This window comes from Neofelis nebulosa, chromosome 8 (genome assembly GCF_028018385.1).
Source record: "Neofelis nebulosa isolate mNeoNeb1 chromosome 8, mNeoNeb1.pri, whole genome shotgun sequence".
NCBI classification, from domain to species: domain Eukaryota; kingdom Metazoa; phylum Chordata; class Mammalia; order Carnivora; family Felidae; genus Neofelis; species Neofelis nebulosa.
In genome coordinates this window covers 17870921-18014477 of record NC_080789.1, presented here as the reverse complement: position 1 = coordinate 18014477, position 143557 = coordinate 17870921, and the positions used below count along the sequence as shown (strand labels likewise).

At 43.0% G+C, this 143557-nt stretch overlaps 2 protein-coding genes and 1 long non-coding RNA gene across 6 annotated transcripts in view; all 3 read left to right on the top strand.

Annotated features, from left to right (window-relative positions):
• The window catches only part of LOC131518984 (uncharacterized), an 8740-nt gene extending 1115 nt beyond the window's left edge, over positions 1 to 7625 (top strand). Inside the window, exons 2-3 of one of the 2 annotated variants that reach the window (XR_009265396.1) lie at positions 2783 to 2927; positions 5808 to 7625. This is a non-coding gene — a long non-coding RNA (uncharacterized LOC131518984). Of the gene's footprint in view, positions 1 to 2782; positions 2928 to 3029; positions 4619 to 5807 lie in introns of those variants that run through there. The other variant, XR_009265397.1, reaches the window with a different exon arrangement.
• A 62472-nt stretch (positions 7626 to 70097) lies between these two features.
• TXNRD1 (thioredoxin reductase 1) lies at positions 70098 to 141802 on the top strand. 3 transcript variants are annotated; one of them, XM_058741561.1, is made up of 16 exons: positions 70332 to 70348; positions 71668 to 71777; positions 90212 to 90549; positions 92537 to 92659; positions 94830 to 94902; positions 97158 to 97277; positions 103563 to 103705; positions 104362 to 104477; positions 105471 to 105696; positions 110241 to 110333; positions 111386 to 111462; positions 112779 to 112935; positions 120187 to 120294; positions 122891 to 122986; positions 127312 to 127446; positions 139858 to 141802. In XM_058741561.1, exons 3-16 carry the CDS (start codon positions 90244 to 90246, stop codon positions 139918 to 139920), a joined length of 1836 nt encoding a protein of 611 aa, XP_058597544.1. In that variant the 5' UTR covers positions 70332 to 70348; positions 71668 to 71777; positions 90212 to 90243; the 3' UTR covers positions 139921 to 141802. The 3 variants fall into 3 exon arrangements, with proteins under 3 accessions (XP_058597546.1, XP_058597545.1, XP_058597544.1); XM_058741563.1 differs by lacking the exons at positions 70332 to 70348; positions 90212 to 90549 and adding an exon at positions 70098 to 70231; XM_058741562.1 differs by lacking the exon at positions 90212 to 90549 and having other exon boundaries at positions 70324 to 70348.
• On the top strand, positions 78288 to 83957 carry EID3 (EP300 interacting inhibitor of differentiation 3). The gene has a single exon (XM_058741564.1). It carries the CDS (start codon positions 82556 to 82558, stop codon positions 83669 to 83671), a length of 1116 nt encoding a protein of 371 aa, XP_058597547.1. The 5' UTR covers positions 78288 to 82555; the 3' UTR covers positions 83672 to 83957.
• Positions 141803 to 143557: the final 1755 nt, after the last annotated feature.

Below are 143557 nucleotides of genomic sequence, written 5' to 3'. Positions count from 1 at the left end.
GATGACTACAAAATAAATCAAGTTGCAAAATGAGATGTATGTTGGTAAATGTATTGGAAACGTTCAGAGTAAACTGGTCTCAGAAGTTCTTTCTGGGAAGTGGGTTCGGAGGGTATCAGTAGCAACGCTTTCTGCCGCAAGTAAAGAAAACCCCAACTCAGTGGCTCACACAATAAGGAAACGTATTATCTTGTAAAACGAGAAGTCCGTGGGGAGAGGGACTCTGGGGTTCATTAACTCAGCAGCTCAGGACATCACTGGGGACCCAGGTTCTTTCCATCTTTCTGCTTTGCCATCGTCAGTGAGTACGCTTTGTTCTCAGGCAGCGCGCCTCTTGGGAGATGGGTGCAGTCAGTTTCAGGAGAAACATTCAAACTTCACATCGGCAGCAGAGGAGGCCAGAGTCTCCTGCCAGAGGAGTCCCAGGTCACCCGGCCACAAGCCTGTCTTGGGATCCTGGCCACACTCCAGCACGGCTGGACGCAGCCGCTGGGAAACTTGGTTCCAATGCCCAGGCGGTGCAGTGGCCATCATTCGGTTCGGGCTCCTGCGGCTGCCGATCTGAGAGGACATCCTCGGGACAGTCACAAGCTTTCTGTCTTTTGAAGAACAAACGGGCAGCTGACGCCCCCTATGTGTTACATGTGTCACATGTCCTTGTCCCTACCAAGACCACTATAATTGACTTAAAAATAGACCAATCAGGGGGCTCCCGGGTGGCCCAGTTGGTTTAGCATCCAACTTCGGCTCCGGTCTCGATTTCACAGTCCGTGGGTTCGAGTCTGGTGCTGGGCTCTGTGCTGACAGCTCGGAGCCTGGAGCCTGCTTCGGATTCTGTCTGTCTTTGTCTCTCTCTCTCTCTCTGTCTCTCCCCTGCTCATGTTCTGTCTCTCTTTCTCAAAATAAATAAACATTGAAGAAATTAAAAATAGACAAATCAGAACCACACGTCCAACTCAGCTAGCGCCCACCTCCCTGGAATCATTTGGTTCTTAGGGGGAGGATAAGAAACTGGGAAAAAATCCAGGTGCTCTTAGGAAGAAGGAAGTGGGGAATCAAAGTCAGGTAAGTAACCAACAGGGCTTCCTACGCTGAGAGGGGGACCTTTTAGTCTGTATATTTCTCTCGTAGTTTGGGTTTTTATGAGCTTGTGTTACTTGTATAATAATAGTTATTTTACTTAGGGCAGTGAGAGAATGAGCCTTGGCATCAGAAAGAAAAATATTTGATTCCGTCTCTCTGATTTGTAATGTGTAATTTTGGGCAAATAATTTAACATCTTCAAGTCTTTATTATTAAAAAGTTGAAAGTAGTTTCCAAGCTGGAAAAAAAAAAAGGGCAGAAAACATTTAAGAGAAATGGGTTTCTTTTATGTCCTGGGAAACAAATGATTTCCTATCTGTAAAGACTTAGAAACATATGTGTTAGATTACACCACCTCAGGTTTGTTATTTTAATATTTCAAAGAACTAGAATAATGCACTCCTTCTATAAGCACATTAAAGAAAGTCACAATGATTTCTTTTTAACAAGTTGAGTAAAATGTTCTTCTGTTTCCTCTCAACTAGTGTGTTGTCTGGAACTGATAAAATAATATATTTCCCAAGAAGTTATGAGGTTTGGTTATGAGGTTGTGTGGCTATTTTGAAGATGATGAGTTCAGTTCTATTTATTCCTACACTTATATCTAATCTTGGTTCTTAATCATTTAAAATTGAATCGAAGTCCACTATCCTAATAACACTTTGAGTTGCCTGCTAAGAAAACTAGAAAGTTGGCGAGCCGTCGTTAAGTAGTAGATTAAGGTTTGGGTATTTTCTAAGAGATATTGGAAGTTGCAGAGAAGAACTGGTCCTTAGAGTCTAAGACGTGATGTCAAGAATTTAGGTCTACCCCCAAATTGTTGTGAGACCTTAGGACAGTCATTTCTCTTTGCTGCTTTTAAGTTTCCTTGTTTATAAAACAAAAATAATTAAGCTGTTTGAAGATTACACCCTATCAGTTATCTATTGCTGCATAAAAAGAACTACCCTAAAATGTAGTGGCTGAAAACAGCAATCCCTTAATTTACTCAGTGTTGGTCCTTCGGACTGCATTCAGCTAGTTAGGTATTCTGAGCTAGGGAGCTTTTTTGCTGGTTTCATCTGGGGTCCCTCCTGTGGTGATAGTTTCTAGGCTGGCTGAGTCGATGGATCTAGGACGCCATGCCCGAATCCTCATCTCTGCTCCTTCATTTCCAGTAAAACAGCTCAGGCGTCTTCACTTGTTGTCGTTCTCCCGCAGCGAGAGAGGGCAAGCCCAATGCTGCAGCACCACCCCATGTCTCCTAATGTCCCATTGGTCAAAGCAAGTCACATGGCCACAACATCAGTGTGGGAGGGGTCTACACGAGAGGTTGGAAAGAGGAAAGCCTCACCCAGTGGGAGCCACTGTTGTTACCACAGGCACATCGGGTAACTCAATCACCATATATGAAGAATTATATTGTAAATTTCAAAATAACAAGTGAGGGGCTCCTGGCTGACTCAGTTGGTAGAGTATGCGAGTCTTGATATCAGGGTCATGAGTTCAAGTCCCAGGTTGGGTGTGGTGCCTACTTAAAAATAAAAATAGAAATAAAAGTAAAAATTAAATACAACCAAGTGAGTTATAGTCATAAACCCTTGAAGGCAAAACAAGTATTGTTACTCAGAGTGTATTTGAAACCACAAGATACGTGGGGAGAGAGATATGTGAACTCAAAATGAGGTTTATCCATGTATCAATATTTTTGTTATTTCAGAAATGTCCACCCCAGATGAAGGAGATGTGAATGGTCCCACCCAGAACCCAACTTCATCTTGACCCCTATTCTGGGAGGTCTCCTGCTCCCTATCTCTTCATTTCTTCTCATTGGACCCGGAATCGATTGCCTCCATACACAGTTGGTAAATTTTAATTCTACACTCATTTGTTTGTTGTCCTTCTCCCCCTGGAGGGTATATAGAAAGCTCCATGATGACAGGACCCATGTGTGTTTCATTCCCCAGCTTATACCCAGCATGCAGCACTGGAGCTGGCACGTAACAGGAGCCTGATAAATATTTGCAGAGAAGTGAATGAAATGAAAAGCTACACTTACACAACAAGTACCTCCTGATGTTGTTTCCTGGTGACAGGCAGCTTCTGTTCTGAGAATACAATGGACTTTGTCTCTTATGGATGATTTATTCTGTCAATAATTTGCCAGGGGAGGGCAGTAGTTCCTTGCTTCCAACTCTTGTCTCCACATTCCTCTTCTGTAAATCAATCCTTCCCCGAACTGTAGCAGAACCAAATCCCATGGATTCTACCTGAGCTCTGCCTCTGGACCCCCACCCTTCCTTCTGCCGCTGCCTTTCGGGGTCTTTGTCACTTCTTGCCCGGATTCCCACCCTAGATTCCTAATTGGGTTCCTTGGCAACAGTCTTGCCCAATCCTGCCTCACCTCCCCCTCAGCTGCCAGACATGTCATCATCAAAATATTTGAAAAACGAATTCTAGGGTTAAAGACCTCCCCTGCTCTCTCGAACCTAGAGATAAGATCAAGTGCAAACATTTCGGCATGAGGTTCAATAAGCCTTCCAATCTGCCCTGGGGTCCTTCTCCTAGCTCCTCTCCCATAGGCCCCCCTTTCCCACCATGCAGCCTCTGCCCAGCCACACTATTGAATGAATGTGACTCCCCAGCTGCAAAGCCGTGACGTGATGCGGGCCATCTTCTTTGCCTGGCCTGCCTTGTCTCCCCTGCGGCAGCCCACAGTCTCCCTCCTGACTCGTTCTCGGGAAGCCTGCTCAGTCTCTGTTGTTCCTATCTCTATTAAAATCTTCATTTTAATGTGTCTTAAGTCTGCGGTCGCAGCTGCTGCTCCTGCTGTTTTTCAGTGAGGAAGGCGCATTGTTGGAAGACACGAAGGAAAGGAGGAGGAAAGGAAAAAATTGGAAGAGAAAGAAATTGTCCCATAGCTAGCACCCCATCCCCGACTTACTTCCTCCTGCCCGCTATTCCACTAAGTTACTCTGAAAGGCCTTTTGTGAGAATGATCTGGTGCGTTTTCCTGCCTGACGTCTCTTCCCTCTTCTTCCCTATGGGAAAAGCTGCCCTGTCTGGTTTGAGTGGCTTGGGTCATAGCCACGTCCTTGGACCTCATGCATGGGAGAATTGGGCTCATGACCCAAATGATACCATTCAAAATCTTCCTTAAGACTTTTTTTGCCAAAGAAACATCCTCTCCTTCCTCTGAGGATGCTAAGCTGGTATGTGCTTCCATTGATCATTATGATCTCCAGTAGAGAAAGCCTGTTTAAGAGATCAGGAATCCTGGGGCTCCTGGGTGGCTCAGTTGGTTAAGCGTCCAACTTCGGCTTAGATCATGATCTCGCGGTTTGTGGGTTCGAGCCCCGTGTCGGGCTCTGTGCTGACAGCTCAGAGCCTGGAGCCTGTTTTGGATTCTGTCTCCCTTTCTCTCTGCCCCTCCCCTGCTCACACTCTCTGTCTCTCTCAAAAATAAACATTAAAAAAAAATTTAAGAGATCAGGAGTCCTGATGACATCATTTGAGCTCCTGTATCAAGCTTTGCCTGAAGCTGACATTCCTTTCCTTAAACCAATAAATTGTCTCTTATTTAATCTAGCTGGTTTGGAGTTTCTGCCAGCTGCATCTGAAGGAGTCCCCAACTACTATACCTTTAAAACAAAAAAATGCTTCACTATTATCTCAGGTTTACTCAGAGGAGGTGTGGATGAGACGTGAAAAGGAAGGCCCTGGCCTCATGGCATGGGGTAGGAAACATGACTGAGGCAGAATCTTTGGGTGAGGAAACCATGTATCTCTCTAGCCCTTCTTGAGTCAGTGTCTCACAGAGCCGCTTCCTTCTTGTCTGGATATGTAGCAAGGAAGTTGCCAGAATTCGGGCAAACCCGTTTCCAGATATAAATACCAAAGTGCATTCCTTTGCCCAAGATAAGCTCTTTGGTTTATTTCTCTTTTGTGTTACTAACACCTTAATTATTATTATGGTTACAAACGCTATCTGTATAGCTGTTTTAAAAGGGCTGGATTAAGAAACTGGGTGCTCATCTTCCAAGTACCAAAGCCAGGGGCAATTCCACTCTCCCCTCCCCCCAATAATTTCAGTGAAACATTGAGGTCATTTTGATTTATTCTCGGAAAAATCTAAAAATGAACACTTACTCCTAGATCTTTCCGCCGAAGCCCATCTCAAGCACAAAAGGAGTTTTGTGGCTACCGAATAGAAATAAAACGGAGCTTGAGAAAAACTTCACACATTGTGGGGAGCCAGTTGGTACTTAAGGAAGATAAAAGGAGAGAAGCCCAAGAAATGATGGCACTTTAAGATCTCTTTATATATATAGGACTTCAAAAGACATTTTTCTTAAAGTGGAGAAAGTCTCTATTTAGAGGTTTTTAGGGCAGAGAAAAATTATGGGCAATTTTGGGAAAAGGAAACTGGTAAAAAGGCAAGATTGACAAGAAAAAACTGGCAGGAAAAAAAAAATCGGCTTTTAAACCATTATTGGCCATTCAAAACAGGCCAGCGAACCCGTACAGCGCTGTTGAGGCGCATGGGTGAAATGTGGGTAAAATGTCAGAATAAAGTCAGTTGGGACCTCTCACTGAGAACCAACTTCAGGACAAGTTAATAAGCTCAGCCATCTTGTCTAAAAAGGTTGAGAGAAGCAGTCATGAGAGAGACGTGTCCAGAAGGCCTGGAGAAAGACAAGCCCCATGCAGCTTCCTCACTGGCCTTCCTTTCTTTTGCTCTGTAGCACCTTTGATGTCGTTGCCGAGCCCAGGTAAACGGAACATTGATTTCTTTGTACGTTCACTTACTCATTTGAGAAATGTTTACTGAGCAGCTACTACAGGCGAGGCACTGCCGAGTGATCTGTGTGACCCGGTGGGGGGCAGAAGGCTCTAGATTGTAGGACTCCTGTCCCCACTCCGCACTCCTTACCTCTCCTAACCTGGACTATTCAGCAAATATTCAGGATACAGGTGTATTTTGTGCCAGGCACTGGGAAACTATAGAACCAGTCATTCCCCTTTGTAGTCGGGGGAGCAGTTAGACAGGGGGTGAGCCCTAAGGAAGCCCTATTAGGATCCCCAAGACAACGTTGCAGGAAAAGGCTAAAATATGGTAATAGCGTTAAAGTGAGGTCATGCACAGGGAGTAGCCGAAGTCTGCATCACAACAAAGGGTCTGGGGAGGCCAGAAGTGGGCGCCATTGTCCTTTTGTTACAGGGCGGAGTGGGTATACTTTCTCTTTCAGATCAGGAACCACCGACACGCGCCCTCAACATCTTAGGATCAGTGTCCAAACTGGCGTGCAGGCTGGGCTGCTTATACCCTGCTGGTCACATGGGAGATTCCTGCTCTGTAACGATCCCGAAGGCAGAGCCCAAGGGGGTTTCACTGAGACCAGGTACACATCACTAGTCTCACAGGTGACAATGAACAACACTGACAGGCTGGCAGTGACAAGCTTCCCTGAAACTTGCCTTGGCTCCGTGGTTACAAAGCAACGCTATCAGAACATTATTATGTCTTGAACAGAGGCCAGTGCTGCGCAGGCACATCTCTCACTTTAGCAACTCATCCAGGCCCACAGGAGTTAACCCTGGAGCCCCTCGGATCCATTCTCTATGCTGCATCCAGTGAGTTTTAAGAAAATATAATAAAACCGAGTCTGAAGAAAACAGAAAATAACAATGCTGGCGAGGATGTGGAGAAATCACAGCCCTGGTGCACTGTTGGTGGGAACGCAAAATAGTGTGGCCACTTGGGGAGACAGTCTGGGGGCTCTCAAAAAATTCTGAATAGATCCAGCCATCCCGTTTCTGCTGTTACCAGAAGACAGGAGGCCTGGATGTTGGCAAAGTCCACAAGTCCACACATACTGCTGGGACAGTGGCTGGTCCAAACTAGGTTTTCTATCATTTTAATTTTTCTTCTTTTTCTTCTTTCCCTGACGTGGTTTCCTTCCCTTCTGACTCCAACCTTTCACGTACATCTTTGCGAAATAAACCTTCCTCCGCCACCTGGTCCACAAAGACTAGTTACCACAATGTCTCCCATAACCTGAAGCCCTGTAGGAAAGTTCCATGTCAACCACGGCACCTTGAATCCTGAGGGCTGACTGTTTCTCTCTGACTCCAGGCCACACCCACCTGCCCTTTCAAACACATCACTAATATGAGCCCGGCTGGGATGGTAATGGCCGGCCGGCGTGTCAGGTGAATTTGCACACTTCTTCAGCCCCACACACCTAGACCATCCTCTCCCTTCTTTGTAGGTCCAACTTTTCCCCTCAGTGTCAACAATAATGCCAAATTCATGGTATTATTTTTTGTCTTCCCTGTCTTCCCTTCCTCCTATCTCTGTCCCTACTCACCAGGACTTTACTCTCGCTACAACTTTTTTTTTTTTTAGGTTTCTTCCTCATTATTAATATTCTTTGCAATCATGTGGTCCAAAATTCAAAAGGTACCAAAAGCCACATGCAGCAAAATTTACTCCCATCTGTCTCAAGTTTCCTAATCCTTTAACAGAGGTGACTGCTGTTACTAATTTGTAAATTCTTACAGAGATATTATCTGTACTCATGAGCATGTACATGTATAGATTCTTCTCCTCTTTCCTTTCCTTTTTTTTTTTTTTTTTAATGAAATGGTAGTATGCCATGCACACGGCTATGTGCTGTGCTCTGGCTTTATTGTATTTAAAGACTATTTTGGAGAACGTGCATATCAGTACATTAGAGCTTGCTCATTCTTGTTATGGGGTCTTAGCATTGCATTTTATGGATGTATCATAATTTACGTAACCAGTCCCCTCTTGCTGGATGCCATAACACTGAATGTCTGTGTACCTCCCCTAAACTCACATGTTAAAACCTACTGCTCAATGTGATGGTATTGGGAGGTGATTAGGTCATGAGGGTGAAGCCCTTATGAATGGCTTCAGTGCCCTTATAAAAGAGGTCCCAGAGAGATGCCTCACCTCTCCCTCTATCCCTCTCCCCTGTTCTCTCTCTCTGTCTCTAAAGAATAAAATCAAATAAATACATAAAGAGAAAGAAACTTTAAAAAGGTGATAGCTGGAGTAAAGTCCTAGTGAGTGGGGACAGAGACAGGAGAAAGGGATGACAGAAAAGCAACTGTTACATGAATTTGGTATTATTGTTGATATCTAGGAGGGAAAGTTGTTTATTTTATTTTTATGTTTTTTAAAGAGAGTGCAAGCTGGGGAGGGGCAGAGAGAGGGGGACAGAGGATCTGAAGCAGGCTCTTCCCTGACAGGCTGACAGCAGCGAGCCCGACGACGGGCTTGAACCCACAAACCGTGAGATCTTGACCTGAGTCAGACGCTCTACGGACTGAGCCACCCAGGCCCCCCGGGGAAAGTTGTTTATCTAACCTAAGTGTCTGGCAAAATGGACCTGGCTGAGTGCACCTCGTGTACTTAATGTACATTTCAGGATACAGCCCTGAAATGAAAGATCATGTAGCCATCAAAAACTCAGTTTTCAGGGGTGCCTGGGTGGCTCAGTCGGTTGAGCGCTGACTTCAGCTCAGGTCACGATCTCACAGTTTTTGGATCTGAGCCCCGCGTCGGGCTCTGTGCTGACAGCTCAGAGCCTGGAGCCTGCTTCGGATTCTGTGTCTCCCTCTCTCTCCACCCCTCCCCTGCTCCCACTCTGTCTCTCTCAAAAATAAATAAAAACATTAAAAAAATGAAAATAAACAGGGGCACCTGGGTGGCTCAGATGGTTAAACGCCCAACTTCGGCTCAGGTCACAACATCACAGTTTGTGAGTTCGAGCCCCACATTGGGCTCTGTGCTAAGAGCTTAGAGCCTGGAGCCTGTTTCAGATTCTGTGTCTCCCTCTCTCTCTGCCCTCCCCCACTCATGCTCTGTCTCTGTCTCTCTCTCTCTCTCAATAATAAATAAACACTAAAAAAAATTTTTTTAAACTGCAGTTTTCAAAAAAAATTGACAGCTTCGGTTTATCAGCTAGGATTGGTTGATTGTAAGCAACAGAAACTGTCTTTGGCCTACTTAAGCAAAAGGGGACTTGTGGAAAGATATTGGGGGCTGAGGCCACCCAAAAGCAAAGTGAGGCTGGAGGCCCCGGTGGCAAGTGGGCAGGAAAAAGGTGGCTCCAGATTCATGGGCAGCAGGGACCTCTCCGCCCATTAATCTGATAACAGGAGCTGCTCATGAGAGCACTGAAGTGGCAAAAGGAATGAGCCGTGAGAATTCCCTCCCCGCTTGCCTCATGCATCCGTCGGGTGCCTCCAGCCTGCACCCAAAGACACCATATTGCTATTAGTACTTGTCTTTGGAAGGTGGATTGTGGGTGTTTTATCTTCTTTCTAGTTTTCCGCATTTTCTACTTTTTTTCTAATATGCCAAATCCCTATTTATTTTAAAAATACCTGTGTGAAAAGTTTAAGTGCACTGCTTCTGGGGGCAAGTACAACTTAGGACTGGCACTAGGTTAACACCACCGGGAGGCTCTTTGGAAAGAACCCTCCCTTCTTCCTCAGATTCCTCGTCCTCAGGCAACCAAAGACTTCACCTTTTCCTCCACTGACTTGCCGCTTTCTCCCTATCAAAGCCCGCTCTCAAAAAAAGGAGATGATGTCCGTTACCCTCTGGAAATGCAATAGAACTAATACTTACGATAACAAGAAAACCAGCTAGTAGTTACTGCTAAGGACTGAATTGTGTGTCCTCCCCACTCCCTGCAATTCATATGTTGAAACCCCAACCCCTCAAGTGACTGGATGGGGTCTTAATCTGACAGCATTGGTGGCCTTGTAAGAAAAGGAAGTGAGATCTCTCCCTTTCTCTCTCCCCTCCTCTCCCCATCTCCTTTCTCCTCCCTCGCCCTCCCCCCATCTCCTCCCTCCCCCCACACGGTCTCCTGCCTCCTCCCTTCCCCCTCCCCTGTACTCCATCCCTCCTTTCTCTCTCTCTCTCTCTCTCTCTCTCTCTCTCTCTCTCTCTCTCTTCTCTCTCTCTCTCCTCATCTCACCAGAATCCAGCCCTACCTGCAGCCCGATCTCAGACTTCCAGCCTCCAGACCTGTGAGAAAGTAAATTTCTATTGTCTAAGTTCCCCATTGTATGCTTTTTATTTATGGCAGCCCAAGCAGACTGTATACGCTTCCTCTATTCTCAGTGTCTTACGTGTATTAACTTACGCAGTCTCATAAACATCCTGGGAAGTAAGCACTATTATTATCGTCCCGTTCTTCACAAACGAGGAAGATTGAAGCCCAGAGATACTACAGAACTCACCTCAAGTCAACACAGCCAATCCGTGCTGGCACAGGCCTGGAGACCTGAAGCCAGAAGGGCTGGCGTGTCTGTGCCTACGTGCACTGAGCATACGCTCTCTGCATTTATGTGTTTTACCTTCATTTTTCCAAGCTTCTGTTTGCTCAAGTGGTGGCGTATGTGACTGGTGAGGTCTGGGTTTCCTTGAGCTTTAGGCTATGGGTTCCTCCACCAAAAAGAAGGGTTCCGTTTTCAGAAGGAAGGGGAAGGGGGTGCAGGGCAGTCAAATGTGTCCAGATGTCTGTTGCACACACCAGTCTGGTTTCAGCAAGCGTCAAGGTGAACAGACTCCAATGGAGACGTGCCCTTTGTCTTGTCCGAATTTGTGTTAGAGGAGTCTCAGCCGTGTTTTTCATTTTCAAAACTTTTTAAACGTGTATTTACTTTTGAGGGAGAGAGAGCGAGTGGGGCAGGGGCGGAGAGGGTGGGGGAGAGAGAATCCGAAGCAGGCTCCGTGCCAACAGCAGCAAGCCCCATGGACTTGAACCCACAAACTGTGAGACCACGACCTGAGCCAAAGTCAGCTGCTCAACCAACTGAGCCACCTAGGCGCCTCTCATTTTCAATTCTTAAAAATTGTGGTAAAATACACGTAACAGACTTTGCTACTTTTACCATTTTTAAAAAATATTTGTTTACTTTTGAGAGAGAGAGCGCACAGATGGGGGAGGGACAGAAAGAGGCACAGAATCCGAAGCAGGCTGCAGGCTCTGAGCTGTCAGCGCTTAGCCAGACACGGGGCTCGAACCCAGGAACTGTGAGATCATGACCTGAACCAAAGTCCGCCGCTCGACTGCCTGAGCCACCCAGTGCCCCAAACCATTTTTAAGTGTGCATTTCAGTGGCGTTAAGCACGTTCAGATTGTTCTACAACCGTCACTGGCATCCGTCCACAGAACTTTTCCTCTTCCCAAACTGAAATTCTGTATCCACCGAACAGTACCTCCCCGTTTCTCCCTCCCTTCAGCCCTAGTCACCACCATTCTACTCTGTATCTCTATGAATCTGTCTACTTTAGATACTTCCTATGGGTGGAATCATACTGGATCTGTCCTTCTACGACTGGCTGATTTCACTTGTCATAATGTCCTCAAGGTTTATCCGTGTTGTACCATGTGTCAGAATTTTCTTTCTTTTTCTAAAACATTTTTAAACATGTTTATTTAGTTATGAGAGAGTGAGAGAGAGTTGGGATGGGCAGAGAGAGAGGGAGACAGCGGATCCAAAGCAGGCTCTGCACTGACAGCAGAGAGCCGGATGTGGGCTGGACCTCACGAACCATGAGATCATGACCTGAGCCAATGTCAGCCACGTAAACTGACTGAGCCTCCCAGACGCCCCGAATTTTCTTTCTTTTTAAGGCTGAGTAATATTCCGCTGTATGCGTGTACCCCGTGTTGTTTATCCAGCCCTCCAGGGATGCATGCGGGCTGGCTCCGCCTCTGGGCTCCTGTGAATGGTGTTGCTGTGAATGTGGGTGCAGTCCCAGCATTTCGTGAGTAATTCACTTGATTCCAGCACTTAGATGCTGGGCTCCCAGACCTGTAGCCATGTCGGGGGAAAAGCACACAGGCAGGAGATAAGGGCTTAGGTCCTCTCTCTGCCACGTATGAGCCACATGCCATTGGGAAAAATCTCCTCACTTCTCTGCGCCTTGGGGTTTCTGGGGGGCTCGGATGGAATAATGAAAATGAAGTGGCTGGAAAGAGATAAAGAGAGAAGCACAAATAACAATTGTGTGGTTGCTTAACTCGTCTTCCCAGCTCCCGGCTTACTCTGTACAGGAAGATTCCTCAGGACAGTATTTTTCAGAGGGCACACAATAGCGTTTTTATGTAGAAGCTAGTCACAGGTGCATCCTTCCGTGGGACTTTCCAGAAGCTCTGAGCTGAAAGGCCACTTTAATGAAATAAAAATCCAATCTGTTCCCCAAATGGTCGGCCTTTGGTTACCTTAATTCTCAGTATTCTTTCAGACTAATAGGATTTTTTCCCCTCAGCACTTGATTGATTTGCAATACCATGGACACTAATTTGCCTGATACAGGAAAAGGCCTCGATTCCCCCCTTACAGCTGTGCCATGATTATAAATGCAAAGATTCTTTCTGGAAGGATCCACAAGAACCTAACAGTTGCCTCTAGGCAGGGAGGTTTGGGGCTTGAGGTAAGGTGGGAGAGAGCATATTTTTTTAGTGTACATTCTTCTGTATTTTTTCAGGGGGAAATGTTATGTTGAGTTTTACTGAAAAAATAAAAACATTATTCTTGAAGGAAGAAGAAATACTAACCCTGTGTTCATTCGCCTCTGAGTGATCGATTAAAAAAAAAAGATTAAAATGGCAGAGGAAACAGTTCTTGAATCAGAAGAGAAAGCCAGCCCAAAGAAAATTATAAACCAGATGAAGTTGCTTTAATTTTTTTTTTTAACGTTTATTTATCTTTGAGACAGAGAGACACAGAGCATGAACGGGGGAGGGTCAGAGAGAGAGGGAAACACAGAATCGGAAACAGGCTCCAGGCTCTGAGCCATCAGCACAGAGCCCAACACGGGGCTAGAACTCACGGACCACGAGATCGTGACCTGAGCCGAAGTCGGCCGCTTAACCAACTGAGCCACCCAGGCGCCCCTGAAGTTGCTTTAGAGGCAACAGTGTGTAAGATCTGTCGACAAACAGGGCACCGGCGTGACTCAATCGGTTGGGTGTCCGACTTCCACTCAGGTCACGATCTCACAGTTCGTGGGTTCGAGCCCCGCGTCGGGCTCTGTGCTGACAGCTCGGAGCCTGGAGCCCGCTTCGGATTCTGTGTGTCCCTCTCTCTCTGCCCCTCCCCGCTTATGCTCTGTCTCTGTCTCTCTTAAAAATAAATGAATGTTGGGGCGCCTGGGTGGCGCAGTCGGTTAAGCGTCCGACTTCAGCCAGGTCACGATCTCGCGGTCCGTGAGTTCGAGCCCTGCGTCAGGCTCTGGGCTGACGGCTCGGAGCCTGGAGCCTGTTTCCGATTCTGTGTCTCCCTCTCTCTCTGCCCCTCCCCCGTTCATGCTCTGTCTCTCTCTGTCCCAAAAATAAATTAAAAAAAAAAAAAAAAAAAAAAAAAAAATAAATGAATGCCAAAAAAAAAAAAAAAAAGAATCTGTCAGCAAACAATGTGGGATTCGCATAGAATTGGGAGCAAATTCTAGTTTTGTCACTTTTTTTTCTTTTGAGAGAAAGAGAGAGCGAGGTTGGAGCAGAGGTAGAGAGAGAGAGAGGGGGGCGGGGGGGAATCCTAAGCAGGCACCGTGCCCAGCGAGGAGCCAGTGCGGGGCTCCATCCCACCACCGTGAGACCATGACCTGAGCCGAAATCAAGAGTTGGATGCTCGACCCACTGAGCCACCCGGGCGCCCCTGCTTTTGCCACTTGGTAGGAACCTAACACCTTCACGTTTCAGTTTCCTCACCTGAAAAATGGGGATAATAATGCCCAGCCGTTACTCGGGGTGTTGTAAGGGCATTTGGTGTTTTTCTCAGGGGAACTTTGAAGCGCACAGCTCCCCAAGGAAGGCTTGGGAAGAGCAAGGAGATTTCCCTTGCTCTGTGTCTGCTGTGTGCCTGTGTGCCACTTGTCACACCGAGTGTTTACCTGTCTTTTATTTCATCCTCCTAGTTATCATGCCATGTAGATACTCATTTTATAGAGAGGGTGGAAGCTCGGAGAAGTTCAGGAACTTGCTCAAAATCACACAGCTGAGAGCGAGGGAAGCAGGGTTTGAATGGGGGTCTGGGGCCACACAGCCGGGTTCTCCACCCTCCTTGCCTGGACTTCAATCCCCAGGACGGACACTGTGGGAAGTCTCCGAGGCCAGGAGCAGCCCTGTCTGGAATGCTTCAGGAAGATCGGTTTCTAGCTCCGTTTCCCCACAACCTGCCCCAGCTAGTTCTGGAGCCCACGTTTCCATCCACAGCAAAACCGGCATTCATGTTTACCTTGCCTGGCATTTATCTGGCCTGGCATACTTGGTTAATTGTCTTGGGCGAACAGACAACAGACCGTCCTACAAGTGGGTGATGCAGTGTTACAATCACCTTTAAAATGGACCGTGGAGTTTGCGTGTGACTCAAGCAGAAAGTTCTAATAGTAGAGAACTTCAATTTAGGAAGATTGCTTTAAAATGTAAATTCCATGGCAAACCCAAATAACTGGAAAGCTCAAAAAAAAAAAAAAACAAAAAAAAAAAAACCTAGAATGTTTTTCAGTGTATGATTGATGGTGGGTGTTGTGTTATATTATTTTCACGTTAATTCTGTTTGGACACTGAGCCAGGTGCTGGGGACACAAAGGTGAATTAGACACAGACCTGCCCTTGAGAACTTCACTATGGTGGAGGGAAAATGGTGGGGGTGCGGCTGGGTGACTGACCGAGGCACCAGAGGGAGGGCTGGGAGCAGCAGATGAATCCAGAGATTTGGCAAGTAGAGGGAGGAGCAGCTGGTGGGCTAGGGACCTGGCCATGGGACCAGGGACAGGCGGGAGCAGGACAACCCGGGCAAGCCACACAGAGTTAACTAGAAAAGGGAACTCCTCTTCTGGATGAGGAGAAACGGACCATACCTGGATTGCCAACACTTAGAGATTAAATTCATCAAATACTTGCAAAGCCCTAATTGTTAGGACTTTAAGACTTTGTTCATGAATTCCATTTATGGGTGCCCCTGGGTGGCTCAGTTGGTTGGGCATCTGACTCTTGATTTTGGCTCTGGTCATGATCTCACAGTTCGTGAGTTCGAGCCCCGCGTGGGGCCCTGGGCTGATGGAGGGCAGCCTGTTTAGGATTCTCTCTCTGCCCCTCCCCTGCTCACACTCCCTCTCTCAAAATAAATAAACTTAAAAAAATAATAAGAAATAAAATAAATTCCATTTATGGAGTGGCCCTCTGAGGTGGACTGGATGATTTAATGTAAATGAGATGTTCTGACCACGGCTTTGACATCAATCATCCCATACTGAAAATCACAAAGACGGTAGCGGTGGGGGGTGGGGTGGGCATCCATAAACTCTTGTCCCGTAGCGGTGCCCTGCACACAGCAAGGGCTCCATAAGTATTTTCTGTGGGGATGGATGAATGCCGCTCCAAGATCACCAACAAGTAATCTCGTTGATTCTCCTTCTTTCTTTCAGCAAATAGTTAGTGGTGGCCTTTCTGGTGTCAGATGTTGCTCTGGGTACCAAACAAAACAGACAACAATTCCTGCCCAAATCCGAAGTGGGCTCCATGTTGACAGCAGTGAGCCAGATGCAGGGCTCAAACTCACGAACCCTGAGATCATGACCTAAGCCAAAGCCAGATGCTTAACCAACTGAGCCACCCAGCTCTATGGTGATCATCTCTAAGGAGAAAATTGAAGCCCAGAAGAGAGAAAGGAGGTGTTGGGGTCAGCAGCAGAGCAAGGGGTGCAAGAGAAAAGAAGAGCGGCCAGGGAAATCTTCCTCGAGAAGCTACATTTTGAATGAAGATCTGAGGAAGGCAAGGGAGTGAGCCACATGGGTACATGAGGGGATCGTGGTTCCAGCAGGAGGAACAGCCAGGGGAGGGGTGCCTGGGTGGCTCAGTCGGTTAAGCATCTGGCTTTGGCTCGAGTCATGATCTCACGGTTCGGTTTGTGAGTTCCGGACCTGCCTCTGTGCTGACGGCTCAGAGCCTGGAGCCTGCTTGGGATTCTGTGTCTCCCTCTCTCTCTGCTTCTCTCCTGTTTGTGCTCTCTCTCTCTCTGTCTCTGTCTCTCAAAAATAAATAAACATTAAAAAAAATTAAAAAAAGAAGGAACAGTCAGTGGAAAGACTTCAGATGGGATGTGCTTGGTGTGTTTTAGGGAAAGAAGAAAATCAGTGTGGCTGGACAGAGTGAACAAAGAGGAGAAAAGGAGAGAAGGTCAGAGAGAGTCAGGCTGGGGATGCCTCACATAGGACCTTTTAGGCCACTGGATTCACTCCTAGGAGATTGGGAGCCATGGCAGTTTCTAAGCAGAGGCGTGACATGATTTTAACAGGATGCTTCTGGTTGACCTGTTGCAATAGCGGGGGGGGGGGGTGGGGGGGTGGGGAGGGGGGGTGCGGTTGGGGGTGGCGGCAGGGCAGAGGTAGGGAGACCATTAGGAGGCTGTTGTGATAATCCAGATGAGAGGTACTCCGTTTTTGGATTTTGAAAAATCTTAAGAACTTTTTTATTACGGAAAATGTCAAACATACAAATTAGAGAGAATGTGGAGGGAATCCCCCCGTTCCCATCAGCCAGCTTCAACAATTCACACCGGGCCAATGTTATTTTATCTATATCTCTACCCAATACATGGGATTATTTTAAAGAAAATCCCAGACATATAATTTTAGTTGTAAATACTTCAAAGTGTATCTCTAAAAGATAAGAACTGTAACATTAAAACACTAGCAATATGTAAATATGCAGTCCGTATTTTACACCCGTAAAATGTTTTTACAATTGATTTGTTCAAATCAGGATCCAAAGTCCACACGTTGCCTTGTACTAACTAACATATGTACAACATGAGAATTTTACCACTTGGAGCACTTTATTTTGATTTTGATTATTTTTTTTAATGTTTATTTTGAGAAACAGAGAGACAGAGAGACAGAGAGAGAGAGAGAGAGCATGAACAGGGGAGGGGCAGAGAGAGAGGGAGAGAAAGAAAGGGTCCCAAGCAGGTTCTGCACTGTCAGTGCAGAGCCCGATAAGGGGCTCAAACTCAGAAACTGTGACATCGTGACCTGAGCAGAAATCGAAAGTTGGACGCTTAAGCAACTGAGCCACTCAGGCACTGCCCCCCCCCCCCCCCCCCCCCCCCAGTCTGGAGCATTTTAAAGTCTACAGTTCGGTAGCATTAAGTACATTCGCATTGTTATGCAACCACCACCACCACCATTCTTGTCTGGAACTTTATCATCTTCCCAAACCGAACTCTGCCTCCATTAAACACTAACTCCCTCTGCCCCCTTCTCCCAGCCCCTGGCAACTGCTACTCTGCTTTCTGTGTCTATGAATTTGACTCCCCTTAGATACCTCATATATCTTAAGTCTCTCTGAAATGAGATGCTCCCACTTCTTTTTCTTTTCTTCTCTTGTCAGTATTCGTTGATGAAATCGGTACATTCTGGATATTGCTGATTACAAACCTATGTGTTGTTTATCTTGTTCCTTTGTCCTCTGCTTCCTATACGCTGGTAGTTAGAGGGATTTTGCTTGCTTGTTTATTTTTATTCATTTAAAAATATCGTTTGAAGGTAGCATGGACAGGATTTTCTGGCAAATAAGGTGGGGTATGTGAGAGAGGGGTTGAGGATGACTCCAAGGTGTTCCATCTGAACACCTGGAAGAATGGAGTTGCCTTTTTCGGGGCAGGGGAAGACCTAGGAAGGTACAGGTTTGGGGAGGGGACAATCTATTTGGACCCTCTAGGTTTGAACCGTTTATTGGACACTCAGGTGCAGATGATGGTTAAGGCAAGAGATGTAAGTTTGGCAGATGGCACAGAAAGCTTTGAGACCGGATGAAGTCACCAAGGGAGCGAATGCAGATTGAGATGGGGGTGGGAGGGAAGGGCAGGGAAAGTTTAAGGATTGAGCCCTGGGACATTTAAATATTAAGTGCCAGGGAGATTGGGAAGGAACCAGCAAAGGAGACTGAAATGGGAAATGGGAGAGTGTGGTATCCTGGAAGGCAACTGTTCCAAGGAGGAGAGAATGAAAAATGGAGGTACCATGCTATGGACAGGCCAAGTAAGCCGAGGACTGAACATTCACTATTATTGGACCAAATAGAGCCCTCTTTTTTGATGTGCTTTACACAGATCATGTATAATTAAATCAACCCTCAAACACATTTCCCAAAGAGTCCTTTCATGTTATAGGGATTAGTGGATCGCGATACTGCAATCATTACATAAGTTAGTGCTTAAGAGCCGAAGCCCTGGAATAAGGAGACCTGGATTTGCATAGTAGGCCTGTGTATCTGGGCAATTAATCCAGAAGCCTCAGGCTTCTCACTGTAAAATAGGAACAATAACAGGCCCTACCACATAGGACTCTTGTGTAGACAACATGAGATGATGTGAGAAAAACAGTAAGCAGGGTGCTTGGCTCATCTTGAGTGTCCAACAAATCGCTGGTATATGGTAAGATGACTCAGGCAAGCACATGACTGTCAGCTACTTTTGCGTAGGTATTTAAAAAAAAAAAAGGAAAAGCCATCATTTGAGTGAAATGTGTGCTTTAAATAGAGAAAAAGAAAAGACAACCACAACTGGAATTTTGCTGACAAAATATGTAGTAATTTTAGCATATGTTGAGAAGCATGTTTTGGGGTGCCTGGGTGGCTCAGTAGGTAAGTGTCCCACTTTGGCTCAGGTCACGATCTTGCAGTCCTTGAGTTCGAGCCCCATGTCAGGCTCTGGGCTGACAGCTCAGAGCCTGGAGCCTGCTTCACATTCTGGGTCCCTGCCTCTCTCTCCCTGCCCCTCCCCTGCTCATGCTCTGTATCTCTCTCTCTCTTTCTCTTTCTCAAAAATAAATTAAAAAAAAAAACACATTAAAAAAAAGAAAACCATGTTAAAAAAGATCTCTGAAATAATAATTCCAACTGAACAAAGGAATTATAGACCTGGCTCACGGAGGGAGGGAACTTCTCTTTGCCTTTAAAAGTCCCCTGCTTAGTTATATTACTTACCACCATAACAGAGTGTAAACACCTGGATGAGATTCTTCAGCCTCACTTTGGCTTTGTGCAGTGTCTGTTTTTAAAAGGTTTGGGTTCAGCTTTTGTTTTCTGTATTTAAGCAAATAAGCACCCAATGTTTTCCAAGAGCATTTTGACTCTGGGTTGCTCCCAAGAGGAGCAGGAAATAAGCTTGCCCACAAATCCAGATGAGAACAAAGCGCCTCACCATCGCCACACATCTGGTGACCAGACAAGCTCACTAAATCTCAGCTGGGATGGATGTTCCTTAAGAGCAGGCAACTTGGTTTTAGACATCCAGTAACCCTAGGACAAAGCCGGATATGGGTTGGATGCTTAACGTATGTTAATTCGTTGAAAGAAGGAAAAACCAAGCACTGTGCTGATTGAGAACAGTGACCCCATCTGATGTGGCCCAATGTGGCTTCCATGTTAAAAATCACTCTCAGGTAGTATGGAACTGTGATTCCTTACTCCTAGGAGTGTAAAGGGGGACCACCATTCTGGAAGGCCATGTGGCAATGTGCAAGGAGAGCCTGAAAGCTCTAAACACAAAGATGTTCACTGCAGTCTTATGCATAGTATTTAAAATAAGAAACAAATTAAGTATCTATCAATAGAGGACTAGGTAAGCCTAGTACAGTAGCTCTATTGGGAGGGCTTTTATATGGGTAGTTATTAAAGATAATGTTTCCTCTCTTCTTCCTTCCAATATTGAATTCCTACCATGTCCCAGGCACAGTTCTAAGCTTTTGGGATACATGAAACGAAAGAAAAAAAATGCTAAGATGCTATTCTGGTAAGGGGAGGGAAGTGTGAGTAGGAGAGAGAACAGAGGGTAAGTTAGAAGACTGTCATTGCTATATAAAACGGAAGAGTAGGGTAAATTGTGCCCGTCGAGGTGAGGATGGGGTGAGCAGGCTTCTGTTTGAAATAAAATGGTCAGTGTCAGTCTCATCCGTTGAAAAAGCCTGAGGCGAGGGTGGAAGTCAAGAAGTTATCTGGGTGGCTTACCATACTATGTGATCGTGTAGAAAATGCTAGTAGTAAGTGAAAACCTGCGAGCAAAACTATGTATTGAGGGTAAAAAAAACTGGAAAGAAATAGTAAACGCGGCAACAGTCATCTGACAGATAAGATCTGTGATGATACCTTTCCCCTCCTTTCCACGTTGCATTTGCCTAGTTTAGTCAGCGTATCTTCATGTGAAAAAAATCCACGAGTTTATTAGGAGAGGAGGCGTGGGCACCAGGGTGTCTCCGCCCGTCGCCCCGCCCCCGGCAGCCCCGCCCACCCCGGCAGCCCCGCCCATCGCCGGCAGGGGGCGCGCGGCCCCCGCTCTGTTGCCCTCAGCCCTGCGTTCCCACAGCGCCCCGCGCGCGACGGGCTGCGGGAAGAGCAAGGAGCGCAGGGCGGCCACACGGCCCCAGTCGGAGGCCCACGGCCGGGGCAGCGACTCGTCAGGTATGAGTGTGGGAGAGGCGCGGGCTGGGGAAGCGCCCCCCCAGACTGCCCGCGCCGCCCCGCGCCCCGCCGGGAAGTGGAGAAGCGCCCGGGGCAACACCGCCGGCGCCGAACGGCCTTCCCCAGTTTGCGCCCAGAAGGGGCGGCCCGGCCGGTGGCCTTCCCGGAGGTAGGAGGCGGAAGGAGCACTGTGCCGGCCGCAGAACCTGCCCGAAGACGGCTCACGAGCGAGCAAAAAGGCGGTTACTAGCCCGCTTTTGGTCGCGTGCTGTTGCTGCGCCCCTTTTCCAAAGCACCGTGTTTCAAAGGGGAATCCCCTTCACCTCTCGAGATGTCAGGACCCTGGGGGCAGGGTGTCAGGGGCCCAGGTCGAAGGAGCTTAAGCGCCAAAGGGAAATTTAGGCCTTTGTAACTGCAGATTCTGATTCGCGAAGTCTTGGGTGGCGCCCCTGTAACCCCCTTGCCTTGCCCGCACACACCTTCCATCTTGGAGAATCTTCTCAGATCTTCCTGACCTCCCCTGTCCTCGCCCCCTTGAGGCTTAGGCACATTTCCGACAGCTCCAGCCCACTCTATCCTTTCCCTCACTCTGGCAGGAGAAAGGTGCTTGTGTTTTCATCACTTTGCAGATAATAGTAATGATGGCGAACAGTTAACTAAGCACCCTTTCAAGCACTCCACATGGACCATCTTCTTCCGCTTCACCAACAACAGCAGAAGATAGGTTTATCGTGATCCTGACTTTACAGTTGAAGAAGCTGAGGCACAAAATGATTATGAAACTTGCCCGGAGTCCCACAGCAGTAAATGCTAGAGCTGGGATACAAGCTGGCACACAGGCAATTTGACTCCAAAGCACAAATCATGATTTCACCCGCCCCCCGCCCCCCGTAGCTTGCCCAGTGGATGGAATTGTTAAATGTAGGGTCTGTCTCTTTGAGAGTCTGACAATTTAGTTGCAAGGCAGCATCTGGCTAAGGGCTTAGAGGAATGGTGAAAACAGCCAAATGGGGAAGGGCAGCTCCCTGCAAGAGTTAGGATTTGTCAGGGCTGTCTGAGCTGGGAGCAGCTGATAAAACCATTGTGGAGACAATGCGGGTACAGATCCTGCTGGAATTGAGAATGGGAGAAAAGGCTGGAGGAAGGTAGTTCCTGCTCAAGGTCGCTGCTAATTTGTGGCAATCACTGAGTTTCTTCTCATGTACACAATGGAATTGGAGTCTGTGTGTTCCAAATTTAGTTTTCCTTTTCCAGCGTTAGGATTTTTCCAGTATCCATGCGCTGCCATTAATTTCACTAACTACATTCACCTTTTAAAAACACTTTTGGATTGAAATGCATTGGACATACAGAAAAGAGCAGTCATCATAACACAGCTTACAAACTGACCATTCCCATGCAGCCAGCACCCAGCTAAAGAAACATTTTCTGTACCCCAGAAACCCCCATCAGGCCTCTGACTCCCATACCAAGGGCCACCACTATGATTTCTAATAACATAAAAGTTTCACCCGTTCTATATTTACTTTCTCAAATAAATTTAGCGTTGTTTTAAGCATTAATCTATGCAAGCGCGCCTTTGTTCTAGATCTTTTCTACACACGTACATACATGCATCCTATTGAAATTTAAAATGTCTTTGCATACGTCACCTATGAACATTCTAGAAGCTGTCTTCTGAATGATCTACACACCAATGATCTACACAACCAAATTTAGTGACATGCTGGACCACATGTTCTCCAAGTTCCCTCCAAATGTGAAATTATATGGCTAGTTTTCAAGGAACTGACTTCTTCAGTGAGCAGCCAGACTCTAACGTGAAGTCTCTCACAGTTGGGGCCAAGTTGTAATGACGAAGACCGTCTTGATTGAATGACTCTTCAACCAAGCATTTATTATTTATCAGGTACTAAGAACTCAGGAGTGAACAAGGCATGATCTCAGCCCTGGAGCATACAGTCTAGTGGAGAGGAATGGCATGGAAAATGCTGTGTCATCATGCATAATCATAAAGATAGATGGGCACAAGATGCTCTGGAGAATGTTAGAGGGACTTAACTTCTGAGTGCGTGGAGTTTGATTTGCATTCCTGCTATGACACATACTCCATTCTATTTTAACTAACTTGTAAACATTAATTTTTCCTGCTCGATATTTGAGGGTTAGGAATACGTTTTGTTCATTATTATATCGACCAGAGTCCTTTGGCACAGCTCCTTACGGATGGTTGAGACTCAGTAAATGTAGCCGTAGAGTCCACGTGGCAAAGGGTAACTTTTTGTGAGGAATTTTGGAAAAGCCGATGTTACTAACGTTGACCAGTGTCATGGGCAAGCAGTTTCAGGCTTCCAGACTCCATGACATTTCACCACGTAATTGCCTTGGCTTCTTACCCGGCACACAAAGCAGAACATAAGGCAAGTCATACAACGAATGAGATAACAGAGGGTGTGGGGAAGTTAGCAAACCAAACATGAAGTCAGTCTGTGGCACACAGTTAGGATAAGGCCTCAGTCTGGTGCAGGTCAGCTCTCAGCACTTCCTGCTTATGTTCAAGCGGTGAAGGATCTCAGCTCTGTTCCGAGATGCGCAGAGCCTTTAGCGGCAGCTGCCTTTTTAATATTTTTAAAATATTTTTGAGGGGGGCAGAGAGAGACGGGGAGCGAGGAGGGGAGGGGCAGACAGCGAGGAAGACACAGAGTCTGAAGCAGGCTCCGGGCTCTGAGCTGTCAGCACCAAGCTCGACCCGGCTTGCACTCACAAACTGGGAGATCATGACCTGAGCTGAAGTTGGACGTTTAACCGACTGAGTCACCCAGGCACCCCGCCAGCTGCCTTTTTAAAGTGGTCAGCTATAGAGGGGTCAGTGTCTGGGGAGTTTGACAGTTTGCTGCAAAAAATCCCCCCTTTTTCGGCCCCTGCAGACCTCTTCTGCTTCGGCCTGTTATCAGTTGTGGTGAGTCAGCTGATGCTGGTCTTGGCGATACCTTGGAGCTGCAGTACCCTTAACCTCTTGCATCATTGCTAGTCACAGGCCCCTGCTTGACCCGAGTGACCCCATCTTGTTCTCTACAACCAGCTCTCCGGTAAGGCAAGGAGACCGTGTTTGTCAAAGTGTGTCCTAAGACCACCTGCAAGAGAATTGATCACATAAAGGGTGGGGACGTGCAAGGTAAAAACTCCGTCTTCCTGGCCTCTATCCCAGACCTACTAAATCAAGTCTCAGGGTATTATTGGGCCAGGAATCGCCATGTTCGGTGCCTCAGGTGATTCTGTTTGACCCAGAGTCTGATAACATGGGAGTGAGGTGTTTGAGCCGGAGTGAAGCCACCTTTTCCTGGGGAGAGGCTCTTGTCCTCAGCGGTGGGGTTGAGGCTCGGGTGGAAGATATAACGACAGGGAATCGAAAGCCGTGGTGTAGAAATTAAGATCATCCTGACTGACATGCTAGGAATCTGCAGTCAGACGTTAATATTGCATCATTTACTGGGTAATTTGAGAGAAAACTTGATCTTAGCGCACATTAGCTAGGTAATTAAAATTTTTTTTTTTAACATTTATTTATTTTTGAGACAGAGAGAGACAGAGCATGAACAGGGGAGGGTCAGAGAGAGAGACGGAGGCACAGAATCTGAAACAGGCTCCAGGCTCTGAGCTGTCAGCACAGAGCCCGACACGGGGCTCGAACTCACGGACCGTGAGATCATGACCTGAGCCGAAGTCGGCCGCCTAACCGACTGAGCCACCCAGGCGCCCCTAGCTAGGTAATTTAAAATTAAAATCTCTGTCCATTGTTTGGAGCTTCACACTAGAATGTTCACCTCTTTCTACTCATGTTTTCTGAGTAGTTAAAGCTTTTAAATTTGTCTTTTTAAAAAAGTATATTTTGGATTTACAGTTGGATTAAACCCTTGAAAGAAGGGATTACTCTATTAGTGTTTTTAACCTTCATACATCATTGACTATTTCATGAATGTTCCTTATCTCCTGTTTCTAAGCTCTGAGCTTTACTGTGCTGGCACAAACTAGTCCACATGTGTACAGCTGTAAATCACCATCACAAATCTATTTGGTTGAAGAACAATTTGTTGCCTATTGGCTGAAATTGGACAGTGCAATGGTTTTCAGCTTTCAACTGTCAGATGTGTTAAGAATGCCTTAAATGGGGCGCCTGGGTGGCGCAGTCGGTTAAGCGTCCGACTTCAGCCGGGTCACGATCTCGTGGTCCGTGAGTTCGAGCCCCGCGTCAGGCTCTGGGCTGATGGCTCGGAGCCTGGAGCCTGTTTCCGATTCTGTGTCTCCCTCTCTCTCTGCCCCTCCCCCGTTCATGCTCTGTCTCTCTCTGTCCCAAAAATAAATAAAAAATGTTGAAAAAAAAAATTAAAAAAAAAAAAAAAAAAGAATGCCTTAAATATGTGCTACCAAGTTTTGATCAATATTTAAAAGTTATTTTATGTCACCATTGAATGTGTGTGTGTATAAGGTATGTATACACACACAGACACACATACATCAGATGCCGGTGTCTGTTAGATGAAAAATTGAGCTGAGCAGGTGGTGGAAAGTGGGAGAGATTGAGAAACAGCTTGTTATGAGAAGAATTAAGAGGCCATAGTTGAGGGATTAAAACTTAAATTAACTGCAAGGACAGGCAGGTGACAGTGGCGGTGGAGACTGGGATGAACGAGGGACGGAATGCTCTAAAAGGGACTCAGCTGTCCTTTCTTGGGTGGGAAGATGACTCTATTGTTGCCAGACCTTCTGATTTTTTTCAAGAGAAACTAGAAATCTGTGTTTATTGTTGTTGTGACTGCTTCCAGTTTGGAAATGTCAGCAATAATTCAATTAAATAAACCACTTAAGGCCAAGCAAGGTACGATCAGGCCATTGACAGGCCATTTTGGCTTGTCAATGTGTTAGCGTCAAGCTGGTGCACATTAAGAAAGAAAAGATGGTGCCTTTTGAGAAGTGGCCGGGGCAGAAGACAGTTTTTCGTAGATAGCAACACAATGCAGAGAAATGGCTGAATGAACAATACAATGACTAAAGTATGGCTTTCAAAAAGTTAAAAACATGATGCTTGTACAAAAATAAGATGAACATGTATAAAAGTTTATTAAATTCAACGTATAAAGGAATCACTAGGTGCTAAAGTTGCTGATTTGAAGGAGAATCCAGAGAGTAGAGCCTTAATCAGTCAAAGAATTGCAGAATTGAATTTGTTAGTAGTTACAAAACTGGTTAATGTCCTCCAGCACAATAAACTGTAACCTTTGTTATTACTGGACAAACACGCACAAGTTAGCATAAAACTTCAACGTCTCGTGGGCGCCTCGCTGGCTTGGTGGAGCATGTGACTCTTGCTTTTGGGGTTGTGAGTTCAAGCCCCACTTTGGGTGTAGAGATTACTTAAAATCTTAAAAAAAATACAACAAAACTTCGTGTCTGGACGCTGATAAAATATTACATAACGGAGTCAAGAACAGGTACATTCCCGAGCGGACTGAATGATCCTTCAATGGGCTTGTTAAACACTGCCCCAGTATGGCGCTGAAACGGCATCGTTACCCTCTTACTTTAATTTCAAGTTTTGGATACTTTTTCTTAAGATCGTGGCCATTATACCACAGTTATGATTACCTTGGAGTTAGTGCTCACTTATTTTGGGGTATTTTAAGCTGTCTATTCCTCCCTCCCCAATGTGCTGCCCAAATTTGACTACTTTTTTCAGTTATGTGCAGCAGCCTGCAAAAGGTTTAAAACCACTCTGACCATTTTGAAGACTTGCTCCCCTCTACGTCCAGTTAATGATTGTTTCACTGAATGCTTTATCACAAAGATTTATTTTGAAGTGGATACAGTGCTCTTAGCCGTCATGTTTGTTTTAGGTTTCTGGAAGTAATTGTGCGTATTTGAGCAACAGCTAGTTGTTTTTTTCTTTATCGTATGCAGTGAGATCAAAGAAGAGGTGGGTGGAGTAGAAGGAACTGGAACTTGGTAAGCAGCTCTCCACCCCCATCAGTTTTTGTCAGAAATGTAATACTGAGGCAAACAATCTTTATGTTGGGAGAGCAGGAAGTAAGGTTTCCTTGTACCTGTTTGCAGTAGGATTCCATGATATCTCTCTGGCTGTGATTGATCAGCTAGGCTGGTAATACAACCCTCAGGGTTTGGTTGGGCTGATCTGGCTGAGCAAGAGGGATTGTCCGGGCCACAGTAGAATGAAAAGAAAGCTGAACTGGGACTTGGTCCTCAGTCAAGCACAGGGAATAGTGGTAACAGCTCTCTGGTATCACTAACAAGCAGCTGGGGGTAGGGATTGGCAAGGAGGGAGGCGAAAACCACGAGCAAGCGTATATCTGGCAGCTTGTTTTAGGGCACAACAGCCAGAACAGACTTGCTAAGGAGTGCTAGTTGTATTTATTAAAACAATACAACAAAACAAAGTCAAATCAACATCTTTGGCTCCAGATGTGGGCAGAGTAGTATGGGAAAGGGAGGGGGTAGATTTTATAGAGAACTGTATGTCAGATCATTTCTTTTTGCTTAGGCACTGATTAATAAACATTCATATGAGATTAGATCGATGCTGGAAGTCATAGTGAAGTTTCCTTTAAGAACAAAGAAATTTTGACAGGTTTAGGCCTCTTTTTGAGCTCTTCTCTCTCGCATTTGGCACACTTTTATTTATTTTTTCTCCTGTTCCCTAACCCTGCCAACCTCCCCTCACTCATCTATTCTCGAATGTTTGTTTGTTTGTTTTCTGCCTGGAATACTCTTCCTTCTCCTCTTTGCTGTGCAGACTCTCCTTACTCATAAAGATCCATTCCAAATGACAGTTTTGTGATTCCCCAAATAGAGTTAGTATTGCCCTTTGGGGACAACGATGGCCCTTTCCATTTCTGCTATAGACATAGAGTGCATTGGGTAGTGTGCCCTACTAGGCTGACTTCCCAGGGCAAGGATGTCTTGCTCAGAGTTGAATTTCCTGTTTGGGATGGTGTACTGCAGCCCATGGTAGATGCTTAATAAATGCTTGAATGAAGCGAGTCAAGTTACTCCCTTCTGTCTGATTTTTCTGTCCCAGTGACAGTCAACCCAGGAAACTTTGCCAAGGGAAACGTTTGGAAACGTCTTCTTTTATCTAATTCTCTTTCCCCAACTCTTTGGAATCCTACAAACGGGACATCACGGGCAGGTAGAGCTGCCCTTGTCCTGAGGGAGAGGGAATGGTATTTCCAACACCACATATGGAATGTTGTAGTTCCCAGTAAAATAGTTTCTTGAAGACAGGGTAACTCCGAAGGCAGTCTTGTAAATTAGGCTGCATTTACTCATTCAACCCTTAAACTAACCGTCTTATAGATGCTATTCATGGTTGTACATGCTGGGGTTATGGGTGAACATGTCTTTCTGGGGTTGTTCTCAAGAGTAATGTATAACTTTTGAGACTTAATGAAAAATTGTAATATTTATTGAATGCTCATTGCGATCCAGGTATTGTGCCTACATGTATTAACCCATTTAACCAATGGAACAACCAGATGCGGCAAATGAGGCACAGAGAAGTCAAGGGCATATAACTAGTCAGGAGTGGAGCCTGAATCGTGACCCAGGAACTAATGCTCTTAATTCCCGTGCCACACTGACTCACTTAATCCCTGACTCAATAGACTGACTAGCCATTTGTAATGTAATGAGAACCTGCAGCCTTCTGTCCCCTCGGAAGACTCAGAGATAAAATGTTGTGTCATCACGAGAACCAGCAGTTGAATTAAAATACAACTTTTTGGAGGATTGCCGGTACCTGGAAATAGTGGGAAAAGAAGCATATTCCAGACAGTTTAACTTTATATTTAGGGACAAGTAGAATAAAAATTACTCATAGAAATCCTGAATAGCCCAAAATGTTCAGTTTAGGTGGTGAACGCTTAATGTTGTGGGCTCGCTGACCTGTCTGCAAAGCAGAGTAGAATCTCCTTTATCACTTCATGTCCACAAGATCAGTTGTGTCCCTGGAAAATAGCCTTACACTGACTGGAAGAACTTGACATATAAGAACTCAGCTTCCCAGGTAGGTCCCCAATGTGGTCCCCAACATTACAGACAGCTCCTTATTGAGAGCATGACTCCACAGGTCACTTGAGGGGCAAGGGCCAAAGAATTAGAGTTAAGAAAACAAGTTCTAGTTCTTGCTGTACCATCCATTAGCTCTCTGATCTTGGACAAGTTCCATAGCACTTTTGGGCCTTGGTTTCCTTGGCAAAATAAAGTGAACAGATAAACATTAAATCCTTTCCGGCTCTAAAATTCTGTGGATCTGTCTCCTAGAAAAATTAAACCTCGAGTCCCCAATGCGTAGGAAATGTAATAATTCCAAATAAAAAATACCTGGCATTTTATAGGATTCCATCAGACACGAGGTAATTTCACTTGTATTGTCTAAGACATGTCTTTTTTCCAGTCTTGGCTACTGAAATGCGTGCCTGAATAACTACTGAGGTTTTAACTCATTCATTTCATTTTATGTGGACAAGTCAGTAACTTCTGACATAGCAAGAAAGAACTTGCTTTAAAGTAATAAATAGAAAGATCCAAACAATGTCTTACTTGCATTTGAAAAGGATTTGAGTAGAGGAGTGTGCATAAATTCAAGTGTATTTCTGGAACACATTCTCTGAAAGGAATGATCCTTAAATGCACGTCCCGCTTCTCCGTATAAGATCTCTTTTGCAGTCTTGTTTTATATTTTATAACAACTGCATGGGAAATGAGTATATCTTTTTAAATTTCATTTTTTAATTTAACATATAAGTAAAATTGACATTTTTGGTGTTAGTTTTAACACATGTGTACAGAATCAGGATGCATAACAGCCCCATAGCCCTCAAAAAAACTCCCTCATGCTGTCCTTTTGTGGACCCAACCAACCCCCACTTCTAACTTCTGGGAACCACTGTTCTCCATCAATATAGTTTTTAATTTTCAGGATTGTCATATAACCTTTTGAGACTGGTTTCTTTCACACAGTGTAATGCCTTAGAGGTTCATCCAATTTTCTGTGTGTAACTATAGTTTATTCTATTTTATGACATTATGTGAATGTACTATAATTTATCTACCTTTCATTCACTGAATGATATTTGGATTTTTTTTTTTTTATTATAAATAGAGCTGCTATAAACACTTGTTTAGGGGTTTTAAAAAATTGAGATATAACTAACATACCATAACAATTACCATCTACAAGTGCCTAGTTTAGTGTGCCACCATCACCACCATGGAATTTTAGAAACTTTCATTACCCTTAAAAGAAACCTTGGACCCATTAGCAGTAAATACTACCCGCCCCACATTCTGTCAACCATCAGTCTGCTTTCTGTCTCTATAGATTTACCTATTCTGGACATTTCATAGAAATGGAATCATAAATTATCTGTTCTTTTGTGACTGGCTTTTCAAGGTTCATACATGCTGTTGATGAATCAATGCTTCATTTTCTTTTATTGCTGAATAATGTTCCGTTGTATAGATGTACCACATTTTATTTATTCATCTATTGATGGACATTTGGGTTGTTCCTACTTTTTCGCTCTTATGTATAATGCTGCTGTGAACATTAGTGTGCAACTCTGGTGGGGGCACATTTTCCTTTTGCTTGGGTATATACTTAGAAGTTGAATTGCTGGATCATATGATAATAGCGTTTAACGTTTTGAGGAATTGCTGAACTGTTTTCCAAAGGGTCCACACCATTTTACATTCCCACCAGCACTGTATGGAGTTCCAATTTCTACACATCCTTGTCAACACTTGTTTTTGTCTATCTTTTTTATTTTAGCCACCTAGTGGTTGCCAAGTGGCATCCCATTGTGGTTGTGATCTGAATTTCCCTAATGACTAATGATGTTGAGCATCTTTTCATGTACTTATTATTTATATATCTTTTTTTGTCTCTCTCTCTATATATATACATATAGATATATATTTATTTATTTAATTTTTAAATTTACATCCAAGTTAGCATATAGTGCAACAATGATTTCAGGAGTAGATTCCTTAAATTATTTACATATCTTCTTTGGAAAAACATCTGTTTGTTCTCCATATTTTTTTTTTTTTTTTTTTTTTTTTTGGGACAGAGAGACAGAGCATGAACGGGGGAGGGGCAGAGAGAGAGGGAGACACAGAGTCGGAAACAGGCTCCAGGCTCCGAGCCATCAGCCCAGAGCCTGACGCGGGGCTCGAACTCACAGACCGCGAGATCGTGACCTGGCTGAAGTCGGACGCTTAACCGACTGCGCCACCCAGGCGCCCCTGTTCTCCATATTTAAGAGTCTCTTATGTTTTGATCCCTTCCCTGTTTTTATATTATTTTTGCTTCCCTTCCCTTATGCTCATCTGTTTTGTGTCTTAAACTCCTCATATGAGTGAAGTCCTATGATATTTGTCTTTCTCCAACTGACTAATTTCACTTAGCATAATACCCTCTAGTTCCATCCATATAGTTGCAAACAGCAAGATTTCATTCTTTTTGATTGCGGAGTAATACTCCATTGTATATATACCACATCTTCTTTATCTATTCATCCATCGATGGACATTTGGTCTCTTTCCATACTTGGGCTATTGTTGATAGTGCTGCCATAAACATTGGGGTGCATGTGTCCCTTCAAAACAGCACACCTGTATCCTTTGGATAAATACCTAGTAGTGCAATTGCTGGGTTTTCCAGAATGGCTGCACCAGCTTGCATTCCCACCAACAATGCAAAAGAGATCCTCTTTCTCTGCATCCTCGCCAACATCTGTTGTTGTCTGAGTTGTTAATGTTAGTCGTCTGACAGGTGTGAGGTGGTATCTCATTTGCATCCAAGTTAGTTAGCATATAGTGCAACAATGATTTCAGGAGTAGATTCCTTAAATTATTTATATATCTTCTTTGGAAAAACATCCGTTCAAACCCTTTTCCCATTTTGTGATTGGGCTATTTGTCTTTTTATTGCTGAATTAAAAGAATTTTTAAAAATATGTTCTAGATACAAGTCCCTTATCAGATATATGATTTGTAAATATTTTCTATCATTCTATGCATTGTTTTTAAACTTCACTCATGGTGTCTTTTGAAGCATGAAACTTTAAAAATTTTTATGAATTCAATGTATTGTTTTCTTTGGTTGCTTGAGCTTTTGATATTGTATCTAAAACCATCCAAGGCCACAAAGATTTACTACTATTTTTTTCTAAGAATTTTATAGTTTTAATTCTTATATGTAGGTGTATGATGTATCTTGAGTTAATTCTTATGTATGGTGTGAGGAAAGGGTCCAATTTCATTCTTTTGCATGTGGCTATCCAATTATGTCAGCACCATTTGTTAAAAGACATTTCTTTTCTCATTGAATTGTCTTGACACTTTGTCAAAGATCAACATAACAGTTTATTTCTGGAGTCTCAATTCTATTGCGTCGATCTGTATGTCTGTCCATATGCTAGTACTACACTATCTTGATAACTATTAATTTGGAGTGAGTCTTAAAATTAGGAAGTGTGAGTACTCCTACTTTGTTCCTCTTGTTCAAGGTTGTTTTGGCATTTCTGGGTCCCTTGTCTTTTCACATGAATTTTATGATCAGCTTGTCAGTTTCTGCAAAAAAGACAACTGGGATTTTGGTAGAACTGCACTGAATCTGTGGATTAATTTGGGAGAATATTGCCATCTTAACAATATTAAATCTTACAGTCAGTGAACTTGAGTTGTATTTCCGTTTATTTGATTCTTTAGTTTCTTTCAGTGATGTTTTGTAGTTTTCAATGTGTAGGTCTGTACTCCTGTTAAACTTTTTCCCAAGTAGTTTATCCTTTTTGAGGTTATTGTAAGTGGAAATGCTTGCCTAATTTCATTTTCAGATTGTTCATATATAGAGATATAATTGATTTTTCTATTTTAATCTTGTATCTTACAACCCTGCTGAACTTGCTTATTCATTCTAAAAGGTGTGTGTGTGTGTGTGTGTGTGTGTGTGTGTGTGTGTGTGTTTTCCTGAGAACTTTCTACACAGAAGATCATGTTATCTATGAATATAGTCTTATTCTTTCTTTTCAACTTGGATACCTTTTAATTCTTTGTCTAATTTCTCTGGCTATAACTTCCAGTACAGTGTTGAATAGAAGTGGCAAGAGCGGATATCTTTACCTTGTTCCTGATCTTAGGAGGGAAGTAGTCCATCTTTCACCATTAAGTATGATGTTAGCTGTAGTTTTTCATAGATGGCCTTTATCAGGTTGAAGAAGTTTCCTTCCGTTCCTAGTTTGTTGAGTGTTTTTTTTTTTATCATGAAAGGGTATTAGATTTTGTCAAATGTTTTTTCTGTAGCTATTGAGATGATCACGTGGTTTTTGTTTTTCATTCTATTATTCTAAGATTACATCAATTGATTTTTTTCATATGTTAAGTCAACCTATGCAAAGTTAATCCTGGGATAAATTCCACTTGGATATTGATATATAATTATTTCTGTATGTTGCTGGATTTTATGGAGGATTTTTATGTCTATAGGGAATATTTTTCTGTGTTTTTCTTTAAATATAATGTTCTCGGGGCACCTGGGTGGCTCAGTTGGTTAAGCATCTGACTTTGGCTCAGGTCATGATCTCGCGGTTTGTGAGTTCGAGCCCCACATCGGGCATTGTGCTGACAGCTTGGAGCCTGAAGCCTGCTTCAGATTCTGTGTCTCACTCTCTCTCTGCCTCTGCTCATGCTCTGTCTCCTCTCTCTCTCTCTCTCTCTCTCTCAAAAATAAATAAACATTAAAAAAAATTAAAAATAAATAAATAAATATAATGTTCTCATCTGGTTTTCAGGGTAATAGTGGTCTCATAAATTGAGTTGGGAAATATTCCCTCCTTTTCTGTTTTTTGGAAGTGTTTGTGAAGAATTGGTGTTAACTCTGCACTAGATGATTGGTAGAATTCACTAATGAAGGCCTCTGAGCCTGGGCTTTTTTCCTTTGTGGGAAGTTTTTTTGATTACTAATTCAACTCTTCATTTGTTATAGATCCATTTAGATTTTCATATCTTCTTGAGTCAGTTTGGGTAGCATACCTTTCTAGGAATTTGTCCATTTGGTGTAGGGTGTCTAATATTTTGGGATACTGTTGATTTTTTTTAGACTGTGAATATGGTAGATTATATTGATTGAGTTTTGAATATTGAACCAGCCTTATGTCCCCAGGATTAACACCATTAGCTCATGGTATATTACTTTTTTATATATTGCTAGACTTTTTTTTTTTTAAGTTTATTTATTTTGAGAGAGAAAGTGGAGGAGAGAAGGAGAGAGAGAATCCCAGGAAGGCTCCACGCTGTCAGCGTGGAGCCTGATGCAGGGATCGAACTTGCAAACCATGAGGTTATGACCTGAGCCGAAACCAAGAGTCAGATGCTTAACCAACTGAGCCCCCCAGGAGTCCCTATATATTGCTGGACTTAGTTTGCCATTACTCTGCTGAGGAATTTTATATCTTTGTTTATGAGAAACGCTGGTCAATATTTTTCTTACCTTGTAATATCTTTGTCTAGTTTGGGTGTCACAGTAATGTTGGCCTCATAAAATGAGTTGGAAGATAATTCCTCCTCTTGTATTTTCTAGACAAGATTATGTAGTTGGTAGAGGGTTTTTTGTTTGTTTGTGTTTTTGCTTTTCGAAGTAGGCTTCATGTTTAGTATGCAGGGCTTGAACTCAGGACCCTGAGATCAAGACCTGAGCTGAGATCAAGAGTCAGATGCCTAACTGACTGAGCCACCCAGGAACCCCAGTAGAGTATTTTTTATTAAGTTTTTTTTTTTCCTTCTGGTATTCTGTGTGTGCGTGTGTGTGTGTGTGTGTGTGTGTGTGAAAATTTTGCGGAATCAGAGGGACTTCTAAATGTACCTGGTTTCTCTAGTTTTGTCTTAAGCCCCGGGGTTAAGAAAAATCTGTTCGAATAGAATGCAACGTTATATTTTGTTTCTTTTAAGAGGGAATTGGAAAGATTGAAACAGTGTATTTAAAAATTTTTTAACTGTTTATTTACTTTTGAGAGAGAGAGAGAATAGGAGCCGGTGGGTGGAGGCACAGAGAGAGGGCGAGAGAGAATCCCAAGCAGGCTCTGCGCTGTCAGCACAGAGCCTGAAGTGGGGCTCAGAATCACCAACTGTGAGATCATGACCTGAACTGAAATCAAGAGTCAGATGCTTAACCCACTGAGCCATCCAGGTGCCCTGAGACTGTTTAAAACCCTAACGTTGGTCACATTGTCTACATGTTTAGCATACTATGATTACTCCACTCATTGGCTATTCTTGACACTCATTAGGTAACATAAAGAATATGAAAAATGCAAAATATTTTCTGTATATATGTTTGAAGCATGCTTATTGAAATTATGAGAATTAATGGTCTAGTGTAGGCGAGAGTTTTTAGTTAGCTCTTTAATGGTATTTAGTACATGTGTGTGTGTGTGCCCATGTGCATGTGTGTGAGGGATCGGTTCAGTCATTTTCCACAGATTCTTACTGTATTTTAATGACTGTATTCAGGTTTTATAGTGGCTATGTTATACAATCAAAGGTAGCATCTACATTTTCTTCTATGTATATACTTTATGTTCACAAAGGGCATATTTGCATAAGTTTTGCATGTATCTGGACCAACTCATATCACAGATGAAGAATTGAAGTCCAGAAGGCATTTAAACATTTTTTTTAATGTTCATTTATTTTTGAGAGACTAGAAAGAGACAGAGCACAAGCGGGGGAGGGGCAGAGAAAGAGGGCGACAGAATCCGAAGCAGGGTCCAAGTTCTGAGCTGTCAGCACAGAGCCTTATGTGGGGCTCGAACCCACAAACCATGAGATCATGGCCTGAGCTGTAGTCGGACACTTAACCGGCTGAGCCACCCAGGTGCCCTGAGAAGGCATTATTAAATCAAAGATACATCTCTCAAGTCATTGAAAGTCATTTTTTTTTTTTTTTTTAGTTTATTTTTTAAGTTGACTTTGAAAGAGGGTATAAGTGAGGAAGGGGCAGAGAGGGAGGGAGAGTGAATCCCAAGCAGGCTCCATGCTGACAGCATGGAGCCTGCTGCGGGTCAGCATGGAGCCTGCTGCGGGGCTCAATCCTACAAACCATGAGGTCATGATCTGAGCTAAAATCAAGAGTCGGAAGCTTAGTTGACTGAGCCACCCAGGTGCCCCGAAAGCCATTTTTAAAGATGACGTACTATGGAAAACTTTTCAATTTAATTCTTTCGTGTAACATCTTTTATGTTTTTACACTTCTGATCTTAAGAAGTTCTATGGGACACCTGGGTGGCCCAGTCAGTTAAGTGTCAGACTTCAGCTCAGGTCATGATCTCGCAGTTCGTGGGTTCAAGCCCCACATTGGGATCTGTGCTGACAGCTCAGAGCCTGGAGCCTGCTTCAGATTCTGTGTCTCCCTCTCTCTCTGCCCCTCCCCTGCTGTGCTCTGTGTCTCTGTCTCTCTCTCAAGAATAAATAAACATTAAAAAAAAGTTCTATAGTATTTCTTTTAAAATGATTTTCGTACTAACAGCATCAATACAAGAAGAGCTCTGCCCAGGACATTGTAGGCCTGTTGGTAGCAGCTTGCCTGGAACACAGTAAGCGCTTTATGTGACAGGTTCTTTGTAAGAACTAAAAATCCCTTTGAGGTTAAAAAAAAAAAGTGTCCTAGAGTTTTCTTTTTAATTTGTCAAATAAATGGCGCTAAAAACTAAGATACATTTATTATGTTTCGCGTCAGAGAAGTCATCATCACGTCCTATTAAGAAGTCTTTAGTCTTCCTTCTTATGTTATGTTTTCTTTTTCTAGCGTGTCTCATACCCTATAGACTTCAAAAAGCAGGCATAATTATCTGGTCTTCTTCACTTTATAGATCATGTCATGCTTCCCCATTAAAGCTTCCCCACTCTTAGTTTTTTTATGGAATAACTCGTTATTTCACAGAGTCTTGTTAGACCCGTGTGTGATAATATTCTGTGTGTCTTTTTTTTTTATTTTATTTTTTACATTTATTTATTTTTTGAGAGACAGAGACAGAGAATAAGCAAGAGATGGGCAGAGAGAAGGAGACACAGAATCCGAAGCAGACTCCAGGGTCTGAGATGTCCGCACAGAGCCGGACGCGGGGCTTGAACTCACAAACCGTGAGATCGACCGGAGCGGGGGTCGGATGCTTAACTGACTGAGCCACCCAGGCGCCCCAATATTCTGTGTGTCATGTGGATTGAATAAAATATTATTCAAATTATTAATTTGCTAAAAGAGATCTGGGAGCAGTGGTATGTTTGCAAAACTCTTGAGCTGAATTAAAAAAAAATGTGTTTAAGAGCTATAGGATTTGCAGGAGTCCTTGATTTCTTCTGCCATTTTACAGTCCAGATGTTTTAACTGCAGGCAACAGGGTAAAAACATGCATGTGACAAGCCTCCAAACGAGAAAGTGATGGCAACAGGCAGAGTGGAGTGCTATAAAATTTTCATCATCACATTTGAAGTGATCCTGCTGCTTATTAATGGCAGAAATTCAAGTTCTAACAAGTGCCAGTTTTAGGCTGTGTTTAACTTTGTTATTTTGCTTTCTTTTGTTGGGTGCCTCTTTGCTTTCCCCCTTGTTTCCCTGCTCTGAAATTTACCAGTTACTTCTCTAATCTTTTGACCTGGTGCTCTCAGAAGTCTGATCAGTCAACTCTAATAATGATCTGCTGCTGGCTTTTTGTCCTCACGACCCACCGCAGCATAGAAACGCAGGCCTTTGTAGCTTCATGTGATGTGTTAAGGATCAAGAAAAGAGGAAATGTTGGTGAATCGATTTTTTAGTTGGAATCAAGCTGTTTCTTCTCCCCCCTTCCCCTCCCTCTCCCCCTCCTCCCCCTCCTTCTGTTGCTACATTTTGTTTTAAATGGCACAGAATTAGAATTCACAACAACAACAGAAGCAATTTTTTTTTTTTTTAATTTGTAAAGAGAGGTCTAGATTGAAGGACTGCCCCATTCTAACTAGTTTTGGGGACTTTGGAAGAGAAGCCAAGTTGTGTTCACTTTACTTAGGGTTTTTTGTTTTTTTTTTTTTCTTTTTAAGCAGGCCTCACACCCAACACAGAGCCCAACGTGGGGCTTGAACTCATGACCCCAAGATCAAGACCTTAGCTGAGTTCAAGAGTTGGATGCTTAATCAACTGAGCCACCCAGATGCCCCTCACTTAACTTAGTTTTAAGAGAAGAACTTTTTTCAATCCTAGTTAAAAAAAAATTTAGCTCCTATGGAAACAGTACTTGCCATGTTTTCTTTCTTTCAAATTTTTAAAAATATCAAGGTTGTTGTTTTTCAAACTTTTGGTCTTAGTACCCCTTGACTCTGCAACATTGATAAGGACCCCGTCAGTGAAAGAGGCAAATACATCTTATTATTATGAAAATAGTTTTGACCTCAGGGATCTCCAGAGTCATGCCTACCACATCTTGATGGTCACTGGCGTAGGAGATGTCTCCTGAAGAAAGGAAATCAAGTAATCAGTCCTAGAGATTCCTTACTAGTACAGATTGATTGACCCAAAGTGGGCTGACTTACAGCTTCCTGAGTTTTTCAAACTCCAACCAGCCATATGCAGAGACATGACTGAAGGTGATGGAGTCAAGATGAATGAGCCAGACTTTTACCACAAATGTCAACAGGGATATACTCTTATGGGCTCTATCGAAAAACTTTGAAGGCCATTATCCCAGCAATTCTAGCAATTCCCCCAGTCAACAGAAAGATTGAAAGGCTAATATAAGGAGTACCCATATTCCCTTCTAAGATTCCCATTTTGATACAGTTGTTTCATTTTTCTTCCTTATATCCTCTTTTCTCTTCCAATATCTCTCCCCCCTCCCCCCCTACACGCACACTTTTATCCTGAACCATTTGAAGTAAGTTATAGATATCATGACTTTCAGCCCTGAGAACTTCAGCATGTGTCTCCTAAGAACAAGTACTCTTCCACATAAACCTGGTGGACTTCATACAATAATATCATCTGATGTTAAGTTCATATTATAATTTACTCAGTTGTGGGGCACCTGGCTGGCTCAGTCCGTGGAGCCTGCAATTCTTGATCTTGGGGTTGTGAGTTTGAGCCCCATGATGGATGGAGAGATTACTTAGAAATTCTCACAGTTTGTGAGTTCAAGCCCCACATCAGGCTCTGCGCTGACAACTCGGAGCCTAGAGCCTGCTTTGGATTCTGTGTCTCCCTCTCTCTCTCTCTCTCTCTGCCCCTCCCCAGCTCATGCTCTGTTGCTCTCTATCTCAAAAATAAACAAACATTAAAAAAATTAAAAAATAATAAAATCTTAAAAAAATAGAATACAATAAAAAAATAAAATTTACTCAGTTGTATCCCCAGTTTATTTAGATCAAAGATCTAATTAAGGACCATATATTGCAATTTGTGGCCAATTATTATGTCTTGCAAAAAAATTTTTTTTAAGTTTGAGAAATACAAGAAAGGAAAACCCATGTATAATTCTATTGTGCCAGTAAAACTTCTATGACCCTATTGCGTATCCCTTTTCAGGATTCCTAGATGCAAGGTTTCGCCTAATTGTAAACCTATGGCACATAGGATTTGGTATTCTGTTTCTTTGCAATTAATGTTATGTCAAACTACTTCCATATTGTTTTGAATCTTGCATAGTATAGAACCATTAAAATTATTGAAAAACAAGTCAGCTACCATATTTTAGCCATTCTCTTAATGTTGGACATGTGCTGTTTTCCAATTTTTTACTATAACCAATGATGCTGTAATTCAACTATTGGTAATATGTAGATAAAAAGAGTGGACTGAGGTTGGGAATAGAAAGGGGTGAAGGAGCCGAGAGAGCAGGTATAGAAGTTGTTTGTCTTTTAGCCTTTGGAGAGGGAAAGGCAGGTGACATAAGATAGAACTTTGTTCCTGTCCTTACAAAGGAGGATACACATGTGCAGGAGGTAGGGATGGAGAGTGTTGTCAGGTCAGTGGTTTATTTTGTTCTGTCGGAGTTTACAGGAGGTTAACACGATTACTCCTAAAGCTATAGCGCTCAGATCGAAAGCTGAGAAATTGTCCCGTTAACTAGGTGGTGCTAATTATATTAATAGAAATTACTAAAAGGTTTTCCTGTGAGAAGACTAGGAGGCGAGGGCCATTTTTATGAATGTTATGTCTTTGTTAGTTTAAGTTTTTAAAAAGTTTTAAAGGTAAATTCCTATAAGTAAAAATGCTCGGTTAAAAGGTATGGCTATTTCAGTGGTTTTTGGTCCATACTGTCAAACTGCTTTCCAAAAGAATAGTAACAGCTTATATTATATACCCCCTTATGTCCATGGACTCACTTCAGTATACATTTACCAGCACTGGGAGTTTCCATTTTTAACATAGAAGAAATGATACTCCATTCCTTTAATTTGCATTTCTGATTTTGAAAGAAAAGTAAAATAAATAGACTTTTTATTCTAGGTTTGCTCTTTTCTTTCTAATAAATTGGTTGTTCCTGTTCTTTATTCACTTTATCATTTGTGGTCTTGCTGTTCCTTCACCAATTTGCTTGAGTTCTTTTTGTTCTTTTGTTTTTTCTTTATGTAAGTATTTTCCCTATGCTGCCCTTTTGCCTAAAAAAATTATTATTTTGCAATACAGTCTGTTGCTCTTTCCCTTTGTTCTTCTTTTTTTTTTTTTTTTTTTTTTACAATTTTTAATGTTTATTTGTTTTTGAGAGAGACAGAGACAGAATGTGAGTGGGGGAGGGGCAGAGAGAAAGGGAGACACAGAATCTGAAGCAGGCTCCAGGCTCTGAGTTGTCAGCACAGAGCCCAACACGGGGTTCGAACTCACAAACTTCGGGATCACGACCTGAGCTGAAGTTGGATGCTTAACCGACTGAGCCACCTGGGCGCCCCTGTTCTCTCTCTCTTTTTTAATGTTTATTTATTTTTGAGGGGGGGCAAAAAGAGATGGGGACAGAGGGTTTGAAGAGGGCTCTCCACTGTCAATGGGACACAGGGCTTGAACCCATAAACGAGATCACAACCTGAGCTGAAGTTGGATGCTCAACCAACTGAGCCATCTAGGCGCCTCTCTTTGTGTTTACTTCTAAGTTTAGGAAGTTATCATTAGAGATCCGGTAAATATTCCATTTAAAATGCTTTGTTACATAATAAATAAGTAGGGGCACCTGATTGGCTCAGTTGGCTAAGTGTCCCACTTTAGCTCAGGTCATGATCTCACGGTTCGTGAGTTTGAGCCCTGAATCGGGCTCTGTGCTGACAGCTCAAAGCCTGGAGCCTGCTTCAGATTCTGTGTCTCCCTCTCTCTCTGCCCCTTCCCTGCTTGCACTCTCTCTCCCTCTCAAAAATAAATAAACATTAAAAAACATTTATAATAGATAAGTGAAAAAACTTTTTTCTAAATTATCAAGCCATCATTACCATACTATTTTTAAAAATACATTTTTCTTTATTGTCTTGTGATATCTTTTTAAATAAGTTGTTCTATATTTGTCTATTATTGAGCTATCTGATCTTTTTTATTGACATACATAATTTTTGTAAATTATGTAAATGGAGCACTTTTATTATTATCTTTTGTTTGAGTTTTTACAAATAGGACAGTAAGTACTTCATGGATCCAGATATTAGGAACTGATCTTAGGCAGAAGAGTTGAGGTGAAACAAGAAACTCATAATTACAATTTTATCTGAGTTTTTCTGGTCACATGGTTCTGTGCTGTTCTTGCTGCATTTACTTAATATATTTCTTTGAGTGCTGCTTCAAGTTTTATTTCAAAACAAGGGAAAATATTTAAAAACAAAATTTGCCTTTTTGTTAGAGGCAGAATTGAAGGAAAAATTCTAATGATTTTGATTAGTTGGCAATCTCTATCTATTTATCTATTCATTTGTTTGTTTTATGTTTATTTTGGGTGAAGTCTTTACCCAGTAAGGTTGCAGCTTTTTTGGTTACAGAAGATATTCCTTTCCTTGTGCTGGCCCTGATTTCTGTGTTCTGCGTATTGGCAAGTATCTGAGCTTCATAGGTGGGTGGTGACCTTAGCATAGATGTTATGTAAGGAATTGTCACCTTCTTTTAGAGTCAGTCATCCCATAAAGTCAGAGGAGTCAGTAAGGCATAATGAAATCAAAAGGCTTGTGTGGCAGCCGTGACTCTGACACCAATTAATTACCTGTCTGGACCTCAGTTTCCTCATTAGTAGAACGAATAGGTTGGCCTATGACCTCCAGTGTCTTTCCCGTGCTGACATTTTGTGATTTTCTTTCCATGAGATGTTACCACTAAGAATCCTTATTTCCATGTTGCCTTCCAAAAAAAGCAACATGGGAAAGAGAATATGAAAACCAGAGTTTAATATAAAAATTGTGAAGTGTCATTGGTGAGGCTGGAGGGCATTGGTGGAGCTTATAGGTGGTAGATACTAAAGGTCTGGTCTGGTCTGGAATATTCTGCAACAAGTACAAAGCCCCATTGCTCTTTCGGGATCCTATAATTAATTGGCATAGATTCTAGTTTTTCTTTAGGAAGCACACATTCCTCATATTAGATATGGGGATTTCTATATCCTTTTTTATTTTTATCTCTATATTTCAGGTATTAGTAATATTTGAATGTTTGGTATATAAAAAAGCTGTCGCTTAGTTTTTGACCCTGTCTTGACAGTGTATAGTAGGGGTTATTTTTAAAATTTATATCTAGCTTTCAAAAAACTTTTTATGAGAATAATACATATTTATGGTTTAAAAACACATACTACAAAAGATTATATGATGAAAAGTGAAATTCAAGCTTAGTAGAGATAACCACTGTCAACTTTCTTGGGATTAGCACATTTTGTTAACACTTTGTTTAAATATCAGTTTGGGTGCTGTGACAGCATACTGGTTAAAAGCAAGGGCTCTACCCTTACATTCATGGTCAATTTATTTTTGACAGAGTTGCTAAGACATTTAAATGGGAAAAGAATAATATTTTCAACAAATGGTGCTGGGACAACTGGATATCTCTGTGCGAAAGAATGAAGGTGGACTCCTTCCTCACACCATACACAAAGATTAACCTAAAATGGATCATAGAACTAAATGTAAGAGCTAAAAGTATAAAACTCTTAGAAGAAAATCATAGGAGTGAATCTTTATGATTTTGGATTAGACAACAATTTCTTAGATATGATATCCACAGCTTAAGAAAAAAGAAAAAAATCAAGAAATCAGACTTTATCAAAATTAAAAAATGTCTGTGCTTCAAAGGACACCAAAAAAAAGTTAAAAAAACCCAAAAAAACCAACCCATAGAATGGGAGAAAATACTCACAAATCATATATCTGATAAGGGATTTGTATCCAGAATATATAAAGAATTCTTACAACTTAGGAGTGCCTGGCTGGCTCAACCAGTAGAGCATGTGACTCTTGATCTCAGGGTTATGAGTTCAAGTCCCACTATGGGTGTGGAGCCTACTTAAAATTAAAAAAAAAAAAACAAAAACAATAAAAAGCCTCTTACAACTTAGCAATAAAGAGACGAATAGGCTAATTAGAAAATGGGAAAAGGATTTGAACAGACATTTTTCCAAAGAAGATATATATGCAAATAATCAATAAGGACATGAAAAGTTGCTCAGCAGTATTAGCCATCATTTAACACCCACTAGAATGGCTAGAATCAGAAAGCAGATAATAAGCATTGGCAAGGGTACGGAGAAATAGGGGCCTTCATATGTTGCTGGTGGGAATGTAAAATAGAATTGCTGCTCTGGAAAACAGTTTGGTGGTTCCTCAGAAGATTTAACATTACCCAATTCTACTACAAGGTATTTACTCAAAAGAGTTGAAAAATGGAATTCAAAGCAAAAACCTGTGCGTGAATGTTCATAGCAGCTCTATTCACAATAGCCAAAACAATCCAGATGTCCACCAACTGATGAATAGATTAAAAATAGGGTATATTCATACAATGAAATACTATTTGTCAGCATAGGTGAACCTTAAACAACATTATGCTAAGTGAAAGAAGTCAGTTACAAAAGACTACATATTGTATAACTCCACAGAGTAGGGTAGTGGTTGCCTAAAGGTGGGGACAGGGGGAGGGCTGGCTGGGGGAAAATGGGGAGCAACTTCTAATGGGTACAGGACTTCTTTCTTGGGGTGATGAAAATGTTTCAAAATTGGTTCTCATGATGGTTACACAGCTCTGACCAAAAATCATCGAATTGTATACTTTCAGTTGGTGAATTCTATGGTATATGAATTATATGTCAATAAAGCTGTTTTTATTTTTTTTTCCAACTTTTTTTTTTTTTTTTTTTAATTTATTTTTGGGACAGAGAGAGACAGAGCATGAACGGGGGAGGGGCAGAGAGAGAGGGAGACACAGAATCGGAAACAGGCTCCAGGCTCCGAGCCATCGGCCCAGAGCCTGACGCGGGGCTCGAACTCACGGACCGCGAGATCGTGACCTGGCTGAAGTCGGACGCTTAACCGACTGCGCCACCCAGGCGCCCCAATAAAGCTGTTTTTAAAAGATGCATGGGTTCTAGAGAATTATAACGTACATTTGAATCCCAGCTCCATCACTTATTGTAAGCTGTGCAAACTTGGGGAATTTGCTTAGCGTCTCTGGGTCTGTTTCCTTATTTGCAAAATAGGGATGATGGTAGGAATGCCTATCTAATGATATCCCTGTAAATATTAAATTAGGTGATGCATACAACTATTAACCCCCTGTCTAGTTCTGGGTAAACATTAATATCAACTATGAAGATGATGAGGAGAGTGAAGAAGAATGGTTAGGTCTTAGATAAGCGGAAATGAGAGGAAATAACTTGCAGAGCAGGTCATAAGGGTAGGATTGAGCTTAGTTTGTTTGTGGGCCCTGGAGAAGATAGCTAGTTTAAAATATTTACAAGCCAGAGGTAGCAATCTCTCAGTGGTTTTGGCCGGTGGCGATGCCCAGGATGACAGTGGTGTCACGTGGGGTAACATACCACTAAGCTGGGTCATGTTTGTTATGGTGTCCGATTGGACTGCAGCAAAATCCTGGACAGGAAAGCAAAGAATCTGAAGAAAGTACGTTGGTTTTTTTTTTTGTTTTTTTTTTTTTTTTTTTAATCTTGCTGTGCCTGTGGCCTGAAGATCTGTGTCTGCTTGTCCAGGCGTTAGCTGGAGAAAAAGGAGTAAGTCTTGGTTTGAGTTGCCTAATCCTGTGCCTCTGAGCAGGGTTATGTGAGAAAGGGCCACAATCTCTGATCTTTGGCCTCCTTGCCTTTAAACCAGTGGGTAGGGTGGGGGTGGGGTAATAAGTGGCCCTCAGTGTCTAGAACCTGTTACTTACCCTCTTACCTCGGGGACGTTCCAGACTCTTGCTGTCTTTTGTCAGGGTCCCCTGAGAACTAATCTCGAGTGTGGCAAACCAAATTGGAAATCTTGGGTGAGTTGCCAGAAGGCTCCAGTCAGGTGACAGGACTCGACATGTAATCCATTTTAGAGTCCTTCCTCAGACTCTTTCTTTTGGTGGTTGGGGCTAAAATTGTAAGGCTTTGAGACCGAACCTAATATTAGGAAATGCATCATCATGTTTTCCTTTCTGATAATTACCATCTTTGCTTCCATTACTTCTAGCTAAGGTTCATCCCCCCAGTCCACCTTTGCCAGAACACCCAGCCACTGGTGCGAGTGGCCCCTCAGGGTCCACCAGCGCGAGGGTCTTGGACCCCAGAGCCCGGCTTAGGGCCTGTATAGACAGCCACCCTGTCGTCATCCTCAGCAAGTCCACATGCGAGCGCTGTGCTGAGGTAAGGCTTCAACTTCTAGGAGGGGCCACAAACTGTTGCCTTCTAGAAATTTGACAGACTTTTGGGCTCAGCTGTAAACAATTGGATTTCACCTTAGGAAGTGGTTTGTGTAGATGTTTCTTCAGAGTCCCTGGAGAGTGAAGATTTGAGAACAAAAAGTTGGCTTGAGTCATCTCTTTTCCTGAGCTTTTGCAAAATACTGGATGTCTTCAGGTAGTCAAAGTCAGGGAAAGTTGGGGTGGGGGAGTTCCCAAACCAGGTGATTTGCTCCTCATTAGGCTTGTCTATAGAGAATATTTCCTAAGATGCTGTTACTTAAGGTACTTCCAAATTTTAAGTATCCCTTCATGCTCATTATGGGGGAAAATGACTTCCCAAAGAATAAACTGTGCTTCCTACTTGGTTCTTAACCTTAGGTTATCTGAGAGAAAAGGTCAGCAATCGCAGCCATAGGGAGCATTGGTTTAATCCGGCCTGATTTAACCACAGAATGATGTCGAGAATTGAAAGACCCGATCGGGTGCTTTATAGGAAGGTTGAGGACATTCAAAGGTCACTGAAGCTTAGCTTTAAATTATACTCTGGATAGTTCCAGGACTAGACACAGTGGATTCTTAAGTGAACATAGCTGGCCTTCTGTCCAGGTTCACTTGTAATTTATAAAGTTCAATTTTTCTCTCAGCTTGTCTATCTCTTGACTTACTTATTACTTATTACTCATTACTCTGTGTGTGTGTGTGTATGTGTGTGTGTGTGTGTGTGTGTGCTCTTGTTCTAAATAAGGAAGAAGGGAAGGTGGGCAAGCAGTGGAAACACTGAAAGTAGGCAGAACCTTTCTTCTCGGTTTCTTACCGATACATAGTCTGCTTCATTGTCACCTGAAGCTTCATCCCTATTAATGCCATCGTGGAGCGTTTTGTGTAGGACATCATATTGGGAACAGGGTTGCAAAGACATAGGAGGCACAAGTTCCCTCCCGAGGGGGTTTAGTCAAACTGAGAAGGCACATCCTAGGCTTAAAGAGGAAAATGATCTAAGGTATCCCAGGATCTAAGGTAATTCTAAATGATTAGCATAGGCGGTAAACAGAGAATTTGGTAGAGGGCTGGGTATTAGAAATCTGCCGCATAATTCTCAGCCTCTGGGAGCTTCCTCATCTAGCACTGGTGGTCTTTTTAGGCTCATCTTCGTTGTTTGTGTAATCTGTGAAATGAAGGGCTTGGATTAGCTGACAATTGAGATTCCTTTTAGTTCTGAACTTATGTGGTTGTATAATCTTTTCTGTTTCCAAATAATGATGAAGAGCCTGAACTCTAAAGTCAGAATTTGGATCTTGGCTCTGTGACTTACTAGCCATGTGACCTTGGCTTTTTTTCCCCCCTACCTGTTGTGCCTCAGATTCCTCATCTGTAAAATGTGGGTAATAATAGTACCTATCTCATAAGTTTGTCATGAGGATCAAATTAGCTAATATTTATAGAAGCCATAGAACATGCCTGGCACATAATAAATGCCCAAATAATGGTTTTTATTTTTATTTTTATTTTAAAAAAACAGCCAACCTTAATGTTTATTTAGTTTTTAGAGAGAAAGAGAGACAGAGTGTGAGCAGGGGAGGAGCAGAGAGAGAGGGAGACACAGAATCCCAGGCACGCTCCAGGCTCTGAGCCGTTGGTGCGGAGCCTGACACGGGGCTCGAACTCCTAAACCGCGAGATCATGACCTGAGCTGAAGTTGGATGCTTAACTGACTGAGCCACCCAGGTGTCCCTATATAATGTTTTTAAGAACTATTTTCCCTCCTGTTTTTCTATCAAGACTTCAAATCTTGGATGGTGATCTTCCTTCACCAATATTGAGGCTCAGTTAAGTGGAAATCAACAAATATCTAACTCTGTTCCAAGTACAGTTACTCCTATTATAAAGTGGTTGTTTTTTCTAAACTAACCTCTCCCTCCAAAACTCTATGCACATGGTGGTGTAGTTGAAGGAACACTGTAGTTGAAAGATACCAGTTCTCATTCTGTAAGTCAGTTTCCTCAACAATAAGGTTGACAAGGCCACCTTATCTACTATACTTGTTAAATACACAGCTTTATTCTGAGGACCAAATAATTTCAAATCTATGTGAAAGCACTTGAAAGCCTATAGCATACACTTAGTATTAGTAGTCACCATTGAATGCCTACAGTATTTTGTCATTGAATGCCAGGCAGGATTTTGTCACTCTACTTATATTTTAAAACACTAGTAAGGAATTGGAAAATTGCAGTCTTGACTCTGCTCTAGTTCTGCATTGAGGATACGGGATTGCTAGTAATGATGGGCAGTTTCTTTCCGTGTTCCCTGACATCTCAGAGCTCTTTGATCTATAATTACACTTATTTCTACTATCTTTTCCCTGAATTCTACTAACTTCTTCATCTCCTAGCTCTCCGCCTTGACTCTGAAAAGGCAAAGTCTTCTCTTTTTTTCAGTTTTACTCAATTAAATGTACTCTGGGAATGATGGACATTTCCCAAATAAAAGTTGGGAAATAAATAAAATAAAATTTGGGAATAAATTTCCCAAATAAAATTTGTGGCAGATATTTGCATATTTATTTATTTATTTGGGAAATAAATAAAATTTGGGAATAAATTTCCCAAATAAAATTTGTGGCGAATATTTGCATATTTATTGTATTAAAATATATAGTAATTCTTACAACTTTATTTAATGCCATTATCTGAATAATTCCTGGATATGCCAGATCTTTTGGACAAATAATCCTCTGGTTTTACCTTAACCAGTACTAGTTCCTTAGCTTTTCTGAATGCATCATAGATAAGCTGTTTTCAGATTTGTGCCAATTAATACGGAAATTAATTTTTCAATGTCTTTGGTTGTGAAGGATGGTTAGGTGTCTCTTCTAGTAAAAATAGTGATTTTCTTCTGTGAGGATACAACTTATGTACTGACTGTTGGCATGCCTTTTTAATTTTTGTTTTATTTTAAGTTTTTATTATATTATTTTTAAAAATTACCTTGACACAGAATTTGCCCAGGTTATTTTCTTTCAGTTTTGATTTTATCATCTAGCAGTTGTGATGTGAGTAAATCAGAATGGGAGAAACTGCATTTTTAAATTGGTACTTGACCTGATGAATTTATATTTCTCTCCGGGATGAGTAACGCAATTTGCATTAATTCAAGTTGGGAAATGCCCACAGAGAAATGAAATTCTACATTAGTTAGTTTCCTGCTTGTTGCATAACACATCACTGTGTGTGCTTTGCATACATCCTACTGCGAAGACTGGGCTTTATAGTGCAGAGATAACTCTCTCCTTTTTCAGAAAATGTGCTATCTGTTTCTTATGGATATTTTTCAGTGGCAGATTAAAAGTATGAAGTTGGAATTACAAATGAGGTCTCATTACAGCTCATCCATTGCTTGACACCCAGATCCACTGCCGTTTCTCCAGAGTGTGTCTATTTTACAGGCAAAGTTGACCATCCCCTACTTTTATCAAATAGAATATCCTGGAAACCGGTGCTAATGGTATTCAATACAGACCTTTAATCTTACGCTGTGAATCAATGCTAAAGTTTAGTCAGTGTTAAAGTAACTGACCTAATGGTTTCTTGAAGTAGGGTCATGTGTACCCCAGAACGGAGAGCATATATTGTCTACATTTCACGTACTGTCAAATTTTGATACTTTTAGGAGCCGCTTTTAGGACTACTCTGTAAATATGGAAAACTTGTTTCTTGTAACAAACTGCAAATGGTTTTTTTCTAAAATTAAGTCGCTAAGGAAGTCTGAAGAATCCATGATTTTGTGTGTGTGTGAACTTTTTATTTTTAGTCTTAGAAAATGAGCACTGGAATATGAATTGACTTTTGTCCAGATGGTCTCCCAGCTGTAGCTTTCCTTGCTCTTTCCTTAAAGTTCTTCTTTTCTCACCCCATCACTCTTCTAAAGGATTCTTCTGTTTTTAACTGTACATTCAGCTCCCAGGGGGAGCTCAATCCATACTGGGGCACAGAGGCTGTCCAGAGGAGTTTAGGAGGAAGGCCACTGAGGCTGTGTGAATGAACTCCCTTTCTCATTTTTATCAAAATGTTGTATTGGGTCCTACAAAAATGATAGAAATCTTTCAGCCTACTGTTTTTGTAGTTAAATTAGAATCAGACAAGAGTACCTTCTCTCTAGTGGTCATTTCTATAAACTCCAGGCCATAGTACTGGCCTTTGCCATTTGATTGTAGAAGCTGGAGGAAATGTAGTTCTTTCCTAAAGCATTAATGATAGGCTATTGTGTCTTAAATATAAATGTCATTTTAAAGTCTCTTTCCTCAGTAATTTAAATGTCATTTAGTAGAGCAGATTTGGCAAAACTAACTCTTTTTTTTTTTTTCTTTTTTTTTCAACGTTTTTTATTTATTTTTGGGACAGAGAGAGACAGAGCATGAACGGGGGAGGGGCAGAGAGAGAGGGAGACACAGAATCGGAAACAGGCTCCAGGCTCCGAGCCATCAGCCCAGAGCCTGACGCGGGGCTCGAACTCACGGACCGCGAGATCGTGACCTGGCTGAAGTCGGACGCTTAACCGACTGCGCCACCCAGGCGCCCCTTGGCAAAACTAACTCTTACCCTTCCAGTAAAATTTTTTTACCATTACAATTTGTGTAATCTTGAGCATGTGACTTTTGTAATTGATTTGTTGGTTGAGGTTTACTTGGCCAAAAAATAAATAATACTTTGACTATTGTAGGATGTGTTTTTTTTTTCTTCAGGGTTGCATGTATGTTTTGGAAATATGTTTTTTTTAATGTTTATTTATTTTGAGAGAGAGGGATAAAGAGTTCGTGAGCATGCACAAGCCGGGTGACGGGCAGAGAGGAGAGAGAGAATCCCAAGCAGGGGTTTAATCCCATGGAAATGTGAGGTCATGACCTGAGCTGAAATCAAGAGTCCATGCTTAACCCACTGAGCCCCTCAGACGCCCCTGTTTTGGAAATATTTAGTATTCCAGTGTATTTTTAAACATGGTTAGTATTAAACCCATTTTATAATGGGGTAGACGGAGTCACTCCACATGTAAAATGTATTTTATGAAGCCATACAGGTGAATCATTGAGCATAGAGTAGAGTCAACAGACTTCAAATACCCATTAAGTATCGTTACTGTCAACAGGGAGAATCTTGTGGGTTGCATAAAAATGGGCTGGTAAATTTGCAAAGGAGAGGGCTGATTAAGAGGAAAGTAAAAAGCTGGATAAAAGCCTTTTTTTTCTTTTGCCTTATTATCCCTCTTGTTTTTCCAGGTAAAGAAGTTATTTAAGTCCATGTGTGTTCCTTATTTTTTACTCGAACTTGATCAAGCAGGTAAGATTCTGCTTAACATGGAAATTATATCTGCTGTCTGTATATTTTATTTAATCTGTTTTGTCTGGCTTTTATTTTTCTCCTTTGAGGTTTGTATTGTTTAGTGAGCTCTCACCTGTTGATTCCTCTTTTTGACCATTTAGCCAAGCCACTCCCTGGGACTACTCGTATTTGCCTGTAGTCTACCTAGGTTGTAACCTTGGTATGAGTTTCCTGTTGTTGAAATCATTCTTCCTATTAACCTTGAGTTTAGTTACAGGTACAGTATGTACTGGTTTCATGGTAACTTTATTATTTTTACAAATTTGCCACCTTTCAAATACCAAATAGTATTTGAAAATAAAAGAGACTCCGCTAGAGAGAGAGACATGGTAATTGAGATAGAAAGCTCATTTCTGGGTCGGGAGGAAGGAGGTAGTTGTGGGGCAGGAAACTATTCTTTGATCCTTCTAAAGACAGATTCCCCCACACAGAGAGCGTCCCACCCACGGAGTGCCTGTGCTTCATGGGGACTATTCTGGGCTTGTATTCAAATTCATTAATCCGCACAAGAACTCTACAAGGAACATATCCACATTTTACAGATGAGGAAATTGAGTTCCAGGGAAGTCAAACAACTTCCCTAAAGTCATATAAGTAGTGGAGCTATGATTTGGACACAGCCTTGTTTAGTTTCAAAGTCTGTGTTCTTCCCATAATACCGTGTTGTCTGTCTCCCCTCATATGATAGCATTTCTGTTCCAGAAGAACAAGGAAAGTTCTTGCCCCTAATACTCCATAGTCTATAGAAGGAAACCCCAATAATTAAAATTTCATCTGGGTCAAAAAGTAGCCTTTTAAAAATGTAAGTTTTCCTGGGAGAGTTAAGTCAACTCGCAACTTGGTGTGAATCAGGAAACCTACAACAAACTAACTAAACTAACAAGATAAAACAAATGAACATGTCTGTTAAGGATGGGGAAAGTACGGGAGGTAACAGTGGAGGAGGATGGGTATGACAGAGGTACCAGGTGCCCCAAAGGGGGCATGAGTCGGACGGCACAGAGTATGACAAAGGTGCCACGGGTGGATGGCAAGTTAGTAAAGGCATTTTAATTCTGGCAACACTAATCAGACAGGAAGCTCTTTCCCCTTACTGAGGAAGTGTCCGTGGATCTACGGATCACAGCTGGGCGCTCCCACTGACCCCTCGGTAAAGTCCCACCTTAAGAAAACCTGAAGTATATGAGTCGGGACAGGTTTGGCCTGAACCAGCTTCTGTAGTCGAAGGACGGGAGCCTCGTGCTGGGTGAGGGAATTGGTGATCTCTGGGTTTTCGCTTACCGCTTCATCACACATAAGAAGCTGTCTTCCTTTTTGTGCTGACTTACTGGCTGCGCAGCTGGCGGGAACAGATCAGGATTTACGGAGCCAGGCAGCGTTTCTCAAAATGTCTGCACACCCCTGGGGATGCCTGTGATCTTTTGGAGGTCCTCAAGGTCAAAACTGTTTTCTAATAACGTTTAAGATGTTATTTACTGTTCTACCGTTTTGACAGTTTCGTTGACGGTGCAAAAGCAGTTGTGGGTAAAACTGCTGAAGTTTAGCATGAACCAAACTTCGCAAGTACCACCAGATGGTACTAGTTTACATTATAGTCTTTGCCACCATACTCATAATAAAAGAAAATGGCCATTTTACCTAAGATTGTTCTCGATGAGGTAGGGAAAATCATTGCCTTTGTTGAATCTCAACCGTTTGAGCAGACATCTTTTCATATTCTGTGTGACGAGGAAAGTACGCATAAAGTGATTTTGCTGCCATGAAGCGTGATGGTTGTCTCCAGGAGAAGCACTTGTGCACCTCGTAGTTTGCACTGCAAACTGAACTGGCTGCTTTTCTCAGGGAACACCAGGTGTACCTTAAAGACTGACTGACAATCAAATTATTCAAATTATTTGGATTATTTATACCAGGGCATTTAGGAAACATCTCTCCCCAAATGAACAAGGCAAGCCAGTCACTTCAGGGAGAACTACTGATCGTATTTGTTGCCCATGATAAAATTTGGGCTTTCAGATGAAAATCAGAATCTTAGAAGTTGTACCTGGCGTGTGAGCTCAATAGCTTTTTGGGACTTAAAGATTTTTCTGATGAAGTTCGATGTAACAATCATGAATCTAATTATTTTGATATTGTGTATTGAAATATGTCAGCATTTAGAAAATCTGTATACATTAGTGAATGACTGTTTTCTGAATGATCAATGTTTGATCTTACAAAGTTGTTCATGGGTAAAAGAGCCATTCAGAGTTCAAGACACTCCAATGGTTTTTAATGTGACAGAGTATGAAACCTCATGCATCTGCTTTTGGATTCCACGTTGCAACTTACCTTTAATCAACTATTACTTGTTGAGTTTTGGTGTAGTATCAAGGAATATCTGCAATTTTCTGAAAAATCTATTAAATATTTCTCCTTTTTTCCAACTCGTTGTCTTTGCGAGAGTGGTTTTTTTTTTTTCGTATGCTTCTACTGAAACAATATATTGCAATATATTGAATGCAGAAGCAGATAGGAGACTATAGCTGTCTTCAATTAAACCAGATAGACAAAAGTTTGCAAAAATGTAAAATAATGCCAACCCTCTCAATACTTTTTTGTTTTGGAAAATATAGTTATTTTAAAAGTATGTTATTGGGGCACCTGGGTGGCGCAGTCGGTTAAGTGTCCGACTTCAGCCAGGTCACGATCTCGCGGTCCGTGAGTTCGAGCCCCGCGTCAGGCTCTGGGCTGATGGCTCGGAGCCTGGAGCCTGTTTCCGATTCTGTGTCTCCCTCTCTCTCTGCCCCTCCCCCGTTCAGCTCTGTGTCTCTCTGTCCCAAAAATAAATAAAAAACGTTGAAAAAAAAATTAAAAAAAAAAAACGTATGTTATTTAAGTTAACATGTAATGGGTTTATGAATATTTTAAGAGAATAAATAAATACTTCTAAAATATGTCAGTTTTCATTTCTAATGTGGTAAGTATTGATAGCTATAACCCATATAAACAGAAATTCTTTGGAGTCCTCAATAATTATTTAAGAGTATAAAGGGCAGGGCGCCCAGCCGGCTTAGTCTGTAGAGCATGGGACTCTTGGTCTTGCAGTTATGAGTGTGAGCCCCGCGTTGGGTGTGGAGCCTACTTTAAAAAAAAAAAAAAAGAACTTATATTAAAAAAAAAGAGTATAAAGGCATACTGACACCAAAAGTTTGACATCTTGAGTACTAAGGCAAGTAGGACATATGAGTGTTAATCTAAGAACTTTGGATTCTATGCGATTTACTTGTCCTCGGCGTAGGAAGGACACTGCTCAGCACGTGCTGGGCCTCAGAACCAGCCACACAGGAGAGATACGTGGTCAGGTCCGTGTCTTTAAGAAGCTGGGGATTGCAAAGCTGGACTGGGCTCGTGTGGTCTCTAAGTGCTGGTTTTGTGAAGGAATCGCTTCCATGAGGAACCCTCCACAGGCATTATTTTCTCACCCGTGTTGGCTACCTAATCACAGTGCCTGGAGCACAGCAGGTTCTCAAAGAGCCAGGGGGTCAATTGGTGGGCAGGGGTATTCAGTATAGAATCAGGCGGGTGCTTTTCTTCATCCAGCGTGTTTATTGAGGACTTGCTGTGTACTCAGCGCTGGAAGTGGAGTAGGGAACTGTGCTCTTGCAAAGTTAGACTTGCTTTGTGCGCCCCGCCCCCCTCCCCCAGCAAGCCTCCTCCGCTGCTTGTGGAGTTGATGTCTGTGGCAGCCGGCGCAGGGTGCCGCCTAACCGGACTGGCACTGGAGCGGCTCTGCGGAGGTCCTGATGGCAGTGGTATCATCTGTCAAGGAAAATCGGGAAGGAAAGCTGTGCTGCCAGGAGCCTGCCCTGCCACCCTGACAGTTCCTTCTTCCCTCTTCTGGGGTGGCTTTCGGACCAGTCTATACAAATTAAGGTTATTATTTGAGAACAGCTGTCCAGATCCACTCAGATCTCCCAAGATGGGTGTTGGAGAGAGAAGAGCTCAGCACCCCGGAGGCACGTGTTAGTATTTGTGTGTGGGCAGTGGTAATGGTCACAGATGCCATCCTCCCTGTGCCAGAGGCTTATGCGTGTCCTCCTACTTAATCTTCCAAATGCCGTCCGTGAGGTCCGTAGTGATATCACCTTCTTACGATGAGGAAACGAGGCTCGGAAAAGTACTCACATAGAGGAGAGTTGGCTTGCTGGTGAACCCACTGGTAATTCCTGGTGCCTCCCTTCGGTTTCCTCTGACTGCCTCCTCAGAGCCCTTCATGACTCACCCTCCCTCCTTATGTATGATGTTCGTGGTATTGATGCTATGATCCGTGTTCCTGGATGTGACGGTGGCTGGTTTAACCGGACGTTGTGCAAGCTGCCCCCGTGACGGTCGCGCCTCAGCTGCCCCTGTGGACGAGCTGCCACTCACAGGGCTTGGGGCTCTATGAAGCCTTGTATCGTGGCTTGGGTATCTGCCCGGGGGCTTTGATCTGAGGAACAGACATCGGTGTCATCACCTTCACGTGGTCTGGTAGCTGCTGCCACGTTCTTCACCTGTCGGTGTGGGAAACAGATAGAAGGTTTGAGAGGACTTGTGTGACAGTCTGCCAGAAGTGAGTATCTGGATGCCATATGTCACTCACTGGCTCAGAGGTTCTGCTGTGTATCGTCCTCGCCTCCGGCTGCCTATAGAGGGCACGGCTTTAATGCCTCCGCCGAGAGGGAAAGGAACAAACATTCGAGTTATATTGATGAACTTCTTAAAATTTTTTATCTTTTTTTTTTATTTTTTTTTTATTTTTCTCGATGAACTATTTTCTCCATGCCCGTGTTTCACACCTCTCTTACTTAATCCTCACAGTGACCTTGTGAGGTTGCTGGATTTAAGTCTGCTTTATGAGTGAGGAAGCAGATACTCAGCATTTTAGTAACTTGCTCCGTGTTGCTGCGTCAAGCCCAGGCCTGTCTGATTCCCCAGCTGCCTCTCCGGGGGTTGCTGTTTTTAAACAAATAAAAACCCCTTCAGAGGTACCATAAGGAACATGGTACCCTAGGCTAGCTCAGACCATAGGGACCCCCTTCAGGGGTACCCCAGGCTAGCTCAGACCTTACCACTTTGGTACTGATGTTTATTCATTCAACAGATGTGTTTGGGCACCTATGTATGTACTGAGCACCGATGGAGAAAGAAGATGAGGAAGGCACAGTCCCATTTGTTAAGGTCATTCTACTTGTTCCCATCTGCCTCCCCTCTAATTTCAGTGTGATCCAGTGTCTGGAAAGGCTGCAGGATCACAGAGTGCTTGTGACAGCCTGTTGGACAGGTGTTTTCCTGGTGGGAAAAAAGGGGCGAGTGAGGAATTCATAGCTGCAAACAAAACAAATGAGAAAACATCATGGCTTGTTTATTTAGACTGAATCTAGTAAGGAGTGCCTGGCAGAGAGAATGATGAGAGAGAAAAGTGGAAAAGTAAGGAGGCTTTGTGCTGTAGGGAGTGGGGATCCATAGAAGGTTGTTCTGTTTATTTTACGGATGCGGCTTAAAATGTTCTTTAGGCATTTTGATTTTGCCTGTAAAAATGTTCATTTTAGAGAATTTGCAGAATGCAGTAAAATGAAACACAAAGGGCACATGTAGTTATATCCAGAGAGAACCACTGTTATTGTATATGTTTTATGCATCCTATGTTCTGTTTTATTATTTAAAAATATTTTTGCATGTTATTAAAAGTTATTAATGATTTTCTCAGTTGATATAAAATATTCCATACAATACTTTTATTTAGCCATTCCACTATGGTTGGATAAATAGTCTGTTGCCAGTCTTATTTGCTATTATGGAATAATAGGTTAGAAATATTTTTCTCTGTACCTAAAGTTTTTGTTGTATTTAGAATTCTTTTCATAAGACAGATTACCAGAATGGATATCTGAATCAGAGTATTAACATTTCTAAATTTCTAGAGCCTTTTATTTATTTATTTATTTATTTATTTTTTAAATTTTATTTATTTTTGGGACAGAGAGAGACAGAGCATGAACGGGGGAGGGGCAGAGAGAGTGAGGGAGACACAGAATCGGAAACAGGCTCCAGGCTCCGAGCCATCAGCCCAGAGCCTGACGCGGGGCTCGAACTCACGGACCGCGAGATCGTGACCTGGCTGAAGTCGGACGCTTAACCGACGGTGCCACCCAGGCGCCCCATCTAGAGCCTTTTAAATGATGTGTGCTAATTGATAATTGCACGAATTCAATCAGTTTTCCCCATAGTTAGTGGGTGTTAAGAAATGATAAGAACTTTTTTTTTAATATTCTTTTTTAAAAAAGTTATTTATTTATTTTGAGACGGAGAGAAAGAGAGAATGCTGGAGAGGCAGAGAGAGAGGAAGAGAGAGAGAATTACAAGCAGGCTCCACACCATCAGCATGGAGCCCCACGCAAGAGCTCGAACTCCTAGACCTGGGAGGAAATCGAGTGTTGGATGCTTAGCTGACTGAGCCACCCCAGTGCCACATGATAAGAGCTTTTTCAAACTTATTGTTTGCCAATTTGAGAGGTAAAAAAAAATGTGGCTTTATTTTAATTTGTATTTCTTTGATATTAATGAGGCAGTTTTTAAAAGATCTGAATTGTATTTCCTTTATTGTACTCAGTTATCTGAATTGTCTGTTCATGTTCCTTATGGAATAATAATAATAATAATAGCAAGAAACCCTTTTATGGTAATATCGATGAGCCACTGCCCTAAGCACTTCAAATGTTAACTATTTTAATCACAGAGTTCTGTGAAGCAGATATTGCTATCTCCATTTCACAGATGAGGAAACGAAGGCACAAAGAGACCAGGTAACTTGCTCATGGTCATACAAGCAGTAAGTGATACAGCTGGAACTTGAAATCCAGGGAATCCAGCTCCAAAGGCTAGGCTCTTAATGCTGAACCGTGCTTTGATCTAAACTGTGCTTATGATCTTGTAGGTCACGGTGTTCCTCACTAACTTCTGTACATACACCCCCCACCTCCGACCAGACTGCTTTTTACACCTGTTTTAGTGCTATTTGTGGAAATAACCACTGTGCTGATTGAACCAATTGTGTATGCTTTGCCCTTATGTGATGGATCAAGAGGATGGAGACCAGTGGTTATGTAGCATTCACATAAGAATCTGTACACATACACCTCTATTCAAGTAAATTGCTGTTTTGGAATGAATGCAAGGTAGGCAGGGGAAGCTGAGTATCTATTCAAGAAAACAACTCACACATGTTATGAAAGGATTTCTCTTAAATTTTTTTTTTTACATTTATTCATTTTCGAGAGACAGAGAGAGACAGAGCACAAGTGGGGAGACACAGAGAGAGGGAGACACAGAATCTGGAACAGGCTCCAGGCCCCGAGCTGTCAGCACAGAGCCCGACGTGGGGCTTGAACTCACAAAACCGTAAGATCATGACCTGAGCCGAAGTAGGACGCTTAACCGACTGAGCCACCCAGGCGCCCGTGAAAGGACTCCTCTTAAATAAAGAAGTAGAAAATATATTTTTGTGTCACACAGACCTGGGTTCAAATCTGCACCAGGTAGGATGGGATAGTGTTGTTACTCTGTTTGCATTGTAAGGATTAAATAGGATAATGTTGGGATGCCCAGGTGGCTCAGTCAGTTAAGTCCGACTGTGGCTCAGGTCATGATTTCATGGTTCTGTTTGTGAGTTTGAGTCCCGCATCAGGCTCTCTGTGGTCAGCACAGAGCCCACTTTGGATCCTCTGTCCCCCTCTCTCTCTGCCCCTACCCAGCTCATTCTCTCTCTTCTCTCTGAAAATAAGTAAATAAACTTAAAAAAAAAATTGGATAATGTTTGACTCTTGAGTACAGAGAGCAAACTGATAGTTGCCATAGAAGAGGGAAGGAGGTATGGGGATGGGTGAAATAGATAAAGGGGATTAAAACTATATTGGGCAATGTACAGCATTGTTGAATAATTATATGGTACACTTGAAATGAATATAACACCATATATTAATTATAATTCAATAAAAAATAAAAATAAAAAAATAGGATAATGTTTATAATGCATCTAACATCCTGTTTAATTAATGTCTTCCCAGTATACTCAGATATGAAAAAGTTAGATTTAGATTAAGCTTTTTATTTATTTATTATTTTTTAATGTTTATTCTTGAGAGAGAGAGAGAGAGAGAGACAGAGTGTGAGTGGAAGAGGGGCAGAGAGAGAGAGAGACCCAGAATCTGAAGCAGGATCCAGGCTCCGAGCTGTCAGCACAGAGCCCGACATGGGCTTGAACCCTCAAACTGCGAGATCATGACCTGAGCCGAAGTCAGATGCTTAACCAGCTGAGCCACCCAGGCGCCCCTAGATTAAGCTTTTTATAAAGCAAGATAAAACTCTCTTTAATTGCCAGATATACATTCTAGTCAAGTGTTGATTCTTTTCATTCTTTGAACAATATTTGAGGGCCTGCTCTCACACATAAATGACATGAGTTCTGTCTTTCATGGGCCCATTATCTATTGTGCATCATTAGTCATAGTCACCACAAGTAGAGGGCTCTTTGCTCCTCTGGGCCTTTGTTTCCTCATCTGTAAAGTGGGGATTCAATGAGAATGTATGTAAAATGCCTAGCACTGTTCTTGATATACAGTCAGTGCTTAGGGGAAGCTGCTAACTCATGTAATATTATGCAGCCATTAAAAAAATGACTCACATAGAGTTTTTAATAGCATGGGGGAATTTTCTGTACCATAATGTTTAATGAAAAAAGCCAAGAGTTTAAAATCGATTTTACAGAATAGTTCTGTCTTGCTTTTAACAGTATAGGAAAAGGACTAGAAAGAAATACACAAAATATGAATAATCCCTCAAATGTTTTTGTGCATCTATCTTGCCAGTGTAATAGACACTGAAGAAATACAGGCTAATAAAATCTGGTTCTTCGTCAGGGAAAAGTTTTGATAAGGGAGACATTCACAACCCAGTGTGGGATGAAGTGGAGGAAGAAGTCAAACCCGCCGCTTTGATTTCTGCAATGAAGATTGGAGGACGGTGGTAGCATTCGTTAAGAGAAGAGACAGGATTTAGACCAGGGAAGATGGTGAATTTGGTGTTGGACATGTGATGATTGTCCAATATGGATAGTAGGTATGTAGGTCTGGGCGAGCGGAAGGTATAGATTTGGGAGCGTTTGAACTACAGGTGAGGTGAAGAAGAACACTCAGGGAAAGTCTGTGGAGTGAAACGGGAGCCTTAGATCTTGACTGCATCTGGATGGTGAGATTTGGAATGGCTTTTCTTCTTCCTTTGCTTTCTTTCTTTCTTTCTTTTTAAAATTTCCTATAGGGACACCTGGGTGGCTCAGTCAGTTAAGCGTCTGACTTCGGCTCAGGTCGTGATCTCGCGGTTTGTGAGTTCGAGCCCCACATTGGGCTCTATGCTAATAGCTCAGAGCCTGGAGCCTGCTTTGGATTCTGTGTCTCCCTTTCTCTCTGCCCTCCCACTGCTCATGCTCTGTCTCCCTCTCTCTCAAAAATAAATAAACATTAAAAAAAGTTTTAAAAATCCTATAATGTGAATGTGTTTCCTACAATGCAACATAAGTGTCTTAGTTAGGATTAGGTTTGGCCACATGTGACAGGAGACCCAAAATGACAGTGGCTGATACTAGACATAAGCTCATTTCTCCCTCACTTAAAAGAAGTCGAGATAGAGGCAGTCTGTCCAGGGCTTGCATGGTACTCCACAGTGCTGGATCCAATGTTGAGTCTACCTGTGTTCATGTTCCACAGTCCTCAGCAGTTGTCTTCCGTTTTATGTTCCAAGATGGGGGGGTCCAAATTTTGGCCATCGCTTGAAAGAAGAGCTGAACGAGGGCATGTCCTTTCCACTCGAGAACATATCCTGAAAGTTGCACTTGATATTTTGCTTATGTTGTATTGGGCAGAATTTGGTCACTTAGTCATATATGTGTGCTGAAAGGAGACGGGGAAATGAAACCTTTATTTTGGGAGTCAAGTGCATAGTGAAAAGCCAAGAGTCCAGTTAGTGATGCTAATAACATCTTGGGTTTGCCTACAGAATAGCTGAGGTTGGTTCATCTGAAGATAATGATAATAATTTCCATATAAACCATACATTTGTCTCCTATTTATTTATTTTTTTATTTTGTAAATGTTTTATTTATTTTTGAGAGAGAGAGTACGTGGGGGGGGAGGGGCAGAGAGCTAGGGGGACAGGATCTGAAGCAAGCCCTGCACTGATAGCAGTGAGCCTGATGCGGGGCTCAAACTCACAAGCTGTGAGGTCATGCCCTGAGCTGAAATCAGGCGCTCAACCGACTGAGCCACCCGGGTGCCCCTTTCTCCTAGTTAAATCATAAGTATAGAGGCACCATACTATGGTTATTGTATAATAGTAGTGAGCTGGCAAATACTTTGCTGTCTTAGGAAGACCAGTGACTGAACAGTGACTGAACAATGACTGAACTAGAGGCCTAGTCAACTAACGTAATGGTTAGCATTGAACCTTATCAAGGGGAGTAGGAGGTAGTCCAGCCTTACCCATTGCAATACAGCATCAAAAGAGTTTCTGAGATTATTGAAAGATTATTACAGATATTGTGGATCTGTAGATTAAGAAGTTCAGAAACATTTTGGTGGAGAACTACAATGTTCTCATTTATCTTTACAGTGGAAAAGTTGGTCTTAATACATCTACGGTGGTAAATGAGACATAGATCACTCTCAGTTCAAATCAGGGTCTGGAGTGCGGGTTGCCAACCGGGAAGATCCAAGGCCACTTCATGAGGTGACTGTAGCCCTCCACCAATGACTTGTAGTCATCAACTGTCTTGGGATTCTGGAATTTTGGCACTTGGGGAAATTAGAGAGGGATCTTCTTCTTGGTATCAACTACCTAATAGGGTTTAAAATTTAGAAACTAACAATGGTAATAAACTGTATGGCTGTTCTTTCATAGGATCGAAAAGCTATGGATCACTATTAATGAGTACTCACACAACCCCTTGGCTGGCGGTAAGGGTGGCTGATCTCCAGTTTTTTCAGACGAGACATCCGAGAGTTGATTGCAACTCTTCTTTAGAGCCTGTATCTCCCGAGGTTCTGCTGGCCAGTGGTTTTCGACATTAAAAACATTTTCTTTCCTCTAGAATTGAAATAAGATACCAAGAGACCTAAAACAAGTAGAGCGCGGAAAGAGAATATTTCTGCATGTTCTAGTATATGTACATTATGTGTATACGTGCATACAATACAAAATGTTTTTTAGAAGTTCTCATGTCCTTTCCATTTCATTTAGCAAGTTGTTTAAGGAAATTACATTTTTCTTCCGACAGATAAAGCACAAGTTTTGAGTAATGGGGATAGATAAGTACGGAAAAAGGTGTGCTTAGCCACAGACTGCTAATTAAAAGAAAAATGAATAGGTTGCCCCCTTGAATTAAGCTTTTAATGGCATCTAGCGTAACACATTGTTGCCAGTGAATAAGTAATTTGTCAAAGGAGAAAATCCAAACTGTTAGCCGCTCTGTGGTCTTCCTAGATTTACACCATGCGTAAGGACATAATGATGATAATAAGTTGGATATTGAGTACATACCACATTCTGAGCCCTTTATATCTACTTACTCATCTGATTTCCACTGCCACCACATGAGGTGTAGTCACTATATTTATCACCATTTATAGCTGAGTGAATTGAGGCAGAGAGATAACAGAGCTCGCCTAAAGGCATGCATCTTGTCTGCAGTCAAGCCAGGCTATGTGACTTCAGAGGAGATTCTCATGACTGTTGGGCCATACTGCTTGTCAGTAGAAAGCTGGATGAGGCTGTGGGGTCTCGTTCAGATGTTTACAAAAGAGTAGACCTGGGCATGTTTGAAGGCAGAGGGCTTGAATAGTCCTGGATATAAATAAGATAGGGAGAGGATGTTTAAGGGATGTGGGGTCTCCTAACACCGCTTGGAATTGGAATAGGTTGTGGGGCTCTGGTAAAGGTGTGCTGTAGCAGAGGTAGAACAATCCTTATCCTTCTGAGGTTGCAGTCAAGCCCAAGAATAGAGAAGTGCAGTGAAGAGGAAATGTAGGAGGGGAAGGAGCTTGTACCTGATGACCTTGAGCTTCAGGGGGTGTGTTGGAGCTGCTGCTACTGGCTCAAGACAGCCGTAGTTAAACATTGAGGAATTTTGCAAGCAGGTTGATAGCTTGAAATCAGCCAAAGCGGGAGTACTTGTATCACAGAAATTGACAAATTCAGACTCTCCCCACCTCTCCTGCCCAAGCTGGTTTACAAGAACACCTTTGACTCTCTTCGCTCACATTTGAAAGCCTGCTCTAGTGCCAGTCTACCATGGGAAAGGCACTGTGTGAAGAATATTGTAGTGGAGAGAGAAGACTATGAGACGGCAATCCTGTACTAGCTGTCAGACCTGGCTTGGGTCACTCACGTAACCTTGGTTTACTCGTCTGCAAATGGAAATGGTAATACATATCCCAGAGCATTACTGCATTGATTAACGAGAGAACATAAAGGTCCTGGCACAGAGGTGCTCAATAAATGAGTGTTCTACGCATGGCAGACACATAAACAGACAGTTGTGATGTAGCTTGATGTGAGAGATAAAGGGGTGACTAGTTCCATGTTTGGTCAAAGAAGGCGTCGCAGAGATCATGGTCCTCCACGCAGGATTTTGAAGTTTTCAGGGCAGATGTTTCATGGATGAAGTCTACCCTGGTCTTTGTCAGAAAGCCAGTGCGTCTTTTGGTGTGTGTCCCTATAGCATGATGCTTTCGCCTCTTTCTGGCTCCTACCTCACTATATATTATTACTGAATTGTGAGGCAAACAATGGATTTATATCCTTACTCCAACACAGCTCTTTTGTGACCTTTGGCAAGATTCGTAACTTCCTGAAATTTCAGTTTTTCATACGGTGTAACCTTAAGGTGATTTCGGAGGATTAACTGAGAATGTAGGGAAATGAACCAGACACTTAGCTGCATTGTGAACCTAAAGTGAATTCAACATATATTGATAGTTTCATCTCCGCTTATGCTTCTGCATCTCATGCAGAAACCATTTCTTTCCTACAGCTGTGCCTTTATACGTATTGCTCCCTCTGCCTAGAAAAAATTCTGTTCAAGACATAGAACAGCATTGTGGTAATTGCCAAGGACCGGGTGTCAGTCTCAGCTCTGCCGATTGTTAGTTAGGTGGCCATGGACAAGATAATTATCTTTCTATACCTGAGGGGTTTTTCAGCAAGCACAGAAACATTCTCAGGTATTTCTCCCACTCCCATTACTTTTACCTTCATTATTCCTCAGATCACTTGCTTTGTGAGGCCTTCCCCAATTGTCCCACATCATTATTTGTTTTCCCTGTTTGAAGTTGATGGCCCACCACATTTGAGCACCTACTATGTTTCAGGCACGCTCCTAGCCATATTACAGATATTATTTCATTCAGGCCACCCAAAGAGTTCTCATTCGTTATCCCCGCTACCCTCTGGGATGGATCAAACTAAAAGGGCAAATTCATCTCTGTAGGAGGGCTGAGAACCCCTGAGAGTTGCCATGTAAAGTCTTTTTTCCTTTCCTCTGAAAAAGATGGGATCCACAAATTAACTAGTATTATCTCCATTTTACAGATTGAGTCTTCCAAGAAATATTTATTGAGCTATTACTATGTGTGGGCACTGTTGTTGTTCTTGTTGTGTGTGTGGACACTGTTTTAAGTACTGAGAACATTGTGGTGAGCATAAGTAATCCTGGACCCTGCCTACATGTGGCTACTTACATTTAAACGGATTAAACCTAAATAAAATAAAAACTTAAGATTTGCAGTTGCACCAGCCACATTTTAAGTGCTCAGTAATCACATGTGGGTTGGACAGTGCTGATATAGAACATTTCATCATCACAGAAAATTCTGTTGAGCTGTGCTGTTCTAGGGGGAGGCCGACATTGATCAAATAATCGTCTATAAAAATATAACTGCAGTTGTGATAAGTAGCAGGCAGAAAGAATGCATGGTAACACAGGAGCTCCTCATTGGGGGATTTGACCCATGGGGTAGTTTCCTCGGGGAAGGCATGCTTGTTCTCAGATCTGATGAACGGCTGGGAGTTAGCAAAGACCTGTGGTTAGGTAATTAAAGAGACTGAAAAAAGGCTAACGGCTGGGCTGTAGAGACGGAGGGCAGGTTTGGGTGAGATAAAGAGGTAGAAGGACCAAAGAGGGTCTTGTAGAAAGAGGATAAGGAAGCTGAGAGGCGGAGTAACTGGACAGTCTAGTCACTGATCGAGCCTGGGTTTGACTGAAGTCGACGCTGTGCAATGGATGCACATTCACAGGACTTTGCCTCTGTAATGACCTCCTCTTGCTCCTTTCCTCTTTGAAAATTGCCAAATTTCGCTCTACTAGATTGGTTTCTCAGCATAAAAACGTGCTATCGTAATTTCCTTCTTCGATAAAACTAAACAAAACACCCTCCTTGATCCTATGTTGCTCTTCAGCTACTTTCCCTCTTTTGTGTTTTTATACCAAAACTCCTTCAAAGAGTTGGCAGTCCTCACTACCTTCATGTCCTTTTTTCTGTTTCTGGTTGAGCGTCCTCTAATTAGGCTTTGTTTCCTCCATCGTTTTCATAAAAATCAACAACGACTGACTTCCATGGCTCGGTTTGTATCTTGTCGTTATTTCTCATCTAGTGGGTCTTCCTCCTTCGGGGAGCATTTCTTCACTGGCCTCTGAGACACCACATTCTCTTGGTTTCTCTCCCACCTCCCTCCAGTTTCTTCTCAGGCTCCTTTGCTGGCCCCTTCTCCTCCTTTGCACTTTGCGTTCCCGGACCATCTTCATTTCCTTAAATATATTAACTCCCTGGGTAACTTCATCTAGTCCCACCTGTGAAGGTTAATTTTATGGTGCCCCGTCGTTTGACCAAACACCAGTGTAGACGGTTGCTGTGAACGTACTCTCTGATGTGATTAACGCTGAAAACGGTAGACTTTGAGGGAAGCAGATTATCCTTCATAACATGAGTGGGCTTCATCCAATCAGTTGAAGTCCTTCAGAGAAAAGACCGAGGCCTCCTGCAGAGAAAGGAAGTGAGATTGCCTTTGGACTCAACACTGCAACATTAGGACCACTGGCCTTCCCAGCCTGTTGGCCTGTCCAGTAGGTTTAGGACTTGCTAGTCCCCACAATCCTGAGAGCCAGTTTGTTTCTCTCTGTCTCTCTCTCTATTTATATATTCTATTGGTCCCGTTTCTCTGGGGAACTAACATATACGGCATTAAATGTCTTTTATATTTGACTCCCAGATTCTTATTTCTTGCTCTGACTTCTCCCGTCAACTCCAGATTTGCATACTGAGCATCTCCATTCAGATGACAACAGGTCTCTCAAACCAGTGTGGGATCTGTCCCAAACTACTGCTTTCCACCTGCCCCACTCCTATCTTTCCTCTCCCTCCCTGGGTGTTCCCCCTTTCCATTCCACAGTGCCCCCATTCACCCAGTTGCGAAGGCTAAAACTCCTTAGTCATCATCGATTGTTCTCCTTCTTTTACCTTCCTTATTCCACCCATCGGCAGCATTTATGAGCTTTACTTTCAAATATCTCTTCTCACCTCCTAATCCAAGCCTTCGTTGTCTCTGGCTCGGACCACAACAGCGACCTCCCAGCGGGTCTGTGTTTCTCCTAAGTCCCTACCCACCCTAGTCGATACCACACACAGCAGAGCAATCCTTCTAAGATACAAACTAGCTGATTTCCATCTCCTTGCTTGTGACACTTTGGCTTCTTATTACATTTACAATGAGATCCAAAGTCCTATGGCCTTTGGGTTCTGACCTCTGGCTACGCCTCTGGCTTCACTACCTGCCATTTTCTTCCTTGTTCACTGAGCTTTAGACACACTGCTTGCTTCACAGTTCTTCGGACAAGTCAAGCAGGCTTCCAGCTTAGGGCTTTAGTACTTCTTGTTTTCTTCTTCCTCTCCTTCCCCTTCTCCTCCTTCTCCTTCTTCTTCTCTTCCTTCTCTTCTTCTTCCTCCCCCTCCTCCTCCTTTTCAAAAGAGTCTTATTTTTAAGAACTCTCTACGCCCAACATTGGGGCTTGAATTTACAACCTGAGATTAAGAGTCCCATGCTTCACCCACTGAGCAAGCCAGGGCCCCCTAGTACTTCCTGTTCCTCTGCTTAGAAAGATTCCCCTCCCCCCCTGCCCCCCCCCCCCCCCATAAATCTTGCTCCCTCCTTTCATTCTGGTCTCAGCTCAAGTGCCATATTCTTAGATCTTTCTTGACCTCCCTACCCTACTTTCTTCTTTCTTCAGGGTACAAAGAATTCTTTCAAAGCTGTTTTTTTTTCCCCCTGTGAAGGGGAACAATGAAATGGGGTAGTAACTATGATGGTTGGGTCCAGGGGATCATGGGAGACTTTTTTTTTAAATGTGAAAACTACCATGTGTATGATGTTGGGAATTATCAGGTAGAGAAGAAACTGATGATGCCAGAGAGGGAGGCTAATTTCAGGAATGAAGTTATTGAAGACTGAGAAGGCAAGAAGAGACGAGAATCTGTACACAGGTGGAGTACACTTCGTTAAATGAGGGTGAAGGCAGGGAGTATGGCAGCTTGGTGGTTGAGTTCTGACTGATTCTGTTTTCTTAAAGAAGAAAGCAAGCAAGTCATGAGTTAATGGCAAGGCGTAGGTATATTAGAGGTTTGACAAAAGGGGAAGAAGTATGAAATATTTACTTTGGAAACTAGGAAAACAAGTATACCAGAGATGTAAAGGACTGCTGGGAAGCTTTGGGGACACATGGAAGTTTGTGGTCTTGACCTTAAAGCGAAATCACTTTTAAGTTCTGTTTTCTCCAGTGGTGTTTTGCTATGTAAGTAGGGTACAGAATATGTGGACAGCTGGGTTTAACAAGGGTGGGCCTTGCCAAGTCAGTACAATTGAGGAGTTTGGACTTTATTTTGAGGGTCCTATAGAGTGACAAGGTTTGAGCGGAGAAGAGTTGAGTGTCAGAAAGATTGTTCTAGCTCAATGTGGTGGTGTGTGTGTGTGAGAAACTTATTGTAGGAGGAACAATAGTTTAGTGCAATAGGACCCTTGATCTAATACCCCTAATAGATCTGTTTATAGTGTGCTTAGATGACAGTTCAGGAATGGAGAGGGTCTTTTCCAGCATTTTCCGAGTACTTACTATATGTAGCAAGATAAGTCAAACAAGGGTTTGCCTTCCTAAAGCCCTCTTGGATATACATGATTTATAATGATTTTTAGGTATTTGGGATCTCAGAATAGGGACAGAGCTATCAACACTGGGTGGGAATCAGGGAAGCCCTCCCAGAGGAGATGACATTTCAGATGAGCTTTGAAGGAATAGGCCTTAGGGAGGGTAGATTATTTTAGGCAGGGAATAACACGAGCTCAGTCAAGAGATGTAAGACATATGTCTGAAACAAATGCTGCGCGATGAGAAATGGTGGGAGATGAGGTACTTCTTCCACTGCCCGGAAACTAAATATAACTAAGGAGTTGGAGTTCTCTCTATTTTGTGACAAGGGTAAGGCATCTGGCCCCTTAATTGCAGCAAGAAAGGTTTGAAAGAAACATGAAGGTTTTTTTTTTTTTAAGTGGCGATTTGTTTAACTTAAAAAAAAAACAACTACATGGAGCTACTCTACGTATTTGTGCTATAATTTGCTCACTTAAGAACAGTGTGAAGTTAAAATGCCTTATCTAGCCTTTTCTGGTATGCTATTCAAAGATACTAACTATGGCAACGCTGACCTGTCATATAAGGATCATAAAAATCAGTCCTTATCGCTTGCGTTTAGTACATTATTTCAAGTGAAATGATTTTAAAGTCCATCTCTATCTTGACCTTTGAAAGAAGCTGTAGGTTCTATACATCACAGGAATGAGGAGTTTATGTGCCTGGTTCATGGGACATTATCGTGTCGATTAACTGAGCTAAGGCATATAAGACAGTTAACAGAGGTGGGCACAGCAGCCAGGAGGAAATGTTGTTTTCCACCTGGGAGCCCTGGCTTCTTTCCCTCTCCTTTGCTCCTTGTTTCCTGGACACCTGTGCTAGACCCATACTCTGTTCTAAGGACCCCAGAACAGGTGAGGCACACACTTAGGCAAACAACTACCATGCAAGGAGAGTACCTCCATTCATGTGCGTCGTGAGTGTGTGTATGTGTGTTTGCACAAGTGCGTGTGTGTTCACCAAGCCTCCAACCGTGCCTTGGAATGAACTCAAAGGAGCGAACTGTGGTTGCCTGCCACCTCAGAGACGGTGTGGTTTCTCGCAGCCTTCAAAAACCAACAACCCTTTCACCCCTGTGTGCTTCAGTCGGCCAATATCCAAAGCGGTGGGAGAGACATTCATTCATTCGTTTATTTATTCAGCAAATATTCCTACTTCCCTACTGATCCAAGGTGCTGAGTAAGAATAGGAGTAAGAGCAGGAAGTATGAGAGAGCATGGCTCACTTGGGCAGCTGCGGGTGGCTTGGCATGACTGGAGTTAAATATGCTGTTTTCCCTAAAACAAACGTGACAACCCAAAACCTGAGTGGGTTAAGGAGGAAGGACGTAAGGGGAAGTTATGTGTTGGTGAGAATTTGTCACTTTTCAGGATTAGTCAGAATGGACTAGATGTTACTTTAAAAAGCCTGGTAATTTCCTTTAGAGAACTGCCAGACTGACAAGTCCATTACGCTAGGGCAAAGGGTCCCAAACTTTGCTGTTCACTAGAATCACCCAGGGAGTTAAAAACAAAAACAAAATCCCCTCGGATGCCCGCCCGGGTCACACCTAATACCCATTCACCCAGAATGTCTGGGGGTGGGAGTGAGGCGTGGGTGTTCTTCAAGATCCTCTCGTGATCACAATGGGCAGCAAAGTTCCTGAGTCACTGCCTTAGGGCACGGTCCAGTTTTGCTTAATTAAAACACACTTGTCTCTGCGTTCTGGTTCCAAACATTCTTACGTTGTTTTTGCTCTTTCCTTGGGTTGGGGGCGCTCTGAGCAGGAAGAGGATGTGGTGTCACCCAATTAGGAGGTCTCGCTTCGCTAAGCCCGTTGGCGTAGTCGCCAGGGCTGCACCGGAGTGGATTTCTGCTTTGTCATTCTGACTCTGGCAGCCCGGCCGCCCGCTCCGAGCAGGGCGTGGCTTCTCGTGGCGGCGGGGAGCCCGCCACCCTTCCCCTCGGTTCGCAGCAGTCCCTCGCAGTGTCTCCGCAGTGCCTCCGAGCGGAAGGTGGGGGGCCGCCCTCCAGAAGAGCCTGGTGGCCCGGCGCTCCCCTTCACGTAAGCGGTGGGGACCCAGAAACCCGGGTAGGGCTGCGAGCCTCTGGGCTGCGAGGCTGGGGACGTGGGCAGCCGTCTGTCGGGTGCGCTTCGAACCCCGGAAAGGGATGTTTTAAGGTGTGTCTGAGTAGGGGTGAAGCTTGGTGTAAGGCGGTGCTCTTGCGAGCCGCGTTCATTGTGTCGCGTGGGTCGGTGGAAACCGAGCCTGGGCTGGGGAGAGACCGGCCGGCCCTTGTCGGCTGGTGGCTTCCTTCCGCTCGCCCTCTGTAGAGACAGTGTGCAGAAACGTGAGAAAATGGGTGTTTGTATCATTTCCTACTGTACGAGTGTCGGAATGTAGATGACAATGTGACGAATAGATCGACAGATCCTCCACAGCACTAAAGGAGTATAATAATTTAAAGATGTCTCTTAAGAAATTGTCGCACCATTTAATCCCCGGAAGTCCCGAGTTGGCAAAATGTCCGTACCTCCCTATTTACAGTTGGGGAAACCGAGGCTCAGAATCACGTGACTTGCCCCAGGCTCTTCAACGCGACAGCTGCGAGTGGGACCCAGGGCTGGTCTCGCTGTATCGGGCGTACAGGGTTACAGGCGTGCACGGCACTGCCTGGGTTTGAACCCTGGCTCTGCTCTGACGACCTAGCTGCTTTGAACTCGGGCACTTTAGCTTTTCCGTGCCGGCTCTGCCTGTGTGTGAGACGGGCCGGACGGGACCTACTTGCAAAGAGTAGCTGTGAAGATTGAGTGTTGGTAATGTGCAAAGCATCGCAGAAGTGCTAGCTGCCATTGTTGTCAAGCAGCAGCGCTTCTGAGTTGGTGTGATTTTTGTGTCATGAATGGGCCGGATGATGTTAGAGTAACTGGAGTCTATTTTTAATTCTATCATTGACTCACTGCCTACCTGAGTTCACCCGTTTGTAAAATTGGGCCATTAGCTCCCGGTCTGTCAAGCAGTGTGTTGCTGTATGGCTTCAAGGTTCTGAAATGAAAGAAAGCATCCTAAGAGGGCAGAGTGTTCCTAATTTTGCCTCGTGGTTTCAAATTTCAAAGAAACCTGGGAAGTTGGCTTTTGGCATTCTATATAAATGCAGAGTTCAAAGGCAGATTAAATTGGGAGGCGTTTTATAGAAGTGGAGATGACTGTCTTAAGCCTCCTTTGCGAGGCTTCTCTGCATTGGGGATTTACCGGGATTCGGGGCGTCTGGTACGGCGAGGCCGCCAGGATTTGAGCGCGGCGGGACCTCGGGTGCGGGAGCCGGCCGGGGACCCTGCGGCCGGCGCGCGCAGGTGTGCGGGGAGGGGGGCCCGGGCCCCGGGCCGCGGCAGGGGGCGGCGCGGTCGGGGACGCGGAAGCCCCGCCCCCGCCGTGCACTTCCCGCCGCGGCCCGGGGCGGCGAGACTGACCCGCGCCCCTCTCTGCTTTTGTGCCGCAGAGGACGCCAGGGGCCTGGAGAGAGCGCTCTCGGAGCTGACCTCGGAAACCGACGTGCCGGTGGTGTTTGTGAAGCGGCGAAAGATAGGAGGCCATGGTCCGACCCTGAAGGTAGGGGGGTGGGGGCGCGGGGGGACATTAAAGTTCTCTACCCGCCGGTCCCGGGAGGGAACTCCTGGAGCCCACCGTGCTCGCGGCCCTCCTTTCGGGGCCAGGGTGGATGTGTGAACGAACCTCCAAACGGAGAGCGTCCTTAAAAACGACAAAGAAGCAGTAGGGGCCAGCTCACGTGTTAATGGAAGTTGATGAGACGGCGGGTAAATTCAGAACTGGGGAGCTTGCAAGGGAATATGTAACTTTTCGTCTTCTAAAATACGCGTTCAGAAAAATTTTCCTTCCCGACTTTCCCTGCCTTTGCCCCTTCTAATCAATCTAAATAACTTAAATTTTAGCAGCAGTGTAAACTGCTGAAAGTGAGCTGTTGGGAGAAGTACTGAGCAAAGGGGATCAGGAAATGCATATCTTCGTCGGTCCCTATCCTCTTTCTCTTTAATTCACTGGGAGGGAAACCCAGAAGCCCCAGGCTCTGGGGAGAGTAGCCTGCAAGCTCCTGGAGTGAGTTCATTTCCCTTCTGGTATCTCTTGTAGCCCAGAGTTAACTATTGGGTGGAGGGAAAGGGAGAAAAATCTTTCTTTTGACCAGTGGCAGGCGCGGTGGCAGTCCTCCCTTAGGACCCCGCACCGTAGGGTGGGTGGGTCATGGCTGTGGTCCCCGTGCATGTTGTAGAGGAATACCCGTCGTGCGTGATGTTCTGCATTGAGTGTGGTTGGTTACCCGGTTAGAAAGTCTCATAATCTCATCACCTTGATACATCTGTCTGCTTTAAATTTTGCTGATTATCTTTTTGTCCTTGTCTGTTTGTATCCGTGTAATTCTTAAGAAATGGAACTCCTGCTTGAACATTGCCTTCTTAGAAGTAAACCTGAGGCCTCAGGTTAAATGTAAAAAGTCTACTTAGATGCCTGCACATTTAGGAAGAATATTAACAATTAATTTGCATTTTTATTTACTACCTTTTCTTCTAAAAGAATCTTGTTTACCATTTTTGAAGAATGGGTGATGAAATAGGAAACACAGATAGACTTCAAAGACAAATGGAAAATTCATGGAAAATAATTAAAGGATAAAAAGGCTTTTAGCTTGATTGAAAGTATTAGTCAGACCTTTAGTTTGCAAGTAAAATGAGACAAAGGTCTATTAATATGACTTTCTGTCTGGATTGTTCTGTTTTCTCCACCTGTGTCATAAATTTGCACTTAAAAAGTAATATGGGTATTTGACCTTTATATAAATTCTACAAATGGTTCTGGTTTTAGCATCGTTGGGAGTAAAAAGAATCACTCTTCTTAAAAGCTTTGAACCCACTTTATTGGTATGTACTGATGTTTTCAATCCATTAATCATAGTTAATTTCAGACATTTAATGAGGTGCGGTGCCAAGGTTGAAAAGTATACCACCAAGTCATAATTAAAATGAGAAAAAGTTATTTAGCACAGTTTTTAAAGTAAGCTTACCACTCTACTTTGTATTATTTATTTTTGGTTTCTAATGAGTCCTAAGACACAACAAAGTAAGGACCACTGGTTTGAAATGTTTGTGAATTTCCAGCCAACTGCTGTCCCAATTTGGGGCTAAGTGGTAGGTTCTGAAAATCTTTAGGGAACATTGGGTTTGAGTGGAGAAAAACATTTATTTAGTGGAGAATTGAGTTTATAGGAGTCGTGTTATGATCCTAAAGTTCACACCTTAAAAAAAAAAAAGGTTAAGATTTTATACTTTAATTGCAAGGTAAATAGGGGAGAGGGAGCTCTTTAAAATGCCTGCTTTTCTTTTCTCCTCTTTTCTTTCTTCCTTTGTCTCTCTTTCCCCTAAATAAACACAGCAGCAGCAGCAAAATCTACCTAGCTGTCACAGTGTCCTATAGAAGACAGGGAGTGAGAATCCTGCTTGAAGGCACTTCTAAGTCTAGATGACTACCTATAGGAAGCTGAAAGCTTTAAGGAAGTTTGTTTCAGAAATCTAGTCTATGGGCCACCTGCACGGGATGTCTGGAGTGCTTGTTGAATGTGCATGCCTAGGCTTTACCTGAGGTCTTCTTAAGTGAACTTTCTGGAAGGGGCTAGGATCTGCCTTTTAATTTATTTTAAGCAAGTCCCCTCAAGTAATTATTAGGATAAATCTCACATTTGAGACTTACTTTAATGTAGAAGGTAGTTTGGTCAGTGTTGGTTGCTAAATAATTACAATCGGGGAAAACCAAACAAAGTACTACATTTTTTTTTTTTTTAATGTCTTATTTATTTTGAGGGAGAGCGGGTGCGTGCGAGAGCATGAGCAGGGGAGGGAGAGAAGGAGAGAGAGAGAAACCCAAGTAGGCTCCGCACCAGCAGTGCAGAGCCTGTTGTGGGGCTCGAACCCACAATCTGTGAGATCATAACTTGAGCCAAAATCAGAGTCTGACTCCACCTAACTAACAGCGCCACCCAGGTGCCCCCAAAGTACTACTGTTTAATCCCCAAAGGATACGCATGAGAAGATAGCAAATGGTGGTAACTCACCAGGCCACTAACACTTTAAACCTGAATAGAAAAATAGAGAAATATGCTGTCTGTGGCCAGGACTTGAATGTGCAGGTGTGACATTGGAACTAGGGAGCCTACTGAATTCTAAGAACTATGAATAGAATTCCTATGCTCAAAAGTCATCTGGCTTTCATAAACATTTTAGTTCCTTTTTTTCTTCCTTTTTTTTAATGTTTAAAAAAAATTTTTTTTAATGTTTATTTATTTTCGAGAGAGAGAGACAGAGCATGAACAAGGGAGGGGCAGAGAGAGAAGGAGACACAGAATCTGAAGCAGGCCCCAGGCTCCGAACTGTCAGCACAGAGCTCAGTGCGGGACTTGAACCCACGAGCTATGAGATCATGACCTGAGTCGAAGTCAGACGCCTAACCAACTGAGCCACCAAGGTGCCCCTTAAAGGACTGTTTTGATGCTGGGTCTTGAATTGTCTTATTTTTGAAGTCTTTATTTTCATGGATAGTTTTCCCACAGGCAGGGGACACTTAACCCTAGTCTGAGCCACTTAACTGACTGAGCCACCCAGGCGCCCCAATGTTTGTTTATTTTTGAGAGAGAGAGAGAGGGAGAGAGAGGGAACAGAAGATCCGAAGCCGGCTCTGCGCTGACAGCAGAGAGCCTGATGTCGGCCATGCCAGCTAAACCCACTGAACCATGAGATCATGACTTGAGCTGAAGTCGGACGCTTAACCAAATGAGCCACCCAGGCGCCCCATAAACATTTTAGTTCCTAAGGGCAAGATTGCAAGTATTCTTGCAGGGAGCCTTTCTTGTATGTGAGTCAGTGTCTCCAGGATCCCAGAGTTTTGAAACCACTTGTATAAATGCTCGGTGGCGGTATTGAGAGGAAAAGCAAAGTGCATGAAAAAGTGTTTATGGGGATACTAAGTGCAGGACAGAATTAAGACAAGTAGTTTGAGATCATAGTCTTGGGAGAGAAGACTAACACTGGCAACACAGGACTTCATTTCTTCAAGGCCATAGTAGGAGAGATGCCAGACGTAAGGCAGTGCCCGGTTAACAGGGAGGTGAATTATGGAGGCAGTTGTAGGAGGAGCTCAGGCCCGTGCAGAGGTTCGGGCCCCGCGGTCCAGGCTCTACGGGTAGACACTAAAAGGCAGGTTTCCTCCTTTGAAGCCTAACTTCTTTTTTTTTTTTTTTCAACGTTTTTAATTTATTTTTGGGACAGAGAGAGACCGAGCATGAACGGGGGAGGGGCAGAGAGAGAGGGAGACGCAGAATCGGAAACAGGCTCCAGGCTCCGAGCCATCAGCCCAGAGCCTGACGCGGGGCTCGAACTCACGGACCGCGAGATCGTGACCTGAGCTGAAGTCGGACGCTTAACCGACTGCGCCACCCAGGCCCCCCTTTGAAGCCTAACTTCTAAAGTTACCAGGAACCAGACTCTTAACTGAGTAGACATCAGGAAATGAGTGGTAATTTAATAACTCCCCAACCATCCCTTTCTATCTTAATATACTCTACCAAAATTGGCAGAGAACTTCATTTCTTTTGATTCTTTACTCTGACCTGATCCTTCTGGGGAGACTAGTGGTGTACCTGTTGTGGCCGAGTGGAGCTTAAGGCCCAAGGAGAGGGGAAGAGCACCGACTGGCTGACACTAAGAAGGTCGCGGGGGGAAGGACTAACAAGATTCAAAAGAGGCCTGGATTGTTAGGACCACAAATAAATTTATCTGGGGCTGAATTACGTAGTAAACTTTTTACTAGTTGTGAATCCACGTTGAGACTCCATCTCGCTTCCTTCCACTTGAACTGACAGCATGAACCTCTTTCTTGCTGTTCATGTTCCTTCCACAGCAGTGCTGCTACTCTGGCCTCTCCTGGCTCCTCATGTGCCAGGGCCTGACTGCTTCCCACATACCTGCCCACTGCCTGTAACAGAGGCTTCTGCCCCGGCCTCCCACTTTGGTCTCCCTCCCCTTCTCGTCCCTGTGCTGTTGGGAGTCCTCTTCTGATTGCTGCTTCGCTGCCCCTGGGTCTGCATCCAGGGTAAAGGGCACACTCCTTAGCTTGGCCTTCTGTGTGGCGGGGCCTGGCCCCCACCTGCTTCTCTGGTTATCTCTTGCTCTGCTCCCTTACCTATCTGCAGTGGGACTACCATTGCAGCCAGAGTCCCTAAAATTTCTCTCCTCTGCTCTTCATTTCAGTTTCTGGTTTATCTTCCTGTTCTAAGACACTTTTCCAACCGCCTCCCTGTGTTACAGTACAAGGCCAGATTTGCCCATTCTTTCCCTCCGTGCTCGCACAGCACCCCCGAGAATCTTCTCTCTGGAAGAGGAAGAATCCTGCCAATTATAATTTTTTGGCTTACATATCAGCAGTGGAGAGCTAGTCTTCTTTGTGCCTAGGATCCCAGGTCTATATTAGAGTTCAAAAACTATTTAAATGAACATGCCTATTAATGATAATAGCTATCATTTATTGAATGCCTACTCTAAATGCTCTATTGCCTCATTGATTAAATTCTCACAGTAGTCCTCTGCAGAAGGTGGTTTTATCTAGGTTTACAGAGGAGAAAATGGAGGCCCTGGGAATTTAAGGAACATGCCCACATTACATAGCTAGTTTAAGTGGCAGAACCAGGAATGGAATCCAGGCCTGTCTGTGAAATTCACTGTGTGGTACTCATACTTCCCGGCACTTGACTTTGTGTTACAGCTATTGGGATACATGCCTGAGCTCCCCAGTGTGGTTGTGTGCTCATGATTCAGAGCTGAGCCCATGCATATCTCAGTATTTCTAGCATAGCTCTCGCAAATTGGCATTCATTCATTAAATGCTTGCAGAGTGGAACTGCATTCCTCTGTGCCTACTAAATTTACATTCCTTTAGAACAAAAATGACTTATTTTTGTACCTTCTCTGTGTGTGTGTGTAACACTTGGTATGCATTCAATAAATAATTTGTTGAATGACTGGATGATGGTAGGGGCCAAAGGAGACTAACTTCAAGTGAGGTTATTTAGTTACAAGATGTCTGATTTTATGAAGGTGGACTGTCTCTATCTGAGACCAAGACTTAAGATATCCTGGAGAGATTCTAGGCAGCATATAAATGGTTCAGAATTTTAAAGAGCTGTATAACAGCAGCAGCAGCTACCTTCATTGTTTTATTCAGGTGTGTCAAGGTCAGTTGAGAAGGAAGTCCCATTACATTTATTTAGCTACAGGTACTTTTGAGTACCTGTGTTCTCCACCTTTGGCGAGGCACTGTTTTTGCTATCTGTAACAGAGATCTGTGGGGCAAATGTATATATTTAAAAATATGTTTGTCAACAAATATTTGTATATGATTATAGAGTGACAGCCAATCTGGGTTGACATCCAATAGACTCACTTTACAGATGAGGAGACTCAGACTCTGAGGAGAATAAGTGAAAACTAATACAGCACTAGTTCTGATTGGAGCCCAGACCTCCAGCGTGAACTCCTTCAAGGCTGCCTTCTTAGAAACCACATACCCTGTGCTTTCCTACCTGTCGTCTATCAAAATAATGCTCCCGGTCATTGCTGACTTCTGAGGTGTGTCTTGAGAGGGTTGGTAATTGCTCTCATAACCTGAAAGGTTCTATTCTCAGCTCACACCCTTGTTTACGTTAGCTCTTGAGGCTTGGAAAGTCAGCCAGCACTGGGTTTGCTGGTGTCCGCGAAGCGTGTGCCTTCTGACTACAGAGCGAGGGTGGAGGTTTTGTGTGCTCTTACTTCACCAACAATAAAGCCCATGTTATTTGAATAGAACAGTTATTCAGAGCTTCTTTTGGATACTTTTTTTTTTTAAGAATCTGCTGAAATCCAAGGAACCACTCATGAGAAAAATATAACCGATAATTTTGCATATAAATCTCAGACTCTTTTTTTTTTTTTAAATTTTTTTTAACGTTTATTTATTTTTGAGACAGAGAGAGACAGAGCATGAATGGGGGAGGGGCAGAGAGAGAGGGAGACACAGAATCTGAAACAAGCTCCAGGCTCTGAGCCATCAGCCCAGAGCCCGACGCGGAGCTCGAACTCACGGACCGCGAGATCATGACCCGAGCCGAAGTCGGCCGCTTAACCGACTGAACCACCCAGGCGCCCCAATCTCAGACTCTTAATAGACCCGCTTCAGAATATTTAGTACAGAGGTTTACCTCTTCAAAGTACTATATGCACTCCATTAGTTGAAGACTTCCTAGGTTTTTAAATTGCATTATGTGGCAAGTGCCTTTTCCCTGGTATTAGTTACAGTGGGGATATATTCTTGTATGCCTCCTTGTGGATTTAACCTTTAAAATATTTTTCTTTTCCTAAAACAACATGCAGGAGTGAAGCTACTGGTTTGTATACTTCTTTTTTCCATTTAGTTTATAATGTTTATTAAACATTTACTATCTTTGGGATGATTGAAGACTTACTAATTACCTACTAAGTATTTGAAAATATTATCCGATCTGTCACATAATTCTCATTCAAAACTTATAGTAGCTTATGGTGTTTAAGTAGTACTATTTCTGCCTTACAAATGAGGAAACCAGACACTGAGCAGTTAAGCAACCTACCTAAGAGAAACCTAGTAACTAATAATAGGTTAAGATTAGAACCCAGGTTTGCCTCCTTCCACTGTCCATGGTTATTTAAAAAATATGTATCTACCTTGATCATGGCAAAGTTTACCTGAAATACTAAAACACCAACTAAAGCAAAAACGTATGTACACAAACATAACCTTGAAGGAAATTAAGATGAAAGAGAAAATATACCTAATGTCCTGCTATTCTGACAAATCAAAGTAGTACTTTAATCAGTAAGACTCATCTCATCTAGGGCGCCTGGGTGGCTCAGTCGGTTAAGCGTCCGACTTCGGCTTAAGTCGTGATCTCACGGCTTGTGAGTTCGAGCCCCGTGTCAGGCTTTGTGCTGTCAGCTTGGAGCCTGGAGCCTATTTTAGATCCTGTGTCTTTCTCTCTCTCTGTCCTTCCCCTGCTTGTGCTCTGTCTCTCTCAAAAATAAAACAACAACAACAAATTAAAAAAAAAAAAAAAAAGACTCTTCTTATCTAAGTATTGAATAGTCACCGTGGCAGGATAAGGGCAGAGAAGGGGCTGGGAAAGAAGGAACAGAAAAGTTCAGGGAGCTAGCTGGTAGCATTAGAAGCATACGTGCTGGATGGGGACCCAGACCTGATTGGCTCCTGGCTTCGGCTCAGAGTCTCTCATATGCCCATTTGTTATAGATTAATCCTGCATTGGAAGCCCCACTGACCCTCTGGGAGTTCCTTTTTTATTTGGCCATAGAGAGACCTGTAATCTGTGCCATCCATCCCATCACGTTTGTGTTGACCACCAGGGGTTGTGGGAGACCGCTTAAGAGCTGGGACTCGAATGAGTCCGAACTCCTAGCAAGGGACTGGAAAATAGGGAAAAACTGGAGGAAAGAAGAAAGGAAATATAGGGCCATGTTGAGCTCTTGCCAGCAACTCCTGAAAGAGGAAAAAAGGGGGAGGAGAAGAGCTGAATTATTTTGCCTGGCTGTATGTCATGGTTGCCTGAACTTGTCACCTTACTGAATGAAGAAGGCAAACTTGAGTGATTTCTTCGAAGCACTAGTGTGCTTGTGCTGTTACAATTCATAGAGAAGGTTACCAGTATAACTGAACGTATGCGTTGCGTTCTTCTTTTTAAGCTGCGTTTATATACTTATTACGAGTAATCGGACCTTAGGGTAGAAAATCGCTATTTAGTGATTGCAGGATTCGCAAGTGTAGAAATCCCATTCTTTAAAAGATTAAGGAAAATTGTTACACTTGAGATTTTTGCTCTGTAGTGACATTCAAAACTTGTGCTCTAAAGGCAGAGTTAAAAAGGCAAAATATAATGCAAGTATGACTTTTTTTTTTAGTTTATTCATTTATTCATGTAAGTCATCTCTACACCCAATGTGGGGCTGGAACTCACGACCCCGAGATGAAGAGTCACATGCTATCCCGAGCGAGCCAGCCAGGTGCCCCACAAGTATGGCTTTCTGAGGATGATCTGAGTTACAGGTTCCCAAGGTTCTTAAGGACAGGGATCCAGCGCAGAATTCAGCACTGGAAATCACTACTTAATAATACGATGCTTGTCTTGATGCGTTCTGTTGCTCTGGGCAAGTTGTGTGGGCTGTTATCTCCTGAGAAATCCCTGTAAATAGTATTAATAATGCTTTAGAAGTAGGTTGGGAGAATTATTTTTCTACAACCGTTTCGGAATTCTTAGATGAAAGGCTGTGTATGGAGCACATTGGTGTCAGCCTGTTTTCCCTTCTCTGAGACGGGAGAAGAGGCACCTTGGGGTGGGAAGGTTGGCTTATGTTTTGGAGTTCTTTTATAAATTGCTTTCACTGGATTTCACTGGCTTTCACAGAAGCTCTCAAGAATATGGTTAACTGTAAAAGGAAACATTTTTGTATTTGGAACTTGGGATTAATTATATGTTTTCATCTAAGATTTAGAACAGATTTAAATAGTTTGTAGTTGGCCAAACTTGGGGAAGAAAATATGGCCCTTTGATGAAACTGGGGCCCACCTTTGTTTTTCTCTTGCTTTTACTGTATTTCAGAGAAGACTTAAACCTGACTTTCTGAAAAGCAGTCAAGTTTTCTTTTCAGTGTGTTGGATCTGTGTTTTCCCACTGATCTGTGAAATTAATATTTTGCTGCCAAATAACTTGCAGTAGGGGCTGGAACAAAGTTTTCATCTACATTCATTTATACATTCAAACATGCATATTCCAGTGTATCCAGGTGAACACAGCTTTGCTTGGAAGATTTAAAATCAGATTCTTGCTTTAGAGAAGTTCAGTCTAATAGAGCAGGATAATATATATGCATGAGTAACTGTAATGCCTGGTGCTTTTGAAAAATGCACGTTTTTCCCCCTGAATTACCTACACTTAAAATAATGGGGGATGAAGAGTAATGTAAATAGTTTAGAGAAACTTAATACTAGGTTTTACTGTTCACGCATTTGCAAGAAACTTTCTGGTAAACACAGGAAAAATGACCCAGTCTAGACGCATGGGAAGGAAGGTAGGGCTAATTTACTACCTCTTGGTGCCTTGAAACCAGAATTGACAGGTGCAGTGGTGTTTGTCTCCCCGCACCCCCAATTAAAATGGCACCTGTTGAAGTGAAAAGCTTTTGATCTGGGTTGAGAGTGCACTTTTTTGTTCTCTTTGAAAACAAAATGTATTCCTTATTGTTACATCTGCTTTGCTGCTTGTGAGACTGATGAGCTAAGTAAGCCCTTTCCCCCAACTGTGCGGGGATTCCCGGTGAATTTTCCAATGTAGTCACTCGATTTACATCATTCGCTTCCTTTTTCTTGCAACAGATTGTGTTTAAAATCTTCATAGCTTTGCTTACCTTTTAGGGTTCAGATTTACTCTCCATTCAGTCTGTGGTCTTTAGCTTTTGGCAAACTTTCAAAGAAACCTCTCTTTTGCAGAGACTGCACCCACTTTATTCTTCCACCCTTGGGTGGTGGAGAACCAAAGGCCACTTGAGTAATGCCTGACCTGCCACCACTTTAGCTCATGCGCTAGCCGAGGCTCTCTTGCCTCGCAACTGCCTCTGCCCTAGTTTGGAGGGGGTCTGGCTTTTGAGGGCCCGCGAAGGTAATTAATGCAAACAGCCACTTTGCAAGTGAACTCTGAGGGTTCGGCCTATTTGTAGTGGAGGTTCAGCAACTCACAATGCTTGGCTTTATGGGCAGTTTACAACGCAGCCAGATTCAGTTCTCAAAAAAGCAAAACCCCAAGGACCCTGCCTTTTAATCAGAGAAGAACGAAAAACATAGGCTGACCTAACTGCAACGTGACGGCAAATGTTTTAAAGTGCAGGAGCTTTGGCCCTCCCCTCCCCCTTTTTGCTATGATTGTCTAGGTATTTCTTTGAAAGCCAGAGGACACTGTCAGTAATTGCTAAAATAATAGCTATCTGTTGAGCGGGTATTATCGTAGTGTGGATAGGGGCCCCATTATTGCGCACGTTCTGTGCTGTGCGGCAGGGAGCCGGTTGCTAACGCCGGTGCGTCTGGGCTCCGCGGGCCTGGGCCGCCGGGAACCGCAGCCAGCTGGGGGCGGGGCCTCGGGACCCCTCCAGTGCGCATGGGCGACGTCTTCTCCTACGGACCCCCTTCAATTTCCGCCATGGTCGGAAACGTAGCGAGTGCTGTTAGCGGAGTGTCAGCTGAGCGCGCCGGTCACCGGAATGTCTGATGAAAAAGGCTCCTTGAGGGGAGGCGTAGAGAAAGGAGAGGAGCCAGCGGGGACCATCGCTGGTAGTGCGTTCTCTGTGAAGCGGGTGGAGGACGAGGAAGAACCGATGAAGGTGGAAGTGGCCGTGGGGGCTGATGGCTGCCCTGACGACCTCAGCTGCCGGGAGGCCGACATAGACCCATACCTCCTAGGGCTTGCGGATGACGAGGAGAAATGCCGGAAAATCCGCAGGCAGTACCGACAGCTCATCTATAGTGTCCAGCAGAACCGTGATGACATAGTGAACACGGCGAGCGACACGTTAACCCAGGCCCTTGAAGAAGCCAATGTCCTGTTTGATGGAGTGAGCCGAACCAGAGAAGCAGCACTCGATGCCCAGTTTCTTGTTTTGGCTTCTGATTTGGGTAAAGAGAAAGCAAAGCAACTGAACTGTGATATGAGCTTTTTTAATCAAGTAGCGTTCTGTGACTTTCTGTTTATATTTGTGGGCCTGAACTGGATGGAAGATGATGAACGTGATGAATTGAGTGGCTGTGATGATAATATAGCTCTTTCCTTCTGGGAGACAGTACAGAAGGAAGCAACATCCTGGATAGTGCAAGCTGAAACATTCCACTTTATTTTTGGTTCATTCAAGTCTAAGCCTTCTGCACCAAAGCCCCGACTTGAACACCAGAAGAAAGCTCACAAAATGGAAGAAAATGGGGCTATGCCTACAAAGCTGAGGAAGTTGGACCTGAGTAATAATCAAGAGGCAACAGAAAAAGAAGTAGAAAGAATCTTGGGATTGTTGCAAACTTACTTTCGAAAGTATCCTGATACTCCCGTGTCCTATTTTGAGTTTGTGATTGATCCAAACTCTTTTTCTCGTACTGTGGAGAATATATTTTATGTTTCTTTCATTATAAGGGATGGTTTTGCAAGAATAAGGCTTGACCAAGACAGGCTGCCAATATTAGAGCCGATTAATATTAACCAAGTGGGTGAGGGAAATGATCCCAGTTCTCATGGCAGGAGACAAGGAGTTATATCTTTAAGTTTACAGGACTGGAAAAATATTGTGGCAACTTTTGAGATTTCAGAGGCTATGATCACAAACTCATACTAGGGACCTTTGTTCTTAGTATAGAATGTATTTTGTGGCTTTTCCAAAGTATCTCAAAATTGAGAGTAAGATCCAAGCAGAAGCACATAGTGTATTTCATGTAAAGTAAAAAAGTATTTTCAAAACATCAGAAATTGTTTTACTGTGCAATGTATTTTTTTTTTTTTTGGTAGTTTATGAAGTTGTCATGATCTGTTATTAAAAAATATTCATTGGCATGTTCACGGAAAGATTTTTTTTGAATGCCCATTAAGACTTTATCAATAAAAGTCAGTTCTGAATTTCCTAAGTTAAAAGGCATTGATAATTTACCAAAAACTCAATTTTATGATGCACTGTGGTACTACATTGCTTCTTTTGTTACAAGGAACCAAAGGAATCCCGAATGAGGCCCCGACAAGGTTGGGGGGAAGAGTGGATATTAAAAAAAAAAAAAAAAAAAAAGTTGGGGCGCCTGGGTGGCGCAGTCGGTTAAGTGTCCGACTTCAGCCAGGTCACGATCTCGCGGTCCGTGAGTTCGAGCCCCGCGTCAGGCTCTGGGCTGATGGCTCGGAGCCTGGAGCCTGTTTCCGATTCTGTGTCTCCCTCTCTCTCTGCCCCTCCCCCATTCATACTCTGTCTCTCTCTGTCCCAAAAATAAATAAAAAAGCGTTGAAAAAAAAAATTAAAAAAAAAAAAAAAGTCAAGAAAGACTTTATACATAGGTCAGTGAATAAGCGATGCAACACTATTTTTAAAAAATGTAGATTCCTTGCTTCATTGCAAGGAAGACTCTATAAGATTAATGTGTGGGTATCCATATTCTAAATAGTTTCTCCTGTGATTGGACAAAATAACCTCTACAGTAGATAGGTGAGGCATCATTTAAGTGTGTGCTGAAAGGTAAGTAGGGGTTAATCAAAGACAGCAGAGGTATTCTCGGCAGGGGGAATATGGAGGCCAAATAGAGGCCAAGAGTTACAGTCTTTATCTACTTGGTTAATTTCTTCTCTGGCCTCTAATTTCCAAACCCTTTGTGGTTGCTGCTGGTACACAGATTGGCCTTCAGAATCGGTGGGGTTTCATTATGTAACAGCCTTGAATATTCCCAGTTCAATTTTGTGTTTCTTATGAGGGCTTTAAATGCCTGGAAACTATCTCTGTTTATGCTGAAATATATAACTAACTTGCCCATATGTTCTTTACTTCACCATAAAGACCTGTTTTTTCTTTTTGTTGCTTGCAATTATGAATTACAATCTTAGAAGTTATGCTAAAAATGTGGGTCTTTAAGAAAACAATCTTGAAGGTGCAGAGCATGTCTGTTTGTAAGCTACTTTTCTTTCCCTTTCTTTCTCTCTCCTTCCTTCCTTCCTTCCTTCCTTCCTTCCTTCCTTCCTTCCTTCCTTCCTTCTCCATGCTGTATGTGGGGCTTGAATGCAGGACCTAGAGATCAAGAGTCACTTGCTCTATGGACTGAGTTGCCCATAAGTTTTTTTTTTTTTTTTAAGTTTATTTATTTGGAGCATCTGGATGGCTCGGTTGAGGGTCCGACTTCAGCTTAGGTCATGATCTCACCTTTCGTGAGTTGGAGGCCTGCATCTGACTTGCTGCTGTCAGCACCAAGTCCACTAAAGATCCTTTGTCCCCCTCTTTCTCTGTCCCTCCCCCACTCACGCCCTCTCTCTCAAAAAAATAAGTAAACAGAAAAAAATGAAGTTCACTTATTTGAGAGACACTGTGAACGGGGGGACTGGCAGACAAAATTGCAAAGTAGGCTTCGTGACCTGAGCCAAAGCCAAGAGTCAAGTGCTTAGCTGACTGAGCCACCAGGAGCCCCCTAGGCTGCTTTTTTTCATCCCTATAGGAGCTTAATCTGGGGTAGTAGTGGACTTTGCCATTAGGCATTATTTGGCAAGTGGATAAATATCTGGCTTGGGGAGAAGTAACAATGAACTTTCCTACTAAGTCTTGTGTAGAATAAGGAAAGGAAGTCCAAAGACTAAATACATGGCATCAAGATTGACAAGAGTGATCCTAATGTGTGTCGGGGACAGATTCTTCAGTAGTAGTTGAGGTTTTTTGCCAAAATAGAAATTTCTCACGAAACTTGTTCAGTTGTTTTCTAAAGTAGCCATTCCTGGGGTGCCTGGGTGGCTCAGTTGTTTAAGGGTCTGACTTCAGCTCAGATCATGATCTTACAGTTTGTGAGTTTGAGCCCTGCATCAGGCTCTGTTGCTAACAGTTCAGAGCCTGGAGCCTGCTTCGGATTCTTTGTCTCCCTCTCTCTGCCCTTTGCCCACTTGTGCTCTGTCTCTTTCTCTCTCTCTTAAAAATACATAAACGTTAAAAAAAAAAAATAAAGTAGCCATTCCTTCCCCTTTTCCTTCCTTTCTTTCCTTTTTTCCTTTTTTTTTTTTTTTTAAGTTTTTTATTTTGAGAGAGAGGGAGCGTGGGAGTGCAGGGGAGGGGCAGAGAGAGATAGGAAGAGAGTGAGAATCTCAAGCAGTCTGCACACTGAGAGTCCCACTGCAGGGCTCAAACTCAATAGCGAGATCATGACCTGAGCTGAACTCAAGTTGGATGCTTAACTGACTGACCACCCAGGCGCCCCTCTTTCCCCCTTTTTCATAAAGGAATGCTAACCTTGCTGGGTGTGCCACCCTTTGATTTATTTAGCATCATGGAAGTATCATTTGGTTTTGCTGATTCTCATTTTAGCCTGTCTTTGGTACCCAAGTTCCTTGGGTTTTCCAGAGATTTGCCATTAGAGGAAAAGAATTTCTTAGTAGCAAGAGGATTCTGCCTCACTTTTTTTACTCATCACTGGATTGCTCAGTTAAGTGCCCAGTGTCTTTACAGAGTATTGGAGACTTGACTAAAAGCATCAGTAGAGAATGTACAGATTTGGGGGGAAGGTAATTTTGGGGGCCTTCTCTAAAGTTAACAGCTTTTAAAATCTAAATCATGTTGACCACTTGTTTCTGTTTTTACTGTGACACCTTAGTTGCCACATCATTTTGAAATTAAAGTGACAACTTACCTTGAAGGAAAAAAGAATTGACCGATAGATAATTATAGAGATTAGATATGAGGCAAACTGCAGATCTGCTGGTTTCCCAGGAATATAATTAGAGGGGCTTAAATTTCACAGGTTCAATAAAATCAACTGAAATTTAGGAGAGTATTACAGAAAGAATTTTTAACTAGAACTTTATTGTGTAACAGAACCACTTTCTGATCAAAGCACCTGGAATCAAATCCTGACTTAATTAACATTCTAGTTAGAGGCTTTGGGCAAATTATTGAACGTGTAAACCATAGGTTTTTGATTTGCTAAATAGGAATAACACCTGTCTCTTAAGTTTACAATAAGGATAAAATTGGAAAATGTATGTGACAAGGACAGTTGGCTCTTAAACAATGAGGGGTTCAGGGACACCATCCCCCCTGCACAGTCAGAAATGCAACTGTAACTTTTGATTCCCCCAAAACTTAACTACTAATAGCCAGCTGTTGACCAGAAGCCTTACTGTTAACATAAAGTCAATTAAAACATATTTTGTATGTTATATGTATTATATACTATATTCTGTAATAAAGGAAGCTAGAGAAAATAGGAAAATCATAATACTGAGAGGAAGAGAAATATGTTTATAATACTCTATTTATTGAAAAATCCGCATATAAGTAGACTGCATTTCAAACCCATGTTGTTGAAGGGTCAGCTGTACTTAGAAACCTGAGTTCCGGGGTATGGTATAGTGAGAAGAGCAAGAGCTTAGTAATCATTTACTCCTGGGTTCAATTCTTAATTCATCGGGTGACTTTCTTCATCTCTAAGGGCTTCTATATTATCGTTTATGAGATGACCACATTGGAAGGCTATTGTGAGGACTAGATGGGATAATATATACAAATGGGATAATATATGCAAAGCACCTCACACAGTGTCTGGCTCAGGAGTGAGCCCTCATATTAGGGCCTCCTCTCAGGGTCAGATATTCTGTGCCGTAACCTACTTTAGTGGTGACATCTCTGTCATGGTTCATTCACTTTATATCTAGATAGGACTTCCTCATGCCTTTGCCTTTGTCTTGGGGAATCTATTATCAAGTGATTGGAATTGGCAATTGTTACTTACTCAGCAATTGTTTGAGTGTTCACTGTACCAGATGCTGGTCTAGGCAGTGGGGGGAAAGTGGTGGACAGGAAATGGACCGTCTCTTAGGGAATTTATATTTTAGTGCATGTAGTAGTGTCCTATTGCTGCTGTAACAAATTACCAAACTTTTAGTGGCTTAAAATAACAGAAAACATATATTATATTATAGTTCTAGAGGTTGAAAGTCTCGTATCTGTTTCTCTGGGCTAAAATCAAGGTGTTAGCAGAACTGGTTCTGCTGAGGCTCTGAGGGGAGAATCTGTTTTCTTGTCAGTTTCAGAGGCCACCTGTAATCCTTGCTTTACAGTATCTTCCTCCCATTTTCAGAGTTGCCGGTGCAACTTCTTAAGTCTGTCTTCACATTTACTACTGTAGTGAAGTCTCCCTCTGCTTCCTTGTATAAGGTTATGATATGTGTTAATGGAGTTGCAAGAAGCAAAAGGAAAAAGTTGTTTGGGAAATTTAGGAAGACCTTAATGGAAGAAACGGATATTGTATTGGAGACTTAGAGTGTTGGTAAAAGAACCACCCCCCCCCCAACTCCTGAAGGAATGCCTTAGGAAGGGTGATGTGTTTGTGTGTATTGAATAAAAATAATATAACATCGGTGTTTAGTTACTGTTTATATACTGTGTCAGGATTTGATGAGAAGAGGGCATTTCAGGTGAGGTGTGGCACAGGGAAGTGCAGGGGACATCTGTTAAACACTCCAGGAGCTTTTTGACCACGCAGGTTTCCTTCTTTGGGAAGGGGAGAATTAGTAACCTAAAGAGATTTTTCTACCAGCGTCTGTGCCGATATGCATTACCCTGCCGTTTGGTGTAGTACAAGGGTATGTTAATTTCATTTTACAAAATAAGAAGACAGACTCCCTAAGGATTAGGGGATGAGCCCAAGTCACCTAGCTTAGAGAGTGGTAGAGCAAGTGTTTTAACCCAGGTCATCTCAACACCAGAGCTGATGTGTAATGGTAAGAAAAAACTAGTACATGTCTCTGCTCAGTGGATATGAATCATGTTTGGTGGGGAGGAATGTAAAAATCATTCTAATTTTGAAGAAATCTGGGACACTTGAATTGTTTTCTGTGTTGCGCCTTTTCAGAGGTGAGTCTGGAGCACACTAGGGGTAGGGGTGGGAATAGGCATTTTTCCTAAGAAGCAGATGGAAAAAGTGAAAGAATATCCAGTACGTAAGTCTGGCAAACACCTGCTAGGGGTGAGGTGCTGTGTCCTATAGTATTGCTTCTCAAAGTGAGTTCTTCTGGGAACTTCCTGCGGCCCTAACAGGAAGGCCTTGAAGTCAAAATTATCTCCATAATACTAAGATGCTTTTCTCATCTGACAGTCACCAGACAGGTGACTTTGTAAGACTGAACGCATTAAAGATATGAGTGTCTTTTATTAAGACAGGCATTAAAAAGAATTGTACTGTCACTAATTAAAAAATTATTTTTAACAAGTATGTTTAACAGTAATGCTTAAGGCATTTAATATTTTAATTTAAAATATTTTAATATTAACATTTCTTAGTTTTAATTTCTGTACACTAAAATTGATAAATAAACCTCACATTAACCAAAGCTCTTTGGGGTCCTACATAATTTAAGGTTGTAAAGGGATCCTAAGACTAAAAAGTTTGAGAATTCTTGTTCTTTATCAGGTAATATAGTCAGTGGCCCCTATTTGTAACAAGCATAATTGGAGGAGAATGGGGAGGCATCTTTCTTTTCTCTTTTACCCATCTGTGTGCTCCTCCTTGACGTTGGGGAAGCTTTATTCTACTGCCTATCTTGTTTATATTTTAGGTGGCAAACCACTTAACTTAGACCTTAAGGATAGCAATTTCAGTTTTAAATTGGATTGGAATTTTAAAACACTATGTGTAGTTTTGGGGTCAGTGGACTGCTTTAGTTGCCTGTGTCTTACTGTTATACTTACAGAGTCAAAAGTGTTCAGGCTCACTTAGTTTTCTTCATAAAATCTGTATTCTGGTTGATACAATTTGACTTTAAGCTTGAATAAGAATCAGGTGTGATCCAGAATTTCAGGACAGAACAGATTATACATTGGTGGCTTTTCAGCATGACAGTGCGTTTTCTTTCTTTTGTTCTAGTAGATAATGGTGGGGGCGGTTATGAAATGGGTAGTTTTCATTTAGACAGCCAGTGACGGTCTTCCGACACTGTGCCAAGTACTTGCAGATAAAGCTGAGGCTGAGATTAAAATGGTAATACGTTATTTTTCCAAAAGGACATCTAGCTGCATTTATTAATTCTTTTAAGCCAGCAAGTCAGCCTGTGCTCCTGGAGACCAACTAGAGAGTAATGTTTGTTACCTGAAGCTTATAACGGTCCTGTGATCTGAATGGCTATTATTACCAAATTGTTTTTCCCCCCACAGTGCCTTGTACTGAAGGAGGAGCCTCTGCCAAAATGTCAGTAGATGAATACTGGTTGTGTTTACCAGCCTCTCACGTTAGACCTTTTGTACGGACGGTCAGGTTGATGCAGTCTTGTCCCCATTGTTGCTGGTACCCACGTGCTCTCCCTTCAGTCTCTGAGCCGTCAGGTGCACCTGCCACCCTGCCAAGGGGCAGCCATGGTGCCATGCCTCTTCCTGCACCTTCCTCCAGTGCGCCCCCTTCCGCGTCCCCAGCATCCTGCTCTACTGACCCTAAGCTCTGCCCTTCGCCCCCTACAGCTGTTGGTAGACAGGAGAAAAATGTGGCGTCGGGGCTGGTAAGTTTGGGGGACTTTTATCAATTATTGAGATTAAAACTTCATTTTTAAAAACACTTTTTTGTTGCTGGTATAACATTTAGCACACATGTTTGTTTTAATAAAAGGTAATATTAAAAATACCACCAAAACAGGAGGCACCTGGTTGGCTCTGTTGATTAAGCATCCAACTCTTGAGCTCAGCTCAGGGCTTGATCTCAGGGTCATGAGTTCAAGCCCCACTCTGGGAGTGAAGCCTGCTTTAAAAAATAATCACCAAAACAGTGTTCCAAGCTAATATGAAATATAACTCATGTATATAAAACCTAGTGAAATGATATGGCTTTTGAAGTTAAAAGTCTATAATATTTATATTATAAAGTCTGTTATGTGCCAAGTACATGGAAACTAATACAGTATAGGAGGCCTCGTGCCTAGGTAGATTAAAGCAGTAAGCTTTAGGGGTGCCTGGCTGGCTCAGTGGGTAGAGCATACAACTCTCGATCTCAGGGTTGTGAATTCGTGCCCCATGTTGGGTGGAGAGATTGCTTAAAACAGCTAAAAAAATACATTTAAAAAAATGTGTTCTTAAAAAAAAGTTTTACAGAGTTGTGCTTAATTTATTGTCTCCCGCACCCTCCCCCACTTTTTATTTCTTTCCTTATGTGAAGTATCTTGGGAGGCTCCTGGGTGGCTCAGTCAGTTAAGTGTTCAGCTGACTCAGGTCATGATTTCACGGCTCATGAGTTCAAGCCCCACATCAGGCTCTGTGCTGACAGCTCAGAGCCTGGAGCCTGCTTCGGATTCTGTGTCTCTCTCTCTCTCTCTCCCTCTCTCTCTCTCTGCCCCTCCCACACTGTGCGCAGGCGCGATCTCTCTCTCTCTCCCTCCCTCCCTCCCTCCCTCCCTCAAAAATAAATAAACATAAAAAAATAAATAAAATGCCTTGGAAAAGCAGGGACTTTTCCATTTAACTTTTCTTGTAGGTAAATGTCAATTAATGCTTTTGTTCTGAACTTTTACCTGAGCAATGTAGAAAAGTCTTAAGTATTTGGCTAATCTGTTTCAGTTGCTATTTACCAGGCCTCTATCTTTTTTTTCTTTTTTTTAATATTTATTTTTTAGGAGAGCACAAGCGGGAGAGGGGCAGAGGGAGGCGGGCAGAGGATCTGAAACAGGCTCTGTGCTGACAGGATAACAGCAGTGAGCCCAATGTGGGGCTCAAACTCAAGAACTGTGAGATCGTGACTTGAGCCGAAGTCGGACGCTCAACCAGGTGGCCCTACCAGGCCCCTATCCTAATCTGAGAACATAGGCCACTTATTTTTGTACCTTTGGCCAGAAAATAAAGATGACTACTGAATGGTTATTGATGGTTTTATTAAAAACATACAGTACAGGGGCGCCTGGGTGGCGCAGTCGGTTAAGCGTCCGACTTCAGCCAGGTCACAATCTCGCGGTCCGTGAGTTCGAGCCCCGCGTCAGGCTCTGGGCTGATGGCTCGGAGCCTGGAGCCTGTTTCCGATTCTGCGTCTCCCTCTCTCTCTGCCCCTCCCCCGTTCATGCTCGGTCTCTCTCTGTCCCAAAAATAAATAAAAAACGTTGAAAAAAAAAATTAAAAAAAAAAACATACAGTACAAATATTTTAAAAACCAAATTTAAAACCTAGTGTAATAATTCTGGGGAAAAAGGACTGATGATCATACTTCATTTAGGACTAAGTTGATTTTGTTGGAATGTCAGGGTCTAACATTAGAAGTACTATATGAACATTTCAGTTAGCTATCTGTGATGCGAAAAGGAATTAGGACAGTCCTAACAAAAAGCAAATTCTTGGTCACCACTTGAAAAGAGGGTTGAACATTTTCTTCTTGCGTGCTGTGATAGAAGTTAAACGATATTTTTCCTTTGAATATTTCTTTTGCTTTTTTCAGAGAAAGGTTTTCTCACAAAACTTTTCAGGCATTGCTGCTTTTAAGTTAACTTATTTCCTCTTCCTTTTCTTTAGGCTTATCAGGAGGGCAGACTTCAAAAACTACTGAAAATGAACGGCTCGGAGGGTCTTCCCGAGTCCTATGACTATGACCTCATCATCGTTGGAGGCGGCTCAGGAGGGCTGGCAGCTGCTAAGGCAAGGCTCCTGTGTGTCATCTGGGTGATGGGTAGGAGTCACGCTCCTGATAGACGTCCGCCGGTTCTCACTGGAATTAGGTTGAGCCACTCTTGTGACATTCTGCACCTTAACTCGGGCAGGACATGTTTACAAAGGGACTATTTTGTAAATCAGTTTTCCAGGTTGAACTGTACCTTCTTTATGAAAGTACTTCTACATGACAGTACCGTGCCCCATATTTTGGGACACATTTTCATTCATTTTAAGTTTGGTTGACTTTTCAAAGATAATAAAGGTGTGGTATAGAAACAGTTTGAAATTAAATAAATATATTTCTTACTCTTTATAAATATCAATATTAGGTTTTTTTCACTTTGATGATTTTCCTGTTCACAGGCCCTCCTCCCCAGTAGAAAAATGGAGAGCAATTGGATTCCTTAAACTTAATCATTAAAAACATTTGCCTCCTGGGGCACCTGGGTGGCTCAGTCCGTTAAGCGTCTGATCTTGAGGTCTGTGAGTTCAAGCCCTGCATCAAGCTCTGTGTTGTCAGCTCAGAGCCTGGAACCTGCTTCAGATTCTGTGTCTCCCTCTCTCTCTCTGCCCCTCCCCCGCTCGCTCGCGCACGCTCTATCTCAAAAATACACATTAAAAAAAATTGAAAATGTTTGCCTCCTTTCCCCGCTCGCTCGCGCACGCTCTATCTCAAAAATACACATTAAAAAAAATTGAAAATGTTTGCCTCCTTTGTATAAGAAGTGAACTAAGAGAATACCCACTAACTCTGGTCTGGGGGTCATGGGGGAGAGGAAGTATAAATAAGGGAGGTTAAGGAATGAGACTCCTGGTCCTAAATTGAGATACATCTTCCATGTGTGAGGGGCCAAGGGCCCTTGGGCCTGTCATCCTTCTCCAACAGGTACTTTTATTTTTTTTTTTAAGTTTATTCATTTTGAGAGAGAGAGAGAGAGAGCATGTGCATGCATGCGTGTGCATGTGGGTGGGGCGTTGCAGAGAGAGAGGGAGAGAGAGAATCCCAAGTAGGCTCTGTGCTGACAGCTGTCTTTCTCTCAAAAATAAACCAACATTAAAAAAATTTTTTTTAAATAAAAGATGACATGGTTTAAAAGGTGTAGCTTGTGGGTCAGTAAGGGTAGATTCAAATGAAGCTGCCCAAATGAGGAGCAGGCCAGCATCTGGCATGAAGCCATACTTAGCTATAAATAATTCAGTAATAATACTGGATGTATTTTACTCTAGTTCTGGTGAGTTTTATTTTTCTTCTATTAAAAAAAAATTTTTTTAATGTTTATTTTTGAGAGAGAGCGTGATAGAACATGAATGGAGGGGTGACAGAGAGAGAGAGGGAGACACAGAATCCGAAGCAGGCTCCAGGCTCTGAGCTGTCAGCACAGAGCCCGACGTGGGGCTCGAACTCAGGAACTGCGATTGGACACTTAACCGACTGAGCCACCCAGGCGCCCCTCGTTCTGTTGGTTTTAAAGGAAACATAGACTCAATCCTTTCCAATAACCTTTGGAGGTTGTAGTTGCCAATACACAAAACTTATTCTCTGAAAAAGATAAAGGATACTCTGCAAAATGAACTTCTGACTATTGTCATCACTCCCCTAAAATCTATTTGGAAAGCTCATAGATACCATCAACTTTCTTACTGGCTTTTCATGTGAAATTTTAGGAAATCTGACAATTTGAGAAGAAAAACTTTCCCAATATTCTGCCTAGATACTGAATTAGATAAAACTTAAAATACTTTCAGAAATACTTACAGAATACAGATTGAATCAAGGGTTGTAGACTGTCCTAAATCTTTTTTACTGGCTATTCACCTTCTGCCTGCTTAGAAAAGACCCCAGGTTCTTCAGATTATTGCTTAATATGTTACTGTTTGCATGGAATTATGTAAGAGGATACTAGTGTGTCGGGAAGACAGTTTTACAACTGTGCTCTGTATGTTCTTTACAACTACCCTGTGACTGTCTCAGTTGCCTAATTTTTATTTTGGAGTCTCACTAACCATCTTGGTGCAGTATCTGAAGTTCCAGGCAGTAATAACTGGTTATGCTGTGGGCACTGTAGCTTAATAAGAATAGCTTGGATTTTTAACAGTCCATTTCTAGTCTGTCATGGTCACCTTTCGAGTTCATTTTAATACGTTTATTTTCTAGGAGGCAGCCAAATATGACAAGAAGATATTGGTCCTGGATTTTGTCACTCCAACCCCCCATGGAACTAGATGGGGTAAGCTTTGAAGTATTTTAGAAGTGGATTTGTAGGAGCAAGTTTTTCCCTGGCATATGTTTAAATGGCTCCTAAAACCCAATTGAAAATTTAAAAGTTAAATTAAAACAACAAAAAAGATATATGCCTCTTTCACTTGTGCTAAGTTAAAATGCAAATGTTAAATGTTGAAAATTTCGAGTTTCTGGCAGTGTCAGGATGATGCAAAACCTTCTCCACAGCTGTCATGATGATTTAAAACTAAAGATTTGAGTAATTTGGCAAACTTAGGGATTTAATGACTGAAAGTTGAAACACTTACCTGTGGGTTTCTGTTTTAAAACCAGTTCCTACATTCGATAAGAACTGGAATCAGATATCTCAGTGGAGAGCCCGTGCTGCTTCCGAATCTTGTGGAATCAATGTTCTGTATTCATTTATTCCACAGATGTTAATTGAACTTACTACGAACCAGGGCATTGGAGATGTAGCAGTGGGTGCGGTAGACGCGAAGTTCTTGTCCTTGTGGAGTTTATATGCTAGCGGGGAGACAAGAGATAAGCAAGAACTTTACAAATTATGATGAGTGGTACTAAAAAAAATTATATGGTGGGATAGAGAGGAACTGGGTAGAGGAAAGAGTTTAACTTTGAGAAGATTATCAAGGAAGGCCTCTGAAGAGGTGGCCTTTAAATGAGGCCAGAGGAATAAGAATGAACCAGCTGTGCCAAAAGCTGAGGAAGAACCTTCCAGGGGACTTTTCTCGGTCTCTGTCACAGAATAGAACATATAAAGGCCCTGAGGCAGGTGGGAGACCTTCATGGTGGTAGCCTGGGTGATACGAGCTGGAGGTAAGATTAGAGACGAAGGCACGTGTCAGGCTGTACAGGTCTCAGTAGGCCGAGATGAGGAATTGGACCTAATCGAAGCCTAGTAGGAAGCCTTTGAGAAGGGGATTGATGTGATACATAAATTTTACCAAGATGACTTAGCTGCTCTGATTAGGAGGCAAGAAGCAGGAACTCTTGGATAAGAGAGTGTCTCACTTTCTAATTCATCCATTCAACAGATATTTATTAGGTGTCGGTGTTGTGTTGGACACTATTCTTTTTTTTTTTTTTTTAATTTTTTTTTTTAACGTTTACTCATTTTTGAGAGACAGAAAGAGACAGAACGTGAGTGAGGGAGGGGCAGAGAGAGAGGGAGACACAGAATTTGAAGCAGACTCCAGGCTGTGGGCTGTCAGCTCAGAGCCTGATGCAGGGCTCAAACCCATGAACTGTGAGATCATGACCTGAGCTGAGGTCACATGCTTAACCAGCTGAGCCACTCAGGTGCCCCATTTTTTTTTTTTTTTAAGTTCATTTATTTTGAGAGAGAGAGAGAGAGAGAGGGAGGGAGGGAGGGACAGAGAGAGAGAGAGAGAGGGAGAGAGAATCCCAAGCAAGCAGGCTTCTCATTGTCAGCACAGAGCCCGATACGGGGCTTGAACCATGAGATCATGACCTGAGCCAAAGTCGGATGCTTAACCTCCTGTGCCACCCAGGTGCCCCAGGCACTATTCTTGTGCTGGGGATAGGCCCTCTGGCCTGGGGAGGTTGCACTCCATAGTGGCAGTCTGGAAGCATTCTCCTCAGAAGGCTTCTGTTTTCTGAGCTGTGACGTCTGCTGCCATCTTGCAATCTCACGCCATTTTGTCTGCCTCCCTGCCTGCCTGTATTTTGTTCTAATGGAGACAGTCTAGTGCCATGTTCTTTAGTCTCAGAGATGCTAAAGCTTGTGTTTGTTTTGGTCATGAATCCTTTTGTGAGAATCCATGAAAGCTGTAGACCACCATCTTAAAAAAAATGCTCACATACACCACATTTTATATGTAGTTCCAGACCCACCACTGTCCAACTGTGGCTAGCTTAATAACCCCTTTACCATACAGTTCTGTGCAAAGATTTGGTGGCAAGTATAGGATTGCATGCAAAGTAAAATTTCAATTTCTGGCATCTTTATCAACAGTCAATTTTGAATTTTTGAGGGTATGGAAATTGTGGAAATCTCATTTTTCTTTTGTTTGAGGGTGAGGTCACTCACTGTGTTTGATACCATAAGGCTCTCTGAGCTTAGAAATGCCTTGAAACTTAGGAATGAATTTGCATAAACAGCATTGGGCTACGTTGGGCAAATAAATTATGATCCTTTGTAGCACATTATAATGATTACTGACCTTTTTCTATCAAGGATCGTGAAGCAGGGTGTAAACTTATTTCTTGATGTTGTTGCAGGTCTCGGAGGAACATGCGTGAATGTGGGTTGCATACCTAAAAAACTGATGCACCAAGCAGCTTTGTTAGGACAAGCCGTGCAAGACTCTCGAAACTACGGTTGGAAGATCGAGGAGACAGGTATGGTAGGAGAGGCTGCTTGTGTTTTTGAGGGGTGCGAGCTGTGGTCTGGGGACGCAGCATCCATTTTTACAAGACTAGAGGATAATCTGGCAGTTTTTATTGTTTATGTTTTTTATGTATAAAATTACTGCAATTACCTTGCGTCACGTAGCTGCACAGAACGGATACTGTACTTAGAGTGTCTTTCTGTAATGGAAAACCAGAATTTTTTCAGGGGTGCCTGGGTGGCTCAGTCGGTTAAGTGTCCGACTTCGGCTCCGGTCATGATCTCACAGTTCGTGAGTTCGAGCCCTGTGTCGGGCTCCGTGCTGACAGCTCAGAGCCTGGAGCCTGCTTTGGATTCCATGTCTCTCTCTCTCTCTGCCCTGCTCATGCTCTGTCTCTGCCTCTCAAAAATGAATAAACTTAAAAAAATAAAAAAAAGAAAAAAAGAAAACCAGAATTTTTTCAGGTAAATTCGTTTTGTATTATTCCTATTTTGTTCTAAACTAATCTCCTACACCCAGCATGGGACTTGAACTCACGACCTTGAGATCAGTAGTCATTTGCTCTATCAGCTGAGCCAGCCAGATGCCCCTCAAGTCAATTCTTATAATTACATAGAGTTTCATAAGGGAGTGCAAATTTGCTTTCCTTTGAAGTTGTTTTGTTTTTCTCTGTCCAAAGAAATCAGTTTATGAGCGCTATTTTTGGGGTGGAGGGACTCTGTTTGTTGAGAAAGCGTTGGTTAGTCTTTGGATAAAATATTTAGAGTACCCTAGCAACCCTAGAGGACTTGAAGAGGAATTTGTTGCCTTTAGAAAGTAGGTTGTATTATTTGGTAGAAGAATAAAATGACGTTGGCACAGCTTCATAGTTAATTAATGACATAGGTCACCATGTCCTTGAAGAGGGAAACTCTAACCTTATCTAATACTAGTTTCGAGATCTACAGAGTATGGGACATTTGCTAGGGTAAATTATTCTATAACTTCTTCTGAGTTTTAATTAATAGTTTATTAAATATTAAAAAAACAAGGCATAAATACATGCTTTGAAAAATTTTGCTCCTACTCAAATTAGTCATGCTTCCTTTGTTTGATGTGTTTACTTCCTGTTTAAAATCAACAGCACTTTTTTTTTCAAGTCTGGAATCTTAGAAGATCAGTTACTTTAAAAGCTTTCTTACGTTGCGGTCATATCTCTTTCCCAGATCCTTACGAGGCTGTTCTCTGTCCGTGACCTTTGGGGCCTCAGGCAGCCTCGTGTCCATTTCTCTTTCCAACAAAAAGGGTAGTTGAGCTGATTCCTTTGACCAATGGAATATGAATCTAACACATAATCTAGCCGTAGTCCACCGCTATTCCCACCTCTACCCACCCCCCCCCCCCCCCAAGTTACTATTTACTCCCATGTCTGAATGTCTCCCCACGAGTCTGCCATTAATACACTCTTTCCTTTCGGGAAGCCTACTTTTGTTTTTCTTTTTAAATCAAAAAAATTTTTTTTACAAACCCTTGTGTCGAGGGCTGACGTTCGCTAGATCACAGTGAGGGAGCTGCTCTGCTACGTATGAAGCCCGGACCCAGAAGCAGGTCGTTTACGAATGGTTTGGCACCAGGTTCCCCACAAACGCGTGTTACGTGACGGGCAAGGGGGACGAGCCTGCTTTTAATGTACCTGGTTCATAAGAGGGTCTCCCTTCAGTTAATTTATTAGACTTCTTAGTAGACATTTTAGAAATTTTAGAAATTCTGCTGATAAAGTCATATAATCTTATTGTCGAGCGTCCACTATTTGCAGGTGAGTCTGTGCTGGGGAAATTCAGATGAATAATACAAATTCTGTTAGCATGCAGATTCTGTTAATCACTCATGCACTAACGTCATCGCTGTACAGACTGAGTACCCTGGGAGCCCAGAGGTAGGACGGGTAATGTGATTGAAGTGGTGTCACGTACTCTTTCCTTCACCCTAGCCTTCCTGACAGCGTTAAAGGTGGGTTATTGTCGTAGGTAGACCTGGGCACAACTGGTGACTTTGCCATTTACTGCCTGTGATGAGGACTGGATACAGTAGGGTGGTAAAATAGCTGCCACTCAGCAGACATTAGTTTCTGTCCTTTCCTCTGGACTTGCTGCTTTTAATTCTTCCGTTCAGAGTTTCAATAAATTAGAGAGTAGACCCTGGCAAGCACTTGGCAAGCACTTGGTTCTTTGGTTACTGGTTTGTAGGAAAACCTTTACAGATACTAAAGGAAGTTGTATATATATATTTTTTTAACGTTTTTATTTATTTTTGAGACAGAGAGAGACAGAGCATGAATGGGGGAGGGGCAGAGAGAGAGAGGGAAACACAAAATCGGAAGCAGGCTCCAGGCTCTGAGCCATCAGCCCAGAGCCCGACGCGGGGCTCGAACTCACAGACTGTGAGATTGTGACCTGAGCCGAAGTCGGACGCTTAACCGACTGAGCCACCCAGGCGCCCCTAGGAAGTTGTATATTTGAACGAAGTTAGTTTCCTCTTAAAGAGGACATGTAACAGGAATATTAATCTGAAAAAGTCTAGAATTTGTTGGAAAAAGTAAGTTTGTTCCAAGCAAATTTTGATTGACGCAGCTTTATAATTTCCATGTACTGTCATCTACGTAGTGAATGCAATCTGTCCCTTAAGTCTAGGTAAAAACAGTGCCGGGGAGCTATACGACTCAGCCACACAATTTTTATTCATTCACACAGGGGTCTAGTACTCAAATTGGTATATTGTACTAATTGATGTTAGCTTTAAACTGTCAACTCTTAAGAAAAATGAAGTTATTGGAACAGAATTCTTAATTTAAAAATGTAGGAAGTATATATAGCGGGTGGGTCTTTAGAATCTTAAAAAGATAAGAGTTAAGTACAAGCCTCCGCTGAATGTGGATTTTTGTTAACAGGGCCAAGTGAGTTCATTCTAATAAATTCAGTAACCAGGTGGATGGTGAAATAGAACTTGGTGAATTGGCGGATCTTTCCAGCAAAAGAATATCTCTGTAGCTGTCATGTAACAATAAGGACTGGCTGTGCTTATTTATGTTGAATTTATTTCTAAGTTACATAATAAAGAACTAATAAATGTCTAGCCACTGAAGTAATAAAGAGTCACTAGTAGCATGGTCCAGATCTATGCGTTAAAACCAGTAAAAGCTCCCTGAATTTCATGGGGTTTTAAAACTTGGATCAAATCAAAGTTGTTTTATTTATCTCTCTTTAAAGAAATTATTTATTCAGCTACGTTAGCAGTGTTACTTTTGTGTTTCTTCCCCCTTTCCAGGTTTTACCATTAGAAATACATACTTTTCTGTTTTTAATGCCTTAATCCTCTTGTATTTGTTAGCAGCGGCAATCCCAAGGTGCTTGATGAGAGCTGTGCCCTGTATTTAAATCCCTTTACTCTTGGTAAATGGAAACCTAGCGGTTTGTTTATTCTGTTATCTTCAATTTTCTCATTAAGCCTTGGGACCTCTGAAGCTTGCTGTGGCCTAGCAGAAAGAACCAGAGCTGGGCTTGGTGGGAGAGGCCTTCTGTGCCTGCCAGAGTCTACCACTGAGGCAGCAGTAAATTACCTCCCTCCTTTGAAAATGGTTGTGATGAGGAATATAGTGGATTTTTTTTTTCAATATATGAAATTTGTTGTCAAAATTGGTTTCCATACAACACCCAGTGCTCATCCCAAAAGGTGCCCTCCTCAATACCCATCACCCACCCTCCCCTCCCTCCCACCCCCCATCAACCCTCAGTTTGTTCTCAGTTTTTAAGAGTCTCTTATGCTTTGGCTCACTCCCACTCTAACCTCTTTTTTTTTTCCCTTCCCCTCCCCCATGGGTTTCTGTTAAGTTTCTCAGGATCCACATAAGAGTGAAAACATATGGTATCTGTCTTTCTCTGTATGGCTTATTTCACTTAGCATCACACTCTCCAGTTCCATCCACGTTGCTACAAAAGGCCATATTTCGTTCTTTCTCATTGCCACGTAGTATTCCATTGTGTATATAAACCACAATTTCTTTATCCATTCATCAGTTGATGGCCATTTAGGCTCTTTCCATCATTTGGCTATTGTTGAGAGTGCTGCTATAAACATTGGGGTACAAGTGCCCCTGTGCATCAGTACTCCTGTATCCCTTGGGTCAATTCCTAGCAGTGCTACTGCTGGGTCATAGGGTAGGTCTATTTTTAATTTTTTGAGGAACCTCCACACTGCTTTCCAGAGCGGCTGCACCAATTTGCATTCCCACCAACAGTGCAAGAGGGTTCCCGTTTCTCCACATCCTCTCCAGCATCTATAGTCTCCTGATTTGTTCATTTTGGCGACTCGGAATATAGTGGATTTAAACAAACATTACTTTATGTCATTAGATCTTAGAGTGAGAAAGAATCTTGGAGGTGTATTTTTCAAATGGGAACCCCCTAGAGGCTGCTGATCCCTGTTCCCACAGATGAAGTATGAAGGCTTATTTTACATTTTTTGAATAGAAACCTATCTAATCTCACGTCCTTGACCAAAGAACAGCGCTCTAGTTGTCTGGGAGGGTTGTCTTCTCTGACGCTGCAGATAGCTCCAGGCATGGTGGAGGAGGAAAGGGACCTGGACCAGGCAGCATAGCTGAATCTGCCTGGGACAGGGGTAGGGGGAGTAACACATCCAGGACTCAGTGTGATCTGCCCTTTTCCTAAAGCTCTGAACTGAGAACGTACAGAGAAAGCCTCAGGCCTTTAAACAAACAAAGAAACAAACAAAAAACCTGGAGCCCAGTCATGTAAACTGGATGAATTGGTCGTTTCTGGAAGATTTCTTTGCTTTATATATTTTAGATTTATCAATTTGAGTTCCCTGTGCTCAAGAATTAAATCTGCCTTTCAAACATTAAGTATTTGAGAATCCCATTATCATTACAAAGAAAGCAAGATCATTGCAGAGTTACTATTCTGTTCCATTCCTAGTGGAGAAACCGGAAGTGAACCCTATCATCTTTTTTCTGGTGTTGCTAGGTGGAGGCCAGATGGGCAGGTGGGCAGCATCCCCCACTCCCGTCGCCCCGCACCTAGTTCTCTTAGTACTGCAGTCACAGTGGCTTCTGCAGTCACAGTGGCTTCTGCAGTCACTGTCCTTTTAAGTTGAATTGATCTCCCAAAGTCTAACATTTTACGGTTCTGTGAAACGAACATCGATGATCTGTTCTCTAGGAGGCCACAAACCAATTTTTGTGCTGTCATTCCCGATTCCAGACACTGGCCATTGTGTCTTGTAGACTTGGTTCACCACCTCCTATGTGGTCAAGCTACTTAACCCTGAATCTAAGATTGAGACTCCTCATTTCCATGACAGTCTTTCAGTATATGTTGGTTTTCTTTTCCTTCCTTCTAAACCACAGCTTTCCTAGAATCTGTCTTCTTCATACCACCAGAGTATATTTTCTATATATCCTATTTTTTTCCTTGTTATTCATGAGGTATTAATTAGTAAATGATTGATTTTTATGCATTGAAGTTCAGTATATTTGTGCCTGACTCAAACGATTCATTTTATAATAGAATTTAAAAATCGTCCTCTCTTTGGTGAGGGAGGGATTTGGGGGGGCAGTGAGACAGACTCTCAAAATTCTCTGTTGATATCAAGGGTCAGCAAACTTGTTTTATAAAGGGCCAGACAGTAAATATTTTAGGTTTCATGGGACCTACTCATCTGTCACAACTACTGAGCCCTGTCATCATAGCACAAAAGAAGCCTTAGACAACGTGTAAATAAACGATCATTGGTGTATTTTAGTAAAACTGCTTATAAAAAAGGTGATGGGCTGCATTTGACTGTGGGGCCTTAATTTGCCTTTGTTTACCAGCCTCTGGTTTAGACATTGTTACCAGTTTAGTGACTCCAGACTACATCAAGATCCCTTGGGGATTGTTACAGGGTATAGAATCCTCCAGGCTTCACCATTACCCCAGCAATCAGTATTTACAATCAAAGTAAAATTCCCGTTCATTTCTAAAGAAGTAAAAAGGATTATGCATGGTTATTTTAGTTATTATGCGTGGTTATTTTAAGAATTTCCAGGAAGCCTGACATTATGTAATTGTATGGTAGTTTTCTAAAAAAGGAAAGAATATTTGAGCTTGAAAAGGATGTTTATGTGTTTGAAATGAAGGACCCTGCTGTTTTAGACAAAAAGGTCTACCCTTTGTAATCCATGCGAACAGTTCCTGAGAAGTGATCTTTGCCAGGCGATTGAAAAGCTAAAAACGTTTTGTGTTATTTTCTTGTGCAGTTAAACATGACTGGGATAAGATGACAGAAGCTGTACAGAATTACATCGGCTCCCTGAACTGGGGCTACCGGGTCGCTCTGCGGGAGAGAAAAGTGACCTATGAGAATGCATATGGCCAGTTTGTAGGTCCTCATAGGATTAAGGTAATTGTGTGACACCCTGAGGAGCTAATGTTTGTCTGTCTTAAACTTTTGTGAGGGGTAGGGGAGGAAAAGAGAAAGTGATTGTCTTGATAAAAGTAAAAGCCATGGTGACCCAAACTGTCCAGTTTGATGATTTTGCAGACACATCTTCTTATGGGCCTTTTCCGTGTGGTTGTAGCAGTGTAAGAATACTGGATTTGGGGCCAGATTACCTGGATCTGAGTCTTGGCCCTGCCACTTATTAGCCTTATGATTTTGAGTAAGTCCGTTAATTTCTTAGAGCCTTAGTACGTATTACCAAATTTTTTTTTAAAAATTTTTTTTTTTTCAACGTTTTTTATTTATTTTTGGGACAGAGAGAGACAGAGCATGAACGGGGAAGGGGCAGAGAGAGAGGGAGACACACAGAATTGGAAACAGGCTCCAGGCTCCGAGCCATCGGCCCAGAGCCTGACACGGGGCTCGAACTCACGGACCGCGAGATCGTGACCTGGCTGAAGTCGGACGCTTAACCGACTGTGCCACCCAGGCGCCCCCGTATTACCAAATTTTTATGAGGATCAAACTGGATAATGTGGCGAATGGCCTCTGTTCACTATAAGTACAATTTTAATGAACTCTAGCTTATTAAAAGTTGGCACTTGGTTTCTTTGTAGGCAACAAATAACAAAGGCAAAGAAAAAATTTATACAGCAGAGAAATTTCTCATTGCTACTGGTGAGAGGCCACGGTATCTGGGCATCCCTGGTGACAAAGAGTTCTGCATCAGCAGGTGAGGGGGCACCGGAGGGAGAAAAGGAGGCACCCGTTGTTGAGTTCTACTTTTCAGTTTTTTTCTTCAAACCCATTTAGTCCATTTCCTAGAACTTCCGAGGGTTTTTTTTTTTTTTTTTTTTTTAATTTAATTTCTGTGTTTCTGCCCAAAGGGACAGGGGCCTGGGAAAAAGAGAAGGGAAAAAATTCTTTTATGCAAGAGAACATTTAAAAAATTCAAAACTATAAACATGGGTCTTTCTTACCACCCACTTAACATCACTGTTAACATATAAATACATACTTATATTGAAAGTTCTGTTTGAAATTTATACATGTGTGGGCATGTTTTGTAAACGTGTTAACATACTATGGTTGACAAATGTGTCCTCTTGGATGCTTTCTGCTGAGGAGTTTCTGCTCATGTTACACATTATTTCTTCTCAGGCCCTTTTTCGGGGAGGGTATGTGATTTTTTTTCCTTGGCACCTCATATAGGGGCAGCTCAGATGGCGACTGTTGTCTTCTCCGTCTTGGATGGGTTTCCTTCTTATATTTAAAAAAAACTCATTTCCTAAAAATGCTTTTGTGATCCCTCTCACGTCTCGTGTATTCTTTACTTGGCTAAAAGATTTTGTCAGCTTTTACTCTTTATAGTTGGTTTTTATATGACAAAACAGTTATGTTGGAAGTTTTCCCCTACTCCTCTCTTGCTGATTCGTGTTCTAGATAGATCTTCCACCTCGGAGACTGTGTTTGGCTGTGGGCAGCTTGAGCTGCTCCCAGAGCAACTGAGTGGCAAGAAAGGAACTGGGTCTAAGCCCTCGTAAACAGTTTTCATAGATTATGTATGCAGCCAATTGAATGTTTTTAGTTTTTAAAAGTGTATTCTTAAGAAAGCAAAAATATTTACTTTGATTCAGTCATTACTCACATAGGAACATTTTCAATTTCTTTCTTTTCTTCCCCACCCCCCCACCTTTTTTTTTTTTTTTTTTTAATTTCTTTTCAGTGATGATCTTTTCTCCTTACCTTACTGCCCGGGTAAGACCCTGGTGGTTGGAGCATCGTATGTCGCCTTGGAATGTGCTGGATTTCTTGCTGGCATCGGTTTAGATGTCACTGTTATGGTACGGTCCATCCTCCTGAGAGGATTTGACCAGGACATGGCCAACAAAATTGGCGAACATATGGAAGAACATGGTGTCAAGTTTATAAAACAGTTCATACCAATAAAAGTAAGTGGAGTTGCTGGTAGGTTTGTTGGTTTCATACTCCTGTTTAGGCAGGAGAGAGAGGGTTGGGGTAGGTGATGGAAGCGTTCCTTCTGCGGTCTAAACCATCGGGAGTGCTGCGGTTTCTCAGCTGTGATGTCGGTATATGAACTTGTACCCACTGCCACCTGAAGAGCTTTGTTCTTCTCTGCAGCTCAGTAATTTCTTTATTCTCCTCTCACCCTTCTTACTTTTAGTTCTCTTCTGTTTAATGTTTCCCTTCATACATTCCTTCACTTTATAATCTTTGGTCTGTTATCCTTTGTTTCTTTGTACACACCAGTGATTGAAATAAGAGTTCAAGACCCGGCTGATTTTGAAATGTTCTTCATGAGAAATTTGTCCTTGTGTACCATGTCGTCAACAGAAACACTGTATTATTCTGGCTTCTCTGAAAATGATTATCTAAATTTGTTACATGGGCTCCCTTTTTTTTTTTTTCCTGCTTATTTAGTCTCCTTTTGAAAAGGTGGAAAAATAGGCCAAGTTACACTGGGAATTGTTAACACCATCACAAATATTTTGATACATAAAAGTGACAAAATCAATCACTTCTCGTGTCTCTAATAGATGAGTTTCCTTTAGTGCAGGTAAGGATGAGACCGTTGTGTTAAAGTTAAGGAATTCTGGCTGTCATTTGCTCAGCGGGTTAACTTAGGCCCTTTGGGTGACCGTGTTAAGAATCGCTTCATGTTGATAAGAGTTCGAGCGTTGGGATGAGAATGACCTACTTTCGATACTGTCCTACCATTTTCTTGCTGTATGTCTTTGGGGAAATTATTTAACGTCTGTGAGCTTCAGTTTCTTCCATAAAATTAGGATAATAACAGCAGCTATCTCAGAGTTCTTGTGAAGATTGCATTAGCTGACACTTAGGAAGTAATTAGAACAGTACCTGGCAGAGAGTAAGTCTAATACTGTTGTGAGGGGGAAGCAGCACAGGTCCTGGAAGTTATCGCTCCTTGATTCCTGGAGGTGTCTTTTAGGGAGTAGAAGTACATGTGATCCATTTGCCTTAGGGCTGTGGTTAGAAAACAGCAGCTGTACATACAAGTTGTGCCGTGGAAAAGGAACATCTGCTTCCATGATGTCTATTTTTAATTCCAACATGCAGCAGCAACATGCAGTGTTACATTAGTTTCAGGTGTACGATACAGTGAGTCAATACTTCCACCCTTTACTCACTGCTCATGAGAAGTGTGTTCTGTGTTTTTGTTCTGTTTTGTTTTGAGAGAGAGAGAGAGAGAGAGAGAGAGAGAGAGTGAGCATGCAAGCAGGGGAGAGGGTCAGAGGGGGAAAGAGAGAATCTTAAGCAGGCCCCGCACTCCACAAGCATGGAACCCGGCTTGGGGCTCGATCCCTTGACCCTGGCATCATGACCTGAGCTGAAGTCAAGAGTTGGACTATTCATCGACTGAGCCACTTAAGTACTCTGAGAAGTGTGATCTTAATCCCCATCACCTATCTCACCCATCCCCCACCCACCTCCCCTCTGGTAACCATCTGTTGGTTTTCTGTAGTTAAGAGTCTGTTTCTTGGTTCATCTGTTGTTGTTTCTTTTTTTTTAATTTTTTTTTTAATGTTTATTTTTGAGAGAGAGAGAGAGAGAGAGAGAGACAGAGTGTGAGCAGGGCAGGGGCAGAGAGAGAGGGAAACACAGACTCTGAAGCAGGCTCCAGGCTCCGAGCTGTCAGCACAGAGCCTGATGCGGGGCTCAAACTCACGGACCGTGAGATCATGACCTGCGCCGAAGTTGGATAAGTTGGATGCTTAACCAACTGAGCCACCCAGGTGCCCCGTGGTTCATCTGTTTTTTTTCTTTTGTTCATTTGTTTTGTTTCTTAAATTCCATATAGGAGTGAAATCATGTGGTATTCGTCTTTCTCTGACTGGCTTATTTCGCTTAGCATCTGTGTTGTTGCAAATAGCAAGATTTCATTCTTTTTTTATGGCTGAGTAATCATTTTTTATATGAACCACATCTTTATTCAACTACCGATAGACACTTGGGTTGCTTCTGTAATCTGGCTGTCGTAAATAATGCTGCGATAAGCATAGGGGTGCGTATATCCTTTCGCATTAGTGTTTTTGTATTCTTTGGGTAAATATCTGGTAGTGGAATTACTGCATATGGTAGTTCTATTTTTTTCTTTAGCTTTTTTTGTTGTTGTTGTTGTTTTAAAGAGCGAGAGAAAGTGCAAACAGAGGAGGGGCAGAGAGAGAGAAAGGGAGAGAATCTTCAGCAGGCTTCACTGGCAGCACAGAGCCCAAGGCGAGGCTTGGTCCCACGACCCAATGACCATGACCTGAACTGAAATCAAGAGTCGGACGCTTGACTGACTGAGCCACCCAGGTGCCCCAGTGGTTCTGTTTTTAATTTTTTAAGGATCCTCCAGTATGGCTGCACCAGTTTCTATTCCCGCCAATAAATGCATGAGGGTTCCTGTTTCCCTACATCCTTGCCAACGCATGTTTATGTTTTTTGATTTTAGCCATTCTGACAGGTGTAAGATGATATCTGATTGTGGTTTTGATTTGCATTTCCCTGATGATGAGTGATGTTGACCATCTTTCCCTGTGTCCGTTTGCCACGTGGATGTCTTTGGAGAAATGTCTGTTCATGTTTTCTGTCCATTTTTTAAGTGGATTTTTTTTTTTTTTGGTATTGAGTTGTATAAATTCTTTGTTTTTTTAATAAGTTCAGTATATATTTTGGATACTAACCCTGTATTAGATATGTCATTTGCAAATATCTTCCCCCATTCAGTAGGTTGTCTTTTAGTCCTGTTGATTGTTTTCCTTTGCTGTCTGTGCAAAAGGTTTTTATTTTGATAAAGTCCCAATAGTTTATTTTTATTTTTGTTTCCCTCGCTTTAGGAGACATATCTTAGAAAGATATTGCTGTGGCCGATGTCATAGAAAGTACTGCCTGTATTGTCTTCTAGGATTTTTATGGTTTCAGTTCTCTCATTTAGATCCTTAATCCATCTTGAGTTTATTTTTGTGTATAGTATAAGAAAGTGGTTCAGTTTCTTTTCTTTTTTTTTTTTTTTTGCACGTAGCTGTCCAGTTTTCCCAACATCATTTGTTGAAGAGACTTTTTCCATTGCATATTCTTGCCTCCTTTGTTGAAGATGAATTGACCATTCCTCTATAATGTCTTAACATTGGGAGAGTTGTGGGCCCTTTTGAGAATCTCATAGACTATCCCCTAGTGAAATAAACCTGTGTCTGTGCACATTAACATTTTACCTGGGTTACCAAGGTGTCTCTGGTCTCCTTGGGTCACGGTGAACACATGCTGTGTTCTTCAGTGACCTGATAGAAGCGGCCTTTGGCAGGGGGGAAGGCGAGAGTGCATTGTGTGATGTGCACAGAGATTGTGGGGAATAAAGTCGTCCTAAATGCAGAAATTGTTGTAGACATAGGAAAAGCCTAACTGGAACACAAAAGTGAGTGAGGCAGGAAGGAATTAGAGGTGAGATGAGGCCCTTATCATTTTTGGGTAAATCTGAGCTAATGCAGGTAATCTGACTAATGCAGCTCTTCTCCAAAGATTACATTATAGCTTAACTACGAAAGACATTTTCAGTATGTTCAGATGGGCTTAACTATGTAAGAAGGAAGGGATTTGAGAAGGAAATTTTTGCTACTTATTAATGGTGAAAGTAAAATGACCCTTGACCATTTTCCCATGCAGAGTGGTTGCATTTAAAAGGCAGAGTAGAAATTGCAGGTGACTTTATGAGTTTCTCCCAGTAAATATTTTACAGGAACCCATGATTTGCTGCCAGTGCAGAGACCAAGGTTAACTGCAGGCTTGCAGAAGCCTCTAGGTGATAAGGGTTTTCATTTGTTGCAACGCAGTCTGAAGGTTATTGTTGACATCCAGGAGTGGTGAGCTGGTATGTTTAATCTCATCTGGCATAGTGCACGTTCCGGGGCTTGCTTGTTCTTCCCTACATCTTGAACAACGAAGACCACCCCTCGTCCTTATAAACGTACCTCCTTGCTCACTATGCTTTTTAGGGCTTTCTGGCTGTTTACCTGTATCATGTTTGATCTACTCCAGTGTCTGTTCTTTGTTGACAAAGCTGAACGTCTGTAGCCAGAAGACAATCTCTGAATTTGAGCCGTAGTGGCTCTCCAGGGGATTAAGGGCTCTGGGTGAGTTACGAGATAGGAGCCTGGGAAGAGCGACGTCATTAGCTGTGTTTTAGGGATCGTAGTGTGCTTTCTCTGGCTTTTTCCTTTCCCACTTTTTTCTCTTTGAAATTTATTCTGTTTGGGAACTATTGGAAAGAAAGCCCCTCTAGCAAACATTAAGCAGCAAGAAAAAGGGGGATAAAATAGAAAAATCTCTTAATGTCCTAATGATGTTATGGTGAGGGGGGGTGGGACATGAAAGACCTCTCACGCCAGATTTTGTGTTTTCACTTTGGGTCAACCTGATAGGAGGGAGTTGATACATGTCTTTATTGTGGAGTAAAACTTTGTCACTTTTATAGGTTGAACAAATTGAAGCAGGGACACCAGGCCGACTCAGGGTGGTAGCCCAGTCCACCAGTGGTGGTGAAACCATTGAAGGAGAGTATAATACGGTAAGGAATGGACCCAGGTTAGCCCTTTATTAGAAAGCAAATAATGTGTTTATTGGCTATTTGGATATTTGCTGGGTACATGTAATGGCTGCTTTCTATTTTCAAAACCTGATTATGTTCCTATTCTAAGACATCTATATTGCTTGTGATATTGTAATTTGCTTTGGGATAGGGATGGCTTCAAATTTTCTTCCATGTAACTTAAAAATATCATTTGTCAAATAGCTATAAAAAGACCCCCTTTTTAAATGAAGTAGAACTTCTCTGTCCTTCAAAATTTTATCTTCATAGCTCACTACTTTAAAAAAGAAAAACAAAACTTAAGGGGTGCGTGGGTGGCTCAGTCAGTTAAGCTTCCAGCTTCGGCTCAGGTCATGATCTCACCGTTGGTGAGTTCTAGCCCCGCATTGGGCTCTGTGTTGACAACTTAGAGCCTGGAGCCTGCTTCGGATTCTGTGTCTTCCTCTCTCTCTGCCCCTCCCCTGCTTGCACTCTGTCCCTCTCTCTCAAAAATAAACATTTAGAAAAAAAAAAAATCTTAAAAAAAAAACTAATTCAGTCATAGGCTATGTTGTCTTTGTCTCTAAACTTCACTAGATTTATAAAGGAATTGCTAACTTTTTTCTTAATCAATGGATGAGGATTTCTGCTATATCCTGTTCAAAGGATTTTTTTGTTTGTTTGTTTGTTTGTTTTAATTTGCTTAAACTCTTGCATTTTTTTTTTTAAGTTTATTTATTTTGAGAGAGAAAGAGTGTGTGGGGGGGGCCCCAAAGAGAGAGAATCCCAAGCAGGTTCCGCACTGTCCATTGATAGTGCAGAGCCCAGTTCAGGGCTCAGACCCACAAACTGAGATCGTGACCTGAGCTGGAACCAAGAGTCAGACACTTAACTGGCTGAGCCACCTGGGTGCCCCATAAACTCTTACGTTATTTTCTTAATGAAATATTTCTTTACAGGTCTGGAAAGTGAAATCAGAGTAGCTTAATGGTTAAGTAACTTACGTGAAGTCTTTTTAATCATACTCACCTGGTATATTAATACTTTTTCAGGTATTGCTGGCAATAGGAAGAGACGCTTGCACAAGAAAACTTGGCTTAGAAACCGTGGGGGTAAAGATAAATGACAAGTAAGAAAATAATTTTATTGTGTCTTACTGAATATTATTTCAGTGTTGATAATACTGATTAATAGTGGAGTTTTAGATTGTCAGAGTTAGTTTTTATCATAGTTGGAGATTTCCCTTTTTAAGCCTAGAGATCTCTTCCTTCAGTGCCGCTCACGTTGGTATTTTCTGTTTGTTTTATTTTGTTTTTTCCTTTTCAAAATCTAAGTGGAAGATAGGGCGGCTTGCAGTTTGTTTCTTTAATGTACAGTGTATAGAATAAAAGAGTCTAACCCCCCAGTTAATTGCAGGCATGTGCTTTGAGCTTGACTAAATAATACGTAGATCTGAACCATGTTGAGAGCTACTAAGTTTTAGGATGATGAGTGGTCACTGCATTTCTAGTGACAGCTACAAGTATGAAAAACTTACTTGCAAGGGTTGAAGTTAAAATCCTTTGGCCTATAGCAGTAGAGGAGATAACTGAGACTCAGTGGTATCTGCTTATCTGCTGTCTGGGGTATATCCCAATATCACCTTCCTTACAGCCAAGTAGAAACAAGTGCTGTGAATGGGAACTGCCTTGGAAGCTAAAAAATAAAGGTGTTTTTGTTTTGTTTTGTTTTTGTCCCTTCTAGGAATAACATCTATTCTGGAGAAGAGACTTCCTAATCTTAGTGTGAGGATTTTTGTTTTATTTATTTTTTAACTAGGGTAGACAGACAGAATTGTTGAGGAGGTCACCAATAAGATTTAGCAGACCAAATATTGCACCAGCATAATAAACATACTAGCCTATTTCCAGGGGGTCCAAAGCTTAGATTTTATATAATGGAAACAGCTAACACTTATTCTGCACTTACTGTGAGCCATGGACCGTTGTGCTGAATATTTTGTACCTATTTTCATTTAATCCTCACAGCCCCTTAAGGTAGTTGATGGCATCCCTTTTCTTCTTACAGTGTTCTCATTATTATTGTTCGCATTAATAGGTGGGAAAATAAAGCTCAGAGATATTAAATAGCCCTCCCAACATCATAGAGGTGACAACTCACAGACCTAGTTGTTATAGTTTAGAATACACATATTCTTAACCACTCTGTTGTAGTTTTCTCCCAGGTTTTCTTACAGTTTTCTTATTCCAGAATTGTCTCTAAGCTTTTAAAATACTCATTTTATTTTATTTTATGTATGCAGGTATGTATGTATTTTTAAATAATACGTTAGAATGCTGCCCTTTGCTAGAGTCACAATTTTGGCTTCTTTGGGAGAAAGGGGAATTTTTTTGTTCCACTTAATTAATAGGAGTAATTGATGATTTTAACTGAATGAATTTTCAGGACTGGAAAAATACCTGTCACAGATGAAGAGCAGACCAACGTGCCTTATATCTATGCCATCGGCGATATATTGGAGGGGAAGCTTGAGCTCACCCCAGTAGCAATCCAGGCAGGGAGACTGCTGGCTCAGAGGCTCTATGCTGGCTCCAATATCAAGGTGAGCTTGTGGCTGACACCTGTTGATACTGGTTTTAGTAACACCACTATCCTCTGTTTAAGGGTAGCTGTGAAGTTTTCCAGGTCTTGAATAATTTAGTTCTCTTGCTGGTGGCATCCTACATGTGCTCTATTAACTGTATTCCAAACAAGACATCGTTAAGACTGCTGTGTCTTTGTGACTTTGTTATGAAAATTGTCATTCCTGGAATCACACTGGGAAAAAATGAGCTTGACTAATCAAGTTTCAGCACTATTATTGTGTTCCATATTCTCATAATAGTTGGATTTTACCTTAATTTCATTATTACCAATTTCAGTATAATTTTCTAAATCTTTTTATGGCACCTATCTAGGCTATACAAGGATTTGGGGATCTAGGTGGTAATCATGTGCAGAGCTGCTTAAACCAGAATTCAGGCTTTATTACCCTGTCCTTTCTAAAAATATGTCTTCTGCTCTTGGAATGCTTAATGTGTTATATTAATGTTTTAAAGTGATTTTTTTAGTCATTGTAGGAAATTGAAACTCTTAAGTATGTTTCATGGGACTAGATGTCAAGGAAGGAATAAATATATTCTGATTATTTTTTAAGCTTATTTATTTTTTTTTTTTAATTTTTTTTTAACGTTTACTTACTTTTGAGACAGAGAGAGACACAGCATGAACGGGGGAGGGGCAGAGAGAGACGGAAACACAGAATCAGAAGCAGGCTCCAGGCTCTGAGCCATCAGCCCAGAGCCCGACGCGGGGCTCGAACTCGAAGACCGCGAGATCGTGACCTGAGCCGAAGTCGGACGCTTAACCGACTGAGCCACCCAGGCGCCCCTAAGCTTATTTTTTATTCTTATTTTTATTTTTTATTTTTTTTTTTTATTTTTTCAACGTTTTTTATTTATTTTTGGGACAGAGAGAGACAGAGCATGAACGGGGGAGGGGCAGAGAGAGAGGGAGACACAGAATCAGAAACAGGCTCCAGGCTCCGAGCCATCAGCCCAGAGCCCGACGCGGGGCTCGAACTCACAGACCGCGAGATCGTGACCTGGCTGAAGTCGGACGCTTAACCGACTGCGCCACCCAGGCGCCCCTAAGCTTATTTTTTAGAGCAGTTGCACGTTCACAGCGAAATTGAGATGAAGATCCGAGATTTCCTGTGTTAGTCCCTGCCTTCATACATGCATGGCCTTCCTCATTACCAACATTCCCTCCCTAATTAATTTTTTGAAAGGATTCCAGGAGCATAGATTGTAAATAATTTAGTCGCTACCCATTTTTCTTGCACATAATCATCATGGGTTGATTTATGTTGGTTTCGGAAACAGAAACCTCAAAAAATACAGCTTGTCAAATTTGTGACAAGCATTCCCAGCGCACCTGGGGTTAGTTTGCATAATCGTATAATAAGACCTCATGTTTTGAAATGAACAGGATTGAGGCTAAAAAGAGTTTGAATCCCAGATTGTCTGATCATCCAGGACGTGTAGCATCTGGTTCATATTACTGTTTGGGGTACATTTAACTGCTTCTTCGAGTGAGTCCTGTTTTGTGTTCATTGTTGCAGTTACTGACCAGTAAACTGAGAAAAGCATATCTACAGATATAGCTTGAGATGCATTTGATTTGCTCTTGACCCTGTGTCTTTGTGTTTCCCTAAAGTGGAGATATTTTTATATACCAACAAGAACCAAAGGGAGCACTTACAAAAATCTACTCCTAAATAAATTTTAAGTTAAAAGTAGCACAAAACTCTTCAAAACCTTTCCTGAATGTTTGCACCCGCTTTGGACATAGACAGCCTTCCATGTGTGGGTGTGGTGCTGTATTCTGTCCTCTGCTCGGTAGAGCAGGTGTTTTCTGAGAGGGCCAGAAGCTTTTATCAACGTCAGAATTTAATGTAAGTTAAAATTAAAAGACTCTTTTTTGTTTTTTTCCTTATCTGTAGTCTAATAATAAGACAGATGCTTGACCAAATAGGAAGATCAACAGGTGCTGCTCAGGTCTCTGAGTTTGAAATCTTACTGGTCTGTTCATCAGTGTAGTAAATAAAGTCGAAATGCCAGCAGGTATCAAGGTTAAATGTATTGGGGGAAATCACATATTTTTTTTTAAGCAACTGCATAATTCCTTTAATTTCGCCCAATGTGTGTGAGAACGTTAGCACATATCAGAGAGGTGAGGGAATCCATGCCTGCCTGTCTCCCGAAGAAGCAGCTGTCTTTGGAAAAGTTTAGCTTAACATAAACACCTGGCTGAGTTTAATCCCTTGTGGGATTTGAAGAGAGCCCAGATTGAATTGTGGGTGTTCGTGCCTTCCTCCAAAATTGCTGTCATCTATTCCTCATCGCTTCCCAAGAGCGTTCAGAGGAAAGGAGACAGAGTGTGACGTTTGAGTACTTGGGACATGCCTGGTAATGCGCTAAGTGCTTTGTATGCATTGTCTCATTCAGCCTCAGGGCAGCTATGGAGATTGCTGACACAGTCCAGGGAGATTAGGTAACTGTGCAAAGTCACAAGGCTGGTAGGCAGCCAAAGCATAAATGGAAGTCTCTAGTACTGCTGTCTCTCTCTTTTTTTTTTTACATTTATTTATTTATTTAAAATTTTTTTTTTTTTAATTTTTAACCTTTATTTTTGAGACAGAGAGAGAAAAAGCATGAACGGGGGAGGGTCGGAGAGAGGGAGACACAGAATCTGAAACAGGCTCCAGGCTCTGAGCTGTCAGCACAGAGCCTGATGCGGGGCTCGAACTCACGGACTGCGAGATCACGACCTGAGCCGAAGTCGGACGCTTAACCGACTGAGCCACCCAGGCGCCCCTACATTTATTTATTTTTTGATAGAGACAGAGCATGAGGGGGGGGGGAGCAGAGAGAGAGGGAGACACAGAATCCAAAGCAGGCTCCAGGCTCCAGGTTCCAGGCTCTGAGCTGTCAGCACAGAGCCTGACACAGGGCTCGAACTCATCAGCTGTGAGATCATGACCTGAGCCGAAGTCGGACACTTAACCAACTGAGCCACCCAGGCGCCCCTGTAGTACTGCTGTCTTACTCATGATGATTTATTGCCTAAGAAAGAAGATTTGGAAGGTATAGATTATAGAAGAATAGGGGATGGAATAGGAATGATGTTTCCTTACTTTTTTTTTTTTTTTAATTTATTTGTTTTGAGAGATACAGAGCACAAGTGGAGAAGGGGCAGAGAGAGAGGGAGAGAAGGAGAATCCCAAGTAGGCTTTGCGCTGTCAGCCCTGAGCCTGATGCAGGGCAACCCCACGAAGCTGGGAGACCGTGACCTGAGGCGAAACCAAAAGTTGGATGCTCGACCAACTGAGCCACCCAGGCACCCCAGCCTCCAGACTTTTAAAGAATCTACCAATTTGCAAACACCTCTGTAATGTGTAATTTTCCTAAATGAAGTGGAAAATACATCAGGAAAATTTAACTGAACCTTTTTAACACTTAATAATGATTAACGTCATTTTCAAAACTTAAAAATATTTGCCACTAAATACTAAATATTCCATTCTTTAGGGAACATAAATGAAGGAATGAAAAAAAAGTTTTTATCATTTCAAAAACTGATAGAGAACAGACTATAAAGCTGAGTCAGCCTGTGGATGACAGATATTCCACTAAGCCCTTTTTTTTTTTTTAAAAAAAAAAGCCCAATGGTAAGATACACGTACAAACTTTAAAGCACAGTGTGATGGGCACTTCAGAGTGAACCGTTGTTTTCTCTTGGATCTTTTTAGAATTGCTCTCAAACACTTGAAATTTATAGAGTAAACATTAGCATCTTTATTATTAAGGTGCTACTTTATTAGTTAACTCAGTTTTATAGTAAATATAAAATATTTTATGGTCACCTGGCTGACTCATTTGGTAGAGCATGCAACTCTTGATCTCAGAGTCATGAGTTCAAGCCCTGTGTTGGGTATGGAGACTTCTTAAAAGATATATTTATATATATATATATATATATATATATATATAAATATATATATAAAATATTTTCTGTGGAAACTCTGGAGCAGCTACAGTACACATATCTTCAAAAGTTCATTAAGTTGATTGTTGTGAAAACTGCCCAGTACGCTTTCCAGATAAAAGTATTAGAAACGAGGATTGCATTTTCCAGGCTAGGCCACAACGGTCATTTAAGTCGATTGGAAACTGCATTTTGGAACCTGGAAGAAACTGGTCTTTTTATGTGAATGCAGATTTCCATCTGATACACCTTTTTCTGCCTGAAGAATTTCCTTTCACAGTTATTTAGTGTGTGTCTGCTCCTAGTGAATTCGTTTTCTCCTCTTTGTTGTTGTTGTTGGTGGTTTTTGTTGTTGTTGTTTATTTTACTTCCATTTGGGGGGGGGGGGAGATATTTTTGCTGAATATTGAGTTCTAGACTTACTGTGTTTCTTTAAATATTTTAACAATTTGCCTACTATTTCTGGTTGCACAGATTCTGAACAGAAGTATGCTATCATTTTTATCTTTATTCTTCTTTAGATTTTTTTTGTTATCAGTGATTTTTAGCAATTAACTGCTAAATTATTGTATGTCTTGGCATGCTTTTTCTTATATTTATTCTGCTTAAGATTTGTCAGGATTCTTGGATTTATCTGTTTGCCTTTGTCATCAAGTTATTTTATTTTTTCCTCTCAGCCTCCAGTTAATGTTGGTTCACTCAGTATTATCCTATGGGTCTCTGATGCTCTTTTCATGTTCTTCCCCCCCCCCCCCCCCGCCTTTCTGTGCATTATTTTCTTAGCCTGATCAAGTTCAAGTCTGCTGATTTCTCCACTTCTTAGGCTATTAATTCTGTATTGTGTAATTTGCGCTTCAACTGGGTTTTTTCATCTCTACTAGTTTTATTTAAAATGTTTTCCTTTTCTCTCCTCAGCAAGTTCATGTTTTTCTCAGTTTTCTACATATTTATAGTAGCTCATTTAATGTCCTCTATTAATTCTGTCATCTATTTTTCAGTGTCTCTTTCTGTTCATTGATGTTTCTTGGTATTGGCTCACATGTTCTTGCTCCTTTGCATGTCTTGTTAATTTGGAAGGATGTGGACATTGTACGTTGAACATTTTAAATTTTTGGGTGCCAGGTTTTATTGAATTCCTTTATATGGTGTTCAATTTTGCTTTGGCAGCCTGTGAAGTTATATGGAATTAGTTTTATCCTTTTGTAACTTGCTTTTAAAAGCTTTTTTAGGGCCTGCCAATAACCACCTTTTATCTAGGGCTGATTTGGTTCCACCACTAAACTGATGCCTTTTGGAGAACTCCACCCCATTCCTCTTACTTTATGAATTCTTTCTGCTTTGGCTTCAGGGAACCGAAACTATTTCCAGTCCCATAAGGCTCTGGGGGCCTGCTGCTTACTGCTCTCCCTTGGTTCTTTACTCACCCTTGAATCCCTCCTGTGACACATTTACAGATCAGTTCTCAGCCCAAATCTCTGCAGATGTCAAGAGTTCTTTTTATGCAGCTCTGCCCTCGGGGGCTCCGCCCTGCAGCTTCCAGCCTCCGTAACTCAGAGATACCGCTGTGCTGTTTGGTTTCCCTCTTGTTGCACCCAGTCCTCAGGAAGCGCTCTGGGCAGTAAACTAGAGAAATCTCCAGGCTCGCCTCATTCGTTTCCCTTCTGTCAGGATCACAGTCCTGCACTGCCTGTCGTCCCGTGTCTGGAAGTGTTTGTCGCCTGCTGTTTGGTGGTCTAGTTGTTGACAGCAGGAAAGTAAATTGGTCCCTGGCATACCATTATGGCTGTACGTGGATGTCTGCCTTCACTTTTGTTTTGTTTTTTTTTTTTAAGTTTATTTCTATTTGAGAAGGGTGGGGGGACAGAAGATCTGAAGCGGGCTCCTTGCTGATGGCAGAGAGCCTGATGCGAGGCTCGAACTCACGAACCCGAACCATGAGATTATGACCTGAGCCGAAATTGGACACTCAACTGACTGAGCCACCCAGGCGCCCCTACCTTTATTTTGATTCAGAATTCCAAGGGTTTATGCTCTTTTTAGAGAAAAAGAATTATATTTATTGTTTCTAGAGGGAGACACATTTTTTTAATTGTTTTTTTTTTAACACTTACTTATTTTTGAGACAGAGAGAGAGCATGAACGGGGAAGGGGCAGAGAGAGAGGGAGACACAGAATCGGAAGCAGGCTCCAGGCTCTGAGCCATCAGCCCAGAGCCCGACGCGGGGCTCAAACCCACGGACCGCGAGATCGTGACCTGAGCCGAAGTCGGACGCTTAACCGACTGAGCCGCCCAGGCGCCCCATAGAGGGAGACACATTTTAAGGAATTTTGCACTAGTGTTTTAAAGAATGAGAATTGAGAATTGAATTTCCAATATTTTAAATGCAGAATGTTACTTATGAGGCTCACCTCTGTGTACAAATGTGACTGGTAGATTTTTACCCAATAGCATTTACAAACGTGTTTGGCACTTACATAATACCTTTTCCACAATTCACGTCTGTGTACTGGAGGCTCTGAGACATCAGTAGTAGTGAAACCTGTTTGCTTGCTTAGTCCAGCGCTTCACAGACTTGTTTGACTTCAGAACCCTTTAGTCATCTGCACTGTTAACATCATAAAATATGCTTTGGAAACACTGTCGCTAACCTTTTCTGTTTCTGTAGTCTTCATTACCGCTTCAGTGGCTGCATAATGATACACTGAGAGTATGAACCCCTTTCCTGTTTGCCCTTGGGATTTGCTAATCCCAAGAGACAGCCGCTGTTGAGTGCTGCAGAGTGCTCCATTAACGCACGTAGCTTTTTCTGGACGGTAAATTACTATTATAGAATGCTAAGAGTGGGGTTCTTGGCACAAAGGTAAAGAATGTTTTTATGGCTCTTAATAGGCATCACCTAATTGATTTCCCAAAAGAAGTCTATTAATTCCTGTCACCAAGATGAGACTCTTAGCGTCGGGTGCACTCGTATTGTTTTTGGCTGCTTGATAAAGGGAGAAGCAGTGCGTCCTTGTTGACATCGGTTGGTTGACGGATGGAGCAGGCACGACTGGTCTTGCCAGGTTTCACACCTTTCCTGAAATGATCACATGAGTTGATGGTTCTCAGCATAGTAGGTCTGATATTTGGGTTTCTGACTTCCCATACTTTTGGTAGAAATTTATTAGTCTGCTTTCCCCTCCTAAGTTTGAACCTTTTTTGCCATACACCCTTTTTTGGGTTACAATTTCTCCTGTTGTAACGCTTTTCTTCGTTTTGAACCAGTGTGACTATGAAAATGTTCCGACAACTGTGTTTACTCCTTTGGAGTATGGTGCTTGTGGTCTTTCTGAGGAGAAGGCTGTGGAGAAATTTGGGGAAGAAAACATTGAGGTAAGTTACACCCTCCTCTGTTAAGCTACTACTACTTTTTATTCAAAATTAAAAGTAATTTCAAGCATCCAGAAAGGGTGAAAAGTAGCACAAAGACCTAGAATACAGACTTGTGCTGTCAACATTTTGCCCACTTATTTTATATAAACTTTTTGTATTCTTTCTTTATTTCTGTGTGTCTTTGTGTATTATTTTTTCCTCCACGTTTGGTAAGTAAGTGAAATGCCTTTTTACTCCTGAATTCTTCAGTGTGTGTTTCCCGTGAACAGGGTATTTTCTTAAGTAACCACTGTATAGTTACCCTTTTGAGGAAGGTTAAGATCTACCTCTCATTTTCCAGTTCTGTCAGTTGACCCAGACTGACTACTTTTTTTTTTTTAATTTATTTTTGAGAGAGAGAGAGCAGAGGAAGGGGCAGAGAGAGGGAGAGAGAGAATCCCAAGCAGGCTCCACATTCAGTGCAGGGGCCAATGTGGGGCTTGAACCCATGAATTGTGAGGTCATGACCTGAGCCGAGACCAAGAGTTGGACGCTTAACCGATTGAGCCGCCCAGGTGCCTTCCTTCTACTTTTTAAAACCACTTTAACTAGTTCTTTTTATTATTAAAACAATATTGCTGGAAATAGGAAAAATACAGGAAAATACAAAGAAGAAAACTAAAAATTAACTACATTTTTACCACTCTAATAACAATAGTTGGGTATTTTTGTATCATTACCTTCTAGTAACTTTGCCCCAGTCAAGGAACATGCGCAAGAAATACGCTGTTTGTATGTATACAGTGCTACCCAAAGGGATTGCTGCTTTAAATCATTTAGGAAAAAAGTTACCAGTAAAACCTTCTAAAAGACCAGATTTGTAAATCAGAGTAAATTTTATGACATAAAAGTCTGGGTTTTTTAAAAAAATTTTTTTTTTTAACGTTTATTTATTTTTGAGACAGAGAGAGACAGAGCATGAACAGGGGAGGGGCAGAGAGAGAGGGAGACACAGAATCTGAAACAGGCTCCAGGCTCTGAGCTGTCAGCACAGAGCCCGACGCGGGGCTCGAACTCACGGGCCGTGAGATCATGACCTGAGCCGAAGTCGGACGCTCAACCGACCAAGCCACCCAGGCGCCCCTTAAAAGTCTGTTTTAAATCTCTTAAATCTTTTTCTTATTATATGCATCACTAGTAATATCTTGATCTAATTAGTATCACGTTAGTAACATCTGATTGTAAAAATAGTATATCCTCATAGGAAGTTTGAAAAATGAGGAAAATATAAAGAAATTTTAATTCAAGAAGAGATCATTGCTATTAATATTTTGGCATATTTTCTTCTAGTTTCTCAAAATATTTATGTGTTTATATAGTGTATATATACGTGTGCATGTGTAATTGTAGGTACATATGTCTTAATTTTTTTTTTAAGTGTGATTAACTTATGTGCATTTAATGTTAGGTCATGAGCATTTTTCCCTAAAAACAGCATTTTAAAAAATGACTTCTGCATTTTTGGATGCTATACAATAATTTAAGCTATACTTCTATTACATTGTTTCTAGTTTTTCACTATTACAAATAGAATGATGAACATCTTCATAATTCATTGTCCATTTCTCTAGATTATTTTCTGAGGATAGATTTCTATTGAAAGATACTTAAAATTTGAGGTTCTTAATGTATATTTCATATTTCTTGACAGGCTTTGGCTTTCATTTTATTAGAATTTGCATTTTTCGTTATAAAAGTAATACATTTCAGTTGAAATTTTGAAAATGGAAATAGCAAACAGTTACCCATAGACTAATGTCTGTAACACAGCAGTTGCTAGCAATTTGGGGTAATTTCTTTAATTATCTTTTCCCTGCATAATTGGTGTGATACTATGACACTATATTCAGTTTTGTAACCCACACTAAAAAAAAATTAACATTGCATTACAACCTTGAAGAACACTAGAATAGCTACATAATCAGTAAGTTTTTAAGAGGTAGCCAACCATATATATTTTGAATTGAGGGTAGCAGCTGGAGGAGGAAAACAAATCCCTGTAGTCACCCAGACTTAAGTTTATGAAACATCAATAAAAATATCTGCGTCCCTCCACCTTCTCATCTTCCTTCTTTTCTTCTCTCCTTCCTTTGGTGAATAATGCCAAAGGAGGAAATGTCTTTGGAAGCATTAAGCAAGGAGCTAGATAATTGCTCTAATTGTTCCTGGCACCTTGCTTGTTTCTTGCCCAAAGTTGTCATTTCTATACAAGATAGTGTTGGGTTTTTTTTTCCTTTTTTTTTTTTTTTTTTTTTTTTGATGGAAGACAGCAAGTAATTACCTGGCTTCTTTCTCTCATTTGTCTGCTCTTTGTTGTTATTATTACTTAAGGTTTATTCTTCTCAGGTTGAGATGTAATTAAGGGATGAGCTTATAGCAAAGAGGCTTAACCAACAAGTTTAAGGTCATTCACCTTCTACCAAATTCCTGTTTATTCCATGAATTTTATTCTTTAATGAAAGTATCAAAGAGCCTCCAGTGTTTTCAAACCACACTGGGTGTTTGACAAACATGTTTCTTACGGTAGTGGGTCTCAATTGTGTTTGTATCTTTTTAGGTTTACCATAGTTACTTTTGGCCATTGGAATGGACGATTCCATCAAGAGATAACAATAAGTGTTATGCAAAAATAATCTGTAATATCAAAGACAATGTAAGTGAAATCCTCATTTAATCCTTTCTCCAGTAATTTCATTTTGTTTTTACTATGTGGTTCTATTTGGATCCCATGATATACATTGCATTCCTTTCGTACTTTACCTGTTGGTCTCCCCAGCTGAGTGGACATTATCTGAGGGCAGGGGTCATGGTGATGCGCTTGATCTCCATTCAGTGTCACTGGCACAGGGCTCTGCCCTTGGTAGGCAGGCAGGCAGGCAGGCAGGCAGAACTTGCGGAGCGAAGACCGCAGAGACGATTTGAGAACTGATGTTTGTGTTTATTTTTAAAAAAAAATTTTTTTTTTCAATGTTTTTTATTTATTTTTGGGACAGAGAGAGACAGAGCATGAACGGGGGAGGGGCAGAGAGAGAGGGAGACACAGAATCGGAAACAGGCTCCAGGCTCCGAGCCGTCGGCCCAGAGCCCGACGCGGGGCTCGAACTCACGGACCGCGAGATCGTGACCTGGCCGAAGTCGGACGCTTCACCGACTGCGCCACCCAGGCGCCCCATGATGTTTGTGTTTATAAAAGGAAAGCAGTGAAGTCACTGTATAAAAATGAGAAGATATAAACGGAGTTACACAGGTTTGTATCCTAAGCAGCTGGCACTAATGAGAAAAGTGTAATAGGAAGAGCTCTTAATTGGGTTCTGGTTTCAGATTTTGTTGCCTGCTGCTGCATGTCAACCAGTAGCTGAAGGCCTGTGGCGGACTCCTTGACCTCATAGGGTTTGTTTCCACACCTACACGATGATTGAGTAAATTGTTGGTTTTCAGTCTTTTTTTTTCCTTCTCTTTTCTTTTTTTTTTTTTTAAGTTTAATTCTTTTTGAGAGAGAGAGAGAGTGCGAGCAGGGGGAGGGGCAGAGGGAGAGAGAGAGAGAGACAGAGAGAGAGAGACAGAGAGAACGAGAGAACCCAAGCGGGCCACATGCTGTCAGCACAGGGCCTGATGGGGGACTCGAGCTCCACAAACCACAAGATCATGACCTGAGCTGAAACCAAGAGCCAGACACTCAACCACTGAGCCACCCAGGCGCCCCGTCAGTCTTTGTTTGACTGCTGTCCCCATTTTATTTTATTTATTTATTAAATATTTATTTACTTAAGTAATCTCTCCACCTAACATGGGGCTTGAACTCATGACCCTGAGGTCAAGAGTTGCATGCCCTTCCCACAGAGCCACCCAGGCAACCCCCCCTTTTAAAAAAAATTTTTTTTTTAATGTTTATTTATTTTTGAAGGGGAGAGAGATACAGAGTGCGAGTGGGGGAGGGGCAGAGAGAGACGGAGACAAAGAATCCGAAGCAGGCTCCAGGCTCCAAGCTGTCATCACAGAGCTGATGCAAGGCTCGGACTCAGAAACCGCGAGATCATGACCTGAGCTGAAGTCAGCCACTTAACAGACTGAGCCACGCAGGCGCCCTGTCCCCATTTTATATTGTAACTCATAACACATGTATGTACACATCTTTCGAGAAGCGGTATTTCTAACTTCGTTGGGATCTTACCTTTTAAAAAAAAGTCCTGAGTAAAAATGTAAATGGTGCTGAAGAATCCATAGTTAAAAGCCCAATAAACTCATACTTTTCTTATTTTGAGATTTGAATATAATTAAACCATGTGTCCTGTTTAGAAACTACTCCAGACAGTAGTACAGGAAAGCCTGGATCCTTTACAAAAAAAGCTCATCCTAGATGCATTTAATAAATGAATGTACTGAGACACAGTTGACGTAAAGAACACTTTCATGCAGTTTTTTTCTTTGCAGACAGAAGTTTTATTAAAAGTATTTGTATGAGCGTGTACGTTAGCTATCATGCTACTGTGGACAGAAGGGGAAACTGATGTTCTTGCTGGCAGTCCGATCTCTGCCTCTAGCAAGAGCTGGTTCAGTTGCGTGTAGCAGTCAATTGAACCTCCACATTTTCCTTCAAACCAAGCAAATTTGTTTTAACCGTATGTAGTTCTTTGGTGTTTTTTCTTTTTTTTTTTAAGTTTATTTATTTTTGACAGAGACAGAGTGCGAGCATGAGCCAGGGAGGTAGAGAGAGAGACAGGGAGACACAGAATCCGAAGCAGGCTCCAGGCTCTGAGCTGTCAGCACAGAGCCTGATGCAGGGCTCGAACCCATGAGCCGTGAGACCGTGACCTGAGCTGAAGTCGGACGCTTAACTGACTGAGCCACCCAGGCGCCCCTGTAGTTCTTTGGCCTTTTTTTTCACTGTTGTGTCATTTGTTCAAGTAACACTTTTTAAATATGATATAAAGAGTAGTTTTCACTATTAATGAGCCCAATTAATTAAAATAGTCGAGGCCATAAGTAGGGTGGTCTTAGTCTCAGCTATTTTCATTGGCAAAGATAGCATTAGAAAAGATGAATACTTGTCATTGTTCTTTGGTCATGAGCAATCTTTTGGTTATTTTTAAGTGTATTTATTTCGATAGAATATGCGAATGCGTGTGAGTGGGGGAAGGGCAGCAAGAATGGGAGAGAATCCCAAGCAATGCTTCGTGCTGACGGTGTAGGCTCAAAATCATAAACCGTGACGTCATGACCTGAGCCGAAACCAAGAGTTGCTCAACCGACTGAGCCACCCAGGCGCCCTGTCATGAGCAGTCTTAAACAAAAGCATGCTTCTAGAACTTGACCATGCTTGGGACATATGCTTTATTCGCTTTGAGTCAGTCATTTCACAGTGTCTACATGTGCTTGGTTTTTCCAGTACTTATTATCTGCTAGGCTTTGCTTCTTTTTGTATGCTATTCTCTTTTTTTAAATATAAAATCTTTAACATTTACAGAAAGATAGGGCAAGTACCTACCACCCAGATTCAGTAATGTTTCCCTCTTGAAAGAGGGAAACCATGACAGAGGAAATGTTTATTGAGCACTTACTATGTACCCTGTACTTCTTAGAAATCTACATGGTTTCACTTAATTAATTCTTACACAGTCCTGTGCAGTATGTGTTGTTGTTATTCCTGTTTTATTGATGAAGAAACTGAAGCGCATGGAAGTTAAGTAAATGTGCTCAGGCTACTTGCCTAGTTAATGGCAATGGAACTCAGTCCCAGGCAGTGTTGATCCCATGCTATTAAGCATTATCCTATGCCTGTGCAATCTTTTGTATTCCTTCTCCATCCTGTACTCCTCACTCCTTGCCCCAGAGGCAACACTGTCCTGGAGTGTCTCCCCTGTTCACGGTTTTATGTTTGCTCCCCGTTAAATATTATGCATTGTGGTTTAATTAAGAATGGTATCCTCAGCTAAAAAGACAAGCCTGCAACTTTGATATATCTCTTTTTTTGAGATCTACTCATATTATCAGATGCAAATCTAGTTTATTTTCAGTGCAGTGTGTTTTGTGCTTTATCCATACACTAAACCCCTGATTGGCAGGATGAATAATGTGAGAGTCCATCGTGGACTATGTTACCATACTTTGGCAACTATTTTCCAGGCAGCGATTGAACCTTAGATAAGGCTCTGCACCCCACAGCCTGAGTTGCTTCATCTGTGATGAGGAGATTGGACTAGATAATATAGCTTAGTCATGAAAATCTGAACATTAGGATGCATCAGATTTCTCTGCCCTTGGCAGAGGTAGCCAGAGTCTGGGATATAGAGTTTATTCAAAGTAATTTCCATATAGGTATTTCAGAATTGCCAAACATTTCTCTATTGGTTTCAGAAATGTTTTCAGATTGGAAGCATCTTAAGTCTAACTGTGCTGTCTACCCCCAAAGCCTTAGTTAAAATGATTTTTAAATTTAAATGACTGCTTTTCTTTATTTAATTGTTTTTAGTTTTTATTTATTTATTTATTTTTTAATTTTAAGTAATCCCTACACCCAGCATGGGGCTTGAACTCCCAACCCTAAGATCAAGAGTCACATGCTCCACTGACTGAGCCAGCCAGGAGCCCCTAAATGGCTGCTTTTAAGCGTTCCAGCTATCATAGATAGTCTATCTGGAGCCTTGAGACAACCAAATAAAGGAGATGAGGACACATCTGCCCCTTTGAAAACATTTTCCCGAACATTTTGGTGCTTATGGAGTTGCATACATGTTGGCTTTTAATGATTTTCCCCCTCATCGCTCGAGGCCGGCTCTTGTCTCTTCCTTCTTGCTTGATGTAAGTACCACACTCTGTTGGCCCATGTTGGAGTACCTTCAGCCCAAATCGCTTTTGGCATCTGTAAATATAAGTCTTTGATCATTTCTGAACAGGGTTTTAGAACACACAGGGTTAATACGCTAGCCTGTTAAGGGGGAAAGAATCAGTGTGACCGTCTTCCTTTATTTTATATCTTAGGAACGTGTTGTCGGCTTCCACGTACTGGGCCCAAATGCTGGAGAGGTTACGCAAGGCTTTGCAGCTGCACTCAAGTGTGGACTGACCAAAATGCAGCTGGATAGTACCATCGGGATCCACCCCGTCTGTGCAGAGGTGGGTCACCTGTGCGTCGACAGCTCTGTTTAAAAGTGCCCGTTGCCTGGCTGGCAAGTGGCGGGTGTAGCACTCTGAACTGAAGCTGGGGTCTTTCTGCTACAGTGCAGCTACTTCCGTGCATCCTTACAGTTCGGCTCGTGATTGGGTACCTCAAAAAAGCCTTGGGTCTAGAAACCATTTTTCCTTTTCCAAATATTTTTCGTTCCTGATGGGAACTAGATAGTGGTAGCATGCTATTAAATGGTAGGAATGATGGTGGGGATTTATTTACAGAGATTCAACCTTTTATCGCGTCTCCTCAGTTATTTTCATGGCTGGCAGCGACTGGTGCCATTCATACCCGGAAAGAGCTTCAGTTCTAGGTGTCCCAGAGCCATCCCGAGGCTAAAGGATGTTGTCTGCCTCTTTAGCTTTTGGTGTCAAAGGATGAGATTTGAAAGTGATGCTTTTATTTATTTATTTTTTTAATTTTTTAATGTTTATTATTTTTGAGAGAGCGAGCACAAGCCGGGAGGGGCAGAGAGAAAGGGAGACAGAGTCTGAAGCAGGCTCCAGGCTCCGAGCTGTCGGCACAGATCCTGACGCAGGGCTCGAACTCATGAACTGTGAGATCATGACCTGAGCCGAAGTCGGACGCTGAATCGACTGAGCCACCCAGGCGCCCCGAAAGTGATGCTTTTGAAAGATGAAGCAGACAGTAGAACTGGAAGTCGACCGCTCTGGGCCTGTGGGTGTCCGTGTTTCTTCATGCTCGTCCGGGGTCATGCCGCGGTTGAATGGTGTGCTGCTTACTGCCACGTAGGGCTCGCGAACCACAAATGTGTCTCCTTTGGAGACTGGTGAAGGTTGGGGGGGAGGTAGCTCATATGAGTCCAGCTTAGGATACGGACTTGAAAATTATAGCCGTTACCTGGCCCCCCCTCCCCCCCCGTCCGTGGTTTCCAGGGCATACGTGTGCTCACACGCACACAGGTGTGCACGTTCCTGCCTGATTTCATCCAGGAGCTCGTTAACTGGTTGGTCTCTGTTCTTTTCGCCCTTGAACAACTGAAGTCTTTGCTGAGCGTGTGAAATGTCGGCTTTACGACCTAGAAGAGGGAGGGTTTTGGTTTCCTTTGGCTTTGCCTTTCCTGTGGTCAGGGGCAGTGTCTTCCTCTGTGTTCATATGCACCTGGCTAGGGTGAAAGCACACAGTATGAACAGGTCTAGTGACCAGGGCGTTATTCACAGAAAACTACTCTTTTTGTGAAATAAAACTAAACTTTTAAAAATGTGACCCCAAATTGAAAAGAGTCTAGATTGAAGCTCTTAAAGAATGTACGGTGAGTATGTCTTTTGTTCTGTGTAATGACCAAGGCTGTCTCTGCCTAGGGAGGGAACCAACTAGCTTCATTTTTTTCAAAAACTCTTTTAGTGAGAACATTAGTGTACGAACTCCACTCGTCTAGGGCTTATGTGACGAAGTGCCACACACCGGGTGGCCTACCACAACAGAACTTGATTCTCGCTTAGTCCTGGAGGCTGGAGGTCCGAAATCAAACGTCGACAGGGCCATACTCCCTCCCACGGCCCTCGAGAAGACTCTTGCCTGGCCTCTTCCAGCTCGTGGTGGTCGCTGGCAGTCCTGGGCCTTCCTTGGCTCGCTCCTGCATCCCGGCTTCCGTCTTCCTGTGCGTGGCCTCACCTCCTGCATGTCTGTGTCTGGATTCCCCTTATTAGAAGGACATCAGTCATTGGAGTAGGGCCCACCCGAATCCAGCCTGACCTTATTCAAATAAGGTCCTGTTAACAGGCACCCGGGGGAGGGCTCGAGTGTATCTTTCTGGAGGACTTAACCCACAGCAGTGAGTATACTTACAACTTCAGAAGTCAGGCCACCATACTTAAAAACGACAGCAGCCATCTCTGACATGGATGAAGAGACTTCTCAACTTGCGTATGTGAGCGTCTAACTTTTTAAACCTGAACTTAGCTGTCGGTGGGCTGGTTAAAAGACGGACTCCCACTGTCCGCACAGGCAGCGGCCAGCGGGGTGGTGTCGGGCGAGTTGACCGCCCGGCCAGGCGGGGAGATGCGCCAAAGAGGCAGGGCTTCCCGGAGCCAACCAAAGGCCTCTCCTCCTGGATACACCTGGCACATCCGGGGACCTTTGTAAGTCTCTGCTGCTGTGCATCTCCATCAGTCAGTTCCCGTATGACTGTGAAGCTTGCAGACTGAAAGTTTCACTGCTTTGACGGGGCTTAAAAAAGTTTGTTTTTCCAAGCTGGTGGTTGATGAATGAGAGAAAAATTGGGAGCTGTCTCACTCTGTGAACATGTTTGTTGTGCGGTTCTGTGTGTAGCGCTGTGCTGGGCGCTTGGGGATACAGCAGGGATTTAGGATGAGATCAAGAAAGAGCAGGAGGTAGCTGAGTCCAGGGCCAGATGCAGTGGAGCGTGACAGGTCCCGATCAGGGAAATCCAAAGTGGTGTCTGGAGGAGGGAGTTCTCGTCTGAGACAAGTAAAACGTGCTGGTAGAGAGCCAGTCAGAGGGAATAGTAAATACAGGGCCTCTGGGAGGGATCGTGTTTCTTCACGCAGCTGGAAGGCCCTCAGCACTGCTGGAGCTTGGAGAGCCCAGAGAGAGGTGAAGAAACTATGCTAGGAAAGGAGGTAGGAAGGTCAGTGTCCTTGTAAACCGAGGCGGGGTGTTTGGGCTTTATCCTGGGGCCTTTGTGTTCAGCCGAGAGAAGGTTGGATGGGGCAGGAGTGCCGTGATCAGACGTGCCGTGAGGAGAAATCCCTGGCCACGCTGTGGCACGGGACCTCGTGGGCCAGAGCAGGCACATGCGGAAGTAAGGATGTGGTGCCGGCCTGAACTGGGGCGGGTGGGGCGGGGAGGGGGGGGGGTGGGCGGCAGTGTACATCGAGAGGCCCTGGTGGATTTGAGAATTTGAGAGAGAACTAGGAGGTGGGCTTCCCTGAAGTGGGAGGGGGAGGGTGTGGGAGTGAAGTGGGGAGCAGTAGCAGAGAAAGCAGGGTCCGGGGAGTCACGCTGACTGTGGCACTGATGTCCTGTGTGTCAGGCACTGTGCTCTCTGCGGAAGTGCTTACGCGAATTCCCCGGGGAGGGGGGGGGCGGGGAGCAGTAGTATCTCCATTTGACAGATGAGGGAGGACCCTGGGGACAGAGGGGCTGAATAACTTGCCCACGGCTCTCCAGCTTGGAAGTGGCACAACCAGGATTCTCACCCAGGCAGTCTGGCTCCCCAGGCGCCCGCCGCTGTGTGAATGTTACTCCACTCGTAGGCCCCTTCTACGGCATTTGACACGGAATTTAAAAAGTGGCCACAAGAGTGTGGTGGAGACACACACAGCTGGATTGTAGTCTCAGCAAGATCTCCGTGAACCTGGCCACAGCACCCAGCTTTTCAGGCACCTTAGTCTCCGTGTTAACTAAAACAGAGGTGTGACGTCTAAGTCCTAGCGCTGATGAGCAGTGCTGTGCGGAAAGTGTTTGGGAGAGTTCCTGCACCCGGTACTGGTATTGGTGGTATTTCATTATAGAAGATGTGGCTTCAGTCAAGGTGATCGTTACAGTGTTTTCCTTTTAAATGTGTGTTTATTTATTTTGAGAGAATGAGCGTGAGAGATCTCACGCACTGTGAGTTCATGACCTGAGCCGGCGTCAGGAGGTGGACACTTCGCCGACTGAGCCACCCAAGTGCCCCCACAGTATTTTCTAAAGGGGTTGCAGGGTGTGCTGGGCAGGGATAGTTTGAAAGCGCTCCTCTCTGGGGCGCTTGACTAGCTCAGTCAGAAGAGCATGTGCCTCTGGATCTCGGGGTCGTGAGTTCAAGCCCCACATGGGGGATAGAGATTTCGTAAATGAATAAATAAAAACGTAAAAAGAAAGAAAGAAAAAGGTTCTCTGGTGATTTGTTAAAAAATTTATTTAGGAGCGCCTGCTGCCTCAGTCGGTAGAGCACACACACGACTCTTGATCTTGGGGATCGTGAGTTTGAGCCCTACATTAGATGCAGAGATCACTTAAAAATAAAATCTTAAGGGGCGCCTGGGTGGCGCAGTCGGTTAAGCGTCCGACTTCAGCCAGGTCACGATCTCGCGGTCCGGTCCGCGAGTTCGAGCCCCGCGTCAGGCTCTGGGCTGATGGCTCAGAGCCTGGAGCCTGTTTCCGATTCTGTGTCTCCCTCTCTCTCTCTGCCCCTCCCCCGTTCATGCTCTGTCTCTCTCTGTCCCAAAAATAAAAAAAAAAATAAAAAACGTTGAAAAAAAAAATTTAAAAAAAAATAAAAAAAAATAAAAAAAATAAAATCTTAAAAAGAAACGCATGTAAACTAAAAACAACAACAAGAACAAAATAATTCATCCATTTCTCCCACCCCCACACCCGCCTCTTGCAACCATCAATCTGTTTTCTCTGTGAGCTTGTGTTTTATGTTGTTTGTTTTTGTTTTTTTGAGAGAGAGTGCCCATGAGTGAGGGAGAGAGACAGACAGACAAAGAGAAACAGGATCTTAAGCAGGCTCCACGCTGAGTCTGGAGCCCAACATGGGACTTGATCCCACGACCCTGGGATCATGAGTCGAAGTCAAGAGTCAGATGCTCGACTGATTGAGCCACCTAGGCGCCCCTGTTGTTTTGTTTGTTTGTTTTCTAGATTCCGCATGTAAGAGAGCTGCTACAGTTTGTGTTTTTCTCTGTCTGACTCATCTCACTTAGCATAATGTTCTTGAGGCCATGCATATCGTTGTGCGTAAGTGGCAAGGTTTCATTCTTTTTCATGGCTGGCTAGTGTGTGTGTGTGTGTGTGTGTGTATGTAACACACACCACATTTTCTTTATCCGTTGATGGGCATTTAGGTTGTTTCCGTATCTTAGCTATTATGCTGCAGGGAATATGGGGGTGCAGATATCTTTTCAAATTAGTGTTTTTGGGGGGGAATATATACCCAGTAGTGGCATTCCTGAATCACATTCGTAGTTTTGTTTTTAATTTTTGAGGAACCTCCGTGTTGTTTTCCACTATCCGTGTTGTTTTCCATAGTGGCTGCAGCTAACTTGTATTCCCCCCGACAGTGCACAAGGGCTCCCTTTTCTCAGCATCCTCACCAACACTTACTCTTTACTTTTCAAGACTAGCCATTCTGACTGGTGTCAGGTGGTATCTCATTGTGGTTTTGGTTTGCATTTCCCTGATGATGAGTGATGTGGAATATCTTTTCGTGGCCATTTGGATGTCTTTGGGAAAATGTCTGTTCAGATCTACCTATTACTTAATTGGGTTATTGGATTTTTTGCTGCTGAGTTGTACATTTTTTTTTTTATACCCCTCTGTATGAAACCAGATTTTGAAAAACCAAAATGTTCTGACCCTTGACTATGGAAATACTTTTTTTTTTTTTAACGTTTATTTATTTTTGAGACAGAGAGAGACAGAGCATGAACGAGGGAATGTCAGAGAGAGGGAGACACAGAATCTGAAGCAGGCTCCAGGCTCTGAGCTGTCAGCACAGAGCCTGACGTGGGGCTCAAACTCACAGACCTCGAGATCATGACGTGAGCCGAAGTGGGCCGCTTAACCGACTGAGCCGCCCAGACGCCCCTGGAAATACTTTTTAAAGCTTCTTAATCGAGGGAAAGTGAAATTTGATTTGTAGGGAATTTTTAAGAACTCTTTTTCTCCGTGTTAAATGGTGGGTCTAGCTTGGGCAGCAATTGGATATGCTACTAGACCCATTGGTTTTTTTCACGTCCAGCCTCATGCTGTAGGGAGGTGGCACACAAAATGCCCCCGGAATGTTTGTTACTAGTCCACATGAGGTATGGATGGAAATGGAAAAGGAAGGGTTAGAAACTTTAAGACCTATTTGACAGTATCCGATCTTGGCTTTTAATTTTACATGCCTTTTAAATTTCATTTTCTAATACATTTTTATTGAATTTCACAAATGTTAGTCCACGAGATGGATTTGAAGTAATAATTTAAAAACTGGTCTGAGCACTGTTCTCAAGTGTTCAGAACCAGCCACAGCTCCCCTGGCCGGCTGTGCGTTGTTTGCGGAGCGAATCGCTAGAGTGGTCTTCATACCGTTTTGATAAAATAACCTGGGCAACTGAGCGATCTTTGGTTCTGAGGAGTAATTACTTAGAAAAGCAGACAGATTTGTCAGTTGAGGAATTGCTATAAAAGGAGGAGAGAGTACTCTTGTTTTGAGGACTGTGGTGTCAGTACAGGTGGCGGGGGTGGGGGGGGGGTTGTAACGCTTGGAGAATCAGTAACGCATTAGTGCTATTCAGGGTGAAGGTAGGGCGGTGATAATTTATTCCGGACTTCTGAGCAGCAGTAATTGAATAGGAAACTGATGGCACATCACTTAGAGGAGTAATTTCAGCTAACCAAGTTTATCCGTAGGGGAAAAGTAATAGCTCGAGAGGAGAGAACGTTAGAAAAGACCCCTGTGAAATGTTTTTAAGTGAATCTTAGTGCCGAACATCGGAAGTTTTAATTAGCAACATAATTGTGGCCTAGAGTGGAGGGTCTTGTGAGGCTGGGAGGTAGTGGCAGACCAGAATTGAGGTACAGCAGCCCTTGACCTTTGTAAGTGCTCTTTGTGTTGGGTTAGAAAAGCATGAAGAGGCAGCCTCCATGCTCATTTTTAAAGTATGTGTTTTATGAAAATTCTTTTTTTTTTCCTTTTATTTTATTTTATTTTTTTCTTCAACATATGAAATTTATTGTCAAATTGGTTTCCATACAACACCCAGTGCTCATCCCAAAAGGTGCCCTCCTCAATACCCATCCCCCACCCTCCCCTCCCTCCCACCCCCCATCAACCCTCAGTTTGTTCTCAGTTTTTAACAGTCTCTTATGCTTTGGCTCCCTCCCACTCTAACCTCTTTTTTTTTTTTCCCTTCCCCTCCCCCATGGGTTTCTGTTACGTTTTTCAGGATCCACATAAGAGTGAAACCATATGGTATCTGTCTTTCTCTGTATGGCTTATTTCACTTAGCATCACACTCTCCAGTTCCATCCACGTTGCTACAAAAGGCCATATTTCGTTCTTTCTCATTGCCACGTAGTATTCCATTGTGTATATAAACCACAATTTCTTTATCCATTCATCAGTTGATGGCCATTTAGGCTCTTTCCATCATTTGGCTATTGTTGAGAGTGCTGCTATAAACATTGGGGTACAAGTGCCCCTATGCCTCAGCACTCCTGTAGCCCTTGGGTAAATTCCTAGCAGTGCTATTGCTGGGTCATAGGGTAGGGCTGTTTTTAATTTTTTGAGGAACTTCCACACGAAAATTCTTAAAACAGCTATGTACAACTAAGATCTTGTAAGAAATTGACCTCATTAGTTTTCTCATCTAGACCAATCAGCAGTGGCACATGCTTTACCATTAGCATGTTATTGGTACAAGAAAAATAACTAGGAGCTCTTTTTTTTAAAAATCTTGCATTTTTGATGGGTTTAGTTTTGTTTTTTTTTTAAGTTTATTTTACTTATTTATTTAGAGAGAGCGTGTGAGCAGGGGAGGGGCAGGAGAGAGAGGGAGAGGGAGAATCCCAAGCAGGCCCTGTGCTGTCAATGTGAGCTCGAACCCATGAACCCCATGAGATCATGACCTGAACCGAAACCAAGACTTGGATTCTTAACGGACTTGAGCCACCGGTGCTCCCGATGGGCTTAGTTTTCTATCCAAATCTACCAGTTCTATTTCTAAAATAATTCCTGAGAAATAAAACTTAAGCTCGTAAACTTTCAAAGACTTTTACGTATCTTTGCTAACAGATGAGTGTCTTATTATTTTTTTTAAATGTGAATCATTCATATTTTCTCCTGGCTTCATTTTTGTAATGTTTTAAAATACTGTCCATGGGGTCTACATTTTTTAAGGTGCTGATGATGATAAGGTGCTGATGCAGGAAGTAAAAAGGCTTTGTCACTGCTTTAAGAGGGAAATGAACCAAGGATTTTCTCAGTAATGTTCCTTCTGTACATAAAAGTATTTTCTCCTTTTATTCAGAGGTAGTTTTGGTGCTGATTGTTATTGCTTTGACTTGCATAAGTGAAAGTGGCCTTGATTTCTTGTACTTTTTCCTCTTTGTATTAAAAACCAGGAAAGCGGTTATTTCTCAGGAATCAAAGGGGTAGCTGACCAAAAGGTTTGTCCAGGTGTGCCAACAAGGATACGGGCACTCTGTGAGTCTTGCATCCCCTGGGGACTCACCTAAGCCATGGCCTCCAGTCTTACTAGACGCTTAGTGTGGCTGCAAAAGCTTGGCCTGTATGTAGGGGAGGCTAGAAACATACCCGTGTTTCCCTCTAGCTTGCTTGGTGTGGCCAAAAAGGTTTGGATCGCAATCTTAATTATACTCAGTAGCCAAATATGTTTCTAAATTTGATTAACTGAACACAAAGCCTTTTTATGTTTTCGTGACTGGGCAATACGGATGGACAGTTTGGGTGATGATTTGGGTCTGTTCCTCACCGGTGCTCTGTGGGCATCGTGGATCAGCTGCGACCCCACTCCTATGCCGCTTTGCTCCAGGCCCCACTGATGAAAGCAGCCCCTTCCCGGGGCGTTTCTGGCTAAGTGGCAGAGGGGAAGGACATGTAAAAATGCGTGCCTTGGTGCTCAGGATTTTCAGAAATGACACATCCCACTTCTGTACATGTGTCCCCAGTCAAAGCAAGCCCTGGGCCCCTAACATCTAATAGGGCAAGAGTATATAATGTGTGGTCTACACAAAAGGTCTTCACAGGGAGGTGAAGGCACTCTATGTTTTGGAAACTAGCAGAAGTCCCAGAGGAGTTCAGTCAGAATTATAAAGACAGGAACTAAGTGTCAGTGTTAACACAAAGATGAGATTTGACAGAGGAGTGGAATCAGACCTCATAACTGATTACTTAGCAGCAGCAATGGAGACAGAAGAATTAAGCATTAATTCCGGGTGTATGGCCTGGTAATGGCATTCACCAAGGAGCCGGATTAAGGGTTCAGTCTTGGACACGGTGAGGTTGACGTGCCATCCGGGAAGAGGTGTTCGTTAGCTCTTACTGGCGTGTAGTTGAGGAGGGACACGGTGGCTGGGGAGACAGTGGATTCATCTGCCCGAAAGGGAGAGGCGGGCTGAATGAGATGTGTGATGCGAGGGTGTCCGGGGGGAGCGCTGGGGGTGGGTGCCCTGGGCAGCACCTTCTGGCCTCAGCGGCGGCATTCGTGCGGCACACTGAGTAAGTAGAGCAGGTGGCTGGGCTGCACGGGCCGCCTTCCGGGGGCCCCGCCAGCCCGTCAGCCCGGGCAGGTGAGCATCCCAGCATGCCTGGTGCCGTGGTGGGGGGCGGCCACAAGACAGGGATGTGGGCACGGTCATTCTCACGGGACAGGAAGAGGAAAGAAGGAGTTGTCAAAAGGGAGGTGAGGTCGACGACGAGGGCTACAGAAGGCTGTGCGCGGGGAAAACCGCAAGGTGCCCTCTGGGTTTGGCGGCCGGTGAGTCCCTGATGAACCCCAGGAGAGGTGCTTCGTTGGCCTGGCGGGGATGGAAGCCAGATTGCAGTGAAATGAGGGATAAAAATAGATGATGAGTACTGACAGCTTAAGATTGTGCCTGTAAAGAGGACAAGAGACGGTGGTGGTAGAGGTGATCCTAAGGTTGAGGGAGGATTGTTTTAGGATAAATGCAGTGTGAGCCCTTTTAAATGCTAAGGAGCAAGAACCAATGGAAAAGGCAAGGTGAAGAATCAAAAGGTGTGGGTTCAGGTGATGTGTGAAATGAGAAGGCGAGGGGATGGGATCCAAAGCCCAGCCTGGCAGAAGGAGGAGTTATGGAGGAGGAAGGAGGGGCTCCCCCTGGGTGGCGAGCAGCAGGCCGGTGATGGTAGGAAAATGTGTTCTCCCTTTGTTACGTTTCCCTGAGCTGGAGGAACTTCCTTTAACATTTTTTGGTAGTAGAGGTCTGCTGGTGACAAAGTCTCTTAGCTTTTCTTTGTCTGAAATGTCTTTATTTTGCTTTCTTCATGGAAGGAAGTTCTAGGTTGACAGGTTTTTTTGTTTATTTAGCACTTTGAATCTGTGCTTTGTTGTTGTCTTCCTCTAAAGAGTACTGAGTTTTGTTTTTGTTTTTGTTTTTGTGGTAGACCGTTAATGTCCTTGTGCATCATTTGATCCTTTGGAAACTTGTTTTTACGCTTTGTTAGGGTGGTTTAGAGTAGCTTTTATTCTGGCGCTAGTAATGCTTAGCCCTATTTTTATTTTATTTTATTTTATTTTATTTTATATTATTTATTTTAAATTTTTTTAATGTTTATTTTCTTGAGACAGAGAGAGAGAGAGAGAGAGAGAGAGCAAGAGAGAGCATGAGTGGGGGAGCGGCAGAGAGCAAGGGAGACACAGAATCACAGAGCCCGATGCAGGGCTCAAACTCACGGACCGTGAGATCATGACCTGAGCCGAAGTCGGACGCCCAACCGACTGAGCCACCCAGGCGCCCCAACCCTGTTTTTAGATGTGGCTTTCTAGGCTCTCTACCGATTGCTCAGAGAAGCCTCTTGACTCTGGTTAGTGAGAACTGGAGCATCTCCCAGCCCTGAGTGGGTTCTGGTGGTGGTCAGCTTCCAGCTCTCTGTCTGGTGTTGTGTCTTCTCTGGCTTCATGGAGCCCTGCCCTCTAGATGTGCACAGCTTGGTATTCAGCCAGAGATGAGGGGACAGCCCTTCCTCGGGGTGGCTGCCTCTTGGGAATTTGACCCCCCAAATCCCAGCCGCCTCTCCCTCCCCAGCCTCCACTCTGTCTCTTCGAGTCCCGGAGATGTCTGTGTTCTCTCTGGGCTCCTTCCTCCTACTGCACCAGGGTCTTGCAGATGCTTCCAGATGGAAAGCCAGGCCTATTGAAGGCTCACCTTGTTTGTTTCTCTTTGTTAGGGAATTACAGTCACTGCCTGTTGTCTGGTGTTTTGTCCAGAGAGCTGGTTTGGTACCAATTACTCAATTAGATCAGGAATGAAAATCTGTTTCTAAATGTATAGAAGTATTAGGTTTCTAAAAATCTTGACCGTAGGCTTCCTATTTGGTAAAACTACAAAGGTAAGCAACTGATGGTAGCTTACCATCGGTAGACTTCCAGACTTTGGATTTGGCCAAGAATTCGCAGTGCATTGCCTGCATTGGCACTCCACAAGAAATTCTACTGTGTGGTGCTGGGGCATACCCGCATTAGAACGAATCAGGCCATTTGGGACTCCTGCTAAAACTAAGATTCCTGGGCCCTACCCTAAATCTGCCATATTAAGATCAGTATAATTTCTGTGTGTTTTAATCAATGTGAATAGACTTTGTTCACCACAGTATGAGAATCATTGTTTTTGTGTAGACCCTCTTGCGCAGTAGCCAGTAAAACAGCTGCCTGACGATGTTAAGGCTCTAAGTCCGTAAGCACTGAGTGTTTGTAAGGATATGACGCGAGGTGGTCTCATCAGTCACTACAGATGAAAGTATCAGTTGGTCAGGCACCCTGGGGATCCAGTCGCCTAGAAGTGACGCATAGCCTCCAACCCATCAATTGTGTGTCTAGCTCTGGGTGCAGGGAGACGACTGGGACATCGCGGAGCCTATCGCAAACAGCGTATCAGCAGTAGCAGGGATAGCCACTTCTAGGAGCCTGGGTGTGTATGTGTAATATATTCACTGTTTGATAGTCGAGTTCTGTAGTCTACAGTATGTATCGTATACTAGAGGAACTGAATACTACTCGGTGACAAATGGAAGAATTAGAGCCATTTGTATCCATATGGGTGAATTACGGAAATATAGTATTTCCGAGGAATACTGGGGCCCAGGACGCAGACAACAGAACAGTGCATCTGTCATCTTGCTATTTAGAAGCAAGGTTGTGAAAAACCTACAAAAGGAATGCAGGGACTGTATAGGAATGGTGAGCACTGACTGGGGGAGGGGAGGAAGGAGGTGATGGGGGGGGGACACACGTGGGGCTCTAACCACATTTGTAATCCCTGAGCTGAGTATATGAACACAGGGGTGTTTGTAATAGTACACTTTATACCTTTCTGCACATCCAAAATATTTCACCCTGCATTTCTTTTAGAGAATTGATGACCAGCCGGGGCGTCTCATTTAATTGTTTTAATCACCCTCATGGTAATAAAGTTCTTCGTTAGTTATAATCTAAATTTTTTTCTTTCACCTTGGTTTTAAAATGTCTTTCCCCTTTTATCCTCGGGAGAAGTTGTGACATTCCTGGTCATGTCACTTTCCTGTTTTTATTCATTTGAAGTGGTCCCCCAAGTCACTCTTGATAGGAATGGTGCTGTCTGTTCTAATTCCCTGTTAACTCATCTGTTCAGGTGTCTGAAAATCTCATGCTTTGTCCTCCCCGCAGGTATTCACAACCTTGTCGGTGACCAAGCGCTCTGGGGGAAGCATCCTCCAGGCTGGCTGCTGAGGTTAAGCCCCAGTGCGGATGCTGTTGCCGACACTCCAAGCCACTGCTGCGTTAACTTGCCCAAGTCCAAGGTGCAGATTTTAGGAAGGGTTTTGTGCTTTGGCACCCGCGTGTCCCGCGCTGGTGGCACCCAAGGCCCCCTTGGATCTCTCGGGTAGAAGGTGGTGGATGGAAGGCAGACAGCGTCGCACTGGGGTCACCGTGACGGACTGGAGCTGACACTCGGCAGCGCATCGGAGGGCGCGTCCATGAAGTCACCGGCCCCAAGCCCCCGCGGTGGGCGGTGATGGAACAAGTGCCGAGCAGTTTTAGCGCGACCTCTCCTTTCTGGATTTGCTTATTCTCATTGTTTAGCTTTCTCAATTTGATCACTTTTTTCCTTTTTTTTTTCTCCAAGGTGTACATGATTATTAGAGATGAGAAACGTTAGCAGTCGATTTTTGTCCAAAAGCAAGTCTTGTCTAGAGTGTGCAAGTAAGGTGCCTCACGCATGAGAGGCACTCGGAGGCTGCATAGGCTTGTCCCGTGAGAGAGAACGGTCCCGGGAGTCAAGTGTCCTGTTTTATGTGACTCACCTGTTGAGCAGGGTCTCCCCTAATGAGTTCCGTGTCCACCAACGAGTACATTTATGATTGAATCTGGCCAAATTTGCCCCATGTGCCACATCACCAGTTGTGAGGTGATGGCCCCTTGGCCAGCCCGTCTCAAGTGACGTTCCCCGGCGTGGAACTTGTAGCATGGTTCCTGCCAGTACTCATCATGGAGGCAGAGGTACACCTTAGATGGGGAAAAACAATAAATGTTTTCCTTTACTTGGTTTATTGTGTGTTGGTCAAAGTGAGCTCTTTTGCAATAAGAAACATTTAATTTGTGTAATACTGTTTTTTGTTGTTGTTGTTGTTGTTGTTGTAACTTTAGCTTTAAGTTAAACACACAAATATCACGGCCTTACTTTTCACACGTGCTATATGTATCTGCCCCTTCCTAAGAACCACATTCATAGGAAAATAGGTCTTCCCACACTTAAGATTTAACTCTTCTGTGGTGATCGTTTTTTTTAAGGAAGCTATTAATATCGTAAGTTATTATTTTTGAACACAGGTGGATGTGAAGGATTTTCATTGAAAAACCGAATGGTTTTGACTTTTTCTGCCGAATGGATGACCGTTGCTGGCAGAATGGTGGCAGGTTTTGCGCTCCGTTAGCTTTCCAACTTGTCTTATTACAAAGAGGGATTGAGTCTGCAGCTGTAGATTTCTGCGTGAATGTGCTGACTGTTCCAGGATTACGTGGAGGCCACCTTCTCTTTCTCTGAGTTGGCTTTTAAACGTGTGCTGTGGCCACTGGGCCTCCCGTCCGCAGGCCCTCCCCTCCGCGTGTATTCCAGCCGCAACCCCGAATGCTTGGTTCAAAGTACATTTCTTGGTCACCTCAGGGACCTTCTGCGCCTGCCTGGCTCTTAGTCAGCAGAGCGCCTGCGCCTGCCCCCCCCCCCGGGGGCGCTGCCTCCCGCCCTTACCCCTGCAGTGCTGTGAAGAAGGTGGGAAGGGACAAAGAGGGGAGTTGAGGCAGTTGACTGTGTTCGGTTTTATTTATTTTTTTAACCGTTTTTTTTTTTTTTTTCCCTCCAAGCCTGCCAGTCTCTGAAGTTAGAACAATAGGCAGTATGATTTTCGTGCCTAATCATGTTGTGATTCTCTCTTCTTAGTGGGATGGAATGTTCTGTCCCCCCAAGAAGGATTACACTTTATATATAGATTTGTCTTGTTTAGATTCTATAATTGCCCACTGTACTGAGATTCCTATTAAATTCCATGTATTTTTGTTATGTATCTTCTGGGAAAAACAGACAATGTGAAACATTAAAAGGTATTAATATCCACCCTGTGTGCCTTCTTATTGAATGGTGGTGTCGGGATTCTTTGCCGGATAGAGTTCAGGTTCTGCGTCGATGATGACGAGAACTAGCTGCTGAGATTTACGTGGTAGTGCTGTTGGCTCTTCCGATTCCATCCTCCAGCTTACTTGAGGTCGTGACCTTTAGAGCGGCACCAGCCCCCCACCCTGCCGCCCCCAACCACACTCAGGTGCACTCTGTCTCGGTCCCAGCACTTCGTACGTCCGCAGCTACGTACCCCTGTTACCTCCCCACACAGCCGCGTGCGGGTCTGTAATCCTTCCTCTCCGGACCGAGCAGTCCTTGGGTACGGATCCACTGGTTATGACCATTCCGGCTTCTGGCCGTGTGTGGCACACGGTAGGTGTTCAGGGCTCAGTTGATTCACTGACGTGCACCTGATTTTCTTATGCATCAGTTGTTAAGCAGAAATGTCTATTTTGTGTTAACCCGGACCGAAACCTTTCCAAAACGTCTGTTCCATCCCGGGCGATTGCCGAGGGCTGACAGCATCAGCCCGGTGTGTGTTTGCCGCAGCACGTGCCAGGCCCTGTGTCCTGACCCACTCTGGCTGTCCTCATCCTTCGTCCTCCAGCAGCTCTCCCAGGAAGTACTCCCGGACCCACCCATTTACAGATGGAGAAACAGCCCCAGGTAGGAATCCTCGCTCAGGATTACACTGCTGCTTAGTGACGCAGCAAGTGTTCGGACCCAGAGCTAGGTCTGTGACGTCACAGGCCCAGCCTCTTCGCCGCCTTTCCATACTGCCTCCCCTCCGTCTGTGACACCTGCGAGCTCTCGGGGCTGCGGAGTCCGTTCCCGGGGCCCCTCTCTTCTCGCAGGCCGTTGCACGGTGTTGTCGGCACAGTTCATACATACTCCGAGGTGTGTTAGTGCTTTTCCTGACAGGTCTCTACACTGCCAGTTTATTTCCACTCTTTGTAGAGCCAGGATTTCATTGCTCAGACTTCCCTCGCCCCAAGCCCTCAGTGTCTGTCGGGGGCCTCTAAATAGGCACGTAGTCCCCTGGCGGACACAGGGCCCGTCACCTGCACCTGTGACCTCTGCTTTCACTTGCCCCTTCTGGTCACGCCTGCTCTGTGCTCCACATACTCTCGACTCCTGACCTCCCTGCTCCGGACCACCTCCATCGAGGATTCCCTACATGCACTCTGCGGTACTCTGTTCTCTCAAGAGCACTGTGAATTACCCTGCGTGGAGACTGGCGTATGTGTCTTGTCTGTCTCTGGCTCTAGATAATCAGGGTTCTTCCCCTCCGTCGGCCCCCCACCCCGCCCCCCAGCTTCTAGCACAAGGCCTGCAAGAGGCTTGGCTGATGGAGCCTCTTACGCCTGGCTCAGGACCTATGGACAAGGCCACTTTAGGGAGCCTGTTAATCTCTCCTCTTACCTCAGGAACCTTTGATTCTCATGTTAATGAGAGCTGAAGAGGCGGGACGTGAAACCGTCCACCTCAGCAAGGAGGAGAAAGGCCAATTAAACTGCTTTGAGAAACCATTGCGTTCCACCCACACCGCACATTTTGAGTCTGACGGCATCGAATGTTGGCAAAGGTGTGGAGCGAATCGAGTGCTTACTTACCATTGGCAGGAGCGTAAATGAACCGGTACAGTCACTTTGGAAGACAGTTTGACGTTAGTACGAGGTGAAAGCTGCACAGCCTGGTGCCCGGCTCTTCCACGCTCAGATACACAGCCAGCACAGTAGGCGCGTACGGGGA

Bases quoted from the DNA above. Each gene is read 5' to 3' on its own strand.
- EID3 (XM_058741564.1), top strand. From the start codon at position 82,556: ATGTCTGATGAAAAAGGCTCCTTGAGGGGAGGCGTAGAGAAAGGAGAG.
- TXNRD1 (XM_058741561.1), top strand. From the start codon at position 90,244: ATGTCAGTAGATGAATACTGGTTGTGTTTACCAGCCTCTCACGTTAGA. The intron at 92,660-94,829 runs GCAAGGCTCCTG...TTTATTTTCTAG, and splicing joins GAGGGCTGGCAGCTGCTAAG to GAGGCAGCCAAATATGACAA. The intron at 110,334-111,385 runs GTAAGGAATGGA...ATACTTTTTCAG, and splicing joins TTGAAGGAGAGTATAATACG to GTATTGCTGGCAATAGGAAG.